This window comes from Pleurodeles waltl, chromosome 5 (genome assembly GCF_031143425.1).
Source record: "Pleurodeles waltl isolate 20211129_DDA chromosome 5, aPleWal1.hap1.20221129, whole genome shotgun sequence".
NCBI classification, from domain to species: Eukaryota; Metazoa; Chordata; class Amphibia; order Caudata; family Salamandridae; genus Pleurodeles; species Pleurodeles waltl.
In genome coordinates, this window is record NC_090444.1 from 942,321,309 (window position 1) to 942,465,487 (window position 144,179).

Genomic DNA, 144,179 nt, shown 5'->3' on the forward strand with positions numbered 1-144,179 from the left:
TGATCCAGTCTACACCGGTTCAGGGACCCCCAGTCTCTGCTCTGACACGAAACTGAACAAAGGAAAGGGGAGTTACCACTTCCATGTCCATCATCACCCCAGGGCTGCTGCCCAGAGCTCCTCCAGAATATCCCTGCCATTAGCCATCTTGTTTTCCAAGGTGTGGAGACCCTCTAGAAGCATCTGAGTGGCCAGTGCCAGCAGGTGACATCAGAGACCCATGCTGATTGGGGCATACCTGGGTAGGTAGTAAATCCCCTTCTCAGGGATATTTAGGGTCTCTCCTATGGGTGCTTCCACAGATTCAGTTTGCAAGACTTCATCAGGACTCCTCTGCATCCTCTGCTATAGCTTCTGACCGTCGGATCAACAGCAGACTGTTCCAGGAGCAGCTGTAACTGCAACAAAGTATCCAGGAAGGCTACTGTGACCTGTAACTTCAGCTACACCCAGCAACTGCAACCGTTTCCAGATTGTGCACGCTCTGAGGACTGACTGTCTTCTCCCTGCATCAGAAGAACTGAAGAAATCTCCCGTGGAGTGACGGAGTCACTTCCCTGTTTCAGCAGGTACCTCTCTGCAACGACGACCAGTCTCTGGGACTCCTATCCTGTCAAGAGTGTGTTCCCTGGAACATAGCTGGTGATCTGACTGTCCAAAGGTCCAGCTGTCCGAATTTGGTGGAGGTAAGGGCTTGCCTCCTCATGCCAGACAGTACCCCTGTGCATTGCGTCCTCTACAGTGCCTTGGACTTCTATGCACTTCTTTCAAAAGTTCTTCATGCACAGCGTAGGCCAGGTCCCCAGCACACTATCCTGTGACGCTCAGTTCCTTCTGTGTAGTGCTGCAATGGCCGCACTTTGCAACTCCTTTGTCTCCATGTACTGGGACTACTGTTGGTTCTGCCTGGCCTTCTGAGGGCTCTCTGAAGTGCTGAGAGTCCTCTCTGTCTCCTCAGTCCAAGTTGAGACCCCCAGGTGTAGGAAAGTACCATCTTGCCTGGCATGTTTGCCCCATTTTTACATGTATGGCAGTTAGTTTTTGCCTGTCTCACTGGGATTCTGCTAGCCAGGACCCCAGTGCTCATAGTTTGTGGCCTGAATGTTTATACCTGTGTAGTGACTAACTGTGTCACTGAGGCCGTGCTAAACAGAACCTCAGTGCTTATGCTATCTCTGCCTTTGAATTTGTCACTATAGGCTAGTGACCACTTTTACCAATTTCAAATGGCACACTGGAACACCCTTATAATTCCCTAGTATATGATACCTAGGTACCCAGGGTATTGGGATTCCAGGAGATCCCTATGGGCTGCAGCATTTCTTTTGCCACCCATAGGGAACTCAGACAAAACTTTACACAGGACTGCCATTGCAGCCTGAGTGAAATAACACACACATTATTTCACAGCCATTTTCACTGCACTTAAGGAACTTATAAGCCTTATGTCTAACCTTCACTTGCTGAAGGTTAGGTGCAAAGTTACTATGTGTGAGGGCACCCTTGCACTAGCAAAGGTGACCCCACATAGTTCAGGGCCTTGTCCCCAGACTTTGTGAATGTGGGGACACCATTATACGTGTGCACTACATATAGGTCAATACCTATATGTAGCTTCACAATGGTAACTCCGAACATGGCCATGTAACATGTCTAAGATCATGGAATTGTCTCCCCAATTCAAATATGGTATTGGGGAGCCAATTCCATGCATCCCTGGGGCTCCGCTATGGACCCCGGGTACTGTCAAACCAGCACTCTGGGGTTTTCTTTGAAGCTACCGCTGTTGCCACCCCACAGACAGTGTTCTTCCCTCGTAGGGTTTGGGCAGCCCTGTTCCAGGAAGGCAGAACAAAGAATTTCCTCTGAGAAAGGGTGTAACACCCTCTCCCCTTGGAAATAGGTGTTAAAGGTTGGGAAGGGGTAGACTCTCCCAGCCTGTAGAAATGCTTTGAAGGGCACAGATGGTGCCCTCCTTGCATAAGCCAGTCTACACCGGTTTATGGAACCCCCAATCCCTGCTCTGGCAAGAAACTGGACAAAGGAAAGGGGAGTGACCACTCCCCTGTCCATCACCACCCCAGGGGTGGTGCCCAGAGCTCCTCCAGTGTCAGTGTGTCTCAGACCTCTGCCATCTTGTTTCCAGAGATGTGAGGGCACTCTGGAGGCCTCTGAGTGGCCAGTGCCATCAGGTGATGTCAGAGACCCCTCCTCATAGGTTTTTACCTGACTAGGTGGCCAATCCTCCTCTGAGGGCTATTTAGTGTCTCTTCTGTGGGCTTTTCCTCAGATAACGACTTGCAAGAATTCACCAGACTCTTGGACTTAGTCCCCTTCCTTTGCAGCTCCTCAGGTCCAGGAATCCTTCTTTAGTGCTTTGCAATCTGTTGTAGTCTTTGCAAAATCCTTTAGAACGACTTAAGTGTGTTTCTGGGGAAATAGTAGTAGGAAATAGTAGTACTGTACTCCTACTTTCCAGGGTCTTGGGTTGGGGTATCTTGGACACCCTTAGTGTTTTCTTACACTCCCAGCGACCCTCTACACACTACACTAGCCTAGGAGTCCAATCGTGGTTCGCATTCCACTTTCTTACTATATGGTTTGTGTTGCCCCTAGGCCAATTGCATATTATTGTATTTTACAGTGTTTGCACTACTTTCTGACTGTTTTACTTACCTGATTTTGGTTTGTGTGTATATTTTTTGTATTGTACTCACCTCCTAAGGGAGTATATCCTCTGAGATATTTTTGGAACATTGTCACTAAATTAAAGTACCTTTATTTTTAGTAACTCTGAGTATTGTCTTTCTTATGATATAGTAACTATATGATTTAAGTGGTATAGTAGGAGTTTTGCATGTCTCCTATTTCAGACTTGGCTGCTCTGCTATAGCTACCTCTATCAGCTTAAGCTGTTAGAACACTACTACTCTACTAATAAGGGATAACAGGACCTGGCACAAGGTGTAAGTACCATTGGTACCCACTATAAGCCAGCCCAGCCTCCTACATTTGTGGTAGCAGTGGGATAAGTACTTGTACCTGCTTTACCCCTCTGTCATTGGTGCTTTTCATAAGAAAACCATATTCTAAATACCTAAAAATATACACAAGTAAACTTAACAGTCTTAGGGCCGTATTTATACTTTTTGGCGCACAACTGCGCCAACGCAGTTGTGCTTCAAAATATTTAACGCCAGCTAACGCCATTTCAAAGCGCCATGCAGGCCCCTTATTTATGGAATGACGTTAGCCGGCGGAGCTGCCTGGTGTGCGTAAAAAAAAATGACTTACACCAGGCAGCTTCGGCGTAGGGGAAAATGGAGCTAGTTTTGCGTCGGATTTGCGTAAAAAAAAACGACGCAAATCCGGCACAGAGTATAAATATGCCCCTTACTTTCTCTCAAAAAACTTTCTAAAAGGTTTCTGCAAAGTTTGAAAAAGTGTTTTTTTTCTTATCTTTGAAAGTTCTTTAAAAACTTTTTCTCTCTCCCCTAAACTCTTTCTTTCCACTATGTCTGTAGTAGAGGCCACTCTCAAAGTTGTGAAGACAACTTATGAGAATCTAAACTTTAAAAGTTTGAGGGGTCTCTGTATAGAAAGGAGTTTAGGGATTGGTAAGAACCCTACCAAAGATCTCCTTCTTAGCTTCTCCTGGAAACTGACCAGAATCATACTGGTAAACCCAGGATCAAGAGGTAGAGGAGGGGGTACCCAGGTTACATCAGGGGAGGGGCCTGAGGACACTGGGGAGGGTACTTCCAAAGACCTTTCATTTATCAGACCACCTAGTGAAGCTGGTAGTGGGAGGGGGTCACACACCAGTAGGGCACCTTTCACTCCAAAAGGCCAGGTCACAAGTTCAGGTAGTTAGAGAAAGGTCCACTTCTGGCAATTCTCACAGTACCTCTTTGTCAGAGAATTCCCAAACCTCCCACCCTCAGGATAACACCCTAGACAGGGAACTCAGAAAACTGAGATTGGAAGGGCCAGACTGAAGCTAAGACAGCAGAAGTTGGCCTTAGATAGGGAATCCCTAGATGTAGAGAGGGAAAAACAGAAGTTGGGGATAGTTCCCCATGGTGGCAGCAGCAGCAATCTTGATAGCCATCCTGTTAGAGAAACAGATTCAAGAAACCTGCATGAGATTGCCCCCCCTTACAAGGAAGGGGATGACATAAACAAGTGGTGTTCTGCACTTGAGAGGGCCTATCTTGTGGCTACCTTTCACTGGCAAAGGTAGGGACAGACTCCTTACTATCAGGGAGAGTGATGCCAACAACTACAAAGTTTTAAAAGATGCACTCTTAGATGGATTTGGCTTAACCACCGAACAATACAGGATCAAGTTCAGAGATACCAGAAAAGAGTCCTCTCAAGACTGGACAGACTTTGTAGACTGTTCAGTGAAGGCCTTGGAGGGATGGTTACATGGCAGTAAGTTGACTGACTATGAAAGCCTGTATAACCTTATTTTGAGAGAGCATATTTTGAATGATTGTGTGTCTGACTTGTTGCATCAGTACTTGGTAGACTCAGATCTGACCTCTCCCCAAGAATTGAAAAAGAAGGCAGACAAATGGGGCAGAACAAGAGTGAGCAGAAAAGCTCAGACAGTTGGTGACAAGGATGGCAAGAAGAAGGATGGTAAGACTTCTGACAAGAGTGGGGACAAAGACAAAAATAATTCTGAGTCTTCATCAGGCCCACAAAAATCATCTGGGGGAGGTGGGTCCAAATCCTCTTCACACAATCAAAAGTAGCCATGGTGGTATTTATGTAAAGGTAAAGGCCAGTGGGCAAGTGAATCTACTTGTGCAAAGAAAAACAAAAAGGCTCCCACACCACAACCCCAACTTTGTACTCTAGTGCCCCTAGTAATAGCAGTGGTTGTTGGTAAGAACACTACAAATAGCCAATCAAAGGGTGTAGCTGGGCTCACCAATGGTAATGTAGTTGGGTTTGGTCTAGTTAGGGAGACCATAGAGGCTGTTTTAGTCTCTGATGGTGGTATTGACTTTGCCACCTTGGTTGCTTGTCCCCTTAATATGGGTAAGAACAAGCAACTACCCCTAATAAATGGTGTTGAGGTTGAGGCCTACAGGGACACAGGAGACAGTGTCACCATGGTGATTGAGAAACTGGTTGCCCCTGAACAACACCTACTTGGTCAGCAGTACCAAGTGACTGATGCTCATAACAACACTCTTAGCCATCCCATGGCTGTTGTGAATCTCAACTGGGGGGTTACTGACCCAAAGAAAGTTGCAGTAGCCACTGACTTACCTGTAGACTGCTTACTAGGAAATGCTTTGGAGACATCAGCTTGGGCTGAAGTGGAGTTGGAGGCTCATGCAGCAATGCTGGCTATTCCAGGGCATATCTTTGCTCTCACAAGGGCTCAGGCCCAGAAGCAAGGACGACAGGGAAACCTGGATCCTGGAAAAATTGACCAAGTGCTCCCAAAAGCTAGGGGTAGAAAGGTTAAATCCTTGCCCACTACCCTCCCTCTCCAGAAGATTCCCCTTTTTGAGGAAGAACAATCCTCTCCCTGTGCAGAACCTATACCAGATGAGATGGCAAAAGACACTGCTGAGATTTTGGGTGCAGGGGGGCCTGCTAAGGAAGAGCTGAGTGTGGCACAGCAGACCTGTCCTACATTAGAGGGCTTAAGACAGCAAGCTGTCAAGCAGCAGAATGGGAATATCACTGATAGCCATAAAGTCTATCGGTAAGATAACCTTCTCTATACTGATTAAAGGGACCCTAAACCTAGAGCTGCCAGGAGATTGGTCATCTCTTTGCCGTATAGGGAATTTCTTCTGAATTTGGCACGTGATATTCCTTTGGCTGGGCATTTGGGCCAAAGTAAGACTTGGGACAGACTTGTTCCATTGTTTCACTGGCCTCATATGTCAGAGGACACTATGGAGTTTTGTCACTCCTGTTTGACCTGCCAAACCAGTGAAAAAACTGGTGGCACACCTAAGGCCCCCTTAATTCCACTTCCAGTGGTTGGGGTGCCCTTGGAGAGGGTAGGGGTTGACATTGTTGGCCCCCTTGACCCTCCAACAGCTTCAGGAAATATGTTTCTCCTTGTGGTAGTGGGCCATGCCACTAGGTATCCTGAAGCCATACCCTTAAGGACCACTACAGCTCCTGCAGTGGCAAAAGCCCTCCTGGGAATCTTTTCCAGAGTGGGTTTCCCTAAGGATGTGGTATCAGACAGAGGTAGTAACTTCATGTCTGCATATCTAAAGGCAATGTGGAAGAAGTTTGGTGTTACCTACAAGTTCACCAGCACTTATCATCCACATACAAATGGACTGGTTGAGAGGTTTAATAAAACTCTCAAAGGCATGATCATGGGAGTCCCTGAAAAACTCATGAGGAGATGGGATGTCCTGTTGCCATGCCTCCTTTTTGCTTATAGGGAGGTATCCCAGAAAGGAGTGGGCTTCAGTCCCTTTTAACTCCTCTTTGGACACCTTGTAAGAGGTCCCCTTGCTCTTGTGAAGGAGGGTGGAGAACAACCTTTAAAATCTCCCAAACAAGAAATTGTGGACTATGTACTTGGTCTCAGATCGAGGATGGCTGAGTACATGAGAAAGGCCAGCAAAAACCTTCATGCCAGCCAAGAGCTCCAAAAGCAATGGCATGACCAGAAGGCTGTCCTGACTCAGTACCACCCATGATAGAAAGTGTGGGTATTGGAGCCTGTGGCACCAAGAGCACTCCAAGCCAAATGGAGTGGACCCCATCTCATTATGGAGAAAAAAGGTGAGGTCACCTATTTGGTAGACCTGGGCACTGCCAGAAGCCCTATTAGGGTGCCTCATGTCAATCGCCTGAAACCTTATTATGACAGGGCTGACTTAACCCTGCTCATGGCCACAGATGAAGGGCAGGAGGAAGAGAGTAACCCTCTCCCTGACCTCTTCTCCACCACTGAAGCTGATGGCTTAGTGGAGGGAGTTGTGTTAGCAGATAGCCCTACTGCTGAGCAGAATGACAACTGCATAAATCTCCTTGATCAGTTCTCTGACCTCTTCTCACTGATTCCAGATACCACTACCTGGTGTGAGCACACAATTGATACTGGAGACAGTTTACCTGTCAAAAGTAAGATTTATGGGCAGCCTGACCATGTCGGAGACTGCATTAAACAAGAGGTACAGAAAATGTTGGATCTGGGAGTGATTGAACCTTCTGAAAGTCTTTGGGCCAACCCAGTGGTGCTTGTCCCCAAACCTCATAGTAAAGATAGAAAAAAGGAAATTAGGTTTTGTGTGGACTCTAGCGATTTCAATCAAGTAACCAAAACTGATGCTCATCCTATGCCCAGGGCAGATGAGCTGACAGATACACTGGCTTCTGCCAAGTATCTAAGCACTTTTGACTTAACTGCAGGGTATTGGCAGATTAAGTTGTCAGAAGATGCTGAACCAAAAACTGCATTTTCAACCATTGGAGGGCACTATTAGTTCACTGTTATGCCCTTTGGATTGAAAAATGCACCTGCCACTTTTCATAGGTTAGTAAATACAGTCCTTCCAGGATTGGAAGCCTTTAGTGCAGCATATCTATATGGTATAGCTGTCTTTAGTTCCACCTGGGATGATCACCTGGTCCACCTGTAGAAAGTTTTGGAGGCCCTGCAAAAGGCAGGCCTCACTATCAAGGCCTCAAAGTGCCAGATAGGGCAGGGGAAATGGTTTATCTGGGCCACATGGTAGGTGGGGAACAGATTGCACCACTGCAGGGGAAGATCCAAACCATTATGTAATGGGCTCCCCCTACAACCCAAACCCAAGTGAGAGCCTTCCTAGGCCTCACAGGGTACCACCGGAGGTTCATAAAGAATTATGGCACTATTGCTGCCCCTCCTAATGACCTCACATCAAAGAAGATGCCTAAAAAGTATTATGGACAGCTGGCTGTCAAAATGCTTTTGATGAGCTCAAACAGACCATGTGCTCTGCACCTGGCCGAAAAAGCCCTTGTTACTCCAAAACATTCATAGTTCAGACTGATGCTTCTGAATTAGGGGTATTGGCAGTTCTATCACAGCTTAACACTGAGGGCCAGGATCAACCTGTTGCTTTTATCAGCAGGAGCTTGACCCCTAGAGAAAAGCATTGGTCTGCCATAGAGAGGGAGGCCTTTGCTGTGGTCTGGGCCTTGAAAAAGTTGAGACCATACCTCTTTGGTACTCACTTTATTGTTCAAACAGACCACAAACCTCTATTATGGCTTAAACAAATGAAAAGTGAAAACCCTAAATTGTTGAGGTGGTCCATCTCCCCATAGGAAATGGATTATACAGTGGAACATAGACCTGGGAGTATTCACTCCAATGCAGATGGACTCTCCAGATATTTCTACTTAGACAATGAAGAGTCATCTGGGCAAGGTTAGCCGTATTGTCCCTCGTTGTGGGGGGGGGGGGAGGCGTTGTGTAAGAAAGTACTATCTTACCTAGCATGTTATCTCCATTTTTACATGTATGTCAGTTTGTTTTTGCCTGTCTCACTGGGATCCTGCTAGGCAAGACCCCAGTGCTCATAGTTTGTGGCCTGAATGTGTATATCTGTGTAGTGACTAACTGTGTCACTGAGGCTCTGCTAATCAGAACCTCAGTGCTTATGCTCTCTCTGCCTTTAAATTTGTCACTATACGCTAGTGACCACTTTTACCAATTTCAAATGGCACACTGGAACACCCTTATAATTCCCTAGTATATGGTACCTAGGCACCCATGGTATTGGGGTTCCAGGAGATCCCTATGGGCTTCAGCATTTCTTTTTCCACCTACAGGGAGCTCAGACAAACCTTTACACAGGACTGCTATTGCAGCCTGCGTGAAATAACGCACACATTATTTCACAGCCATTTTCACTGCACTTAAGTAACGTATAAGTCACCTATATGTCTAACCTTCACTTGCTGAAGGTTAGGTGCAAAGGTACTGAGTGTGAGGGCACCCATGCACTAGTAAAGGTGCCCCCACATAGTTCAGGGCTATTTCCCCGGACTTTGTGATTGCGGCGACACCATTACTTGCGTGCACTACATATAGGTCAATACCTATATGTAGCTTGACAATGGTAACTCTGAACATGGCCATGTAACAGGTCTAAGGTCATGGAATTGTCTCCCCAATTCAAATCTGGTATTGGGGAGCCAATTCCATGCATCCCCGGGGCTCAACTATGGACCCCGGGTACTGCCAAACCAGCTCTCTAGGGTTTTCTCTGCAGCTACTGCTGCTGCCACCCCACAGACAGGGTTCTGCCCTCCTGGGGTCTGGGCATCCCAGTCCCAGGAAGGCAGAACAAAGAATTTCCTCTGAGAGAGGGTTTTATACCCTCTCCCTTTGGAAATAGGTGCTAAGGCTGTCGGGGGGTTAGCCTCCCCCAGCCTCTGGAAATATTTTGAAGGGCACAGATGGTGCCCTTCTTGCATACGCCAGTCTACACCAGTTTAGGGAACCACCAGGCCCTGCTCTGGCACAAAACTGGACAAAGTAAAAGGGAGTGACCACTCCCCTGTCCATCACCACCCCAGGGGTGGTGCCCAGAGTTCCTCCAGTGTGTCTCAGACCTCTGCCATCTTGTTTCCTGAGGCGTGTGGGCAACCTGGAGGCCTCTGAGTGGCTAGTGCCAGCAGGTGGCATCAGGGACCCCATGTGATAGGTGCTTAACTGACTAGGTGGCCAATCCTCTTCTGAAGGCTATTTAGGGTCTCTCCAGTGGTCTTTTCCTCTGATAACAACTTGCAAGAATTCACCAGAGTTCCTCTGTGCCTCTCTCTTCAACTTCTGCCAAGGATCGAACACTGACTGCTTCAGGACGCCTGCAAAACTGCAACAATGTAGCAAGAAGAGTACCAGTGACATTGTAGCACCTAATCCTGCTGGCTTTCTCAACTTTATTCTGGGGGTGCATGCTTTGGGGGCCGCCTGCCTTCATCCTGCACTGGAAGCCATGAAGAAATCTCCTGTGGGTCAACAGAATCTTCCCCCTGCTTCAGCAGGCACCAAACTTCAGCGTCACTGGTACTCTGGGACCCCTCTCATCCTGACAAGCTTGGTCCCCGGAACACTGGTTGTAGACCCAAGTGACCCAGACTGCCCAGAGGTCCAACTGTCCTAATTTGGAGGAGGTAAGTCCTTACCTCACCTCTCCAGACATTAATACTGTGCACAGCGTGAACTGCAGCTAACAGGGCTTCTGTGCACATTTCCAAGAAATTCTGCATGTGCAGCTGAGCCTAGGTCCCCAGCACTCTATCCTGAGATGCTCAGCAGTGTTGTGGAACCTTCTTTTGCAGTGTTGAGATGACCACTGTGTTCAGTTGTCTTGAACCCGTGTTCAAGGACTTCTGCGGGTGCTTCCTGCTTGTGCATGGGCTCTCTCCGTTGCTGAGTGCACCCTCTGTCTCCTCTCCCAAGTGGCAACATCCTGGTCCTTCTTAGGCCCAGGCAGCACCCTTTTTCTTTAAATGTGACTCTTTCAGCTAGCAAGGCTTGTTTGCGGTATTTTGCCAAGGAAACAAATCTGCACCCTCCAACTCGCCGTGTGACATCTTCTGCACGAAGGAGAAGTTCCTACCACCTTTTGTTCCTGCAGAATCTTCAGCTTCTTCCATCCAGAGGAAGCCATTTTGTACCTTCATCCGGTGGTTTATTGGGCTCCTGCCCCCCCTCAGGACACTTTTGCGACTCTTGGACTTGGTTCCCTTCCTTTGCAGGTCCTCAGGTCCAGGAGTCCTTCTTCAGTCCTTTGCAGTTTGTTGTGGTCTTTGCAAAATCCTTTATCACGACTTCAGTGTGTTTCTGGTGAAATAGTAGTACTTTACTTCTACTTTCCAGGGTCTTGGGGTGGGGTATCTTGGACACCCTTAGTGTTTTCTTACACTCCCAGTGACCCTCTACACACTGCACTAACCTAGGGGTCCATTTGTGGTTCGCATTCCACTATCTTAGTATATGGTTTGTGTTGCCCCTAGGCCTATTGCATCCTATTGTATTCTACAGTGTGTGCAATACTTTCTGACTATTTCATACCTCCTAAAGGAGTATATGCTCTGAGATATTTTTGGCACATTGTCACTAAAATAAAGTACCTTTATTTTTAGTAACTCTGAGTATTGTCTTTCTTATGATATAGTATCTATATTATATAAGTGGTATAGTAGGAGCTGGCCTGGTTCATAGTGGGTACCTTGGGTACTTACACCTTATACCAGGTCCAGTTATCCCTTATTAGTGAAGTAGTAGTGTTCTAGCAGCTTAGGCTGATAGAGGTAGCTATAGCAGAGCAGCTTCGGTTGAACTAGGAGACATGCAACACTCATTTAATACCACTTATAGTTACCCTGTACTTATACACAAGTAAAGACAATACTCAGTGTTAACAAAATTAAAGGTATTTATTTGGGTGACACAGTTCCAAAAATATCTTAGTGGCAGTACTAGTTCTGGAGGTAAGTACTACACACAATATGTACACTAGACACCACAATAAGGTAAGTAATTAGACATAGGATAGTGCAAACAACAGGAAATGTTATAGAATGCAATGGGAGAAAATAGGTCTAGGGGTAACAGAAACCATATACTAAGAAAGTGGAATGCGACCCTCAAATCCACCCCTAGACAAGTGTAGTGTGTGCAGAATCGCTGTTAGAGTCAGAATACTGTGAAGGTAAGTAAATTACCCCACCCCAGAGCCCAGAAAAGCAGGAGTAAAGTACCTCAAGTTTCCTTAGGACACACTACACCTCATGATATGGATTATTGAAGTAACCAACCAAGTCTGCCAACAACAACTGCTGGATTCCTGGACCTGAAGACCTGCAAAAGAAGGGGACTAAGTCCAGAAGGCGAAAGAAGTTCCAGGAAGGACAGGAGCACCTGCCAACCCAGAAGAGGGTTCAAAAGATGAGTCCCTGGTTGGATGAAGACTGCAGGGATACACCCTAGGAAGATGTCAGCAGGTTCCTGCAATATGCAAAGGATGTCCCACGACGTGAAGATGGATGAAGATGTGATTTAGTGTTGGAAGTTGCCAAGAAGCCTTGGTTACGACAAAGTTGTGTTTTGTGTCAAAATGGCGCTGGCTGGACCCATGAGGGACCTGGGGGCTACAACTCTGTGTGAGGAGGAAGAGGGGGATCTCAGCACTTTAGAGAGCCCTCAGGATGCCAGGCAGCACCCACGGGAGTCCCAGGACATGGGGAAAAAGGAGGTGCAAAACGCAGTTGGTGCTGCACTACAAAGAAGGGTCCCACATCGCCGGAGGTCAATTCACTGAGTTGAGCATCACAGGAACAAGTGCTAGGGACCTGGGCCAGGCTGTGCACGAAGGAATTTTGCAAATAGTGCACAGAGGCCTCAGGAGTTGAAGAAGACGTGGTGCACAGAAGTACTGTCGCTCTCAGGGAAGGCAAGGTCTTACCTCCTCCAAATTGCATCAACAGGTCCCCAGAACAGTCTATGTCGATGGGGTCCGCCCTCTGGGGGTCAAGAAGCACGCTCGTCACTGTGAGAGGAGTCCAGAAGTGCCGGCTGTCGACTTGGAAGGTGCATGCGTGAGCAGGGGAGTGACTCCGTCACCCCACAGGAGATTTCTTTGGTCCTTCTGGTGAAGGATGAAGACAGGAAGTCCTCAGAGCGTGCACACCGTGGAAACTGTTGCAGTTGCTGGCTGGAGCTGAAGTTGCAGAAGAAAAGTATTCCTTGTGGATACTTTGTTGCTGTTACAGCAGTTCCTGGAGCAGGCTGCGGTCGATCTGAGGTCAGAGGTTGAAGTAGTAGTTGAAGAGGATTCCTGCTGGAACTGTGCAAGTAGAATCTGAAGAGAACCCACAGGACAGACCCTAAATAGCCCTGAGAGGTGGATTGGCTACCTTATCAGGTAAGGACCTATCATGAGGGGTCTCTGATGTCACCTGCTGGCTCTGGCCACTCAGAGCCCTCCAGATTGCCCCCACACTTTCCAAAGCAAGGTGGTTGAAATCTGGGACACACTGGAGGAGCTCTGGGCACCACCCCTGGAGTGGTGATGGACAGGGGAGTGGTCACTCCCCTTTCCTTTGTCCAGTTTTGTGCCAGAGCAGGGGACAAGGGGTCCCTGGACCGATGTAGGCTGGTTTATGCAAGGAGGGCACCATTGGTGCCCTTCAACGCATTTCCAGAGGCTGGGGGAGGCTACCCCTCTCCAGCCTATAACACCTATTTCCAAAGGGAGAGGGTGTAACACCCTGCTCTCAGAGGAAATGCTTTGTTCTGCCTTCCTGGGACTGAGCTGCTCAGAACTCAGGAGGGCAGAACCCTGTCTTTGAGGTGGCAGCAGCTGTAGCTGCATTGCAAACATCAGAGAGCTAGTTTGGGAGTACTGGGGGTCCGTAGTGGAGCCCCCAGGATGCATGGAATTGGCTCCCCAATACCAGATTTGGAATGGGGGGGAATTCCATGATCTTAGACACCTTACATGGCCCTATTCATAGTTATCATTGTGAAGCTACATATAGGTATTGATCTATATGTAGTGCCTGCACTCACAAGACCCCGGGAAATGGCCCTGAACTATGTGGGGGCATCTTTGCTAGTGCAAGGGTGCCCTCACACTTAGTAACTTTGCACCAAACCTTCAGCAAGTGAAGGTTAGACATATAGGTGACTTATAAGTTACTTAAGTGCAGTGAAAATAGCTGTGAAATAGTGTGTGCACTATTTCACGCAGGCTGCAATGGCAGGCTTGTGGAATGGTTTGTGTGAGCTCCTTATAGGTGGCAAAAGAAATGCTGCAGCCCATAAGGATCTCCTGGAACCCCAGTGCCCTGGGTACCTAGGTACCATCTACTGGGGACTTATAAGGGGGGGTCCAGTGTCCTAATTGAAATTGGTAAATGAAGTCACTAGCCTACAGTGACAAATTTTAAAGCAGAGAGAGAAAAGGACTGAGGTTCTGATTAGAAGAGCCTCAGTGACACAGTCAAGCGCTATTCAGGCACACACATTAGGCCATAAAGTATGAGCACTGGAGTCCTGACCAGCAGGATCCCAGTAAGACAGGCAAAAACATACTGATATACAGGTAACAATGAGGGTAACATGCCAAGGAAGATGGTACTTTCCTACACCGGAAAATCCACTTTTGCACCTTCTTCCACGTGGGCAGGGGCTACTGTTCTTCCTGGACTCTTCATCGACTTCTGGACTTGGTCTCCTCTCTCCACAGATCTTTAGGTCCAGGGTGTGGTTCTAAAAATTCTGGACCCATGTAATTTACTTTGCCACAGCAGTACGATTTTAGTATCAAAAGACCGATAATGACTAGTACACTAAGCATGAGCATTTTCGCTCAATTCCAGCAGCGTTTTCACCTCGAAATCGCCATTTTCGTCCTGCACTCGTGGCTCCCATTTTATACACGGCAGCCATTTTTTAAAGTTGCCCTCACATAGGCTTATAATACAGTCAGATTTGATTCCAAGGACACGTACACCTTGATTGACTTTTCTCTGACCTGGGCAAGCTGGAACCATTGCCTCAGGCCAACCCTGTTTGGTCAGTCCCTCTCCCAGTGGCCGAATCAGATAGCATCAAGGCACACCATGCCATAAAACCCTTATTATCGCTCACACACCCTGCCTAACCTTGCTCACACCTGCACCTGCTCTTTTCTTCTTCTTACTTTACGAGGGGGAGGTGCCCGTTTTTATTGGGGGTCCACACTTATCTGATGTGAAATTCTAGGCCTTGCCGGGTAATTTATTATGGGTTGGATGACATGAAATATGAGGTTTCATCATGACACTGTTTTTTCCTTTGTAGTGAAAACATGTGAATGACCAACCAAAATGTCAAGAATGTTTGCCTGAAGCTTAAAAAACTGTATATAAGGAAACCTGATTTTGCATTGACAGACGGTCTCCTGAGAACATACAAACCGTGCTGTTGTACTTCTAGGACGCTTGTTACTTGGTTGCAGCCAATAAATTCGATCTTTAAATTCACCTGGAAGACTCTGAGTTTCTGTGGTCTGAATCAGGAAAGTACCAGAGGTCTTTGGGTGTACCCTGGCACCGCTGGGTTACCGGATCAGTACCGGTTCTGAAAAACCCAGTACCTCAGTTGGCGCCCAACGTGGGGCGATACCAGCGGTACCGGTCCAAGCCTGAGGTCCGTGAGGAGCTTTGTGTGAAAATTCTGGAGGAAGGCCGCCACTTCATCGACCCCTGCATGTCGACGTGGTCCGAAAGTCTTTGCTGTGAGGTTCCCCGCTTCCCGACGGCTACGAAGGACTGCTGCCCTGGCTATCGCCCTGATTTGGACCTTTGATGTTTGGTAGAGCAAAACGATAAGACGAGTCTTCTGGTGACGTATAAGTGGAGCGTCTCCCAGTCCTTAGTTGGACACTTGGTTTGGTCCTTAGTTGGACATTTGGTTTGGTATCCCTTCGGGATCACTTTGATTTGGAACTTGCAAGTACCAAAGCCGAAGGACTCGTGTATTCACGAGACTATCGTAAACGATAATACTTTGAAGTTTGAAGCTAGACTAGTGAGCGAAGATGCCTGGTCTTAGCAGACTTGGAAATTTGTTTTGTCTTGGTTGTAAAAGGGACTCCCGGTTGGAGGACTCATGTCCGGTTCCTCCAATTGGAACTCCAACCTATGAACTATATGTGAAGCACGGAGTAGGCCCCATCACATATAATGAAGTATGGATCCGTTACACCAGAAAAGATGGTGTTTTAAAATGGCCCCAAAATGGTAGCTTTGACACAGAAATCTTAGATAACCTCGAAGTTAGACTTTTTAAGAAGAAAGCCCGGCCGGCAATGTTTGATTCTTTCCGCTTATGGCGTAAGGAAGCCAAGCAAAAGGAAATTAAATTAGCTAAGAAAAATAAGAGAGAAAAAGGTATTTCGATTATGCAAGCTGCTATACAGTTTAAAGATAACGAAGTAGAACAGTTGAATGAGCAGTTGCATAGGCGACATAAAATGACAGTAGATAAATGCTATCCAGTTTTGCCGCCTCTTCAGCAAGATGCAGCAAAAGACTCTGAAAAAGATCCCCTAATGTCGCATTTGCTAAGTTCGCCACCACCCTATGCGCAGAATGCCACGGCACCTCCGCAACCTCTGGTTGCACAACCAGTGGTTGCATTGCCTCCTGCTCCTCCCCAGCACCCACCAGCTATTCTTCAGTTGGTTCCTATTCCTCCGGTGCAGCCTCCTCAAGGGCCACCGGCTTTGACATCTGCTCTGCCTTTACTTCCTACAACTTTGACTACTATAGCGACTACCACTCCTGGTATTGTTTCTGACACTGCTTCTGTCTCTGCCTTGTCTCATTCTGTTTTTCCTCCTGTTCATTTGTCAACCTCTCCCTCTATCCGTCAGAGAATGACAAACACTGTGACTAGTCTTTTATCCCCTCTCTTTGGGTCATTAGCTACGACCCCAGTTTCAGAGCGTAAACAATTGCGTAGCCAATTGCCTGATGGTATGGAGAAAGAGACACTGAATTATTTGGCGCATAAATGGGTTACTGAACCAGCGAGATATGAACTAGAGTCTGTTATGGGTGTCTTCCATCAGTGGGAAGAACCGAAACAGAGATACGTTTTTGAAAAAAAAGGGTACTTTTCTTTCTGAGGATTTAGAGGAAAATGGTTTGGAGCCCAATCCGCCTAAGTTGTGTCGTGTACGGTTCGACTTTTCGACAGGTTTGATTGTGGGTTCAGATGTCGAGAAAGCAGTTGCGATGTTATTGTCGTTTAGGACTGAAGGTGTTTCCAGGTTAATGTTTAAATATGATTCTTCTGCTAAAAAGAAAGGGAAACAGTACCCCATGAGGGAAGTTCCCCCACAGTGGAGGGAAGGGGACCCAAATGCTAATCCACCTGTCCTGCCTCATTTCCAGCGTGTATGGGTACACGTTCCATGGAAGCGAGCTGAAGTTTTAGCCCTTAAGCAGACATTGCCTGATCCCCGTAAGAATCCTACAGGGTATTACAAAGAATTGTCACAGACTGCGGGGTCTTGCATTATGAATTTAGCTGACATAGACATGTTGTTTGGGAATGTTGTTCCACAGCCTTTATGGGGAAAGATTCGCCATACAGACCATGCTCAAGAGTTAGGTGACACATGGGCTAATATTGCTGCTGCAGATGCCCGACAAATTGGTGGTGCTAAACCTGAGCCTTTAGTGACAGAGCTTCCTGGTAGGATTATTGATTACATGAAAACTATAATGCCTGCGATGCGTGTAAACTGGGATAAATTGTCTGCATGTAAGCAAAAGAAAGAAGAAACGGTATCAGATTTCTTCACCAGGTTTGAAGAAACGTTTGTGGACCACAGTGGTCAAGATATGAGCACGGAAGGTGGTCAACGTTTGTTCGTCGATAAATTTGTGCATAATCTGCTTCCTGAGTTGTGTAAAAAGTTAAAAGACTCAGAAAGTTCTTGGGCAGTTTCCTCTTCAGCACAGATATTGGCTACTGCACAGTACTACGAAAATAGAGATAAAGATGAGAGAGATAGAGTAGAGAAGAAAACAAAAGAATTGAAAACGAAGGTTCTGTTACAACAAGCGTACCCGCCACATGGTGGTCAGAATAGTGGTGCACAGAACAACTATCAGAATAACTATCAGCCCCAACCGTTTCAGAGAAACTCGCAAAGAACCGAGTATGCTCAACCATGTATCCCAGTAGGTCCCAATCAGTGTTCATATTGCAAGGAAGAGGGTCATTTCAAGTATAGTTGCCCTGCTTTGCTACAGCGCGCCAATGGTACTTCTGGTTTAAGAGGTCGAGGTGTTCCACAAGCACCTAGAGGAAGAGGACGTGGATATGTTCCCCAGAGCGCGCGCCCATTCCTCCCTCAAAACTCAATGAACAGATTTGATCAACAGGTTAATGCATCTGGTAGGACGGCTCAGTACTATACTGATGATTACTATACAGAGGATGAGCATTTGGACAGTAATGATTGCTAGGACAGCCATAGACAAAGAGAGGGAGTTGTTTCAGTTCCAGTAGATCAGAGTGGGCCTTATGTTAAGGTGATTGCATCAGGTGTGTCAGAACCTTTTCTGTTGGATACTTGTGCTACCAAGAGTTCTATTATGCACTCAAAACTCCCTGGCGCACCTTTGTCTGGCGAAACAAATGTATCAGTAGGGTTTTCCGGCGCCCCAGTTAGAAATCCGATTTCTAACCCTATATCTCTTTCTGTTGGACCTTGTAAATTTGAAACACCCCTTATTTTGACGACAGGTTGTGGCGAGAACTTGTTAGGATTAGATCTGTTAAAGAGATTGTATGCGACATTGTATTGCTCTCCTTCTGGAGTGCAACTCACATTGGGTAAGAAAGTGGTTTCACCAATGTATTTGTCATAGGACAGATTTCCACCAGAATTTTCGTCTCTTCCTAATACTCTTTGGGCTACTGGACCTAATGATGTAGGTCTTTTGGAAATTCAGCCATATGTGATAACATTAAAAGCCAATTTTAAAATGCCACGTATTCCCCACTACAAGATCTCTAGTGAAGGGGAAATAGCGTTGTTGGCAATTATTTGTGATCTGATTGAGAAGGATGTAATTGAAGAGACAAGAGGCAACGTTTGCAATAGTCCTGTTTTGCCTGTCTTGAAGCATACTGACTCTACTCAGCCACCTGTTTATAGGTTTGTAATTGATCTTAGAGAGGTGAACAAAATAGTTGTGCCACAGTTTCCAGTCGTCACCGATATCACTGCATTGTTGACAATGATTCCAGCTTCAGCCACTTGGTTTTCAGTAATAGACCTGAAAAATGCTTTCTTCAGCATCCCTATTGCAGAAGAGAGCAGGGACATTTTTGGCTTCAATTTGGGAGGACGAAGCTTCAGATTTAAGAGAGCTCCTCAAGGCTATTGTGAAAGTCCATCTATCTATAGTGAGGCTTTGAAAGCACAACTTGACACTCTTATGTTACCTGATGGCGCCACTCTCATTCAATATGTCGATGATTTGCTAGTTGCTGCAGATACTAAGGAGATCTGCAAAGAAGCAACATTGTCATTATTGCGTCATTTGTCTGATTTACACCACAAAGTGTTCCTTTCAAAGTTACAGTATTGTCAAAAAGAAGTGACCTATTTAGGTCATCTCTTTTCGAAGGAGGGAAGGCAACTGACCCCAGAGAGAATCAGGGCTGTTGCAGCAATGAGTGTGCCAAGAACACAAAGAGAAGTGCGTGCTTTCTTGGGTATTACATCATATTGCAGACAATGGATACCTAATTTTTCGTTAATAGCCAAACCCTTGGTGGCATTAACTTGTAAAGATATACCAAATCCCGTCCCATGGTCTGAAGATTGTCAGAAAAGTTTTGTCGAATTACGTGATGCATTATGTTCAGCTCCTGTGTTGGGTACCCCCAACTACAGCAAGCCTTTTACATTGTATGTCCATGAGAAAGAAGGTTGTGCGTTAGCAGTTTTGACACAACAGTTTGGAGACAGGGAGCGTCCATGCGCCTATTTCTCTTCAACCTTAGACCCAGTAGCTAAGGCACTACCAAGCTGCTTAAGAGCGGCAGCGGCAACTGCTGTTTCTATCCAACAGTCTGCTGGTTTAGTGATGAATAACACATTAATCGTAATGGTTCCACATGCAGTGGACACGTTGTTAAACAGAACCAAGACACAGCATTTAACTAGTGCTCGATTGTCAGGTTACGAGTTGACATTGTTAGCAAGCCATGTACATATAAAAAGATGCACTACACTTAACCCAGCTACGTTATTGCCAATTGTGACGGAGTTAGATACTTCTGAACAACATGATTGTCTCCATAGAACAGAAGAAGAAACGAAAGGGAGAATAGACCTTCTGGACACTCCCCTTGCAAAGAGTGATGGTACTTTGTGGGTGGATGGTTCATGCTTTAAGCTCCCGAATGGTGACACGACTGCGGCGTCTGCTGTGACAACTTTGTGTACGATTGTTGAAGCTGCACGTATCCCACATAATTCAGCCCAAGCAGCTGAGTTAATAGCCCTAACAAGAGCATGTACAGTATCAAAAGGAATGAAAGTGACTATCTATACCGATAGCCAATATGCGTTTGGTGTGGCCCATAGTTTTGGGCGTTTGTGGAAGGAATGTGGGTTCCTGACCTCGCATGGAACTAAAATACAGCATGGTCAGTTGGTAAATGAGCTCCTTGATTCACTTACTTTACCGTTGCAAGTTGCGATTGTGAAGTGTAGCGCACATAAAAAGGTGACTGATGATGTTGGTCGTGGGAATGCATTTGCTGACGAGGTCGCAAAAGAAACGGCAAGGAATGTGATGAGCCGAATGTATGTCGCGGGCCCTGCAAGATGGATTGGTGATGTTGGAATGTGTGAAGACACGATAGAAAGCGTGAAATCGATTCAAGCTGAAGCCACAGAGAGAGAATTGAGTGTGTGGAGAGAAAGTACGGGTAAATTGGATGCGAATGGTTGTTGGGTCGAGTTGTCAGAACATCAAAGATGGTTGCTACCCGATGCGTATGTGCTTGCAGTAGTTACTTTGGCTCATGGAATGGCTCACATCAGTGTGAAAGGGATTTGTAAGTTGTTGGCCCCAGTATGGCAAAATGCAGGAATTCCCAAGTGCGCAGAAAATGTGGTTAAAAATTGCATGGTATGCCTGAAACACAACCCTGGTAGAGGAACCCCAACTCCAGCTGGTCATTTTGCACCTCCTACGTATCCGTTTGAGGATTTGCAGCTAGATTTCATCCACATGGAGAGGTGCAACAACTTAAAATACGTACTCGTTGTTGTTTGTGCCTTTTCAAGATGGGTGGAAGCCTATCCCCTAAAAGACAATACTGCGCTATCCACAGCCAAAGCCCTTGTGAAAGAGTTCTTCCCTAGATTCGGAATGCCGAGAATGATCTGGAGTGACAATGGAAGTGAATTTGTGGGTCAAGTGATGAAGAAAGTATGCGAAGGGCTAGGCATAAACCAAAAGTTTCACGCTGCAAATCACCCCCAATCAGCTGGATTAGTGGAGTGCTATAATGGCACTCTAAAGCTAAAATTGGCCGAGATACAAGCGAGCTCTGGTCTCAAATGGCCTGACGCTCTACCCTTAGCACTCCTATCAACCAGAATGACTGTGCATTCACGAGTGAAACTTAGTCCTTATGAAATAGTCTTCGGCCGCCCGGCCAATATATGGGGAGTGCCTAGGCCCAAGAAGTTCAGCGAGATAGAGCATCCTGTTTTGCTTGACTATCTGTATGAATTGACGGCTAAATTGCGTGTCTTACATCAACAGGTCCACGACACCCTGCCTCCGGTCTCTGAATCTCCAGGTCATCCCATTGAGCCTGGATCCTGGGTTTTAATAAAGAACTTTCAGCGAACCAAAAACGAGCAGCCCAGGTGGACCGGACCGCACCTCGTTCTTCTCTCCACAAGATCAGCTGTTCGAGTAGAAGGGAAGAAACACTGGATCCATGGGACCCATTGCAAAAGGGTACCCCTACCTCTGCCATATGACCGGTGGGTCCAGGAAGGTGTCGCCGACTCAGAGACTGAAACCGTGCCACGTTTTCTGCCTTTCAGCGATGCACGAATAAAAGGAACACTCACTGAGAAAGAAAGTGATGACATTTTACAATCAGCAGTATCACCGTCAGTTCGATTGGACACTACAGAACCTGAACTCCTTTTTCAGGACCACACGATACCTGGGATTAACCGTTATAATCTACGACCAAGAATAAAGGACAAATAAAACAGTTTACTTTTCTTCCCTTTAGCAAAGTTCTCCAATATGGAAAATTATTTTTGAATGACTTTTTGCTTTTTTTTGTGTTTTTTTGAACCTCCATCCGGGTTCAGCTGGAGGATCGTGGCTGAAAAGACTTAGGGGGGTAGCCTGTGGACACAAGGTCTACAGGTCTGGTTTGTTCTAGGGCGGCCTGGAACATTCAGAACACTCCTAAGTGAAGTAAACCAACCGCCACGAACGGCAACGTTTAGAGGATGGAATCTTTCCAAAATGGAGAACATGTTGAAAGACTGAGTTTCAAGAAAAGAATATGTGAAACGATAACCAGGAAACGGTTTTTGCTGCTGTGCATTTTTATATTATTTAGTATACTTATGTTTTTTATAGGATATATTTTATTCTGTTTTAACGTGATATTGGCACCCACTACCTCGTCTACACCTCCTCCTTTCACTGTTTCCCCACATTCTTTTCAACTCCTCCCTAAACATGAATCTGCTAGGAGACTAGAGTTCATTAATAACTCCTTCATCCAGCTTTTGCACCAACACCAACTAGTGATAAATACAACTAACTGTTGGGTGTGTGGCCTTATGCCTCACACAGCAGATAAAGGTATCCCTTATCTGATCCTGCCTTTCAGCCACAATGGTTCCGTGTGGGCATTCAGAACAATATTCATCTATGCACACTACCCCCTACGTTTTGCGGAAGACAACCCTAAGAAAAATGCTTTAGTTAAAGGTATCATAAACATGATGAAGGACAATATCTTCTACGAGACTATCCCCAGAGATGAGACAATGGCATATATAGGATGGAACATGACCGGATATGAAGCCACAATGAGTGAGAAACAGCAAGCTAAGCTATCTTCCCTGATTTGGGTTGTACCCCATCAGGGTCACCTGTGTCTGCAAGGTACTGGCAAGAATCCCAGAGCTCAGCTAGGCGAAAGCGTCTGCACTGAGACATATGTCTTCGCATCTCAGACCTCCCCTCCGCTCTTGGCAGCTAAGGGTACCTATTTCATCTGCCATGATAGAGCCTTTACATGGTTGCCCCCTGACTTTTCGGGCACATGCTTCGTTTCGTTCCTGTTTCCCCCTACCTACACAACAGCGGCAGATTACCACAAGACAAGGATAGTTAGAGGCGTCTTCAGTGAAGAAGACACTGCAGGACAAGAATTTGGGGACTTCGTAAAGGGTTTTCTGCCGTTCTGGGGACAAATAAGTAACAGCAGGAGCATAAGGCAATTGATAAGAGTGGTTGAATCCACCGTGGCTGAAACCGCTGGTGCCCTTGGTAACTTGACTGCTGAGCTCCAGTCGGATCGTCTTATGACCCTTCAGAACAGGGTCGCATTAGATGTCATACTTGCAGACCGGGGTGGAGTATGTACATTGATCCAATCGAGTTGCTGTGTTTTTGTCCCAGATAACGCTCCAACAGTATACCAGGCCATCTCCAAACTGCATAGAATTTCTGAATCTATTCATTTAGATAAAGGAGATTGGTCATTAATGGGATGGCTCTGGGAACTGATATCAGCATGGGGATGGAAGATTCTGATGGTCATTGGGATGATCTTGGCCATTCTTTTCCTGTTCTGTCTATGCGTGCAGTGTGCTCCTGCAATATGTGGCCTCTGTGTTACATCATGCATAAGGAAACCTGCACCAAGAGACGAGCTAAATACTAGGATGATGTTACAGCAACATCTCAATGACTTTAGAAACATAGACCTTGACTCAGATTAGCATGAGAATAGGTTTATTGCCTATGTAAGGGCAAAAGGAGGGTTTGTGGTTCTAAAAATTCTGGACCCATGTAATTTACTTTGCCACAGCAGTACGATTTTAGTATCAAAAGACCGATAATGACTAGTACACTAAGCATGAGCATTTTCGCTCAATTCCAGCAGCGTTTTCACCTCGAAATCGCCATTTTCGTCCTGCACTCGTGGCTCCCATTTTATACACGGCAGCCATTTTTTAAAGTTGCCCTCACATAGGCTTATAATACAGTCAGATTTGATTCCAAGGACACGTACACCTTGATTGACTTTTCTCTGACCTGGGCAAGCTGGAACCATTGCCTCAGGCCAACCCTGTTTGGTCAGTCCCTCTCCCAGTGGCCGAATCAGATAGCATCAAGGCACACCATGCCATAAAACCCTTATTATCGCTCACACACCCTGCCTAATCTTGCTCACACCTGCACCTGCTCTTTTCTTCTTCTTACTTTTCGAGGGGGAGGTGCCCGTTTTTATTGGGGGTCCACACTTATCTGATGTGAAATTCTAGGCCTTGCCGGGTAATTTATTATGGGTTGGATGACATGAAATATGAGGTTTCATCATGACACTGTTTTTTCCTTTGTAGTGAAAACATGTGAATGACCAGCCAAAATGTCAAGAATGTTTGCCTGAAGCTTAAAAAACTGTATATAAGGAAACCTGATTTTGCATTGACAGACAGTCTCCTGAGAACATACAAACCGTGCTGTTGTACTTCTAGGACGCTTGTTACTTGGTTGCAGCCAATAAATTCGATCTTTGACTTCACCTGGAAGACTCTGAGTTTCTGTGGTCTGAATCAGGAAAGTACCCGAGGTCTTTGGGTGTACCCTGGCACCGCTGGGTTACCGGATCAGTACCGGTTCTGAAAAACCCAGTACCTCAAGGGATCCATCGTTGGTTGCTTGCAGCCTTGCTTGCTTCTTGCATAATCCTTCACCACAACTTGTAGTGTGTTCTGAGGAAACTTTCTGTACTTACTCCTGTTTTCCTGGGCTCTGGGGTTGTGTACTTTATTTACCTTTTGTGTTTTCTTACACTCCCAATGCCCCTCTACACACTACACTTGCCTAGGGGGAATCCAACTTTCGCCTTCCACTATTTGCACTATTCTATGACTGTTTACTTACCTGATTTTGGTTACTAGTGTAAATATTGTGTATAATACTTACTTCGAGTAAGAGTAGTGCCTCTAAGATATTTTTTGGCCTTGTGTCACTAAAATAAAGTACCTTTATTTTTGGTAACACTTACTATTGTCTTTTATTGTGTGTAAGTACTGTGTGACTATTGCGGTATTGCAAGAGCTTTGTTTTCCTTCTAGTTCAGCCTTGGCTGCTCTGCTACAGCTCCGCCTGGACAGCCTCAGCTGCTAGACACTGCCTACATTTCATTAATAAGGGATAAATGGACCTGGTATATGGTGTAAGTACCTTAGGTGCCCACTACAAACCAGCCAGCCTCTTACATAACTAACTTGCTTTTTTCCTTAAACAGAAGCTAAATTGTCCATTTCAGTTCCTGAGTGAAGCATTGTGAATGGAGTGTAGTTAACTCAATAATTTGGCTGTGAAATGTTTTTTGTTTAATAATGTTTTTAAATGTCTGTAAATTGAAATGAAAAGTTATCTCAATGAATAAGGTGACTTTTCATTTAAATTTACTCACAATTCATAAATTTCCACCCGAAAACTGCGTGCCTCTTGTTAGACTTTTCATCCTTGTCATGGCCTCCCCAAACTTTTTGCCTCTGTTTGCAAGGTTGTTGATGGGTGCTGGAATCTGTTTATGCTGTTTTTGTTACTCTGGGCACTTTACCACTGCTATCCAGTGCTAAAGTGCAAGTACTCCTATAAAGAATTTGGATGTAATTGGTTTATCCATGATTGGCATATTTGATTTACTGGTAAGTCCCTAGTACAGTGCACTAGAGGTGCTCAGGGCCTGTAAATCAAATGCTACTAATGGGCCTGCAGCACTGGTTGTGCCACCCACAATAGTAGCTCTGTAAACATGGCTCAGACCTGCCACTGCAGTGTCTGTGTTCTGCAGTTTTAAACTGCCAATTCAACTTGGCAAATGTACCCTCTTGCCAGGCCTATACCTTCCCTTTTCTTACATGTAAGACACCCCTAAGGTAAGTCCTAAGTAGTCCCATGGGAAGGGTGCAGTGTATGTTCAAGGTAGGACATATACTAATGTGTTTCATATGTCCTGACAGTGAAATACTGCCAAATTCAGTTTTCACTGTTGCAAGGCCTATCTCTCTCATATGTTAACATGGGGGCTACCTTTAAAAATGATTAAAGCGTAAATTCCCTTTGGGAGCAGATCGACTTGTTGAGTTTGCGGTCTCTGAGCTCACAATTTAAAAATATATCTTTTAGTAAAGTTGGTTTTAAGATTGTGTGTTTGAAAATGCCACTTTTAGAAAGTTGGCATTTTCTCGCTTAAACCATTCTGTGACTCTGCCTGTTTGTGGATTCCCTGTCTGGGTCAGTTTGACAGTTGGGCTGTTTGCACTTCTCTCTAGACAGTGACACAAAGGGAGCTGGGGTGTAGCCTGCAAATCCTGATGAGCCATCTGTGCTAGGAGGAAGGGGAGGAGTGGTCACTCACACCTGAAAGGGCTGTGCCTGCCCTCACACAATACAGTCTCCAACCCCTTTGTTTGTGTCTGGGGTATGGCCTGGGCAAGGCAGGATTTCACAAACAAGAGAGACTTTCCTTTGAAGTAAGCCTACTTCAAAGGCCAAAATGGGTATAAGAACATCACCCAAAACCACAGACTTTAGATCACTTCTGAACATCAAGAGGAACCTCTGCCTGGAGAAGAGCTGAAGAGCTGAGGAGAAGTGCTGCCCTGCATGAGATGGTGCTTTGTGGAGCCTGTGCAAGAGGACAAAGACTGGACTTTGTGTGCCTTCCTGCTTCTGAAGAAATCTCCAACGGCTTGTCCTGTGCTTGCCTCCTGTTGTTGAAGTCTCAGGGCCATCAAAGATTTTTTTCTCTGCTGAGACTCCTGCCCTGCCGAGTGGTGCCATATCCAGGTCCTGGGGCCATGGAAGGTGAAGCTGGCAGACCTAGACTGAAAATCAACGCACGGACCGCCATGTGGGGAAAATATTGATGCACCTTCGAGACACGGTTGCAAAAGTAAGCGCCGCCGGCTTCGTGGAAGAAATCGCCACGCCACAGGCATCGCGGCTGGAAAATTGATGCACGTAGCCAGAAGAATGACACGCAACACCCGCTGACGGAGGCTGATAACATCGCAACCCACATTGCACGGTTTTGCTGATACTGTGCGGCAGGATTTTTGATGCAAACCTTGCTGGGCACGGACAAATGACGCAATGCCTGCCCGGACCCGAGTGCTGCCCATATCGATGCATCGCTCTCCTGTGGGGAGGAAAAATGATGCATGCCTACCCGACGGGAGAAGAAGAAATGAAGCACGGTCTTGCTTGCGGGTGAGAAATCGACGCACCGCTTACCTTTCTCAACTCACACTTGCCCGTGCATGTTATTTTGACACTATCCAGGTACTTTTCATCACTAACAGTGTTTTTATGATTTTCTCAAGGATTTAAGACTCTTTTGCTTTTAGAATTAATAACTTGACTTGCGTATGTTGGATTTTTGTCATTTTGGTCCTGTTTTGTTCAGATAAATAGTTCCTATTTTCATAAACCTGTGTTGTGTCATTTTGTAGTGTTTTCATTACGTTACTGTGTGTGTTGGTACAAATATTTTACACCTAGCACTCTGAAGTTAAGCTTGCCTGCTCGTGCCAAGATACCAAGGGGGTGAGCGGGGGTTAGCTGAGGGTAAGTCTCCTTTATCCTGACTAGAGTGAGTGTCCATGATTGTACAGGGGGTAACCTGACTGCCAACCAAAGACCCCATTTCTAACACCTCTTACTTACAGTGGTTAGTAGACACTGTGGCACAAGTTACAAATATTAACTTGTCTAAAAAATATTTCTTTGCGCTTCAAATTTCTCCCATTTTAAGAATAATGAATATCTGTGTGTATTATACATGTTATGGTGCCACATATGGGGAAAAATATATACTGTGCTGTAAGTACATATGACACAGGCTCTCAGTCACCCATACAATGAGGTCCATATCAACACACACAATGTGAGGAAACTGGGCTAATTGCAGAAGCACCCTCACTTTTTGTCCCCATTTCTTGCTGATACTGGTGTTTTCTGACTCTCTCTGTCCAGTTCCAGGGCCAATGCTCAGTGTAAAGTAAGAATATGCAAATTAGGCATAAATATAATTACATCTGATAACCTATCTATCTACAAATCACTGGTATATGGTAGGGCATGTACATTTAGGCACCCCAATATAGTTAGTGCACTGCTGTGATCCCTGGTGCCATTATAAAGGCAGACCTGCCTTGCTGGCTGCCCTTAAGCCCGACTTTGGAATCAAAAGTACTTCCAAAGTCTCAAACAACCTTATTTTTGCATGTAAGTTCCCCCTAATGCAGTGTGAATATAAGCAAGGACTTGATACAAGATGTTTTATAAGCCCTTGTGCGGGTAAAACAGCCAAATTCAGATCTCCAATTGTAGGCAAATGGTCCCATATTCTAATATTGGAAGAGTTCATTTCAAAGTAATAAAGATTTATTTTAAATAGAGATGTGCTAAATATAACAAGTCTGTTACTAAATTAAATATTATAAAGAATCCAACAACTTGCCAATGTTGAATTTAATATAACTAACCCAGACAAAGAGTGTTAGAACACTTTCTGAAAGTTAACCAAATTGAGCCCTCTAGTGCACTTTCCTGATTGGACAGCATCTGGCAGCCTAGACTGACCTACCTTAAGGAGGTGTGAAGTGGCCTGGGCTGACACAACTAGAGCATCTGGGGGGCAGAGAACTGCTACAGCAGCTGGCAGAGCAGTATGGGGGCAGACTAGCCAAACTGGTCTTCTAAGGAGTGAAAACCACTGGGACAGAAACTGGACCTCACCCATTTTCTGCAACCCAAGACAACTAGGAGCCCCACTGATTAGATTAAGAGAGGGGCTGGAGGAGGTGTGGTAGGGAAACTTGACCACACCAGTGGGTGGGCACAGCCAGATGCCCCCGTCCAGGTGAGATTTCCTCTATGTTGGATTTTTAAAGAATGTTATTTTCTGGAATTAATTTTACCACATTTCACAGGAAGTGGTCACTCCAGATGGTACTGACCTGCACCCCACTGGACAGGAGTACCCCATGCTTTTCACCCCCAGGAGAAAGGATAAATATGGCAGAGCTGCCCCACAGTTCAGATCCTTGCTGGAAGAATATACTGGAGAAGAAGGACAGCCCTGCTGGACCCCTAGACTGCACCTGGTGTAGGAAAGTACCATTTTCCTGGCATGTTACCCCCATTTGTACTGTATATGTGTTTGTTTTTGCCTTTGTCACTGGAATCCTGCTAGCCAGGACCCCAGTGCTCATAAAGTGTGCCCTGTGTGTGTTCCCTGTGTGGTACCTAACTGCATCAATGAGGCTCTGCTAACCAGAACCTCAGTGTTTATGCTCTCTCTGATTTTAACGGGTTGCGCTGTTGGTTTGTCCTGACTCTCCTCACCTGGGGGCTGACATCGGAGCACCGGAGCTAAAGGGCAGGAGCCCTTTAAATTCTTCAATTGCGCTCCCGCTCGCGGGGACGCGGGTTGCGCTGTTGGTTTGTCCTGACTCTCCTCACCTGGGGGCTGACATCGGAGCACCGGAGCTAAAGGGCAGGAGCCCTTTAAATTCTTCATTTGCGCTCCCGCTCGCGGGGACGCGGGTTGCGCTGTTGGTTTGTCCTGACTCTCCTCACCTGGGGGCTGACATCGGAGCACCGGAGCTAAAGGGCAGGAGCCCTTTAAATTCTTCATTTGCGCTCCCGCTCGCGGGACGCGTGCGGGCGCGCCCGGGCGAAGCCCGGGCCAAGGGCGGGCCCATCCGTGCCCGTCAGAGGCCGAAGGAGGCCGGGCTGGGCCACCCCTCTTGGTCCTAAGGCACGGCAATTGCCCCTTCTGCATAGGGAAGTACCCCAATCTCTCCTCTATATTGTGACATAGTACCATTCGCCAATGGGGAAGCGTAAGGCCAAAGACAGCCCGACTTTAGGCTCTGGCAAATCCAAAATACTCAAAATCAATAAGACTATGTTACCCCACACTAGCCATGTTGCCAAGGAAATAGACGATTTAATAGAAGAGGTAGAACAGATTCTAAACAACAAGGAGAAGCCTAGTCGAAAGGGCTCAAAATCTGGCACGCTTATTCCATTTCTAACATCTAGTTCACACACTGTTGTTAACTCATATTCTGTCGCCTCATCTCACCAACCACTCCAACAGTCGTTGCCTTGTCAAGATCCCATTGCCCTCCCTACACCCTATTCTGAATTAGATGCTCCTAGAGCTTGCACACCTCACCCTTCAATTTTATGCTCTAATCGTTTTTCTCCGCTGGCATCCATTGATTCGGACAATCAGCAACCAGCCGTCTCAACTCTGCCATGTACAGTGAGTCCTCCTCTACAAAATGATCTGTTCACATTGGTGTGTAGCCTTAAGACTGAAGTTGGCGAGTTGAGAGCATTATTGCTTGAAATTACCACCCTTCTTAAAAACAAATACTCTTCCCCTATTAGCGAGCCTAACTCAAACCTTTTGCCTACCATGCATCCACCTGCAAAAGGCGTTTTATCAAACGGGCCTCTTTTGCCACTAGCTTGTGCTGCAGGTCCCATAGACGATCAGTGTCCTGCAAAACAGCTTACGTCCTCTTTTGGAAGAATTACTCCTCTCCTTCTTAATGTTCCCTTCAAATGGGATATTACCAAAGCTTCATACCACAATCATAAATTAATTAGCAACAACTACATATACATGTGCAATGTTCCACCTTTGCCTCCAAACGTGAGAGAAGACAAAGCCTCACTAACAAACAAGGTCTTGCACTGGGTGAGACATACCAGGGGTTGTGGTTCAATCATCCATGATGACATTGTATCTGTTGAACGATCTAATGGTTCCCCTGGTCTCTCTGGTCCTAGTGACTTTATAACACTTAGTCTTAAAAGCCCACATTTGGTAGCAGGCCTCATGGAAATGGAAGCACGGTCTATACGCAGGAAGTCCTCAGCAATTACTCTTTCAGCTAGCTGTCCTATTGCTAGCTATATGTGTGTGAATCCTTCCACTAGATCAGCCAATTTGGTCCCGAACTATTCTACAACTACTCAAGATATAAGACCAACAGGCCATCAGGTCCAGAGAGACCCACTCCCTGATTTGGCCCCTAAGTCCTGTTTTGGCCCTGTTTCAAGGGCCCAACTAACCCATGATCCTGGGGCTACCTCGGATATTGACTGACTATGTCTCACCAACCTTTGCACAGCTACAGCAGCCATGAACTTTCCATCTAATTCACCTTGCCCAGGCTCTCTTCTTTTATCGGACCCACAACCTGGAACTATTAATAATACCACAAGTTTATTTAAGGCGAACCCCGTTGCCAGTTACGTCCAAGTTGATACTACCACAAACTCAAACATCTCTTGTGCCCAGCACACAGCAAAACTTTTGTCCTGGAATGTGGCTGGCATTAACAGCAAACTTGTTGACACTGAGTGGGGGGCATTCGTCGGAAATTTTAACGTCTGCATGTTCCAGGAAACATGGGCAACGCATTGTACATACAAACAAGGGTATAGCTCTTTTTTCAAGCCTGCTAAGCCATCTTTAGCTGGCAGGGCGGCAGGGGGTTTAATCACATGGGTAAAATCTACAGAGGGGAGTGGTATAAAGGAGATATATGTGGATTCCCATGATATTTTGGCCGTTGCTATCTACCCAGCCTCAGGCTCTCCTGTCCTTTGTCTAAATATTTATAGCAGACCGGGACCCTCAAATCACCGATCTCCCACTGTCGAGCTATTGAATATCTTAATCTCAGACCTTTGCCTCAAATATCATATCATAATAGCTGGTGACTTTAACGTTCTACTTGAACTTAATGCAGATCACATAGAGGTCATTCAGTCTGAAGATAGTGTATGGAATATCCCTCCTCCTGTGACTTCTCATTCTACCCAGCAAAATTCATATAAACCATGCGTTAGGGCCTCACAGATAGTGGATCTCATGATATCCCATGGCCTTCGTTTGGGTAATGGCCGCTTTCCAGCGGACATTCCGGCCAGACCAACCTTCTTCAGGGGCTCATATAGCAACAAATTGGATTATATCCTCTTTGATTTAAGACTATGGCACCATATTCTAGACCTAGAGGTGGGCTTTCCCCATACTAGTGATCATGCTCCCCTCCAGATCACATACAAGAGACCTCTCCTAGTAGGGGTCGCATTTCCTCCTGTCTCCTCTACTGCTATGGAGCTGTCTAGTAATAGGCGTACAGTCAGGTGGGACTCCTTTGTGCAATCAAACAAGCTTCAAGGAAAATTGCGTGCCCTAACCTCTTCTCATCAGTTATTTGATACCAACCTTATTCTGGCTCCATTAGAAATATTGCCTCTCCATCTGGACCTTTTTGCCACTTTGAAAGAGCTGTTTACTAAACGTCCTAGGCCACTGACTATCTCCTGTATTCGACCACATACTAAATGGTTCAACAAGAGGTGTAGGGAGGCCAAAAATACTTTGGCCATCGCGCTAAGGACCAAGGACAGATCAGGCATCATCAATGCTAGACGCCATTATGCTTCTACTTGCAATAAAAGTAAACTCGAGTACGAAGAGGGGCTATGGAGCAATTTACTTGAGGCAGCTACCGTCCATGATTCCAAACGGTTCTGGCTCCTAGTTTCCTGTGGTGATCAGAACCGCGCATCTCACCTGGAGTCTTATATCCCTCCTGACATCTGGCTCTCCTACTTTAAGGAATTGTATGGACCATTGCTGGCAAGTCATATTCCTGACATAATTTCGGAGGAGCTAACAACTTTTGACGAGCCCATGTCTTTCTTGCCCCCTTTTACACTGAACGAAACTGTGTCGGCCATTGCAGCCCAGAAAGCAGCAAAAGCCCCTGGGATGGACGGGATCCCCTCTGATATGTTTAAAGTGGACCAGAATACCTGGGGCCCATATATTAACAGACTTTCTAACGCCATCTTGATTAGCAGAATTTATCCTGACTCATGGAAAGAGGTGATCATAGTGCCCATCCATAAGAAAGGAGAGAGGAACAACCCGGGTAATTATAGACCTATCAGCCTCCTCGACAACCTTCAAAAAAAATTCTGTTATCAGTTGTTGAGCAGGCTGAACAAGTGGCTAGTTGAAAATCAAATCTTAAATCATCTACAAGCGGGCTTCAGAGAAAAAATTAGCACAGTAGATCAGATATTTCGTTTTACTTCTATTAAATGGAAAGTTGTCGATGTTGACTTAGGCCACCTATATGTAGCATTTGTAGACCTAAAATCGGCCTTTGATCTAGTACCCCGCCACAAACTGTGGGAAGTTCTGTCTAAAATAGGAGTCCCGTGCTCTATTTTAAATATTATCAGGGATCTTTACACTGGCAACTATGGTAGAATTAGATGGGGCCCACAAGGTGAATTAACAGAAAAATTCCTTACTGCCCGAGGTGTAAGACAAGGTTGCGTTCCTGCCCCTACCTTATTCCTTCTCTTCATAAACGCATGCATCCCTTATCTTATGGAGTGCTCTAACGACTCGCCTAAAATAGGAGGGCAGAAGATCCCCTGCCTTCTTTTTGCCGATGACACCCTGCTGGTATCTCAAACAGCCACAGGCCTTTCAACCCTGCTTTCAAGATTCATTGACTATTGCAATGATTATGGGCTTGAAATTAACCGATTAAAAACCAAGTGCATGGTGTTTGGCGATAGGAAAGGCAGAATGAGACGACCTATTTATTTAGAGGGTGCCGCGCTGGAAAGAGTCAGCGACTTTGATTATTTAGGCCTGAAATTAGAAGACTCGCACAAGTGGCAGCGCCACATCCAGAAGGCAACTTTACGATTGCAACAGCGAGCGAGTGGCATTGCAAGATTTGCAGCTAGATCTCCTAGCTTTGCCATGACGCCCGCAGTAGAAATTTATAAACTACAAGCAAGAGGGGGAGCAATTTATAGAGCTGAACTGTGGGGCCACTGTTGCCTAGATGATTTGATAAAAGTGGAGAACTCTTTTTTAAGGTCACTGCTAAGAGTTCCTTCCAGTACCCCACTGCTCACAATACGCATGGACCTAAATCTCCCTTCTATCAGCCAGATTGTTGCACTCAAGCCCCTGTTGTACTGGATTCGCTTATGGTCAACAGATTCTCTCGTCCATTATAGATGTGCGCTAGTTAACTTGATGGCCAACAACACTAGCTCCAAAATCAAGTGGTGTGCATATGTAGAAAGGACCCTCTCGCTTCTTGGTTTGGGGTCCTATTGGAAGGAACCATTATCTATCCCTAAGAACGCAACCCAGACACTAAAGGATGCTTTCTGGCTCCACGCTCAACTTTCCCAATTGTCCGCTGTCTCGCCATCATCCATGACGGGAAACTTTCTATATTTTAAATGCCATTATGAATTTGCCCAATATATGGATATAGTATCTTCTCCGTTTGCTCGTTCATTATACATCAGATTCAGGGTGGGCTCCCTTCCTTTGCATTCCCTCACATATAAATGGTCTAATTTTAGTTGTTCTTCTAAGATGTGTCCGATGGGCTGTGCCAGAGAAGAATCAGTAACTCATATTCTCTTCCAATGCCCCGCATACTCCAAACAAAGAGCCCGTTGGATTATTCCTCTGTGCAGAAGTAAGGGTTTTAAAAACTGCTCGCTAGCTTTGAGAATTTTTAAATCTGATTCATCGGTTTTAGTGGTTTGTTGTTTGTCAAAATATTTAGATTCAATCTGGCGTATCAGACTGAACACGCTCAAAAAAGCAGAGGGAAATTTAACAATGAATGTGGCAAGCAACAATTGATGGACTTATCATTGTATGCACATATTACTTTTATTGGTTCAGACGTATTCCCTACCTGTTGTTTTTATCTCGTTTTGTTCTTAGATACTTTTTAAATAGAAACATCCTTTTTATCTGATATGGTTTGCCAGGCTTGTATTTTATTCTTTTACCCACAATGTGTTTTTACGTATAACTATAAGGTGCGATTTTCCAGTAGGGAACTGTTTATGTGTAAATATTTCTCTCTTCTTTTTTCTCTCCTTTTTAATCTTTTATGACTTAAATTGTTTATCATGTAGCTTGCCGTTCCTTTTTTATGTGATGTGCTTTTATGGTATTTATATTTACCGAAATAAAGCTAATGATGATGATGATGATTTTAAAATTGTCACTGCAGGCTAGTGACTAATTTTACCAAGTCTGATTGGCACACTGGAACACCCTTACAATTCCCTAGTATATATTGTACCTTGGTACCCAGGGTATTGGGGTTCCAGGAGATCCCTATGGGCTGCAGCATTTCTTTTGACACCCATAGGGAGCTCAGAGAATTCTTACACAGGACTGCCACTGCAGCCTGAGTGAAATAATGTCCACGTTATTCCACAGCCATTTTACACTGCACTTAAGTCACTTATAAGTCACGTATATGTCTAACCCTCACTTAGTGAAGGTTAGGTGCAAAGTTACTTAGTGTGAAGGCACCCTGGCACTAGCCAAGGTGCCCCCACATCGTTCAGGACACTTTCCCTGGCCTTGTGAGTGCGGGGACACCATTACACGCGTGCACTACATATAGGTCAATACCTATATGTAGCGTCACCATGGTAACTCCGAACATGGCCATGTAACATGTCTAGGATCATGGAATTGTCACCTCAATACCATTCTGATATTGGGGGGACATTTCCATGCATCACGGGGCTCCAGCATAGAGCCCGGGTACTGTCAAGCTAACTCTCTTGGGTTTTCTCTGCAGCTACTGCTGCTGCCAACCCTGAGACAGGTTTCTGCCCCCCTGGGGCCTGGGCAGTCCAGTCCCAGGAAGACAGAACAAAGGATTTCCTCTGAGAGAGGGTGTTACACCCTCTCCTTTTGGAAATAGGTGTGAAGGGCTTAAGAGGAGTAGCCTCTCCTGGCCTCTGGAAATGCTTTGAAGGGCACAAATAGTGCCCTCCTTGCATAAGCCAGTCTACACCAGTTCAGGGATCCCCCCATCCCTGTTCTGGCGTGAAACTGGACAAAGGAAAGGGAAGTGACCACTCCCCTGACCAGCACCTCCCAGGAGAGGTGCCCAGAGCTCCTCCAGTGTGTCCCAGATCTCTGCCATCTTGGATGCAGAGGTGTGAGGGCACAAGGACACCTCTGAGTGGCCAGTGCCAGCAGGTGACGTCAGAGACCCCTCCTGATAGGTTTTTACCTTTATCTGTTGCTAATCCCCCTCTGAGGGCTATTTAGGGTCTCTCCTGTGGGTATCTCACCAGATAACAAATGCAAGAGCTCACCAGAGTTCCTCTGCACTTCCCTCTTCGACTTCTGCCAAGGATCGACCGCTGACTGCTCCAGGACACCTGCAAAACTGCAACAAAGTAACAAGAACACTACCAGCAACATTGTAGCGCCTCATCCTGATGGGTTTCTCGACTGTTTCCTGGTGGTGCATGCTCTGAGGGTTGTCTGCCTTTACCCTGCACTGGAAGCCAAGAAGAAATCTCCTTTGGGTCGACGGAATCTTCCCCCTGCCAACGCAGGCACCAAACTTCTGCATCACCAGTCCTCTGGATCCCCTCTCATCCTAACGAGCCTGGTCCCTGGAACACAGGAGCTGGGTCCAAGTGTCCCCGACAGTCCAGTGGCCCTTTTGTCCTATTTTGGTGGAGGTAAGTCCTTGCATCCCCACGCCAGACAGTAATCCTGTGTACTGCGTGAACTACAGCTGCTAGGGCTTCTGTGCATTTTTGCAAGACTTCCTTCATGCACATCCTAGCCCAGGTCCCCAGCACTCCGTCCTGCATTGCCCAACTCACTGAGTTGGACTCCGGCTTCGTGGGACTCCCTTTTGTTGTGCTGAGTTGACCGTCATGCTCAGTCTTCTGAATGCCTCTTCAGGTGCTTCTGCAGGTGCTGCCTGCTTCTGCGTGGGCTCTTTGTATTGCTGAGCGCCTCCTCTGTCTCCTCCTCCAGGGGGCGACCTCCTGGTCTTTCCTGGGCCCTGGCAGCACCCAAAACCTTCAGCCACCACTCTTGCAGCTAGCAAGGCTTGTTTGCAATCTTTCCGTGTGGAAACAAATCTGCATCCTCCAGCACGCCGTGGGATATCTTCTGACCAAAGGAGAAGTTCCTGGCACCTTCCGTTGTTGCATAATCTTCGGCTTCTTCCACCTAGAAGCAGCCCTTGTGCAACTTCATCTGGGGTTTAGTGGGCTCCTGCCCCACCTGGACAGTTGCATGACTCTTAGACTTGGTCCCCTTCCTTTACAGGTCCTCAGGTCCAGGAATGCGTCTTCAGTGCTTTACAGTCAGTTGTTGTCCTTGCAGAATCCCCTATCTTTACTTTACTGCCTTTCTGGGGGAGTGGGGTAAATTTACTCCTACTTTTCAGGCTCTTGGGGTGGGGTATCTTGGACACCCTTAGTGTTTTCTTACACTCCCAGTGACCCTCTACACACTACACTATGCCTGGTGTCCATTCGTGGTTCGCATTCCACTTTTGGAGTGTATGGTTTGTGTTGCCCCTAGGCCTATTGTCTCCTATTGCATTCTATTGTGTCCTGCAGTGTTTGCATTACTTTTCTAACTGGTTACTTACCTGATTTTGGTTTATGTGTATATTTTGTGTATATTACTTACCTCCTAAGGGAGTATATCCTCTGAGATACTTTTGGCATATTGGGGGTCTTTACAACATTGGCGGTATAAGGCGCTTACCGCCGTGCAGAAGACCGCCAATACACCGCCACAGCTATTATGACACACATCACGGAATCCGCCGAAATTCAGACTCCCACACAACACCGCCACACCAAAGGTCAGCGATAAACATGCGGAAACAAATCCTCCACCTCCACGCCAACAGAAACACGCCCATGCTATTATGACCCACGAATCCACGCGGCGGTCTTTCAACCGCGGTATTCCATTGGCGGTACACACCGCCGCGCTCAAAATACACACACATCTCCAAAACACCGCCACATTGGACAATTCCAAATACACACACCTGATACACATACACACACCACTCCCACACACCCAATACTACATAAAACACACACCCACATCACCCACAAACCCCTACAACCAGAAATTCTGAGAGAAGGCCAGAGAGAGCACAGCTATTGACAACCCCATCACACAGAGGCACACAACACCATCACCCACACAACATCCACGCACAAAACACCACATACCACTACACTCACCACACTCATCACCACATACACCACCCCACCCCACACCTCACACACACCACCCCATGTCACACCAAGGAGGAGCTCAGGGTCATGGTGGAGGAAATCGTACGGGTAGAGCCACAGCTATTTGGCTCACAGGTACAGCACACATCAATAGCCAGGAAGATGGAGCTATGGTGCAGAATAGTGGACAGAGCGAACGCTGTGGAACAGCACCCAAGAAATAGGGAGGACATCAGGAAGAGGTGGAACGACCTACGGGGGAAGGTGCGTTCCACGGTATCCAGGCACAACATCGCGGTGCAGCGGACTGGCGGCGGACCCCCACCTCCTCCCCCACAACTAACAACATGGGAGGAGCAAGTTTTGACCATCTTGCATCCTCAGGGCCTCGGAGGAGTCGGTGGAGGATGGGACACTGGTAAGTCAAATCTTAACTATCACATCCCCCACCCTACCTGCATGCTATCACACACCCCCACCCTCACACCCTCCCCTATCACCCCAAATCCTCAGTAATGTACCCATAACACAAACCACCCATCCCAACACCAAGCCCTGCATGACACAACTAAGCATGGGCACCCCTCACTAAAGCATGCTCATTGCACATACCCAGAACACCCCCCCAACCATCATCACACAAGCCCCCACACAGGAATGCTTGCACTGGGGTACACAAACACCCACCCATTGCACACCATGAAACACACACATGCAATAATCATGTTCTCATACCCCTGCAGGAACCAGAAGGACCCTCACCACGCCAGAGGGTCCAGACAACACCACTCCACCCCCAGAAGAGGCCCACAGTGACGACAGCAGCTCTGCCCCACTGGATCTTGATGACCAGCCCGGACCATCGTGGGCCTCCGGACAGTCGGTTCCCCTTGCCCAGCCACAGCCCAACACCGAGCTGCCACCCTCTGGTAACACCAGCACAGCACCCACCCAGCGGGCCCAAACCTCCCTACCCAGGACAGGTCAATCAGCGGTGTATCCCCCACTACAGGGCACCCAGGCTAACCCACCACCCCAACAACAACAGGGACCTGGGGGCAGTGGTAGTGGGCACACGGTCCAGGGGACGGAGGCACAGAAACACCGGGGAACTGGGAGGGCTGCTGTGCGACAGAGGGAGGACAGGCCAAGGGAACCAACTCTCCACGAGGCCCTCTCCTCCATCATGGGAGCATACCACCACTCCCAGGAGACGATGGCGACGGTCCTGGACAAGTTGCAGGAGACCCTGCGCCTGCAGGAGGAGCAGTTTTTGGGGTTTAGGGAGGAGCTCAGGACCATCGGCTCAGCCCTGGGCACCATCGTAGGGGTGCTGACGGACATTCAAAAGACTTTGAGGGACACCGTGGCACTCCAAGGGGCCCCTGACACTAGCATGGATGATGAACTGCCCACCACCTCCGCCGGCGCTAGTGGACAGGACGCCCCGCCACAGGACCACCACACCAGCACCCCACCCCCTGCAGACAGACAACCACAACGCAAGCGGTCCCTGAGATCCAGGAACAGGACAGAGCAAGATGGCAAGACCCCCGCCAGGAAATAAGACCATCCTGATTGTCCTCCCACTGTCCCACTTAGTTACCCTGTCCATATTCGAACTGCCCCAGCTCTACTTCCTATGCCAAGATGGGCAGTGCACCTGTGAGACTAATAGACTGGACTCTGCCATGGACATTCCTCCACCATCACCCATCACCATTTTACAACCCCCCTTCATTTTTTGAGCACTTAAATAAACACCCTTGAAACACCAAAAAATCTGGAGTCAGTCTATGATTTGGTACTTTGTATTATCAATCACAGTGTCATAATGGGTTACCCATTGTAAGGCTAACATACCTATGTCACACATCACAAGCCCTTGAAGGATGCAAGCAGCTGACACGTAGGTTACCACACTTGTGAAACTGAAATGGAAGGGTACAACTCAATTAACAAATAGTGAGTGAAATGTAGGTACAGGATAGAGGTAGACGTATGAAAGTTAATGTAATGTTAAACCAGAAAATTTTCTCACCTGTGTGTCGCTGAAAATATTGCTGTATGACTGAATCCCTGTTGTTGTTTTCTTCTTCCTCAGCTTCATCCTCATCACTGTCCACAGGCTCCACAGGCTCCACAGCTGCTACAACACCGTCATCTGGATCATCCTCCTGCAGAAAAGGCACCTGGCGTCGCAATGCCAAATTATGGAGCATGGAGCAGGCGACGATGATGTCGCACACCTTCTTCGGTGAGTAGAATAGGGATCCACCTGTCATATGGAGGCACCTAAACGTGGCCTTAAGGAGGCTGAAGGTGCATTCGATAACCCTCCTAGTCCGCCCATGGGCATCATTGTACCGTTCCTCTGCCCTGGTCCTGGGATTCCTCACTGGGGTCAATAGCCAGGAAAGGTTGGGGTAAGCAGAGTCCCCCAATAGACTTACACAGTGCCTCTGGAGTTGACCCATCATATCAGGGATGCTGCTATTGCGCAGGATGTAGGCGTCATGCACTGAGCCAGGGAACATAGCATTTACCTGAGAGATGTACTAGTCTGCCAAACAGACCATCTGGACATTCATAGAATGATAACTCTTCCTGTTCCTGTACACCTGTTCACTCCTGCGGGGGGGACCAGAGCTACATGGGTCCCATCAATGGCACCTATGACGTTGGGAATATGTCCAAGGGCATAGAAGTCACCTTTCACTGTAGGTAAATCCTCCACCTGAGGGAATATGATGTATCTCCTTACGTGTTTCAGCAGGGCAGACAACACTCTGGACAAGACGTTGGAAAACATAGGCTGGGACATCCCTGATGCCATGGCCACTGTTGTCTGAAATGACCCACTTGCAAGGAAATGGAGCACTGACAGCACCTGCACGTCAGGGGGGATTCCAGTCGGATGGCGGATCGGTGACATCAGGTCTGGCTCCAACTGGGTACATAGTTCCTGGATAGTGGCACGGTCAAACCTGTAGGTGACGATGACATGTCTTTCTTCCATTGTCAACAGGTCTACCTGCCGTCGGTACACCGGAGGATTCCACCATCTTCTCATATGTCCCAGCTGACGGTGCCTACGAAGGACAACAGCGAAGAACCAGTCATTAATCCTCCAGGTATGTACCCACTGTTACACACAAGACTACACCAGACACAAAACCCTTCCTGTATGTGTGTTGAGTGTAGGACTAGCTATGTGTGACGCAGTAGTAAATGAAGCCATGTGGGCTCCTGAAATGGCGGCTGCCTGACCTCTAAACTGGGACAATGGGATTGTGGGGTAACTGCGCTGGTGTTGCACACCATCGCGATAGGCGGTCGTAGACCGCGGCGCAATGCTGCATTGGTTAACATTGGACCCTATGGGTCCCAGGAGCCAATGAACAGGTGCGCTGGCGGTGAAGATGCGCACCGCCGTGGACGTCACCGCCGCGGACGTCACCGCCATTTTCTATCTGTTCACTCACTAGATACCTGACCTTCGACAGGAGAGGACCTACACTGCTAGTGCTTCTGTGACCTCGGTCTGGAAGCGACGATTGCTGCTGCGTCTGGGGAAAGGGCCCCTGCCTTCACTGCACAGGAGTTGGAGAAACTTGTGGATGGGGTCCTCCCCCATTACACGCTACTCTACGGTCCTCCAGACCAACAGGTTAGTTCAGAGGGAGCACGTGGTATGGGCTAGGCCTGGGTGGAGAGGGTTGGGTGGAAGAGGGAAGGGGGCAGAGTACATAGAACAGTTATGCATGGGAATGAATGGGCCACATGGCCAGAGTAGGGAGGGGGCCACTCACATTGACGGTGCTGTTGGTAATGACTGTACCTCTTCCCTTGTGCATGTCATGTAGGTCAGCGCCCACCAGAATGGCGTGCCATTGCCAAGGAGGTCCGGACCCTGGGGATCCACCAGAGACGGGGCACCCACTGCCGTAAGAGATGGGAGGACATTCGCCGCTGCAGCAAGAAGACGGCGGAGGCTCAGCTGGGGATGGCCTCCCAACGTGGGAGGGGTGCCCGTCACACCATGACCCCCCTGATGTTCCGGATCCTGGTGGTGGCCTCCCCGGAGTTGGATGGGCGCTTGAGGACATCACAGCAGACACAAGGGGGTGAGTACAACCTCATTCTGTGGACTTTGCGTGCAGTGGAGGGGTCTGGGTGGGGGAGGTGGGCTGTGGGTGTCCCTAGGCCAGGGCGAATTCGGTAGGCAAGGTCCCTCCGTAATGTAGGCCATGTGGGACTTTACCCCACCTCACCAGAGTGCCAAGTTGAGGTATAGTTGCCCCTGTGGCATCCATGTGCGCAGATGTCCACCATTGCCATGTAGGCCATATCCCAGAAATTGCATGTACAGAGGGCAGGAGCACGGCGTAATGCAGGGGGCTGCTGCATCTGTCTTGTCCGCCAACGGTAGCGGAATGCCATGCACTAAAACTCTCTTTCTTCTGTCTCCCCCCCTTTTCCTGCTCTCCCTGTCCTTTTGTACATCAGCATCATCAGGCCGAGGTACAGTGGCACCGGAGCACGAGGGAGCTGCATCACACATGGAGGGCCACACCACAGACTCTGAATGCACCAGTGGGATGGAGGGCGAGGGGAGCTTCACGTCGGCCACCGGATCACCAACCAGCGACACAGACTCGTCCACCGATGGGAGCTCCCCTGTGGTGGCGGCACCATCTGTGCGCCCCACTTCTACAGGTACAGCCGCCACCTCCCCTACCAGCACCGCCCTCCCAACAGCCCCTCAGCGTTCGCCCCGTGCCCGCTCACCCAGGAGGGTGGGCATCACCTTCGCCCCAGGCACCTCCGGCCCTGCCCCAGTCATCCCTGCTGCCCTCAGTGAGGAGGCCATTGACCTCCTCAGGTCACTCACTGTTGGGCAGTCTACCATTGTGAATGCCATCCAGGGTGTAGAACAGGGGTTGCAACACGGTAATGCATTCCTGGAGGGCATTCATTCTGGTCAGGCTGTCCTTCAGCAAAACCTGCAATCTCTGGCCTCAGCACTGATGGCAGCCATTGTCCCTGTGTCCAGCCTCCCCCCTCCAACTTCCTCCACCCAGACCTAATCTCCTGTACCCCAGCCCATCCCAAGCACACCTACAGACCAGCATGCACACAAGTCAACACACACAAGTAGCTCAAGCAAACATAGGCACCACACACACCACAGGCACTCACGCAAGCCTCACCCACATACAGACACAGCAACACCCATTGTCTCCACTGTGTCCCCCTCCTCCTCTTCTCCCTCCTCCCTCTCAGTCTCGTCTACACACACACCTGCATGCACCACATCTACAAGCACTAGGACTCGCACCAGGACACCCAGCACCACAAGCCGCTCATCTGCACTCACCACCTCCACTGCCATTTACACGTCCCCTGTGTCCTCTCCCAGTGTGTCTGTGACGCCCCCTCCCAAAGTACACAAATGCCGGCATCACTCACCCAACATCCATCCACCTCACGACAGCCTCCAGTACCTGCACCTGCACCCAAAACACCTAAAGTGACACCTCCTACGACCACCTCCTCTTCCTCCACTCCCAGACCCCCTCCAGCTACCCATCCCAGTGTTCGTCAGAAACTGTCCCTATGTCAAATTGACCTTTTTGCCCCCCCCCCTCCAATTCATCAGTCTCGTCGTAGCGCCTCAGCCAAAAAGCCTCCAATACCAGTGGTGACTGTTCAAGGTTTGTGGAGTGCACCGGCCACCAGGGCAGGCAGTAGGACCCGGAGCCAAGGCACTGGCAGCCCACCCCCTTGTAAAGGCTCTAAAATTGGAGAGTGGACGACGGGACCGTGTTAAGACTCCTGGTGGGACAACAAGTGACATGGGTTCGAAGGGGATTGGTGAGTCAGCTGTAACTCCAACAAAGGTGGGGAAGGTCCAGAGGAAGTCTTGCCAGCCTGTTGTGAGTGTCACGGCGGAGAAGTGCGCCATCATTTCCGGCGGTCCAGGCACAACCGCCAGCACCGTCGTCACTTGTCCAGAGACCACCGCCACCGCTGGAGTCACAGCCCAGGAGGGCCCAAGTATCGTCACTGGTCAGGAGACCACCGCCACCACCGGAGTCACAGCCCAGGAGGGCCCAAGTATCGTCACTGGTCCAGAGACCACTGCCAGAGTCACAGCCCAGGAGGGCCCAAGTATTGTCACTGGTCCAGAGACCACCGCCGGAGTCACAGCCCAGGAGGGGCCCGGATGCCACAGCCCTGCTGGGCAATGATGGAACGTCATGCCACCCACCAATGCTCATTGTAGAGAATGTCATGCCACCCAACAATGCTCATGGTAGAGAACGTCATGCCACACACCAATGCCCAGTGTAGAGATCGTCATGCCACACACCAATGCCCAGTGTAGAGATCGTCATGCCACACACCAATGTCCGTATCAGAACCGCCATGGCAAAGCACCGCAGAACAGTCCAGAACCGCCATGGCAAAGCACCGCTGAACAGGGCAAAGACCGCCATGGCAAAGCACTGCTGAACAGTCCATAGACCGCCATGGCAAAGCACCGCTGAACAGGGCATGCACCGTGTAGGAATGAAAAGGCCACCACATCAGGCATCCTTCTCCCATGTGCAGCTGGGACAGTGTCCGGACATGAACATTCACGGGGAGACTCATCCAGTCTGGGCACCAGTTCCCCCCAGTACCAGTAGAGAACTGCATCTACTTGAGAGACTGTGGCTTTGCACTCCCCAGGATGGCACAGTGGGCAAGCCACCCACTGTATAGACGTGAGAGACTGGGGCCTTGCACTCCCCAGGATGGCAGAGTGGGTAAGCCACCCACTGTAGAAACTTGAGAGACTGTGGCTTTGCACTCCCCAGGATGGCACAGTGGGCAACCCACACACTGTAGAGATTTGAGAGACTGTGGCTTTGCACTCCCCAGGGTACATCAATGGGCATGGAGCCCCGTCGTGGATCTGGCTTCGCATTCATGTGGCTGAGGTGCCCCCCCTTCCCTTCCCCCTGAGGTGCCTGTAGTGTTTCTATCTGATGCCCCGGCAGTGTTCTCTCCGATTTTGGTCAGGTATAGTTTGTGGGCCCCGCCCATGCATTTTTGGACTGTTGGTGCACGGACATTGTTGTGTACATATCTGCACTACTTCTCGGATTGTATGTGTAAATAAGAGTGATTTTGAGATATATATATATCTGTATATTTTTGTATGACATGTATATTGGCACATTACAATGTTTGACCTAATTTCGCATTGTCTTTTCATTCTTCTGGGGGGATTGTGGGTTGTTACTGTGATTTTTGTAAATGCATTGGTGTGTATGTTGTAATATGCGAGGGTGGGGGTGTTTGGTGGGTGTCCCCCTAACTTTTGCCTCCCCCTCCCCCGTGTCGTAGATGCAGTACTCACCGGTGTCGTCGGCGCCTACGTAGCTGTTGGTCGTAGAGGAGCAGAAAGACAAGGGCAGGTAGGATTTGTAATTCGGCCTCCATGGTGTCCTCCTTCCTCGTGGAGTATGTTGAGGTGAGCGTTTTCCCATAGCAAAAGCTGTTTCCGCCGTGTTTTTATCCACGGTGAATCTGCCCCGGAAAAGGTGTTGGATTGGCGGGTTGTAATAGTGTGGGCGGTACATTGTCTCCCGTCTGTCTGTTGGCGGTGACCGTCGCGCTGCTTGTCTGTACCACCGTAGCGGGCGGTGTGTTAAAGTGGCTGTCTTTGTTGGCGGTTACCGCCAGGGTCATAATTCCCTTTTTTTGTCCGCTGCCCTGTTTGCGGTATTTCCGCAGCTTTAACACCGTCCGCCAGGGTTGTAATGACCACCATTGTCACTAAAAGAAAGTACCTTTATTTTTAGTAACTCTGAGTATTGTGTTTTCTTATTATATAGTGCTAAGTGATATAAGTGGTATAGTAGGAGCTTTGCATGTCTCCTAGTTCAGCCTAAGCTGCTCTGCTATAGCTATCTCTATCAGCTTAAGCTGCTAGAACACTTCTAATCTACTAATGAGGGATAACTGGACCCCTGACACAAGGTGTAAGTACCAAAAGGTACCCACTATAAGCCAGGCCAGCCTCCTACATTGGTGGTGCAGCGGTGTGATAAGTACTTGTAACTGCTTTACCACTTTGTCATTGGTGCTTTTCATCAGAAAAACGTATACCAAATACTTCAGAATATACACATTGACTTAAACAGTTTAACTTTCCTTTTCCAAAACTTTCCAAAAAGTTTCTGAAAAGTTTCTGAAAACTTCTAAACGTTTTCGAAAGTTTGAAAAAGTTTTTTCTCTGTTCTTTTAAAAGTTCTAAAAACTTTTTTCTCTCTCTGTCCTAAACCTGTTCTGTCATGTCTGCAGTAGAGCGTACTCCCACAGTTGTTCAGGCAACATATGGGAACCTAAACTTTAAAAGTTTGAGGGGTCCCTGCCTTGAAAGAGGTTGAGCAATTGGAAAGAATCCTACAAAAGATCTTCTCCTCAGCCTTCTCCTAGAAAGTGACCAGAACCAGTCTGGCCCATCCCAGGATCAGGAGGTAGAGGACGGGGGTACCCAGTCAGACTCAGAGGAGTCCCCTGAGGTTGCTGGGAAGGGTTCTTCCAAGGACCTATCAGCTAACAGGCCACCTAGTGACACTGGTAGCGGCAGGGGGTTACACATTAGTAGGGCACCTTTCACTCCTAAAGGCCAGGTTACTAGAGTCCAGCCAGTTAGGGACAGGTCTCTCTCTGATAATTCCCACATTTCTTCTGCGTCTCACAATTCCCAAGCTTCCCACCGTGAGGATAACTTAATGGAAAAGGAATTCAGAAAGCTGAGGTTGGAAGAGGCCAGACTGAAGCATAAACAGCAGCAGCTGGCCTTAGACAGGGAATCTCTGGATGTGGAAAGGGAAAGGCAGAGGTTGGGGTTAGTTCCCCATGGTGGCAGCAGCAGTGTTTCTGATAACAATCCTGTTAGAGAGTAATATTTCAGAAAACCTGCATAAGATAGTCCCCCCTTACAAGGTGGGGGATGACACTAACAAGTGGTTTTCTGCACTTGAGAGGGCCTGCATGGTACAGTTCATCCTTCAAAGGCAGTGGGCTGCAATGTTGTGGCTATCTTTCAATGGTAAGGGTAGGGATAGGCTCCTTACTGTCAGAGAAAGTGATGATAATAACTACAAAATTTTGAAAGATGCACTCTTGGATGGATTTGGCTTAACCTCTGAACAATACAGGATTAAGTTCAGAGACACAAGAAAAGAGTCCTCTCAAGACTGGACAGACTTTGTAAACTGTTCAGTGATGGCCTTGGAGGGTTGGTTACATGGCAGTAAGGTGGCTGACTATGAAAGCCTGTACAATCTAATCCTGATATAGCACATTTTGAACAATTGTGTGTCTGATTTGTTGCACTAGTACTTGGTAGACTCAGATCTGACCACTCCCCAAGATTTGGGAAAGAAGGCAGACAAATGGGTCAGAATAAGAGTGAATAGAAAAGTTCATACAGGGGGCGACAAGGATGGTAAGAAGAAGGATGGTAAGTCTTCTGACAAGGGTGGAGACAAAGATAAAAAACATTCTGAGTCTTCATCAGGTCCACAAAAATCCTCTGGGGGTAGTGGGTCTAAATCCTCTTCTCACAATCAGAAAAACCCTTGGTGTTATTTATGTAAAGCAAAAGGCCATTGGGCAGGTGATGCCTGTTGTCCAAAGAAAAACACCAAACCTCCCACCACCACAACCCTAACTGCAAATTCGAGTGCCCCTAGTAATAGCAGTGGTGGTGGGAAGTCTACTACAAATAGCCAATCCATGGGTGTAGCTGGACTCACTATTGGCAGTGTAGTTGGGGTTGATCTTGTCAGGGAGATCACAGAGGCTGTTTTAGTCTCTGATGGTGGCACTGACTTTGCCACCTGGGTTGCTTGTCCCCTTAATATGGGTAGGTACAAGCAACTACTCCTAATCAACGGTGTTGAGGTTGAGGCCTACATGAACACAGGAGCCAGTGTAACTATGGTTAAATAGAAACTGGTTCACACTGATCAACACCTACTTGGTCAGCAGTACCAAGTGACTGATGCTCACAATAACACACTTAGCCACCCCATGGCTGTTGTGAATCTCAACTGGGGGTGGGGGTTACTGGTCCAAAGAAAGTTGTGGTAGCCACTGTATTACCTGTAGATTGCTTACTGGGCAATGATTTGGAGACATCAGCTTGGGCTGAAGTGGAGTTGGAGGCTCATGCAGCAATGCTGGGCATTCCTGGGCCTATTTTTGCTTTAACCAGGGCTCAGGCCAAAAAGCAAAAAGGACAGGGAAACTTGGATCCTAGAACAATGGACCAAGTGCTCCCAAAAGCTAGGGGTAGCAAGGGTACATCCTTGCCCACTATCCCTCCCTCACCAGAAGGGTCTGCTAGGGAAGAGCTGAGTGTGGCACAGCAGACCTGTCCCACACTAGAGGGTTTGAGACAGCAAGCTGTCAAACAGCAGAATGGGGATGTCAGTGATAGCCATAAGGTGTATTAGGAAGACAACCTCTTGTATACTAAGTCAAGGGACCCTAAACCTGGAGCTGCCAGGAGATTGGTCATCCCTTTGCAATACAGAGAGTTTCTTCTTACCTTGGCACATGACAGTTGTAGGAAAGTACCATCTTGCCTGGCATGTTCCCCCCATATTTCACTGTATGTATGTTGTTTTAGTCCTTGTGTCACTGGGACCCTGCCAGGCAAGGCCCCAGGGCTCATAGTATGTGCCCTGTATGTGTTCCCTGTGTGATGCCTAACTGTCTCACTGAGGATCTGCTAACCAGAACCTCAATGGTTATGCTCTCTCTGCTTTCCAAATTTGTAACTAACAGGCTAGTGAGTAAATTTACCAATTCACATTGACACACTGGTACACCCATTTAATTCCCTTGTATATAGTACTGAGGTACCCAGGGTATTGGGGTTCCAGGAGATCCCTATGGGCTGCAGCATTTCTTTTGCCACCCATAGGGAGTTCTGACAATTCTTACACAGGCTTGCCACTGCAGCCTGCGTGAAATAACGTCCACGTTATTTCACAGCCATTTACCACTGTAAATAAGTAACTTATAAGTCACCTATATGTCTAACCTTCACTTAGTGAAGGTTGGGTGCCAACTTACTTAGTGTGTGGGCACCCTGGCACTAGCCAAGGTGCCCCCACATCATTCAGGGCAAATTCCCCGGACTTTGTGAGTGCGGGGACACCATTACACATGTGCACCATACATAAGTCACTACCTATGTATAGCGTCACAATGGTAACTCCTAACATGACCATGTAACATGTCTAAGATCATGGAATTGTCAACCCAATACCATTCTGGTATTGGGGGGACAATTCCATGATCCCCCGGGTCTCTAGCACAGAACCCGGGTACTGCCAAACTGCCTTTCTGGGGTTTCCACTGCAGCTGCTGCTGCTGCCAACCCCTCAGACAGGTTTCTGCCCTCCTGGGGTCCAGGCAGCCCTGGCCCAGGAAGGCAGAACAAAGGATTTCCTCTGAGAGAGGGTGTTACACCCTCTCCCTTTGGAAATAGGGTTGAAGGGCCGGGGAGGAGTAGCCTCCCCGAGCCTCTGGAAATGCTTTGATGGGCACAGATGGTGCCCATCTCTGCATAAGCCAGTCTACACCGGTTCAGGGATCCCCCAGCCCTGCTCTGGCATGAAACTGGACAAAGGAAAGGGGAGTGACCACTCCCCTGACCAGTACCTCCCAGGGGAGGTACCCAGAGCTCCTCCAGTGTGTCCCAGACCTCTGCCATCTTGGAAACAGAGGTGTTGGACTGCTCTGAGTGGCCAGTGCCAGCAGGTGACGTCAGAGGCTCCTTCTGATAGGCTCTTACCTCTCTTGGTAGCCAATCCTCCTTCCTTGGTAGCCAAACCTCCTTTTCTGACTATTTAGGGTCTCTGCTTTAGGTAATTCTTCAGATAACGAATGCAAGAGCTCACCAGAGTTCCTCTGCACCTCCCTCTTCGCTTTCTACCAAGGACCGACTGCTGACTGCTCCAGGATGCCTGCAAAACCGCAACAAATTATCAAGACGACTACCAGCAACATTGTAGCGCCTAAACCTGCCGGCTTTCTCTACTGTTTCCAGGTGGTGCATGCTCTGAGGGTAGCCTGCCTTTACCCTGCACCAGAAGCTCAGAAGAAATCTCCAGTGGGTTGACAGAATCTTCCCCCTGCTAATGCAGGCACCAAAAGACTGCAACACCGGTCCTCTGGGTCAAATCTCACCCTGATGAGCGTGGTCCCTGGAACACAGAAACTCTTTCCAAGTGACTCCCACAGTCCAGTGACTCTTCAGTCAAGGTTTGGTGGAGGTAAGTCCTTGCCTCCCACGCTAGACTGCAAAGCTGTGTACTGTGTGATTTGCAGCTGCTCTGCACCTGTGCCCTCTTCCAGGATTTCCTTCGTGCACAGCCTAGCCTGGGTCCCCAGCACTCCGTCCTGCAGTGCACAACCTTCTGAGTTGTTCTCCGACATCGTGGGACTCCATTTTGTCACTTCGCGTGGACTTCGGTTCACTCTTCTTCTCAGTGCCTGTTGGGGTACTTCTGTGGGTGCTGCCTGCTTCTGTGAGGGCTCTCTGAGTTGCTAAGTGCCCCCTCTGTCTCCTCCTCCAAAAGGCAACATCCTGGTCCTTCCTGGTCCTCAGCAGCACCCAAACACCTCTACCGCAACCCTTGCAACTAGCAAGGCTTGTTTGGGGTATTTCTGCATGGGAAGCCCTCTGCAAGCTTCATCGCAACGTGGGACATCTGTCTTCCAAAGGAGAAATTCCTTGTCCTCTTCTTTCTTGCAGAACTCCAAGCTTCTTCCAACTGGAGGCAGCTTGCTTGCACCTTCATCCGGGGTTTCCTGGGCTCCTACCCCCCCCGGACACTGTCGCGACTATTGGAATGGGTCCCTTTGCCTTGCAGGTCCTCAGGTCCGGAAATCTGTTGTCAGTGTACTGTTGGTGTTTCTTCTTCTTGCAGAATCTCCCTATCACAACTATTGTGCTCTTTTGGGGTAGTAGGAGTACTTTACTCCTACATTTCAGGGTCTTGGGGTGGGGTATCTTGGACACCCTGACTGTTTTCTTACAGTCCCAGTGACCCTCTACAAGCTCACATAGGTCTGGGGTCCAATCGTGATTCGCATTCCACTTTTGGAGTATATGGTTTGTGTTGCCCCTATACCTATGCTTGCCTATTGCAACCTATTGTAATTCTACACTGTTTGCATTACTTTTCTTGCTCTTACTTACCTAATTTTGGTTTGTGTACATATAACTTGTGTATATTACTTACCTTCTTACTGAGGGTATTCACTGAGATACTTGTGGCATATTGTCATACAAAATAAAGTACCTTTATTTTTAGTAACTCTGTGTATTGTGTTTTCTTATGATATTGTGCATATGATATAAGTGGTATAGTAGGAGCTTTGCATGTCTCCTAGTTCAGCCTAAGCTGCTTTGCCATAGCTACCTTCTATCAGCCTAAGCTGCTAGAAACATCTCTTCTCTACTAATAAAGGATAACTGGACTTGGCACAAGGTGTAAGTACCTCTGGTACCCACTACAAGCCAGGCCAGCCTCCTACAACCTTCCCTTGGCTGGGCATTTAGGCCAAAGTAAAACTTGGGACAGGCGTGTTCCCCTATTTCACTAGCCTCATGTGTAGGAGGACACCAAAGAGTTTTGCCGCTCTTGTGTGACCTGCCAAGCCAGTAGCAAGACTGGTGGCACTCCAAAGGCCCCCTTAATTCCACTTCCTGTGGTTCGGGTGCCCTTTGAAAGGGTAGGGGTTGACATAGTTGGCCCCCTTGACCCTCCAACAGCTTCAGGCAATAGGTTTATCCTGGTGGTAGAGAACCATGCCACTAGGTACCCTGAAGCAATCCCCTTGAGGACCACTACAGCTCCTGCAGTGGCAAAGGCCCTCCTGGGAATCTTTTCCAGAGTGGGCTTCCCTAAAGAAGTGGTATCAGACAGAGGTAGTAACTTCATGTCTACATATCTCAAGGTAATGTGTAAGGAGTGTGGTGTAACATACAAGTTCACTACTCATTATCATCCACAAACACATGGTCTGGTTGGGAGGTTAAATAAAACTCTCAAAGGTATGATCATGGGACTCCCTGAAAAATTCAGAAGGAGTAGGGATGTCCTGTTACCTTGCCTCCTTTTTGCTTACAGGGAGGTACCCCAAAAATGAGTGGGCTTTAGCACCTTTGAACTCCTCTTTGGGCACCCTGTGAGAGGTCCCCTTGCACTTGTTAAGGTGGGTTGGGAACAACCTTTAAAAGCTCCTAAACAGGACATTGTGGACTATGTACTTGGCCTAAGATCCAGAATGGCTGAGTACATGAAAAAGGTCAGTAAAAACCTTCAGGCCAGCCAGAAGCTGCAAAAGCAATGGCATGACCAGAAGGCTGTCCTGACTCAGTACCACCCAGGACAGAACGTGTGGGTATTGGAGCCTGTGGCCCCAAGAGCACTCCAGGACAAATGAAGTGGACCCCATCTAATTGTTGAGAATAAGGGTGAGGTTACCTACTTGGTGAAACTGGGCACTGCCAGAAGTCCCCTTAGGGTACTCCATGTCAACCGCCTAAAACCCTACTATGACAGGGCTGATCTTCCCCTGCTCATGGCAACTGATGAGGGACAGGAAGACGAGAGTGACCTTCTCCCTGAGCTCTTCTCCACCACTGAAGCTGATTGCTTAGTGGAGGAAGTAGTACTTGCAGATTGTCTTACTGCTGAACAGAAAGATAACTGTATAAATATTTTAAGTCAGTTTTCTGAACTCTTCTCACTGATACCAGGTACCACTACTTGGTGTGAGCAAACAATCAACACTGGAGACAGTTTACCTGTCAAAAGTAAGGTTTATAGGCAGCCGGACCATGTCAGGGACTGCATTAAACAAGAGGTTCAGAAAATGTTAGACTTAGGATTGATTGAGCCTTCAGAAAGCCCATGGGCTAGCCCAGTGGAGCTGGTTACAAAACCTCACAGTAAGGATTGAAAAAGTGAGATGAGGTTTTGTGTTGAATATAGAGGGCTCAACCAAGTAACCAAGACAGATACTCACCCTATACCCAGGGCAGATATGCTGATTGATACACTGGCTTCTGCTAAGTATCTGAGCACTTTTGACTTAACAGCAGGGTATTGGCAGATTAAGTTATCAGAAGATGCAAAACCTAAAACTGCTTTCTCAACCATTGGAGGGCACTATCAATTCACTGTGATGCCCTTTGGTCTGAAGAATGCACCTGCCACTTTTCAAAGGTTGGTGAACACAGTGCTGCAAGGGTTGGAAGCTTTTAGTGCAGCATATCTGGATGACATAGCTGTCTTTAGCTCCACCTGGGATGATCACCCAGTCCAACTGTGGAATGTTTTGGAGGCCCTGCAAAAGTCAGGCCTCACTATCAAGGTCTTAAAGTGCCAGATAGGTCAAGGGAAAGTGGTTTATCTGGGCCACCTGGTGGCCCATAAGGGATCGGAGGATTAATGGTCCAGTGTATGCCCTCCAGTGAACATTACTATATTAATGAAATACACTGTTCCAAAGAGAAAACAAAAAGGTAGGGAGAACATTAGGGAGTCCTAATTAATAGGAGCAAGAGTCCTCACACACCCTATTGGGTGTCATGCTTCATCATCGGACAGGCTCCACATCAGACCGGCGCTGCAATGTCTGACGGGCACCCCCCGAAGGGGGGCTCTTTGCCGGAGATCTTTTCTCGACGATGCCACAGAACCCAAATTTGGGTTAGAAGAAAGAGAGGAGAGATTGATAGAAAATAAAATTGTCTCAAAAACCCTCACTAAGTGTTCATTTATTCGTCGATGTTGGGTGATGGCCAAGATTAAAAAATAACAGAGGAGTGAGTTAGAGATAATGCTCAACCACTCACTAAAACATACAGAGGAGAGGATGTCAGGAATTGCCAGACATCCCTCAAAATGAGGCCGACATGTTTCGCGTCTCTTTGGTACAAAAGGATCCACTGATGCTTCTTCAGGACCTAATATGCTTGTAAACTTCTCCAACAAAAAAACAAAATAGACTCCTGCAATCTAAAGCTGACAGTCACAGTGTTAACAGTCACTTACACGAGTTTGCTCTGACCCAGACTTGTTGTTCCTATTAGTCACCCTAAAGATGTAAAAGAACATTTAACAATAAATACATTCTTCACCAAGAGATCATTGTCCCAAAGAGTACGCAATCACGTCAATCAAAAATACAGTAAAGGTGACAAACTGTGCAACACAAAGTGGTAATGTGAGTGGTAACAAACCCATGCTAAACGAATCAAGATGGGCTTACCCTCCCAAGTCGAGACAGGGCTTCATGGAATCACGCAGGCCTATGGCCAGACTTGCAACAACTCTGATCAAAAAGTTAACAGAGAAACAACACTGACCTCTATTATAATAAACTTAGGGACTCAATTCACCCTATGGTAGAGTGTATTCAATATGTGAAGATACTCATCAGTGCAGTTCTATCTCTCTGCAACCAATTGTAAACCCACCCTTAATGTGGTCATCCCACTGGTAATAATCACCGGGAAACAGGAAATCAGTAAAAAACCTGAGTTGCTGTATCTATTTATTTATTGGAAGTAAAAAAAAAAACACACCAATCCCACAAGGAAGTAATGTAAGGATGGGGAGAGAAAGTAAACATAGTAAGCACTGTTTGTGCAGAGTATACAGACATATGATTAATTAGGGGAAACAATGGCCTGTCAAATGACAAAAAACTGGAGTACCCGGTTCAAAATCTGACCCGTAGTTGCCTCCCTACGTAATACCAAGCAAACATGTGTAAGAATGTCAGGCTCCCGATGTCCGGTAGCCGTGGCATTAGTTCCATATTGGAGCAGCAATGAACGGCATAGATAGCCAAAAAACTAAAAGAATGTAGCACTTACTTGAGGCAGTCGTGGTGCGGTGCACTAAACCTACCCCTGGCCGCGCTCCCGGATGTAGCGGAAGTCGCACCACACGGGGTATAAATAATCCGAATCCGGTACGCAAGAGCAGCTGTTGCTGCTCTCGTTGCCAGGAAACACTACTTGCGCGCGGCAAGCAAAAGCCAATGCTCGTAGTGAAAAAAAGCTCAAAATATAAAAGGGGGAAGGAGGAGCCACAGTTCCCATTGCTTGAAAGGATACGTGGCGGCCATCTTGAAGTGGAGTTCGACTTAGTAAACGATCATCAGGGCAATCATCATATGGGTAAAAAAGGGTAAAAAGATGGGCCCCCAGAATGCCACAGAGTGAAGCAGAAACGCTCATCATAGTGTAATACAAGTACTAATACTGTCAGTCATAAAAATCTTCAATAATTGCAAATCAACCACCCAATAACTCAAAAAATCAACCCTAATGTGGATAATGCTGGCTCAAACTCCATCCTCATCAAATAAATAAGAGATAGACAGTGATTAGACCACTAAAGTGCTTCAAAAGGAAAAATTAATCCAAGGTATTTCATCATTCAACCCTTGGAGATGAGTGTTGAGTTTATATACCCAGCGTTGCTCAAGTTCAAAGAGTGGTCTAGTCTCTTGCGATGCGCAGGTCTGGAGTACAACCCACCACATATCATTTGGACTGTGTTTTGCTTCTATAAAATGAGTGCTCAATTTGGTTGTAGATCAGCCACAACGAATGTTGCTGCGGTGTTCATTTATCCTCACTTTCACTGCTCTTGTAGTCATCCTTACATACCGTAAATCGCAAGGGCAGGTGATCAGGTAAATACAATTGCGAGTATTGCAATTAGTATGTTTCATCAATCGCCATGTCATTATTGGTTCTAAGTCGAGGGTATCTATCCATTTAGTGAGTGGACATACATTACAGTTCCCACATGGAAAATGACCCTTGACTGGTGGGAGATCCCAAAGGGACCTTTGTCTAGTAGAAACAGTACGTGGTCTAGGCCGAGTATGGACCAACATGTCTTTTACATTGGTGGTTCTTTTGAAAGCAAAAAGTGGTTTCGAAATATTCTCACCCCCACTACAAAGGATAGCCCATCTTTTGTTAATTACTTTCTTGACAGTATTAGATAGTGGCATAAATGTGGACACACACGTCAATTTAGTCTCTGAAGGTCTAGAGGTTAACTGTAATAATGAGTCCCTGTCACTATACTTGGCTCATTTGTAGACCCTGTTTATCACTCTGTTGTGGTAGTGGCGGTCAACCAATTTACTTTGGAGGTCAGAGGCTTGAGTGTCAAATGAATGCATATTGCTGCAATTGCGTCGTAAGTGCAAAAACTGACCAAAAGGCAAATTGTCTCTGAGCGCTTTGGGGTGATGACTTTCATACAGCAATAAACTATTACGGTCTGTAATTTTCTGGTATGTGCACGTCTTAAGTTTACCATCCTCAATGCTAATCACTAAATCCAGAAATGGAATCTTGGTGGTTGAAACCGAAGAGGTAAAATTCAAAAAGGGGTCCAAACCATTGACCCATGTGGTAAAACTCTCTACCTCAGAAATAGGTCCTTGCCAGATAACCAAAATGTCGTCTATGTACTGACGCCATAATTTAATGTTGTCAAAATAGGGGTTGGATTCTGGCAAAATAAAACGCTTTTCAAAGTCGCACATGTACAAGCAAGCCAGACTTGGTGCAAAAGTACTGCCCATCGAAGTTCCTCTACTCTGATGGAAAAGAAGGTCTTCGAATTGGAAAAAAAATTCTGTCACGGCCAAGCTTGCACAATGCATTATGAAATGGACCGGAGTTGTTGAATCCAGTCTAGCAGACAGGAGAGAGGTCTCAACTACTTTTAATGTAGCCTCCGGTGGAATGTTAGTATATAATGCTTCAACATCTAAGGTGATAAGAGCATGCACATCAGCTGTAGAGTTAATCGACTCAATGAGATTGAGGACATCTTTTGTATCTCTCAAATAAGTCAATGATTGCTGAACAAGAGGCTGTAGAAAGTGATCACAAAATGAGGATAGGGGTTTCAGAATAGATCCTATCCCTGAGACTATAGGGCGACCTGGAGGGGTAGTCCTGCCTTTATGAATCTTAGGGAGACAGTAGAAGTAAGGTGTACGAGGGTTTACAGTGTCCAGAAATTCTGCTTCTCTCTGTGATATCCAGGAATTCCCACATGACTCCTCTATAATTCCTCGAATCTCAGTTTGCAATCTGACTGTGGGACCGTGATCAATCTGGGCATAATAGGTAGAGTCACTAAGAAGGCGTAAGCACTCCTGTCTATAGTCTTCTATATTCATTACGACTATAGCTCCACCCTTGTCTGGTGGTTTTCTGATGATACTGGAATCGGCTGCCAAATCTCTGAGGGCATTGCTCTCGGCTTTGGGTATATTGACAAAACTTTGTTTAGGTCGTAGTTTAGTTATGTCAGTGTTGACTGCTTTTTCAAATGCCAGGACCTCGCAAGGCATTGCGGATGAGCGTGGCATGAACTTGGAAAGTTTCCTGAGACCTGACTCCGAAGGTAAATTGTCAATAGATTTCTCTTTGAAGAAAAATTGCAGTCTAATTTTTCTGAAAAACTGTGAGAGTTCACACTGTAGACGGAAAAAATCTTCTCTAGGAGTTGGTACAAAGCCCAAACCTCGATTAAGAGCCTTTGGGGCATATTTATACTCCGTCTGCGCCGATTGTGCGTCAAAACCTTTGACGTGCAATTAGCGCAAACGTTACCCTGTATTTAAACTTTGACGCCCGAGCCCGCGGATGACAAAATTCCGCTGTGTGCGTCATTTTTTGGATGCGGCAACCCGCCTTGCGTTAATGATATGCAAGGTAGGGGTTCCCGTCCAAAAAATGGCTTAAAGGGCCGTGCGTCGTATTTATGCTTTCGGGCAAAAATGACGCATGGCCGGGAGGGGGAGCCAGAAAATGACGCACAGCCCGATTTGCGTCAAAAATTAACGCCTGTGTCAGTGCAGACATTAAAATGGGGCAAACACACCTGTATTTAATCAGAACACACAGAGCAAACAGAAGAGCAGCAGAGCAGCAACAGGGAGCCATGGAGGTCATTCTAATCCAGCGTGCATGCAGACGCAGAGCCCAGCAGCAACAACAGCAGCTACAACAACACCAGCAGGGACCCCAAAGGCAGCGCAGAAGGCAGGAGAGGATATTCCGCCCAAGAACAACCCTTCAGGGTCTCAGGGAACACAACATCATACAGAGGTACCGGTTGAACTGGCAGTCCATTCAGCAGCTGCTGCGAAACATTGAACTGCAGTTGGCCCCCACTTTGGTGACACCCCACACCATACCAACAGAAACAAAGCTGCTTGCCGTACTTCATATGCTGGCAAGTGGCTCTTTTCAAACAACTGGTGCCCTGGTAGGCGGACTATCACAACCATCATTCTCCGCCTTTATGCCCAAAGTACTGGATGCCATCATTCGACTGACACCCCGCCACATCTGCTTCCCTAACACACTGCAGAAGCAGCAGGAAACTAAACAGGGGTTCTACGCAATCAGTGGCTTCCCACACGTCCTTGGTACAATCGACTGCACACATGTACGCCTTGTGCCACCTGCTGCAACTGAACACTTCTACCGCATCAGGAAGCACACACATTCCATCAACATGCAGGACATTGTCGATCACCAGGGATTGATCACCAACATCGTGGCTAAATATCCTGGGAGTGTACATGACTCATTCATCTTCCTTCACTGCACCATCAATCAACACTTCCAGGATGGACGGTATAGCAATGGACTACTTGTTGGTAAGTACAAAAACCTACTTATATATACACTGCACAGCAACGCACTAGGACACACAACACATAAACCACAACAGCAACATGACAACAGGAACACACTGAGGTCGTGACATCACTAGCCCTGTTTCTGAAGTCACCATTGAACCTGTCACACATCGGAAATTACTGTACAGCCTAATGTGAAGACGTCAAGGAGTGTGGTTGCCTAAATGTCACCTTGCAAATTGTAAGTGTCCCAATGACCTTTACATTAATACATTGCCTAAGTCTAAAGGTATCCAGGGTACTTTCATATGAACGTGCTAACAACACTTTCAATTTTAACTCTGCATTAAACTATCATCTCACCCCCAGTGAAGACACATGGACACCTGTATCACAAGTCACAATGCTAGGGAGGGCACACTGTACTGAAAATCCCCAAACATATTGCTGACAAACGGTTAGCAGACAAACACTTGTTCAGCCAAGGAAACAACACAATGCAGATGGTATAGCCTACAAGCATAGGATGTCACATTAGTACACAAAAGAGACACAGACAACACAAGACAACTACTGCCATTAAAGGTCTTTTCAAGAGTGCCAGCTACATCAACATGAACCCATTCATTTTCTATTGCAGCTGATCAGGGGTATGGCATCCAGCCATGGATTATGACACCATTTGGCAACCCGAGTACAGCTGCAGAGCGTGCATACAACGAGGCCCATAGGAGGACACGCAGCATTGTCGAGCGGACCTTCGGCATCCTCAAGTCAAGGTTCCGCTGCCTCGACATCACTGGTGGTAGCCTCCTATATTCCCCCGAGATGGTCTGTAGGATCATCCTCACATGTGCAATATTGCACAACATTTGTATCAAAAGAAACATTCCAGAGCCACACATGCCTGAAGAGGAGGAAGAGGAGGATGCTGGCCTGCAACCGGAGGGGGAACTACAGAACACAGCTGCTGGTATATGCAGGCGGCAACAGATTGTAAATAATTTCTTCTGAAGATGATCACCTTCACCACTTTAGTTAACTATTTTAAATAAACACCTATTATAATCACCATATCATGGTCTGGCTATTCCTTTTTTACACAGTTTCATCTCGGAATAAGAGTGTTGCCTCATGGAGCATTGTTGAGATACTGAGTAGGACACGGAACATCCCAGAGCTTATGTGATGCCTAACATACAATGGTCACATACACACACACACCCTTAATGACATATATCATGTACATATCTCCTTTGAAGGCCTATAGCAGAGGACCACAACTATTTCACACATACATGTTGAAAGCAAGGTCCAACACAGCAGGGTGGTCTATGGTTTCTCACTTCATCAGATTATTCCCTCAGGATGGGCAGAGTAAGATGCAATCATGGTCACTGTGCAGATTTCTCTAACTACATAATATCTGGACAGTTATATTGAGAAGCTACGTTATTTGACAGTATGGACATTCCAATTATCTACTGTGCAGCTGATATATCACATTACCCAGAGACAGATTTGTGGTGTAAGTGCTATTTATTGAAAAGTGCAGTAGTGCTATATGTACATTGTCCATTTCTGTGAGTCCATTATAGTGACATTTTAAATTGGGATCCAACACAAGGGTTTACCAAAATGCTTTTGTCATGCTGGGGTTGCTGTTTCAGACAGTGCAGAGGGACAGGATCTGGCAATGAGTAGGAGAGAGACAATCACTGGGCTGGGTGACAATATATACAATGGTTTGCAGAACAGTGTTTGAGTACAAATGTTGCAAGACTGGCAAGTTACAAAGCGCAGGACCTTGGTAAATGTCGGCCATGTGGCAGGGACTAGTGCTTCCGGGTACTTTTCCTTGTGAATGTGATCTGTTCCATGTCTTCTTCTTCTGATGTGTGTATTGTCTGCTTTGTCCTTGTTGTTGTTGGTTGTGAAGGGGCAACACACTCCTCAGTTTTAGAAGACGTGGAGTCAGACATCCCGGTCGCTGCTCCCTGTGAAGGTCTTAAGGGCAGTACTGCAGCAAGGAGGATCTGCTGGTTCTTGAGAATAGCAGCCACATCACGATGGTAGGCAGCCAGGTCGGCCCTGAGGGAGTCATGATTGCATTTGTGCATGCAGTGGAAGGTTTGGGGTGCGAGGTGTTGTGGCAACTCCCTTACTGCAGTGGTGAATTCCTTGACAGTTTCTTGTAGTCCTTGCAGTATGGATGTTAGGGCTTGCATAGCTGCTGCCTGATCTGCAGATGACATCATGCACGAACGCACCCCCTCAAGGCTGGCTGCCATATTTTGCATCCCCACCCGCACCTCCTTGGCCATCTCCCGCTGTATTCCAACGACAGTTCTCTCAAAGCTGGTGCCAGTGTCGTCTGAGTCCTCAGCTGTATTGGAGCTGGCAGGTCTTACAATTGGGGTGGTGGGTGGATCCTCTGCCATGGCTGCTTGTTCTGTGCTCCTCCTTGTGACTGAAGGTGGGGTCTGGAGGGTTTCAAGGACCTTTTGGATGGTCTCCTGGGGAATGTTTATCGGCTCGTCATCAATGTCATCAGGGAAATCTGGGACAGGCATATCGGCAGGAGATCCATCTTCCTCTGCAATGAAACAGGGTACGATTAGTGTGTCTGTGTTGTGACAATTTTGACGTGACGTGCCTGCCTTTTGATGAATTCACTTTGTGATCTTGTTTTGTATTAATATCTGCAGTCCTTCAGATGGGCATTGTTTCAGGCCTATGGCCCACCTGTGTGTTACATGTATGATATTGAGTTATCAGGCTTGTCAGCCTCATTGCCTCTAGGTGTTGCTTTATGCCAAATAGAGAATTGCCACCTTTTTGTCCTACTCGACCCTCCGTGTATATCCATTCTCATGGTGAGACCTTTCACTGGCTGTGGGTGTTCTGATGGCCCTGGCAGCACACTTAACTATCAGGACCTGCTCCATTCCCTGATCTTTCACATCGACTTAATTGTAATTGACATGTAGCATATCCTATGCATGGCAATGTTATGATGTGATATGGATGTTGACATTGTTAATGTGCCCTGCTGATGTTGGGTAATGTGTTACCCTGGATTGCCCTGATAGTTGTATCAGTGTCCTATTTCCCCCTCTGACTGTGCAGGTGTATTTCAGTGACCAGTTACATGTGTCCCCTCCTCAATGCTGTTGTCTGAGCAGTATGACATTTGTGATGTTGCATTGTTACCCAGGCACAGGATGGACCCTGACATATGCAGCATGGGTGTGTCCTTAGTGCTGTGTCGCTCCTATTGTTGTTTACATTGGCTGATGTTTGCAGCAACTATGGGCATTGACATTTGAGTGTACTGGGGCCTTTGTCTTGTTTCTGGAGATTGTTGCAGTTGTCATCCTCACCCCCTAATTTAGGTATGTATGTTCCATGGGGAGGTTACTGCCATTGGCTACTTGAGCTGCACACAGATCAGAGGTGGTAGTGGCAACTGTTGTTGCAGTTACATTGCAGTTGTTGGTTTGGCTAGAGGATTGCTAATGGGGCCCTAGTTAATGTAGGAGGTATGTCGGCTGATGAGTGCCAGGATGTCAGTTTGATGTAGTGGCCTTCCCTCATGTCTTGGCTTTCCCTTTGCTCCATCGTTGGCATGACAGCATGCCCCCATGGGACTGTTGTTGGTGTTGTGTAATGGTGTGCCCCAGGTCTTCTCAGAACGGGCCATGCCCCCATGCCGTGTCCCTTTGCCCATGCCACTCCATGTATATGATGACTTACATGCAATGTGTAGTAGGTATTCCCCCCCCCTGGTTGCAGTTGACATTATTGCATTATAATTCCCCATGCGACTTACCCTGCATGTGCGTTGTCTCGTGGTAGTCTGCGCTGTCCTGTCCTTGGATCCCTGTGACGATCTCCTCAGGGATGACGGCTGCAAACATCTCCTCCATGTGGTCCAGGGCCTCCTGGTGTGCTGGACTCTCCCCTCCATTCTGCAGAGCTGCCTTCCTGTTCCTGGCCATCTTTTCCTTGGTCCTGCGTTTGCAGTCATGCCAGCGTTTCTTGCACTCGATGACTGTTCTGCGAACTTCTGCCACACTGTTAATCTTGTCAACAATTTGTTGCCATATAGCCTCTCTCCTACTGATTGGCAACTTTGAGGTGACAAACAGTTGGTGCTGGTGTTCTGTCACCTCTTTAAACAGGATTTCCTGCTCCTCTGCACTGAAGCGACATTTTCTTTTCTTCTTAAAAGTGTCCTGGTTCATGTGTGGATCCTCCTGGCTGGTTCCTGGTCTGCTGTCATCTTCCTGGGGTCTGTAGTGGCATCTGGGATCCATTTTGGCTCTCCTCTGGTGAACTGGCAGTGTTCGCGGGTTTTTTTGACGGTTTTTTTTTACGCCACATCACCACAATTCACGAACAAAGGCTAGAGAGATAGAGAGCACAGCAATTGAGAACCCCACCACAGAGAGGCACACAACACCATCACCCATACAACATTCCAAGTACAAAACACTACACACCACTACACATCACCACACACATCAAAACTTACACCACCCCACACATCACCCACACCACCCCATGTCACGCCAAAGACACCCCCAGTTTTCCGAGGAGGAGCACAGGGTCATGGCGGAGGAAATCCTACGGGTAGAGCCACAGCTATTTGGCTCACAGGTGCAGCACACCTCCATAGCCAGGAAGATGGAGCTATGGCGCAGAATCGTGGACAGGGTCAACGCTGTGGGACAGCATCCAAGAAATCGGGAGGACATCAGGAAGAGGTGGAACGACCTACGGGGGAAGGTGCGTTCAGTGGTCTCCAGGCACAACATCGCAGTACAGCGGACTGTCAGCGGACCCCCACCTCCTCGCCCACAACTAACAACATGGGAGGAGCAAGTCTTGACCATCATGCATCCAGAGGGCCTCGGAGGAGTCGGTGGAGGAATGGACACTGGTAAGTCAAATCTTAACTATCATATCCCCCCCCCTACCTCATGCTATCACACACCCACACCCTCAACCCCCTCCCCTATCACTCCAACTCCTCACTAATGTACTAATAACACAAACCACACATCCCAACACCAAGCCCTGCATGACACAACTAAGCATGGTCACCCCTCACCAAAGCATGCTCACTGCACATACCCATAACAACCCCCTAACCACCATCACACAAACCCACACACAGGAATGCTTGCACTGGGGTACAAGCACACCCACCCATTGCACACCATTACACACACAGATGCAATAATCATGCACTTATATCCCTGCAGGACCACTAAGGAACGGCACCACACAGGAGGGTCCAGACATCTCCACTCCACCCACAGAAGAGGCCCACAGTGACGACAGCAGCTCTGCCCTACTGGATCCTGATGACCAGCCCGGACCATCGTGGGCCTCGGGACAGTCGGTTCCCCTTGCACAGGCACAGCCCAACACTGACCTTCTACCCTCTGGTAACACCAGCACCCACCCAGCGGGCCCATACCTCCGTACCCAGGACACGTCAATCAGCGGTGTGTCCACCACTACAGGGAACCCAGGATAACCCACCACCCCAACAACAACAGGGACCTGGGGGCAGTGGTAGTGGGCACACGGTCCAGGGGACGGAGGCACAGGAACACAGGGGAACTGGGAGGGCTGCTGTGCGACAGGGGGCGGACAGGCCAAGGGAACTCACTCTCCACGAGGCCCTCTCCTCCATCATGGGAGCATACCACCACTCCCAGGAGACGATGGCAACTGTCCTGGCCAAGTTTCAGGAGATCCAGCGCCTGCAGGAGGAGCAGTATTTGGGGTTCAGGGAGGAGCTCAGGACCATCAGCTCCGCCCTGGGCACCATCGTAGGGGTGCTGAAGGACATACAGCAGACCATGAGGGACACCGTGGCACTCCAAGGGGCCCCTGACACTAGCCTGGACGATGAACTGCCCACCACCTCCGCCGGCGCTATTGGACAGGACGCCCTGCCACAGGACCACCACACCAGCACCCCACCCCCTGCAGACGGACAACCACAACGCAAGCGGTCCCTGAGATCCAGGAACAGGACAGAGCAAGATGGCAAGACCCCCGCCAGGAAATGAGACCACCCTGATTGTCTTCCCACTGTCCCACTTTGTTACCCTGTCCATATTCGAACTGCCCCAGTTCCACTTCCTATGCCCATATGGGCAGTGCACCTGTGTGACCAATAGACTGGACTCTGCCATGGACATTCCTCCACCGTCCCCATCACCATTTTCCAACCCCCCTCCATTTTTGAGCACTTAAATAAACACCCTTGAACCACAAAATAATCTGGAGTCAGACTGTGATTTGGTAAATTTGTATTATCAATGACAGTGTCAAAATGCGTTCTCAATTGTAAAGCCAACATACCTATGTCACACATCACAAGTCCTTGAAGGATGCAAGCAGATGACACACGTTGGTAACCACACCTGTGAAACCGTAATGGAAAGGTACAACTCAGTGACCAAATACTGCTATTAAATGACAGACAGGATGGAGGTAGAAGTGTGAAAGTGAATGTAATGGTAAAAAAAAAATGTTCTCACCTATGTGTCACTGGAAATATTGCTGTATGACTGACACCCTGTTGTCTATGTCTTCTTCCTCAGCTTCCTCCTCATCACTGTCCACAGGCTCCACAGGCTCCACAGCTGCCACAACACCGCCATCTGGACCATCCTCCTGCAGAAAAGGCACCTGGCGTCGCAAAGCAAGATTGTGAAGCATCGAGCAGGCGATGATTATCTGGCACACCTTCTTGGGTGAGTAGAATAAGGAACCACCTGTCAAATGGAAGCACCTGAACCTGGCCTTCAGGAGGCCGAAGGTGCGTTCGATCACCCTCCTAGTCTGCCCATGGGCCTCATTGTAGCGTTCCTCTGCCCTGGTCCTGGGATTCCTCACTGGGGTCAATAGCCATGACAGGTTGGGGTAACCAGAGTCCCCTAATAGCCTCACACAGTGCCTCTGGAGTTGACCCATCACATACGGCATACTGCTATTCCGCAGGACGTAGGCGCCATGCACAAAGCCAGGGAACATAGCATTTACCTGGGAGATGTACTGGTCTGCCAAACATACCATTGGTACATTCATAGAATGATAACTCTCCCTGTTCACTCCTGTGTGGGGGGACCAGAGCTACATGGGTGCCATCAATTGCACCTATGATGTTGGGGCTATGTCTAAGGGCATAGAAGTCACCTTTAACTGTAGCCAAATCCTCCACCTGAGGGAAAACGATGTAACTCCTTACGTGTTTCAGCAGGACAGACAACACTCTGGACAACACGTTGGAAAACATAGGCTGGGACATCCCTGATGCCATGGCCACTGTTGTCTGAAAAGACCCACTTGCAAGGAAATGGAGCACTGACAGCACCTGCACGTCAGGGGGGATTCCAGTGGGATGGCGGATTGATGACATCAGGTCTGGCTCCAACTGGGTACATAGTTCCTGGATAGTGGCACGGTCAAACCTGTAGGTGATGATTAAATGTCGCTCCTCCATTGTCAACAGGTCCACCAGCGGTCGGTACACCGGAGGATTCCGCCATCTTCTCAAATGTACCAGCTGACGGTGCCTAGGAAGGACAACAGCGACAACAGAGTCAACAAATTTCCAGGTATGTACCCACAGAACACGACACCAAACACAAAACTCTTCCTGTATGTGTGTTGAGTGTAGGCCTAGGTATGTGTGACGCAGTACTAAATTAAGCCATGTGGGCCCCTGAAATGGCAGCTGTCTGACCTCTAAACTGGGACAATGGGATGTGAGGTATCTGCGCTGGCGTTGTACACCGTCGCGGTAGGCGGTCGTAGACCGCGGCGCAATGCTGCATTGGTTAACATGGGACCCTGTGGGTCCCAGGAGCCAATGATGAGGTGCGCCGGCGGTGATGATACGCACTGCCGCGGACGTCACCGCTGCGGACGTGACCGCCATTTTCTATCTGTTAAATCACTCGATACCTGATCTTCGACAGGAGAGGACCTACACTGCAAGTGCTGCTGTGACCTCGGTCTGGAAGAGACAATGGCTCCTGCGTCTGGGGAAAGGGCCCCTGCCTTCACTGCTCATGAGCTGGAGAAGCTAGTCGACGGGGTCCTCCCCCAGTACACGCTACTCTACGGTCCTCCAGACCAACAGGTAAGTACACAGGGAGCACGTTGTATGGGCTATGCCCGTGTGGAGAGGGCTGGTTGTAAGAAGGAAGGGGGCAGAGTTCAGGGAACATGAAGGACTGTGAATGCATGTGCCACATGGCAAGGGTAGGATGGGGGCCACTCACATCGACGGTGCAGTTGGTAATGACTTTTCTTCTTCCCCTGTGCATGTCATGTAGGTCAGCGCCCACCAGAAGAAGGACATTTGGCATGCCATCGCCAAGGACGTCCGGACCCTGGGGGTCCACCAGAGACGGGGCACCCACTGCCGGAAATGATGGGAGGACATTCGCCGCTGGAGCAAGAAGATGGCGGAGGATCAGCTGGGGATGGCCTCCCAACGTGGGAGGGGTGCCCGTCGCACCATGACCCCCCTGATGTTCCGGATCCTGGCGGTGGCCTACCCGGGGTTGGATGGGTGCTTGAGGGCATCACAGCAGACACAAGGGGGTGAGTACACTCTTATTCTGGGGACTTTGCACGCAGTGGAGGTCTCTGGGTGGTGGAGGAGGGCTGTGGGTTTCCCTAGGCCAGGGCGAGTTCCGTAGGCTAGGCCACTCCGGAATGCAGGCCATGTGGCACTCCACCCCACGTCAGTAGAGTGCCAGGTACAGGTATACATGCCCCTGTGGCATCCATGTGTGCAGATGTCCACCATAGCCTTGTAGACTAGATCCCAGGAGTTGCATCTGTAGAGGCCAAGAGCACGACGTAGTGCAGGGGGCTGCTGTGTCTGTATTGTCCGCCAACGGTAGCGGTATGCCATGCACTCAACCTGTCTTTCTTCTGTCATCCCCCCCCCTTTTTCTGCTCTCCCTGTTCTTTTGTGCATCAGCATCATCAGGCGGAGGTACAGTGGCACCGGAGCACAAGGGAGCTGCATCCCACATGGCCATGGAGGGCCACACCACAGACTCTGAATACACCAGTGGGACCGAGGGGAGCTTCACGTCGGTCACCGGATCACCAAACAGCGACACAGACTCGTCCACCGATGGGAGCTCCCTTGTGGTGGCGGCACCATCAGTGCACCCCACTTCTACAGGTACAGCCGCCACCTCCCCTACCAGCACCGCCCTCCCAGCAGACCCTCAGCCTTCTCCCCGTGCCCGCTCACCCAGGAGGGTGGGCATCACCTTCGCCCCAGGCACCTCAGCCCCTGCCCCAGTCACCTCTACTGCCCTCAGTGAGGAGGCCATTGACCTCCTCAGGTCACTCACTGTTGGGCAGTCTACCATTGTGAATGCCATCCAGGGTGTAGAAAGGGAGTTGCAACACGGTAATGCATTCCTGGAGGGCATTCATTCTGGTCAGGCTGCCCTTCATCGAACCCTGCAATCTCTGGCCTCAGCACTGATGGCAGACATTGTCCCTGTGCCTAGCCTCCCCCCTCCAACTTCCTCCACCCAGACCCAATCCCCTGTACCCCAGCCTATCCCAAGCACACCATCAGACAAGCATGCATACACCTCAACACACACAAGTAGCTCAGGCAAACATAAGCACCACACAACCCACAGGCACTCACGCAAGCATCACCCACATACAGACACAGCAACATCCACTGCCTCCACTGTGTCTCCCTCCTCGTCGTCTCCCTTCTCCCTCCCAGTGTCATCTACACTCTCACCTGCATGCACTACATCTACAGGCACTAGGACTCGCACCAGAACACCCAGAACCACACCCCGCTCACCTGCACTCACCAACCCCACTACCATTTACACGTCCCCTGTGTCCACTCCCAGTGTGTCTGTGATGCCCCCTCCCAAAGTACACAAACGCGGGCACCCACACACCCAACATCCATCCACCTCACGACAGCCTCCAGTACCTGCACCTGCACCCAAATCACCTAAAGTGACACCTCCTACAACCACCTCCTCTTCCTCCACTCCCAGACCCCCTCCAGCTACCCATCCCAGTCTTCGTCAGCAACTCTTCCTCAGCAATGTTGACCTCTTTGCCCCCACCCCCACCCCTCCAATTGATAGGTCCCGTATTAGCACCTCAGCCAAAAAAACTCCTGTACCAGTGGTGCGTGTTAAAGGTGTGTGGAGTGCACCGGCCACCAGGGCAGCCAGTGTGACACGGAGCCAAAGCACTGCCAGTCCACCCCCTGTTAAGCACCTCAAGTTGGAAAGTGGCGACGGGACAGGGTGAAGACTCCTGGCGGCAAAACTGCTCACAAGGATCCCAGGGGGATTGCAGAGTCAGCTGTGACTCCTCCAAAGTTGGTGAAGGGCCAGAAGAAGTCTGCACAGTCTGGTAAGAGCAGCATGGCGGAGAAGTGCGCCATCCTCCCCGGCGGCCGGGACGCCACCACCAGCATAGTCGTCACTGGTCAGGAGACCACCGCCAGAGTCAGTGCCCAGGGGGGCAGCAGTATCGTCACTGGTCAGGAGACCACCGACGGAGTCAGTGCCCAGGAGGGCAGCAGTATCGTCACTGGTCAGGAGACCACCGCCGGAGTCAGTGCCCAGGAGGGCAGCAGTATCGTCACTGGTCAGGAGACCACCGCCAGAGTCAGTGCCCAGGAGGGCCCCGGCAGCCACAGCCCTGCTGGGCAATGAGGGACCGTCATGCCACACACCAATCCACAGGTCAGAGACCGCCATGGCAAGCACCGCTGAACAGGTCAGAGACCGCCATGGCAAAGAACCGCTGAACAAGGAAAACACCGCCATGGTGAAGACCGCAGAACAGGGCAAAGCACCACTGGACAGGGAAAACACCACCATGGTGAAGACCGCTGAACAGGGCAGAGCACCGCTGAACAGGGCAAAGCACCGCTGAACAGGTCAGAGCCCGCCATGGCAAAGCACCGCTGGACAGGGAAAACACCGCCACATCAAGCATCGTTATCCCATGTGCAGCTGGGACAGTGACGGAAGAGGAACTGTCACGAGGAGCCCGATGCAGTCTGGGCACCATTCCCCCTCCAGAACCAGTGGAGACATGCATCCACTCCGTCTATCCTTAACAGGATGCAGCACTCTGGGCACCAGTCCCCCTCCAGAACCAGTGGAGACTGTTATCCACTTAAGAGACTGTGGCTTTGCACTCCCCAGGATGGAACAGTGGGCAACCCACCCACTGTAGAGAATTGAGAGACTGTGGATTTGCACTCCCCAGGATGGAACAGTGGGCAACCCACCCACTGTAGAGACTTGAGAGACTGTGGCTTTGCACTCCCCAGGATGGAACAGTGGGCAACCCACTCACTGTAGAGACTTGAGAGACTGTGGCTTTGCACTCCCCAGGATGAAACAGTGGGCAACCCACCCACTGTAGAGACTTGAAAGACTGTGGCTTTGCACTCCCCAGGATACATCAATGGGCATGGAGCCCCGTCGTGGATCTGGCGTGGTGCTGTAATCTGGCTGAGGTCCCCCCCTTCAATTCCCCCTGAGGTGCCTGTTGTATTTCTATCTGATGCCCCTGCAGTGTTCTCTCCGTTTGTGGACAGGTATCTAGTGTGGGCCTCGCCCATGCATTTTTGGCCCACTGGTACACAGACATTGATATGTGCATATCTGCACTACTTCTCGTAATGTATATAATTTTGAATGTGTATATATATCTGTATATATTTGGTAACTGTATTTTGATACATTACAATGTTTGAACTGATTTCCTTTTGTCTTTGCATTCTTCCGGGGGGGTTGTGGGTTGTTACTGTGCTGTTTGGAAATGCATTGGTGTGTGTGTGTTGTAGTGGGTGAGGGTCGGGTTGGGGGTTTTGTGTGTGTGTCCCCCTAACTTTTGTCTCCCCCCTCCGCTATGTCGTAGGTGCAGTACTCACCGTTGTCTTCGGCGCCGCCGTTGCTGGTGTTCGTAGATGACCAGGAAGACAAGGGCAGGGAGTATTTGTAGTTCCGGCTCCATGGTGTCCTCCTTCCTACTGGAGTGTGTTAAGGTGAGCGTTTTCCCATTGCAAAAGCTGTTTCTGCAGTGTTTTTATCCACGGTGAATCCGCCCCGGAAAAGGTGGCGGATTGGCGGGTTGTGATACTGTGGGCGGTACATTGTCTTCCGCCTGTCTGTTGGCAGTGACCGCCGCGGCAGGCTGAGTGTTAAAGTGGCTGTCTATGTTGGCGGTTTCCGCCACGGTCATGATTCCCTTGACCCTTACAGGGTTGTAATGACCACCTTAGTCATTAGGAAAGACTGGGCACAGATCGCCTGGAAATGCACTCGTGACTGGCTTGTTCTTATCATTAACATGTCCAGATGACTTGCAGAATCCATGGCCATACAGATTATTCTTATGGAAAACACACTTAAAGCCACAGTTTCCATTTCGGCATTTAAGAGTCGACTAGCGGAAATCAATTCTGACCTTAACGAAACAAAATAATTCCTAACTCAACAAAAAATCACCAAACTACAGAAAGATATTAACAAGTTTAATAAAGAGAAGGTCTATCCTTATATCAAGGAAGACTATACTGTAGATACTCAATCTGTTTCGTCAGATGAATCCTCCACTTCACGTAGGAAACCTCGTAAACACAGTCACAGTTCCTCTTCTGATGGTTGGAGTACTGATGACGAGAGACCACAACCGTATTACAACTTTCCCCAATATCATCCTGGTCAACCTTTAGCATGGCAACAACCCTTCCCTTTCTACCAACCCCGTCCCATGTTACCATTCTTGCCTTTTTTAGGCCACGGCAGGGGCAGAGGAAGAGGCAGAAGACGAGGAAGAGGCAGGAGAGTCCACTGGTCTCAGGAAGAACCGCAGATGGTTACTCTGAGCCAGGGCAAAGTCCAACAAACAAAGACTTAGTGGTCAACTTGTCCTCTAGACTTCTCTCTCCTGATGAAACTAAGGCTCTTAATCGAGGTTTGGGCTTTGTACCAACTCCTAGAGAAGATTTTTTCCGTCTACAGTGTGAACTCTCACAGTTTTTCAGAAGAATTAGACTGCAATTTTTCTTCAAACAGAAATCTATTGACCTTCGGAGTCAGGTCTCAGGAAACCTTCCAAGTTCATGCCACCCTCATCCGCAATGCCTTGCGAGGTCCTGGCATTTGAAAAAGCAGTCACCACTGACATAACTAAACTACGACCTACCCAAAGCCGAGAGCAATGCCCTCAGAGATTTGGCAGCCGATTACAGTATCATCATAAAACCACCAGACAAGGGTGGAGCTATAGTCGTAATGAATATAGAAGACTATGGACAGGAGTGCTTACGCCTTCTTAGTGACACTACCTATTACGCCCAGATTGATCACGATCCCACAGTCAGATTGCAAACTGAGATTCGAGGAATGATAGAGGAGGCATGTGGGAATTCCTGGATATCACAGGGAGAAGCAGAATTTCTGGACACTGTGAACCCACGTACACCTTACTTCTACTGTCTCCCTAAAATTCCTAAAAGCAGGACCCGCCCTCCAGGTTGCCCTATAGTCTCAGGGATAGGATCTATTCTGGAACCCCTATCCTCATTTTGTGATCACTTTCTACAGCCTCTTATTCAGCAATCATTGACTTATTTGAGAGATACAAAAGATGTCCTCAATCTCATTGAGTCGATTAACTCTACAGCTGATGTGCATGCTCTTATCACCTTAGATGTTGAAGCATTATATACTAACACTCCACCAGAGGCTACATTAAAAGTAGTTGAGACCTCTCTCCTGTCTGCTAGACTGGATTCCACAACTCCGGTCCATTTCATAATGCATTGTGCAAGCTTGGCCGTGACAGAATTTTTTTTCCAATTCGAAGACCTTCTTTTCCATCAGATCAGAGGCACTTCGATGGGCAGTACTTTTGCCCCAAGTCTGGCTTGCTTGTACATGTACGACTTTGAAAAGCGTTTTATTTTGCCAGAGTCCAACCCCTTTTTTGACAACATTAAATTATGGCGTCGGTACATAGACGACATTTTGGTTATCTGGCAAGGACCTATTTCTGAGGTAGAGAGATTTACCACATGGGTCAATGGTTTGGACCCCTTTTTGAATTTTACCTCTTCGGTTTCAACCACCAAGATTCCATTTCTGGATTTAGTGATTAGCATTGAGGATGGTAAACTTAAGATGTGCACATACCAGAAAATTACAGACCGTAATAGTTTATTGCTGTATGAAAGTCATCACCCCAAGGCGCTCAGAGACAATTTGCCTTTTGGTCAGTTTTTGCACTTACGATGCAAGTGCAGCAATATGCATTCATTTGACACTCAAGCCTCTGACCTCCAAAGTAAGTTGGTTGACCGCCACTACCCCAACAGAGTGATAAACAGGGCCTACAAACGAGCCAAGTATAGTGACAGGGACTCATTATTACAGTTAACCCCTAGACCTTCAGAGACTAAATTGACGTGTGTGTCCACATTTACGCCACTATCTAATACCGTCAAGAAAGTAATTAACAAAAGATGGGCTATCCTTTGTAGTGGGGGTGAGAACATTTTGAAACCACTTTTTGCTTTCAAAAGAACCACCAATGTAAAAGACATGTTGGTCCATACTCGCCCTAGACCCCGTACAATTTCTTCTAGACAAAGGTCCCTTTGGGATCTCCCACCAGTCAAGGGTCATTTTCCATGTGGGAACTGTAATGTGGGACTTAGAACCAATAATGACATGGCGATTGATGAAACATACTAATTGCAATACTCGCAATTGTATTTACCTGATCACCTGCCCTTGCGATTTACGGTATGTAGGGATGACTACAAGAGCAGTGAAAGTGAGGATAAATGAACACCGCAGCAACATTCGTTGTGGCCGATCTACGACCAAATTGTGCACTCATTTTATAGAAGCAAAACACAGTCCAGATGATATGTGGTGGGTTGTACTCCAGACCTGCGCATCGCAAGAGACTAGACCACTCTTTGAACTTGAGCAACGCTGGGTATATAAACTCAACACTCATCTCCAAGGGTTGAATAATGATATACCTTGGATTAATTTTTCCTTTTGAAGCACTTTAGTGGTCTAATCACTGTCTATCTCTTATTTATTTGATGAGGATGGAGTTTGAGCCAGCATTATCCACATTAGGGTTGATTTTTTGAGTTATTGGGTGGTTGATTTGTAATTATTGAAGATTTTTATGACTGACAGTATTAGTACTTGTATTACACTATGATGAGCATTTATACTTCACTCTGTGGCATTCTGGGGGCCCGTCTTTTGATGCTTTTTACCCATATGATGATTGCCCTGATGATCGTTTACTAAGTCGAACTCCACTTCAAGATGGCCGCCACATATCCTTTCAAGCAATGGGAACTGTGGCTCCTCCTTCCCCCTTTTATATTTTGAGCTTTTTTTCACTACGCGCATTGGCTTTTGCTTGCCGCGCGCAATTAGCGTTTCCTCGCAACGAGAGCAGCAAAAGCTGCTCTCGCGTACCGGATTCGGATTATTTATACCCCATGTGGTGCGACTTCCGGTACATCCGGGAGCGCGGCCAGGGGTAGGTTTAGTGCACCGCACCACGACTGCCTCAAGTAAGTGCTACATTCGTTTAGTTTTTCGGCTATCTATGCCGTTCATTGTTGCTCCATTATGAAACTACTGCCACGGCTACCGGACATCGGGAGCCTGACATTCTCACATATGTTTGCTTGGTATTACGTAGGAAGGCAACTACGGGTCAGATTTTGAACCGGGTACTCCTGCTTTTTGTCACTTGACAGGCCATTGTTTCCCCTAATTAATCATATGTCTGTATACTCTGCACAAACAGTGCTTACTATGTTTACTTTCTCTCCCCATCCTTACATTACTTCCTTGTGGGATTGGTGTTTTTTTTTTTACTTCCAATAAATAATTAGATACAGCAACTCAGGTTTTTTACTGATTTCCTGTTTCCCGGTGATTATTACCAGTGGGATGAACACATTAAGGGTGGATTTACAATTGGTTGCAGAGAGATAGAACTGCACTGATGAGTGTCTTCACATATTGAATACACTCTACCATAGGGTGAATTGAGTCCCTAGGTTTATTATAATAGAGGTCAGTGTTGTTTCTCTGTAAACTTTTTGATCAGAGTTGTTGCAAGTCTGGCCATAGGCCTGCGTGATCCCATGAAGCCCTGTCTCGACTTGGGAGGGTAAGCCCATCTTGATTCGTTTAGCATGGGTTTGTTACCACTCACATTACCACTTTGTGTTGCACAGTTTGTCACCTTTACTGCATTTTTGATTGACATGATTGCGTACTCTTTGGGACAATGATCTTTTGGTGAAGAATTTATTTATTGTTAACTGTTCTTTTACATCTTTAGGGTGACTAATAGGAACAACAAGTCCCGGTCAGAGCAGACTCGTGTAAGTGACTGTTAACACTGTGACTGTGTTTTAGATTGCAGGAGTCTATTTTGTTTTTTTGTTGGAGAAGCTTACAAGCATATTAGGTCCTGAAGAAACGTCAGTGGATCCTTTTGTACCAAAGAGACGCGAAACATGTCGACCTCATTTTGAGGGATGTCTGACAATTCCTGACTTCCTCTCCTCTTTATGTTTTAGTGAGTGGTTGAGCATTATCTCTAACTCACTCCTCTGTTATTTTTTAATCTTGGCCATCACCCAACATTGACAAATAAATGAACACTTAGTGAGGGTTTTTGAGCCAATTTTATTTTCTATCAATCTCTCCTCTCTTTCTTCTAACCCAAATTTGGGTTCTGTGGCATCGTCGAGAAAAGATCTCCGGCAAAGAGCCCCCTTTCGGAGGGTGCCCGTCAGACATTGCAGCGCCGGTCTGACGTGGAGCCTGTCCGATGATGAAGCATGACACCCAATAGGGTGTGTGAGGACTCTTGCTCCTATTAATTAGGACTCCCTAGTGTTCTCCCTACCTTTTTGTGTTCTCTTTGGAACAGAGACACATTTTAGGCCTCACAGGGTACCTTAGGAGGTTTATTAAGAATTATGGCTCCATTGCAGCTCCTCTTAATGACCTCACTAGTAAAAGGATGCCTAAAAAGGTTTTGTGAACAGCTAGCGGTCAAAAAGGTTTTGATGAGCTCAAACAGGCCATGTGCTCTGCACCTGTCCTAAAAAGCCCTTGATACTCCAAAAAGTTCATAGTCCAGACTGATACTTCTGAATTGGGGGTTGGGGCAGTGCTATCACAGCTGAATAGTGAGGGCAAGGATCAACATGTTGCTTTTATCAGCAGGAGGTTGACCCCTAGAGAAAAGTGTTGGTCTGCCATAGAGAGGGAGGCCTTTGCTGTGGTGTGGGCACTGAAAAAGTTGAGACCATACCTGTTTGGTACTCGCTTTATTGTTCAGATAGACCACACACCTCTACTTTGGCTAAAACAAATGAAAGATGAAAACCCTAAATTGTTGAGGTGGTCCATATCCCTACAGGGAATGGACTATACAGTGGAACATAGACCTTGGAGTACCCACTCCAATGCAGATGGACTCTCCAGATATTTCCACTTAGACAATGAAGACTCATCTGGGCAAGGTTAGCCTTATTGTCCCTCGTTTGGGGGGGGGGGTGTTGTATAGGAAAGTACCATCTTGCTTGGCATGTTACCCCCATTTGTACTGTATATATGTTTGTCTTTGTCTGTGTCACTGGGATCCTGCTATCCAGGACCCCATTGCTCATAAAGTATGCCCTCTATGTGTTCCCTGTGTGGTGCCTAACTGTATCACTGAGGCTCTGCTAACCAGAACCTCAGTGTTTATGCTATCTCTGCTTTTAAAATTGTCACTGCAGGCTAGTGACTAATTTTAACAATTCTGATTGGCACACTGGAACACTCTTAGAATTCCCTTGTATATGGTACCTAGGTACCCAGGGTATTGGGGTTCCAGAAGATCCCTATGGGCTGCAGCATTTCTTTTGCCACCCATAGTGAGCTCAGACAATTCTTACACAGGACTGCCACTGCAGCCTGGGTGAAATAATGTCCACGATATTTCACAGCCATTTTACACTGCACTTAAGTAAGTGATAAATCACCTATATGTCTAACCCTCACTTAGTGAAGGTTAGGTGCAAAGTTACTTAGTGTGAGGGCACCCGCACTCACAAAGTCCGGGGAAATTGCCCTGAACGATGTGGAACTTCTCCTCTGGTCAGAAGACGTCCCATGGCGTTCTGGAGGATGCAGAGTTGTTTCCACGCAGAAAGACCGCAAACAAGCCTTGCTAGCTGCAAGAGTCGCAACTGAAGGTTTTGGGTGCTGCCAGGGCACAGAAAAGACCAGGAGGTTGCCCCTTGGAGGAGGAGACAGAGGGGGCACCCAGCAATACAGAGAGTCCACGCAGAAGCAGGCAGCACCCACAGAAGCACATGAACAGGCATTCAGAAGATCTGAGCACAACGGTCGACTCAGCACAACAAAAGGGAGTCCCACGAAGTCGGAGTGCAACTCAGCGGGTTGGGCAATGCAGGGCGGAGTGCTGGGGACCTGGACTAGGCTGTGCATGAAGGAAGTCTTGCAAAAGTGCACAGAAGCCCTAGCAGCTGCACTTCACGCAGTACACAGGATTACTGTCTCGTGTGGGGAGGCAAGGACTTACCTCCACCAAATTTGGACAGAAGGGCCACTGGATTGTTGGGGACACTTAGGGCCATATGTAGCAAAAATAAAAATTGCGACTCGCATGTTGCGAGTTGATGCGACTCGCAAAATGCGAGTCGCAAATTGGAATGCCAGAAAAAAAAGCGATCCGATTTTGCGACTCGCAGCCGGACTCGCAACGCTGTGTGCGAGTCCTCAGTTTGCGAGGTCGCTGTTTGCGAGTGTGCAAAAAACGAACTCGCAATTAGCGAGTGGGTGTCGCAAATTGCGAATACCTTCAAAATTGCTTGCAGATGCAGCAGAACACTCCAGAAAGCATACCAGAACACCCTGGAAACACTTCCTGGCACATGATGATGACATCACAGCCAGGAAGTTAACAAATACACCTGGGAGGAGGGCTCAACAGTGAGCAGTGTCTCTGCCACTCACAGTAGGGTGCTGAGGAGTGGTAGGCACAGCACCATGGACGCAGCAGGGACCAGCCAGGCTGGCAGGAGGGGCAGGAGATCATAGATAACAGCCAGGACAGATTCATGTGGCACATGGCGTTAATGTGCCACATGACTGGTTGGCATTTTCCTGCCCATGGACAATTTCAACTTGTATATAGTTTCTTCATGACATTAATAAAACAGTTATTTTTGTTCCACTTAACAAATGGTTAATAGGTGAGTATGGTGGGAGTTGACACGTACCGTCCAAAATATTGCGTTGCAATGTGGTCCCGTCTCAGTCTGCCTTGATTAGCTAGACTCCTATCCCCATGATGGCGATGTGGTTGTTCTTGCTCTTCATCATCAGGATCTGGGTCTGCAGGGGTGAGAGGTAGCCCACGTCGGGTGGCTATGTTGTGGAGGATGGCGCATGCGACCACAATTTTGAAAGCGGTAATGGGGGTGTATTGGAGGGCGCCTCCACTGCGGTGGAGGCATCTGAATCTTGCCTTCAGCAGTCCGAAGGTGCGCTCGATCAGGTTCCTGGTCCTCTTATGCGCACTGTTGTATTGCCTCTCTGATTCAGTTCTGGGTGTTAAAAACGGAGTCATGATCCAAGGCCTGAGAGCATATGCACTGTCACCTGTTGGGCACAAAAGTACACGGTTAGGAAGTCCAGATTGTCGTGCACAGTGACCTGTGTGTATGTCTGCAAGTGTCTGTGGCTCTACCTAGGAGGTAACCATCTCCAAATTCCCCACGTTCCAGGCGTTGATGTATCCCACTATGCCTAAAAATGTATGAGTCATGGGTACTGCCAGGAAACTTAGCTACGATGTCCGTGATGACATAATGGGCATCACAAACAACCTGTATGTTGAGTGAGTGGGTACACTTCCTGTTGCGGAAAATGTGTTCCAGATTAGCAGGGGGGCATATTTGAATGTGTGTCCCATCTACACACCCTATGACATGAGGAAAGTGGACAATGCGGTAAAAGTCCAGCTTGGTGCTGTTCATTTCTGCCTCATTCCTTGGTAAGTATATGAAGTGAGACATGTGCGTGACTAAGGCATCTAGGAATGCCCTGAGGAACCTTGACACTGCACTTTGGGATACCCCACCTGCCACGGCAATGACCCCCTGATAGCTCCCTGAGGCCAAGAGGTGCAGTGCGCATAGCACTTGCACATGCGTAGGGATGGCGCAGCCACGCAGAGTCTTGTGTTCTAGCTGTGGTTTCAGTAAATCTATTAATTCTAGAATGGCTGCGCTGCTAAGGCGGTATTTGTCATAGATCTCCTCTTCAGTTTGCTGAAAAAGAGTCTGCCTGGTTCTATATATCTTCTCCTGTCTGTGGCCCCTCCTCTTCCTCTGCTGGGCTGCGTAGACTCTCCTCCTCACTGCTATCAGGTAGATCTCCGCCATCTTGAGTAACCCAGATGCCTTCTGGGTCCCCTTTTATACTTTGGTAATGGTTACCACCTGCTCTGAGTTAGTGGTAAATGGGACATGCAAACTGGGCTTTTTGCGACTAGTCGCAATTTGCGAGTTGCAATTGCATAAGGTTTGCGACTCGCAAATTGCGACTTGCAATTTGCGGGTCACAAAATGGGGTCGCAACGGATGCGACTCGCAAACGGGTCCCATCGCTTTTTGCGAGTCGGAAATGGGCTTTTTGCATCCCATTTCCGATTTTGCACTGTCGCAAATTGCGAATCGGCCCGTTTGCGAGTCGCAAACGTTTGCTACATCTGGCCCTTAGACCCAGCTCCTGTGTTCCAGGGACCAAGCTCATCAGGATGAGAGGGGACCCAGAGGACCGGTGAAGCCAAAGTTTGGTGCCTGCGTTGGTAGGGGGAAGATTCCGTTGACCCACTGGAGATTTCTTCTTGGCTTCCAGTGCAGGGTGAAGGCAGACAGCCCTCAGAGCATGCACCACCTGGAAACAGTCGAGAAAGCCGATAGGATGAAGCACTACAATGTTGCTGGTGGTCTTCTTGCTACTTTGTTGCAGTTTTGCAGGCGTCCTGGAGCAGTCAGCGGTCGATCCTTGGCAGAAGTCAAAGAGGGAAGTGCAGAGGAACTCTGGTGAGCTCTTGCATTCGTTATCTGGTGAGATACACACAGGAGAGACCCTAAATAGCCCTCAGAGGAGGATTAGTTACAGAGAAAGGTAAGCACCTATCAGGAGGGGTCTCTGACGTCACCTGCTGGCACTGGCCACTCAGAGGTGTCCATTGTGCCCTCACACCTCTGCATCCAAGATGGCAGAGGTCTGGGACACACTGGAAGAGGTCTGGGCACCTCCCCTGGTAGGTGCTGGTCAGGGGAGTGGTCACTCCCCTTTTCTTTGTCCAGTTTTGCGCCAGAGCAGGGCTGGGGGATCCCTGAACCGGTGTAGACTGGCTTATGCAAGGAGGGCACCATCTGTGTCCTTCAAAGCATTTCCAGAGGCTACTCCTCTCAGGCCCTTCACACCTATTTCCAAAGGGAGAGGGTGTAACACCCTCTCTTAGAGTAAATCCTTTGTTCTGCCTTCCTGGGACTGGGCTGCCCAGGCCCCAGGGGGGCAGAAACCTGCCTGAGGGTTGGCAGCAGCAGTCGCTGCAGAGAAAACCCCAGAGAGTTAGTTTGGCAGTACCCGGGCTCTATGCTGGAGCCCCGGGGATGCTTGGAATTGTCCACCCAATACCAGAATGGTATATGGGGGTGACAATTCCATGATCCTAGACATGTTACATGGCCATGTTCGAGTTACCATGGTGACGCTACATATAGGTATTGACCTATAAGTAGTGCACGCATGTAATGGTGTCCCTTTTGCACCTTCATCCGGGGCTTAGTGGGCTCCTGCACCCCCATGGACACTTGCTTGACTCTTGGACTTGGTCCCCTTCCTTTACGGGTCCTCAGGTCCAGTAATCCGTCTTAAGTGCTTTGCAGTCAGTTGTTGTCCTTTCAGAATCCCCTATCTCGACTTTACTGTCTTTCTGGGGTAGTAGGGTAACTTTACTCCTACTTTTCAGGGTCTTGGGGTGGGGTATCTTGGACATCCTTAGTGTTTTCTTACATTCCCAGTGGCCCTCTACACACTACACTAGGCCTGGGGTCCATTTGTGGTTCACATTCCACTTTTGGAGTTTATGGTTTGTGTTGCCCCTAGGCCTATTGTCTCCTATTGCATTCTATCGTATCCTACAGTGTTTGCACAACTTTTCTAACTGTTTACTTACCTGATTTTGGTTTGTGTGTATATTTTGTGTATATCACTTACCTCCTAAGGGAGTATATCCTCTGAGATACTTTTGGCATATTGTCACTAAAATAAAGTACCTTTATTTTTAGTAACTCTGAGTATTTTGTTTTGTTATGATAAGTGATATAAGTGGTATAGTAGGAGCTTTGCATGTCTCCCAGTTCAGCCTAAGCTGCTCTGCTATAGCTACCTCTAGCAGCCTAAGTGCTAGAACACTTCTAATCTACTGATAAGGGATAACTGGGCCTGGCACAAGGTATAAGGACCACAAGGACCACAAGGTACCCACTATAAGCCAGACCAGCCTCCTACACCTGGACACTTAATCATGCCTCAGGGCCGCCATTGCAAGGCCTGTGTGTGCAGTTCCACTGCCACTTCGACTTGGCATTTAAAAGTACTTGCCAAGCCTTAAATGCCCCTTTTTCTATACATAAGTCACCCCTAAGGTAGGCCCTAGGTAATCCATAGTGCAGGGTGATATGTAGGTAAAAGGCAGGACATGTACATGTGTGTTTTATATGTCCTGGTAGTGAAAACTCCTCAATTCATTTTCCACTACTGTGAGGCTGGCTCCTTTCATAGGATAGCATTAGGGCTACCCTCATATACTGTTTGAGTGGTAGATTCTGATCAGAAAAGGGTAACCAGGTCATATCTAGTATGGCCAGAATGGTAATAGAAAACCCTGCTTATTGGCAAGGTTGAATTTTTTTCAACTATTTTAGAAATGCCACTTTTAGAAAGTGAGCATTTCTCTGTACTCAAAGTTCATCTGTGGCATACAGCCTGTCTCCAATCAATGTCTGGGCTGGTCTGATTGACAGCTCCCTTGTGCATTTCACCCAGACAACCACAAACACAGGATGCTCAGTTACCCCTGCACTCATCCGCATACTGAATGGGTCTACCTGGGCTGGAAGGGTGGAGGGCCTGACACTTACATTTCAAAGGCTAGTCACCTGCCCTCACACAAGGGACTGCCAAACCCCTTTCTGGGACCCTGACAGGCAGACCTGTAATGAAAGGGGACCTTGTGCACTCCAAAACCAATCTTTGAAGTCTTCCCCCATTTCAAAGGCATTTCTGGGTATATAAACTGGATCCCTGACCCCACCAAACTAGACACTTCTGGACCTGAACCTGCAACCTGTCAAGAGAAACTGCCTGGCTGCCAAAATGACTCATGTGGACTGCTTTGCTGAGAAGGACTGAGCCCTGCTGTTGCCCTGCTGCCTTTATGCCCTCTGACTTCCCTGAGAAGTGCTTTCCAAGGGCTTGGATTGAGCTTGCCTCCTGTTTTCTGAAGTCTAGGGGCCAAAAAGACTTCACCTCTTAAGGAAACTCCCTGTGTGCCAAAATCGATGCACAGCCTGCCAGAATGACGCACAGCCTGCCTTGCAATAAGAAATTTGCTGCACAGCCAAACCGGAATGATGGAGACCAACTTCCTGAGTGAAGATTTGATGCAGCGCCAGCCTTGCGACTAGAAATTCGATGCACAGCCCTACCAGGTTGACACACAGCCAAACTTGAATGACGCATCCCAACTTCTTGAGTGAAGAATCGACATAGCGCCTGCCGTGTGGCAGAAAAATTGACGCATCGCCATACCGTATCGACGAAATGTCTGTGACTTCATCCCCAATTGGTGTATTCTTGTGGTGTTTTCACTGTGTTACTGTATGATTTATTGCATAAATGCGTTACACATGGCCTTCTAAGTTAAGTCTGATCTCTCAGTGCCAAGCTAACAGAGGGTGGGCATAGAATAATTTGAATTGTGTGTGACTTACCTCGACTAGGATTGTGGTCCCTATTTGGACAAAGGCGAATACCTCTGCCAACTAGAGACCCCATTTCTAACAGCACAATTAAACAGTGATGGGTAGAAAAAACATCAGTTTTAAAAGTATAAATTGTACAAAAAACAAGAGTTCAACTTAAACAGTCACGGGTAGAGGAAAGCAATTTAAAGTTTCAAGAATTCAGAGCACTAGTCTGTGTACCTACTACCTTCTATGTCTTCTGTTAACTGGGCTGTTTAGGGCACATAGAAGCTGGGGCTATAAGGTGGCTTTCTTTGGGTTCCCTCCACAACCTTTGAGGGCTTGTTCAGGTGTGGGAGGAGGGCTTATGGTTGCTTGGGAGCTAGAGGAACAATCAGGAAGGCACAGGCTGGTAGGCAGGTTGCAGGGAGCTGCTCCTCAAGTCAGAATCTCTTTGGAAACAGACAGGCTCAATCCACACTTTGCAGGTCCTGTTCAACCTTGGAGGTAAGGCCCAAATATAACATCACTACAAATACTGCTTTTCATGCACTTAAATGAATCACTCTTTCTTCCCAAAAACAAGTGCTACATACACATTCCAAACAAGGTTTAGACCATAAAGCAGATTAAGCAGTCTCTTAAATACACTTTGCTTAGTGTCTGAGAGTTACTTTGCCTTTTACCTTTTAAAAACACAGGAGGGAGGAAGGGTGGGTTGCCTTATACAGGCATGGTGAAATGTAATGGGTACAATATAGACATCCATGAAGATGATTGTCATAATTAGTTGTTCAAAAGGCCGCTATCAGCACTGGCCATCATAAAACCAATAATGCCCGCACTAAGCCAGTGATGGGCTTCATTTGCCATAGTCAGCATCTGCCTAAAACATTTTTAAAAAGTCAAGGAGGGCCACAGTATGGATTGTGACTTTAATGCTCACACTATGCACTGAGGGCATTGCCCATAATGCTGAAAAGTGACAGCCAATCTAAAGAACATGCTTGAAAAATTCCCACAAGTGCAATCAATAGAAGGTGAGCCCTGAAAATAGCCTGGCATTTTTTGCTACAGAAACAGCGTATACGCAGTTGTTTTAGCAAACAAACTGCAATATTTGCTAATCCTAGTTTGGGTGTAAAAATAACTATTTAGAAGCTGCATTCCTTCCAAAAAACGATTTTCAGTGCTATATAAAATGTATTTCCAAAACCTTGATATTTCATCACCAACTCAAAGTTAGTAGTAATACATCCTTTATAAGCACAGAGTGGTAAAATGGACCACTGCCTACTCTCAAAAAATTAAACTTCAACTTCCAAAGTTTAAGGAAAATGGGCTACCTTTTAAAAAAAATGGTTGTTATACTTAAAAGCAATCACAGTCATGGTGGTATGCTGACCCCAGGAGACTACCATTCCTGTGATGACAGTAAAACATAATGGGTAGCAAGTTGCGGCCTACCTCATTAGTATTCATGAGGTAGGTCAATTTGCAACCCACTAGGAACCTCAAGTATGAATCAAAGGCCCATATGTATGAAGGCATTTTGCATTTTCAAACTGTGCAAATCCCTTTTTTGGGCCATTAGGAAATGCAAAATGCCATTTTGCTACGCACAAAAGGCATTTGCGGTGATGCAAAATGCAATTTTTACCTAATAGAAATCTCCTATTGGACATTGCAAAATAGGAAATCCCAAATTGGGATTTCTCAATTGTGATTCGCTAACTGCATGTACAAAGTATTTTCTAATTGTGACTAGTCAAAAAATGACCATTTAGAAAATACAATTACCATTGATTCAGATCTGGTGGTAATCAGATGCAAACTATAAAAAGGTACTCAAAATGCATCAAGCTATTTCACAATGGTGGCATTGTACATTCTGGCAAAGAGGTTGAGGATTTTGGCAGTGAGGAAGAGAAGGAGGAGTAAGCAGAGGAGGATTTTAAGGGTGAGGGTCACCCCTTTGGACAGACAGAGGAGGAGATTATTGAGAGGTATACACTTGGTAGTCAGGTGATACTTGATCTAATTGCTAAGTTACAACCTCAGCTACAGGCCCCAACTCTCAGAAGCAACACAGTCCCACCACACGTGCATGGTTGCCTACACCTCTTAGCCTCTGGCAGTTACCAGGGGTCATAGTAGTGGTTAGGGGTGTGTCACAAAGTGCCCTGTCCAACTTCTTTCACAGGTTCTTGGACATAATGGTGAGAAAAATCAACCATCATATATCATTATTATTATATATTATTTCCCAATACCCCCAATCATTGTGACAAACAAAACTGATGTTCAACACAGTAGCGCTGTTCCACAATGTTATAGGCTGTTTTGATGGCACACATATTGCCATATGTCCCTCCCTTGGCTAATGAATTCATCTACAGGAACAAGAAAAGCTTACACGTACTCAATGTGCAGGCAGTGTGTGATGCCTCCTGTATCATAACAGACCTCGTGGCCAGATTCCCAGGCAGTGTCCACAACTCATTTATGTTCCACCACAGTGGAGTACATGCCAGACTGGCACAGGGTGAATCTGGCGATGGCTTCCTAATAGTAGGAGATTTACAGACACAATACATACAGTGGGCAGGACAATGTATGTCATGTGGCATAATGATACACCTTCTTATGCCCTTAAGGTGACAGTGCATATGACTTGCATCCCTGGATCCTCACACCATACCTGACTCCACGCACGAGAAGTGGAAGGCAGTAAAACAGGGCACACAGGACAATTTGCTCCATGATAGAGAGGACATTTAGGATCTTAAAGTCCCACTTCCACTGCCTACACATGACAGGTGGAGCACAACTATATAGACCCAATACATGCTGCAAGATCATCGCCATATGTGCCATACTGTACAATATTGCAATTAGGAAGGGTCTGGACAACATCCCCATAGAGCCTGACTCTGATGATCAGTTACCACCATTACAGGTGCAGCAGAAGGGTACATGCGCAGCAGAGGGACGTGCATGACATACAGAGATGACCAACAACTATTTCTGAGGTAAGAGTTTTGAAAACCTCCTGAAAATGAGACATCACAAAGGATGGCAGTGCTTGGTGCACAACTGAGTGACCATCTTTTATTCAGGTTGCTACATCAGTGTTGCAAGCAAGGATTATCTGCATTCTTTTGGATGATACATTGTTAACATAAGAACAACAAAGTAAACAAGGTGAAAAAAACAAAGGCAAATCATCCCACTGAGTGTCAAGGGGGCGTAAGTCACTTCTTATGGCCCCCTGGGATGGGTTCTTTGTCATCAGCACTGGGTTGTGGGACTGATGAGGAGTCATTGCCAGATGTGGAGTGGCATGAACACCTGGAACTGCATGGCTCGGGAACAGATATGCCACTGAAGCTAGAGCCTTCCTCGCTCTCCGATTGGGATGGGATGTTCTGGATTCAGATGTTGTAGGGGTGGATATTCTCGGGTGCCGTGGTGACTTGCACCAGCGCACTAGCTATGTCCTGGCAGTAGTTTGCAATGTCTCTCTGGATAGTGACAGTCCACATTGCCAGCACTGATGTTGCTGATGCCAGCTGGCTGATGGAGCAGCTGAATGTGTCAATTTGTGCCAGGTATGGCATGTGCATCTGAAGCTGCACACAGAAGTTCCCTCTCCACTACTGCTAGCCACCGATTCTGCCCTTTCTCCATGTTGAAGTTGCCTACTGTCTGTGCGCATTTGCTTTGTCTGCAGGTGCTGTGTGGAGATGATTAGCCTCTTCAGGCCACCATACACAGGATGTGAATCCAGCATGTCATCTGACACAGTCTCTGGACAGCCTGCTGCAGTTTGGCCTCTGTGCCATCGATGTGTCTCAGATGCTGTGGAGTCCCTGCTTTGTAACTGTTCCTCATCTCTGTCCTGAAACTCTGCAATGGTGAGATGGTGTCTCTCCTGCCACTCGATGTTGGGGTGATGGACTGAGGGGATGGAGGTGTTGTGACCTCAAGGACCACGTCACTGTCAATAGCCCCTTCTGCTACCACAGATCCTGACATGTCTCGGCTATGATCCTTGGCCAAAATATAGTTGTGACTGCTGCATGTGTTTGTGACATGTTTATGTTGTACAGATATGTTTTGTGTGGTCATTAACACTCAATACAGCATGGTAATGAGATACACTACAACTTCCTGGTTGGCCAAGCACTCCAAAGGAGTAATTCATGCCGTGACATATGATATGTGGATTTGCTAACATTATGTTATGTATGGTACATAAAGGGAAAATTGCTTACCCTTGCACGTGCCTGCTGGAGTGGAAGTATCAATGTCTCCTACTCCTGCCACATTCTTGGGCTCCATGGTCCCATCTATGAGACTGTTTATGGGAGTTGGGGGAGCGTGTTGTGAGAATCCTTCATCAGTACTACCTTCCTCTGTCATCCTGCTGGCCAGCTTGTCCTTTGTTGGGGATCTCAGGTCGTACCACCTCTTGCGGATCTTAGGGATGGTCGTCTGGGTGACTCTTAGGGAGTTGACCTTCTCCAGGGAGGTGGTACAGATCCTCATTTTTCATGCCTCAAGTACTGTGAAGGAGGCCTTCCCGAAGGATTGGTCCATGTGGGAGACACATTCCACAGTCAGGACCTCAAGCTCCATCTCAGAGAACATTACGTTTCTCTTCCAGCTCCCTGAGTACTTGTTCCCCTCTTCAGAAGCCATGGTCTTCTTTGGAGATGGTGTAATGCGCTGGCAGCAGTGATAGTGGGATACTCCTTCCTTGCAGTAGCTTACTGGGCCTCTTGCTTGTAGCCACACCCTATATTTATAGACTTCCTAGTCTGACATTATCAATCTGCATATGAAAGCTCTGATTTTCTAAATTGTGATTTCCTGCTAGGAAATCACAAATATGCGAATTCCTAATTTGTGGTTTCCTATTTGTGAATGTGAATCTGTAGGAATCGCTATTTGTGGAATTGGCAGGTACATTCATACGATTTTGCAATTCCAAAATAGCGATTTCTACAGATTTGAAATTTGGAAATCGAAAATCCAGGATTTTGTACATATGGGCCAAAATATGTTATACATAAGAAACAGTGATTACAAATAACGATTCGCTGATAGACTCGCTATTTAGAAATTGCTATTCTTTCTCTTTGTTCATCTGACCCTAAAAACCTCGCACAGTTGCAGTTCCATTACGAATTATTGCTTAATGTTTCACACCATGTATTCTGCGCAACAGTCCCATTCTGTCACAGATTCTGGCTCCAACAGAAACAAATTGTTCCTTATCAGTACCACAGTTAAAAACATAAAAAATAATTAATAGTTCAGAAGTAAGGAAAAATACTCAGTTCAGAAGAAATTGCTAAATCCGGAGCACGATCCACTCATTGAATTTCTTTCACCATACTGTCCCTTAAACTCGAGTTCTAAACTAGGACCATCATTTCAAAATGCAGCATTCTTTTACAAAATTGAATGCAGAACTATGTACGTTTAGGATGCAAATTATGTACATTGTTTCCCAAACTATATGAAGATTTTTTTTTTAAAGTGAAGTGTACAGTTAGGACTGTTCAGAAGGTCCACAATTTACACAACAGTGCCGATTAACTAGAATGAATGACAGAGACAGAAGGAAAGACATCAAATTAAAATAACATCTATTACTTATCTAATTGAGAAGAAGGCACATAAGCACGAATAAGTACACACAAAAAATGTAGTTACAAAGAGAAAATCGCTTATCCCGAATATATCTTAAGTGGATGTCTATTACTGGGTAATATAAAAAGTGTTACATTTTCCGTTTTTTACCATAGCAACGGGGAGAACAAAGTGTACTGCATAATGGCGCCAGATGATAAGTTTTGACTTGATACTAGGACAGATGCTTATTTGCAGCTTTTCTGGCAGGACAAAAGGTGTACTTGATACCCTTAATCTCCAATTACAATATGACATCCGTCTCATAAAATATAGGAGAGCAGATTATGCTTTTTTATATTTTGTTTAATTGGAGGGATCAAAAATGACATAGTACATGAGACGTTTAGTGCATAATTGCTGCAAATTTTAAACCACTTCTTACCTTGCAGTTACAGTGACAAAAACTGAAGAAACAAGCATTGGCACTGAATAAGTAATCATGCATGCACTCTGTCACTCAGTCTTGCACTCTTAATCCATTTATCTTTCCACAGACACATTCTCGTCTTCATCCAATGTTGGGAAGTCTCTCACATGGTAATCAACATGCACCTCTACCATGAATGCCCCAAATGTAATGAGTTTTGTTGTCATGGGCAAGCAAAGATGTTAGACTTGGCATCCTTGGCGTGGTCTCCCCTAACCTTTTGCCTGTTTCCGAGGTTGTTGATGTACGCTGGACTCTGTTTTTGCTGCTTTTGTTACTCTGGCCACTTTACCACTTCTATCCAGTGCTAAAATGCAAGTGCTCCTATATAAAATGTATGTGCAATTGATTTTCCATGATTGACATTTTTGATGTACTAGTAAGTCCCTAAGAAAGTGCACTAGAGGTGCCCAGGGCCTGTAAATCAAATACTACTAGTGGGCCTGCAGCACTGGATGAGCCACCCACTTTAATAGTTATGTAAACATGGCTCAGACTTGCCACTGCAGTGTTTGTGTGTGCAGTTTTAAACTGCCAATTCGCCTTTGCAAGTGTACCCAGTTGCCAGGCCTAAACCTTCCCTATTTATACATGTAAGGCACCCCTAAGGTAGGCCCTAGGTAGCCCCATGGGCAGGGTGCAGTGTTTGTTAAACGTGGGGCATGTACTTTTGTGTTTTACATGTCCTGACAATGAAATACTGCCAAATTCGGTTTTCACTGTTGCAAGGCCTATCTCTCTCACAGGTTAACATAGGGGCTGCCTTTAAATATTTCTAAAGTGCATATTCCCTTTGGGAGCGGCTAGATATTGGAGTTTGGGGTCTCTGAACTCACAATTTAAAAATACATCTTTCAGTGAAGTTGGTTTTTAGATTGTGTGTTTGAAAATGCCACTTTTAGAAAGTAAGCATTTTCTTGCTTAAACCATTCGGAGACTCTGCCTGTTTGTGGATTCCCTGTCTGGGTCAGTTTGACAGTTTGGGCTGTTTGCAGCTTGCACAAAGGGAGCTGGGGTGTAGCCTGCATATCCCAATGAGTCATCTGTGCTAGGAGTGAGGGGAGGAGTGGTCACTCACACCTGAAAGGGCTGTGCCTGCCCTCACACAATGCAGTCTCCAAGCCCCTGGTGTGTGTCTAGGGCCTGACCTGGGCAAGGCAAGATCTTGAAAACAACAGAGCCTTACCTTTGAATTAGGCCTACTTCAAAGGCAGAAAGGGGCATAAAAAGAGCCCCCAAAACCCCTGAAAATTAGATGACGTCTGGAATCGAGAGGAACTCCTGCCAAGGAGATGAGCTGAAGAGCTGAGGAGAAATGCTGCCCTGCCTGTAACTGTGCATTGTTAAGCTATCCTGCAGCTGCTGCTTATGCCCGTGAAAGGGGACAAAGACTGGACTTTGTTGTGCATTCCTGCTTGAGAAGAATCTCCAAGGGCTTGAACTCAGCTTGCCTCCTGTTGTTGAAGTCTTGGGCCATCAAAGACTTCACCTTCCAGCACCTGGACTCTCTGCTGAGACTCCTGCCCTGCCAAGTGGTGCCCTATTCAGTCCCTGGGCCCTTGAGAGGTGAAGCTGGCAGCAAAGAACTGAAAATCCACGCAAAGACCGCCGTGCGGGGAAATGTTCAATGCACCACCCGCCTTGCGGCTGATAAACGGCATGCCGCCGGCCTCGCGGCTAAAATCGATCTCCATCTGCATTGCAGCTAGAAGATCAATGAAACGTGGCTGGAGAAATGACACGCAACACCTGCAGTGGCTGCTGTTAATGACGCAAGCCCCCACGCAGCATGGTTTCTTAACACTGTACGACCGGACTTCAACGTAACATCGATGGAGCGGAAAATCGGCGTAAAGCCTGCCTGGACCCGAGTTGCCTGTCCGGATCCACGTATTGCTATCTTGCGGGCGAGATAAATGATGCACGCCGACACGACCGAAGAAGGAACAATGCTCGTTCTCGCTTGTGGGTGAGAAATCGATGCATCGTGGGCCTTTTTTGATACTCACTCCCCAGTGCAGCTTTACTTTGACTCTATTCAGGTACTTTTGAATCTAACAGCGCTCTCACTGTTTTCTATAGATTAAGACTCTTATTCTTTTTAAAATTCATAAATTGACTTGTGTATGTTGGATGTTTGTCATTTTGGTCTTGTTTTGTTTAGATAAATATTGCCTATTTTTCTAAACTTGTGTTGTGTCATTTTGTAGTCTTTCACTGAGTTATTGTGTATGTTGGCACAAATACTTAACACATTGCTTCTGAAGTTAAGCCTGCCTGCTCATGCCAAGCTACTAAAGGGGTAAGCGGGGGTTAGCCTAGGGTGATTCTCCTTTACCCTGACTAGAGTAAGGGTCCTTGATTGGACAGGGGGTGAGCTGACTGCAACCAACGACCCCATTTCTAACAGCAGATCATTCAGACATGCCATCATATGGGCATATGTCATTGATTGTGGTCTTTTGGGGCCAAGAAGCTGACTATAGTGCTTCCCTCATAGTTGTGAAAAGCTACTGCCATTGTCATGATTTAAGCAGCACAATGGTGGCAGCATACTGTGTAGTGATCAGTAGGAGTGACTAAGCCTTTGTACAATTGTTACTAGAGAGAGGCCAACAGGCTCATTCATTTAATGTTTTGCTGCTGTGTGCTTAACTTACTCTTGGCTTACATCAGATTGGTGTGAAGAGTTGTGCAGTGCACGTGTATTATATACGTGTGCTGGAATATATGTGTCTCTGAATGGTACACAACAGGGAAGATGCAGTAATGTGCAGTGCATGTATGTTACACGCTTGCGTTGGGTGTATGTGTGCCTGTAAATGTTACAATACATTCAGTATTCTGGGTTCCATTTTGAGAGTTCCAGGGCTATTTTTGGGAACATGAGTAGGATTCTTTCAGACAGATATGTAGATTGCTGCATTCATTTCAGCTGGTTGGGACACACTAGAGGAAGGGGGAATAATGCTCTTCAGTGTTCTTTAAAGGGTGCTCCTTGATCCACGGATAGGTCACTCAGAAGGCATCTGGACAAATTTAAAAAAGGCAATAGGGCTGACAAGAGAATCATAAAAATAGGGATAAGGCCCTGGGGTAACCTTTTGATACACATATTACTGTGACTGACATCCAGGTGTGAACCTCCAGTCACCCTCATGGCCAGTGTTGTGGGGCTATCACATCTGGAGTTGCTCCTGGTGTGACAGACGGCTTTCTGGATGAAAAGCAGGCCAGACAATGAGGAACTTCAAAAGGAAGCAGATCCCCAACCTAAACTTCAAAAGATTCAGAATCTAAATCACATTTGGTGTGTGGAAATGGACTATAAGAAGGTGAGTTTGAGGTCTCCAAAGTTGCCAACTGTCAAGCAGCTGGTCAGGCTGTGCAAGGAGGAGGATATCTGCAAGACTCCTGCCTGTGAGCAGGACTCAGTGCGAAGGTCTCTGAATCTTCCAACTGGGTAGGGGGCATCACCTAGGATATCCAAAACAACCTATCACTGGGGCCTAGAGCACCAGTGTCTGCCTGCTTGCCAAGATCATTGTGACTTTTAGGAAAGAGGAGAGCTTTGAAGGGAGCAAAGTCCAGTAGGGGATCTTGGTGATTGGATCTTTGTAGCAAGGTATAAAAAGACAGCTGCTGCATCAATGGAGTAATTTTACGTGAGCAGGGAAAGGTTGGAGAGTCTCGCATGCCATGGGAGAGCCACCACAAAGTGAGCTGTGAACTTTCATACACCGATTCATCAATGTTTGTGTTCAGGGTTTGAAGTCAGTGACCATGTATGACAGATTTGGGCGCTGAGAAGATTACTGTTTTGACAATCTTGCCAGAGCTCATGTACAGAGTGAAGTTGGTGACCATGTATGCAAAGTGGGGCCACGGTGAGCATTGCTACTGTGCTGATCGGGTCACAGCCAATGTGTGGAGTGAAGTTGGACACACCTTATGCCAGGTGGATCTGCAGTGAACAATATTGATGTGCCTGTCAGGACTTTTGGGTTGAGAATCATGGCAAATGATTTGGAATGGTGTGAAGATCTTTGAGCCCAGGTGTTGATTGTCTGGTGTGTAAGCAGATAGTCCTCCAGAAGTAGCCCCTAGGAAGAAAACTCCAAATGGAAAAAACCTCTGCTGATGATGGAGGGTTTCCTGAAGATGAAGGCAAGGACCAAAGAACCCAGCAGACACAGGTACCATGCAGGAAAAGAAAACTATACAGGAGAGAAAGCACTGACATTGAATGGGTGAAATTAGCAGGACAACAGGAGCAGCACACTGGAACGTAAACGAGAAGAAAGGCGCCAGGAGCTTGAAAACACACCCAAAGAAGCAGAAAAGTGTTACATTGCAAGAAATAGATTCATCTTAGTCCTTATATATCCCCAGCACAGAAAATTACATCAGAAAATGAGGTTGCTATATTGGATTGGAAAAGTAGAACTGTGAAGAATGAGAAATCTACTTCCTAGTAATTCTGCAAAGGAGAACTATGGGGGCTTCCAACATGGCCCCAAGGGAGAGGAATGCTAAAGACTGCAAAGGTGGGCCAAATGCCATGAAGATGTGCCCCCATACACAACAGCAGCCCACCAGTACAACCACCCCCTGCAGGTAAGAGCACGGTGTGTCTTACTGCATACAGTGGGACTTAAGAAAAGTGGTCAGGCAAGTCACAGGCCACATCTCAACCTGTGATGTAACAGTGCAGAATGATCTGTAGCCTGTGTGCAGAGTGATGTCCATTACCTCGAATGCCAGGTGGGGGCACAGTGAAGATTACTGCTGTGCCAATTGGGCACAGCTGTGTGCAGCATGAGGATGGTGACCCTATATCCCAGAGGGGGCCATCGGGACAAGGCAAGAAACGTGGTCTGGTTGAGATCATCGTTATGAGGAGATTGCCATAGTAACACAAGCAGGCCCAAACCCTGACATAGGATCACACCAGGAGCTTCCCAAGCCCCAACGTGGAGAGGATCCCAAAAAACTTACCAGCATCAGAGGAGCATTGAGGAGCCATTGGGTGCTGCCTTCCCAGTACCATATGTGAGGAGCTTGAGGACACCAGGTTGTTGCCTCTTGCATGTTCTGTGTGAAGAACATACCAGAGAAAGCTACCTCAACTTCAGTGCCCACGAGGGGCACACTCAGATACTCCAGATGTTCAGATCCTGCTGGTGTGGCTTAAACTTATTTTCAGTCCAAATGACCCAGGGGAACATGTCTGCCTTACAGCGCTTCAGTAATCACGGAGATTCACTACATCAAAATTGGCCCTCTGCATTCATTAACACTGTGTTTCATCAAACCACCCCTTAAGGCCTATTTACTTTAATATATGATGTTCAGAATAAATAAGTCAACCTTATTGTCTGTGTTATAATAATTCATAATCAACATAGATGACCTATGGCAACTTAAAACCTAAAGGCTTCTAATTAACCACTAAGGTCTGTATTATTGAGTATTGGCTAATCACCAACTCATGCCCACTGTACTGAGCATAAACATTCTTACAAGGCAACTATCAAGTATGCTGTCATTAAATTCTACAAAATATGTACATACTTAAAAACAATATGTAATCCCTCCTAAGAGGGCCTAACAAGGATTGTCACAAGCCAAGTCTTGAATCTCCAGTGTTTTGTCAGACACATAATAATACCTCTTACGTTTATTCAAAATCTAAGAGAACCCAAGTAACACAACACTTTTCTACAGGCTTTAAAACAGTGTAATACCAATCCATCCCTAAGGAAATCTTAGCTTTAACATATGCTTCACACAACAGTATGTGGGGCCTCCTGATTTTGTCATAGTTTTTCTAAATAAACAGATCAGACCAATGGCATCTGACATACAATTTTCCAATGAACTAAAACATACAGAGCCTCTTTTACAAAGGCTGTGGCTAAGGGAGGTGCAATAAGTACCTTGCTGCGCCACTCTGCACCACCGGGAAAGGGCAGAAATGTGCTGTATCTACCAGATAACGCATTTCTGTCCTCTCTCCCTGTACTTGTACACAAATTGCTGCCATACACCAGTGCAAGCACCATGTTGCAAGCGTGCCTATGTTGTGGAGATGATTGTTTTCGTGCATTTGTGCAAGAAGGACACCTTCCTGCACAAAAACAATCATAAGAAGTGTTTTCCTCTTTCTATGTGTGCTGCAAAATGCAACACACAGAAAGAGAAAATAACGTTGAGAAAGAAAGATATTTCTCCCTTTTGCATCACTCTTATGCCCAAAGCAACACCCAAGGAACACCCCTTTCATGCAGTATTATGCGTGATAGGGATCGATATTTACAAGGCCATGAAATCCATACAAGGTGAATTTGAGTGGCCTTGTAAATATGGGCTGGCACATTGCACCATCTGAGCAGAAAACAAATTACTCTCCAGTGGTGCAATGTGCCACTAGGACCTCGTAAATGAGGCCCATAGCCGTTATCATTCAAGCATCACTGTTGGAAAGAGGATTATTTTAAGGGCAGGTAAGTACGTACACGTAGCAATAGGCCACAAACCCCCACCAGGTCCAGTCAAGTTCTCAATAAATGAATCCTGGCTCAACCCTAGGTGGCTTGACCACGAGCAGTTAGGTTTAACTTCGGAGACAGGTGTGTAAAGCATTTAATATCAGCAAAACAGTAAAAAAGTAACACTCAAAACACAATAAAAATCCAGCATGAATTTATAAAAATAGATTTTATTTTTATCTTTAAAATGACACCAAAATGACAAGTATCCAGTGTCGGGAACCGGAGATATGAATTCTTAAAGATTAAGGGGGTTATTAAGACCCTGGCAGTTGGCGTAAATATGGAGGAAAGTACTGCCAGCAGGCTGGTGGTACTTATCCCCATATTTAGACATTGGCAGTTTTGCTAAAGCCAAACCGCCAATGTACCACACCGACCGCCACAGTGGTAACTACCGCCAGGCTGGAGACTTCACTCTCCAGCCAGGCAGCCGTCACTTGGCCGCCTGCGGGATTATGGCCCCGCCTACCGCCATGGTTTTCATGACATCCTTACCGCCACGAAAACCATGGCGGTAGGCACTATCACTGACAGGGAATTCCTTCCCTGTCACTGATAGGGGTCTTCCCCACCCCCCTTCCCTGGTATCCCCCCTACTCTTCCATTTTGGACCCCCCCACCCTCTACATGCCCCTCCATTCATGTACACACACACGCATACAAACACCCATTCCAACATACATCCATGCATGCATACATCCATTCACACACACACCTGACACACTTACATACATACACGCACATACACATTCACACAACACCCTCCACCCCCTCCCCTGTCGGAGCACCTGACTTACCTGTCGTCAGGGGGTCCTCCAGTAGGAGACGGGACGGGGCGCTGCTGCCAGCAGCACCGTCCGCCAGCAGAACACCGGCAGGCCGTATTATTGTCATAACACTGCCAGTGGCGGTCTACTGGCATGGCGCTGCTGCTGGCAGCAGCCCTACCTTACCGCCTTCCGCCGACATAGCCATAGCTGGATTTCCACCATCCTTCTGGCGGGAATCCGGCTGTGTTCATAATCCGGCAGATGGCTGGTAGCCGCAGCAACGGACTTTTGGCAGCCATCACTGCGGTGGTAGGCGGTTTTTACTGCAATGTTATAATGAGGGCCTAAATGTTTTTTAGCACCTAGAAACAAAAAGCTACAGTGAGCGGAAGGTCTCAGTTAAAGTTTTATCTTCACACTTAGAGAAAAATTCTTGAAGTTTTCTCACCAACCGGGACAAAGTCACAAGTTGAGGCCGACTTCACTGGAGTCCTCTTCAGATGCACTGCATGGGAGGCCTCAGTCTAAACTTCTCCGTTCGACTTAGAAACGTTTTTGGCGCTTTGCTTCCCTGACATCAGATGACCCTCCTCAGCAAGCTGATTTTGATGTCATTGGATTGCCTTTCCACGCACTCCCAGTCAAATCTTGGAAGTCTGGGGCTCCAAAGCTTTTCAGAGGATGAACCTGCAAGTCAGACGTTGTCGGGCTTGACTGTCGCCGTCGGGTCTGTCCACTTATGTATTTTTTTTCCAAAGTTGCTCCACCCTTCTCCAAACATCTGAATCTTCTTCCAGAAGAACTTTTAAGGTCCTTCGAGTGTCCACAACTCACCCAAAGGTCACAGAAGCTCTGAGTTGCTCTTTGAGGGTTTGGACTTCAAATCCCAGAAAGAACCTGGTCAAAATCCTTAAATAGCCACAGGTTACTGGTCAACTGGGATATTTTTGCAGGACTTGATGCAGGGGACTCTGGGCAGCTTCTTTCTACCTTGAGCTTAAAGGGAGACCCTTACTGGAGTTGTAAAAGTAAGGCAAAGTCCTTTTCTTGGTGAAGCCCGAAGTGTGCACGTGATTCAGTCCTTTTGAGCACATGGTCCAGGTGCAGGTCAGAGTTCCAGCAGGGCATTCCTTCTTCTTCTTGTCTTTTTCCAGCAGGGATCTGAAGTGTGGGGCAGCTCTGTCATATTTATCTTTGTTCCTGGGATGGCAAGTAGAGGGGTGGTCCTGTCCAATCACTTTTGAGTGACCACTTCCTGGGAAGTGTGGCAAAGACCAATCCCAGGGAGCAACATTCCTCCAAAATACAAGATGCAAAAATTCAGTCTTGAGTTTGGATCTAGCTGAGTCCACCCACTGGTGCGGCTAAGTGTCCCTTAACACACCCCTTTCCAATCCTCTCAATCTAATCAGAGGGCACCTGGCTGTCTGAGGCTGCAGGAAATGGGGGCAGTCCAGTTGCTGTCCCAAATATCTCTCACTTCTTTGTAGTCCAGTTTGGCTGCTCTCCTCCATCCTGTTATACCATCTGCTAAGGCAGATCTCCTCCCACCAGATGCTTCCTTTGTTTCAGCCCAGGCCACTTCATACCTCACAGAGTCAGCTTGGCTCAGGCTGCCAGAGGCTCACCAGTCAGAGAAGGGCACTACAGGGCTGAAGTTGGTAACTTTTAGCGAGAGTTCTAAAACTCTTTCTCTGTCCAAGTTATATTAAATGCAATAGTGGCAAGTTGGTGGATTTATTATAAGTTTTAATTTGGTACTAAACCTGCTATATTTAGCTCCTTCCACTGGAAAATAAGACTATTATTTTAAAATAAGGGCCCATATTTATACTTTTTGACGCACAACTGCGCCAACGCAGTTGTGCGTCAAAACATTTACCGCCGGCTAGCACCATTCCAACGCGCCATGCCGGCGCCTTCTAAAGGGAATGACGTTAGCCGGCGCTGCGGACTGGTGTGCGTAAAAAAAAATGACTCACACCAGGCAGCGCCGGCGTATGGGAAAATGGGGGTTGTGCATAAAAAAATGGTGCACGTCAGGTCTGAGGCAAAATTCAGACCTCAAACCGGATTTGCGCCATTTTGTTTTACCCCCAACCTCCATTGACATGACTTAGCAGAGACAGGAGTCATGCCCCCTTGCCCAATGGCCATGCCCAGGGGACTTATGTCCCCTGGGCATGGTCATTGGGCATAGTGGCATGTAGGGGGGCCCAAATCAGGCCCCCCTATGCCACAAAAAAAATCGGAAAAAAATACTTAGCCGAACTTCCCTTTACTTCCATGGGATGGGTCCCTCCATCCTTGGGTGTCCTCCTGTGGTGGGCAAGGGTGGCAAGGGGTGTCCCTGGGGGCAGGGGAGGGCACCTCTGGGCTCCTTCTGAGCCCACAGGTCCCTTAACGCCTGCCCTGACCCAGGCGTTAAAAAATGGCGCACATCAGGCTGTGCGCCGTTTTTTGAGGCCCACCCCCTCCTGTGCGTCAAAATGACTCCAGAGTATAAATAAGGGGCACAGGCCTTAAAGTCATTTTTTGGAAGGGAACGCCTACCTTGCATATAATTAACGCAAGGCTGGTTCCCCCTTCCAAAAAATGACGCACATGGTGGAATTTTGACGCCCGCGGGGTCGGACGTCAAAGTATAAATATGGGGCAGGGTTTGCGCCGATTGTGCGTCAAATATTTTGACGCACATTCGGCGCAAACAGAGTATAAATATGCCCCAAAGTTTCTCCATGTTAGCCTATGGAGCCCATTTACGGCAATGGGTAAAAAGCAAAACATGGCTATTTTCACTCACCAGGGCTTCTAAAACATCTATAAAGTCCCTGCTAATAGATACACTAGATACACAGCACCCAGCTCTGGGGACCCTTAGGGCATACCTTAGGGGTGTTTTATTTGTAAAAAAAAAGTAATGTAGGACTTTGGAAATTCCAAAGTTGAATTTGAGGTTAACTTTAACTTAAAAGCAGCCAGCAAGTCAGGCCTGCTTTAAAAAGACACTGAGGCCCATAGTTATACTATTTGACGCAAAACTGCGCCGGCGCAGTTTTGCGTCAAAAACTTTACTGCAGCTGACGCCATTTTGGTGCGCCGTGCGGGCGTCATATTTATACTTTGACGCACGTCGGGGCAAACCACAGATGGGAGTCATTTTTTTTGACGCACACCGCAGCGTCAAGTCGTAAAGCAAAATGACGTCAACGCGGCGGAAATGACTGTGGGTCATTAGAGCAATAGCGTCAAAAAAACCGCGAACACCACCATTACACCAGAGGAAAGCCAAAATGGATCCCAGATGCCACTACAGACCCCAGGAAGATGACAGCAGACCAGGAACCAGCCAGGAGGACCCACACAAGAACCAGGACACTTTTAAGAAGAAAAAGAAAGTGTCGCTGCAGTGCAGAGGAACAGGAAATTCTGGTTAAAGAGGTGACGGAACACCAGCACCAACTGTTTGTCACATCAAAGTTGCCAATCAGTAGGAGAGAGGCTATATGGCAACAAATTGTTGACAAGATTAACAGTGTGGCTGAAGTACGCAGAACAGTCATCGAGTGCAAGAAACGCTGGCATGACTGCAAGCGCAGGACAAAGGAAAAGATGGTCAGGAACAGGAAGGCAGCACTGCAGACTGGAGGGGGGAGTCCAGCACACCAGGAAGCCCTGGACCACATTGAGGAGATGGTCGCAGCCATCATCCCTGAGGAGATCGTCACAGGGATTCAAGGGCAGGACAGCGCAGACTACCAGGAGACAACGCACATGCAGGGTAAGTCACATGGGAAACTAAAATGCACTAATGTCAACTGTGAGGAAGGGGGGAACCGACCACTAAATGCATGGAAGTCATCTAATACATGGAGTGGCATGGGTAAAGGGACACGGCATGGGGGCATGGCCCGTTCTGAGAAGACCTGGGGCACACCATTACACAACACCAACAACAGTCCCATGGGGGCATGCTGTCATGCCAAAGATGGAGCAAAGGGAAAGCCACGCCAGGAGGGAAGGCCACAACGTCAAACTGACATCCCAGCACACGTCAGCCACCATACCCCAAACATTAACTTGGGCCCTCCTAACAACCTCTAGCCATACCGACAACTGGAATGTAACTGCGACAGCAGTTGCCACTACCACCTCTGCTCTGTGTGCAGCTCAAGTAGCCAATGGCAGTAACCTTCCCATGGATCATACACACCTAAATTAGGGGGTGAGGATGACAACTTCAACAATCCCCAGAAACAAGACAAAGGCCCCAGTACTCTCAAATGTCAATGCCCATAGTTGTCGCAAACATCAGCCAACGTAAACAACAATAGGAGCTACACAGCACTAAGGACACACCCATGCTGCATATGTCAGTTTCCACCCTGTGCCTGGGTAACAATGCAACATCCCAAATGTCATACTGCTCAGACAACAGCATTGAGGGGGACACACATGTAATTGGTCACTGAAATACACCTGCACAGTCAGAGGAGGAAATAGGACACTGATACGATTATCAGGGCAATCCAATGTAACACACATTCCCAAACATCAGCAGGACACATTACCAATGTCAACCTCCAAATCGGATCATAACATTGCCATGCATAGGATATGCCACATGTCAATTACATCTAAGTGGATGTGAAAGATGGGGGATTGGGGCAGGTCAAGATTGTTAAGTGTGCTGCCAGGGCCATCAGTACACCCACAGCCAGTGAAAGGTCTCACCATGAGAATGGATGTAGACGGAGGGTTGAGTAGGAAAAGAATGTGGCAATTCTCTATTTGGCATAAACCAACACCTAGAGGCAATGAGGCTGACAAGTCTGATAACTCAATAACATACATGTGACACACAGGTGGGCCATAGGCCTGGAGGAATGCCCATCTGAACGACTGGAGAAATGAACACAAGACAAGATCACAAAGTGAATTCATCAAAAGGCAGGTACGTCACATCACTCATGCCACAACACAGACACACTAATTGTACCCTGTTTCATTGCAGAGGAAGATGGATCTCCTGCCGATATGCCTGCCCCAGATTTCCCTGATGACATGGATGACGAGCCGATAAACATTCCCCAGGAGACTATCCAAAAGGTCCTTGACACCCTCCAGACCCCACCTTCAGTTGCAAGGAGGAGCACAAAACAAGCAGCCATCACAGAGGATCCACCCACTATCCCAATTGTAAGACCTGCCAGATCCAATACAGCTGAGGACTCAGACGACACTGGCACCAGCTTTGAGAGAACTGTAGTTGGAGTACAGCGGGAGCTGGCCAAGGAGATGCGGGTGGGGATGCAAACTATGGCAGCCAGCCTTGAAGGGATGCGTTCGTGAATGATGTCATCTGCAGATCAGTCAGCAGCTATGCAAGCCCTAACATCCATACTGCAAGCACTACAAGAAAATGTCAAGGAATTCACCACTGCAGTAAGGGAGTTATCACAACACCTCGCACCCCAAACCTTCCACTGCATGCACGAATGCAATCATGACTCCCTCAGGGCCGACCTGGCTGCCTACCATCGTGATGTGGCTGCTATTCTCAAGAACCAGCAGACCCTCCTTGCTGCAGTACTGCCCGTAAGACCTTCACAGGGAGCAGCGACCGGGATGTCTGACTCCACGTCTTCTAACACTGAGGTGTGTGTTGCCCCTTCACAACCAACAACAAGGACAGAGCAGGCAACACACACATCAGAAGAAGAAGACATGGAACAGATCACATTCACAAGGAAAATGACCCAGAAGCACTAGTCCCTGTCACATGGCTCACATTTACCAAGGTCCTGCGCTTTGTAACGTGCCAGTCTTGCAACAACTTTACTCAAGCACTGTTCTGCAAACCACTGTACATCTTGTCACCCAGCCCAGTGATTGTCTCTCTCCTACTCATTGCCAAATCCTGTCCCTCTGCACTGTCTGAAACATCAACCCCAGCATGTCAAAAGCATTTCCGTAACCCCTTGTGTTGGATCACAATGTAAGATGTCACTATAATGGACTCACAATCATGGACAATGTACAGATAGCACTACAGCATGTTTCAATAAATAGCACTTACACAACAAATCTGTCTCTGGGTAATGTGACATATCAACTGTGAAGTAGATAATTGAAATGTGCCTACTGTCAAATTACGTAGTTTGTCAATACAACCGTCCTGATAATATGTAGTCAGAGAATTCTGCACAGTGCCCATGATTGCATCATACTCTGCCCATCCTGAGGGACAAATCTGATGAAGTGGGAAACCATACACGACCATGCTGTGTTGGACAGAAGAATGCTTCCTCAGGGGATTACTAAGTCATCAAATAATGGCCGCATAATGTTGTCAACATGCAAAAATAACACAATAAACATGCCACACTAATCTAAGTAAACACTAAAAAAACTGCATAAATGAAGGTGTCTGAGTTAACATACAAATAGGTAATCATGCCGAACTGTGTCACAAATGATGTATGAGGGTCATGAAGACAAGAATACAAGATTGCCAAGGAGAACTCATCTTATAAGGGTTTGCATGATCATCACACTACAGTCAGACCTAAAACTGTTTCCCCAATACCAAGTCTGGAAGCACTGTTTGTGACTTTCAAAACACACTTATCAACAGAAACACATTGGGATCCATATTAACTGTGATTGGTGGTTGCAACGAAGGGTCGACACTTTGCAAGGTAGCTCTGGGCTAGCTGCCAATCGTACAGCTCAGTTGGGATTTGTTTGTAGCATAGGACACAGATGTTATAGTACAAAATTGATGTACACTGAATCCAAACCCACGATCAAGTACCATTCAACACATACTATTAAGGGTTAACCAAATATTTATTAAATGCTAATCACAGATGAGGAAACTGAGGGAAAAATCTTACCTACCCTAATCTACCCTGACTACTCATTACCCACAACTGTCCCTAACTAACCTAAGCTACACTTACTTATCACATGTAACGAAACGTTCTAAACATCTACCCCCCCACCCCCCTTATGAGACGGGACACATGGAGGACAACACATACTAACCTAAACACATACTATACTATCCTATACAAATATATATTTTTTTGTATTTTTTTGGAATTTGTTTTTAGTTTTTTAGTTTTTTTTTATTTTATTTTTTAAACACACAAGAACCCCATCATAGCCCAAACACATGTAATAAGTACAAATAGAAACAAGCTGGACCCTCCACCCTCCACCCCCACCCACTAACACTAACTAAACTAACAGCCTATACTAACCTAACACTAAGCCCCCTAAGCCCACTAACTATAAGAACAAGGAAAGAGGAGGGAGGGGAGGGAATCATGTCCATAGCAAAAAGGCTAGAGGTTGGCCCTCTGGAGGGTCCTCTTAATGGCTTAATCCGCCGGTTAATGTGCCGCACATCCCGGCTCAGGTGGCTCAACTTGCGCAGCACTTTGTCCATCTTACGATCCATTTGGTTGAAGGCTGCAGGGTCAACAGATGGAGCAGTGGCAGTCTGGGTACCGGTGGAGGAGGTCTGTGTGGGTGTGGTGCCAGGCCTAGTTGGCTGTCCTGCACCGGTGGCAATGCTGGGGCCTGGAAGTCCAGCAGATGTCGGACTAACAGTGGCAGCTGTGGGTGGGGCCACCTGGCTCGGATTCGTGGTTGTGCTGGTGGTGGCTGTGGTGGGCAAAGTAGGCCCAACCTGTGGGAAGGCTCTCCATGCCCCGGAGGCCCGTTCACGGCGATATCGCCGGGCCATCCTCCGGAACCCCGACTCCACCAGCAGGATGTGCTGATATCGTATGGCCCGGCGCTGAAATTCACGGACCTGGTCTGGAGTCATGTTAGCAGCTGTGAAGACAAATGCAGATATTCTACATTAGTAACTGCATTGTGTGAAATGGCACAGCAAGTTTATCAGACATTACATCTACTTTACTTGTAACAGCTCATATTACAATACAGATCATTGAATGTCCCTGAGGAAGTACATGGCAGGCCAGACTACAAAGGTCACATCACACATAACACATCCATAACCTACAAGATGGGTAATAACTGGCTTTGACTTGCAATCTGAGTTCTGGCAGTTATCAGCTAAGGATCATGCTGCATATCCTCAGCCAAGACCTGGGCTACAAATGTCAGTGTACAGAAAGCAAAACTAAAGCCACATGGTCTGCAAGTTGTAACTGGACTTGCCAGTATATTACCAAGTGCCAAACCTGAGTGTGTATACTAGTTTGCAACCAAACCGTCACTTATTCACATGTATGTGTAACATACTGGTAGCATCAGTACTAGGTACCCCATTCACAAACCCATGCCCGTGTTTGGGGGGGGTGGATAAACAACTATAATTTGCCAACAACATGTACACCGAGGAGTGTATAGAAAACTCCACACATGTTTGTCTCTGCAGACACACCACAGGTAAGGTCTATCTACAATTAGGAGTCAGCAAACCCTAGAGCACTCATAGGGTCAGACATGTCAGGAAATGCAGAACTTGGTACACAACATATACTTCCAGTGAGGCCTGACTTATATCAGACACAGAGTTGCTAGAACACCCATGATCATAAATTGCGTGCACACCTAGGCCATTGCACTCAAGTTCCACATACTTATAGCACTACATGTGGAAGTACATGCTGCTAGGAGGTTCTACCTACTGTTTCAAAATTACGTTGGTAAATAGGGAAGCAGATGTCTATTGGAAAGCTATTTGCTGTACCAATCTTAGAGTATGTGGGTCTGACAGGCTGACTAAATCGGGGCTGACTTCCATTGCGACTCTTGGTGATACAAGTGTCATCCACATGACTAACCCCTGTACTAACAGTGGGGCCTACAGGAATGTCCTACAATCCCTACATGATACCATTGGATACGCATTGGCCAAATCAAAACATGTGAGAACTGCATTCCCACTCATGGAACAAGAGAAAAGCTTGGCCAACACATCACACCTTGCTATGCGTCCAAGTCACACAAGTCCATAACCAGCAAACACAATACATAACAGACATATCAACACTTACTGGAGTGGTCGGGGTCCTCAAATGTCGCCACCTCTCCCACAGTGTAGACTGCCGGTCCACCTGTAAGGTATGGAAGGAAGAAATATGCTCAAAATCTGTGCACAGCGCAACAAATTCATAAACATTTACAATGTGTAGGCTGTATAAGGAAATGGCAGCCATTCAGACATGATGGTACTGCATCTGATATATCACGGCCAACTGGTACATAGCATGGGTCTCCTGTGACAGTTACACACATATCTGCACACATACATTGGCCCTAACTATCATGTGGTTGCCAATATGCCCCGTAATTGGTGAGCAGTAAAAAATATGGAGTGTAATCGTCTCATCATGTGCATCCAAGAGAGACATCCAACGCCTGGTTACTTGAGGACTGCATTACCAGTCAAACATGCCTTGTGGCCATGACACATTTATTGCACATAGGTCCAATGTACAGAGGGAGGGGCAGGGACTTTTGTAAGCCATTCTGTTGTTACAGTTTATTCAATTGATGTGGCCCAGCTATGTTGATTTGCACCAACCATGGAGATGTGAGGCCATGTGCATACACTTGGACTGCCATCCTTATTTGGATTGTGGCACAACTAACTCCAACAAACATTCTAAGGTGTTAGCTGAGGGCACCTTACACCTTTTCACAATGTTTTCAAATCCAGAACTGACATGTATCCAAAAAGATCAAGGAACACAATAATCCCACACATTCATAGTACTTCCGTGAACGCTTTCCTTCTACACTCACCAGACTCACATGAGACATATGTCTGAGTCACTTTGCTATTATCAATTGACGTGAAGGCAGCACTCATTTTCTGCATCATGTAGTGATTCTAAAGTCAGTCTAGCAATTGCGTCAATGAAGTTGGCCTAAATGTTGGTACATCTGTACTTTTCTGTCAATAGTACTCTATATAGACATGATTGGCTCCTATTTTGTTAGCTTTTCTGACAAAAAGGCCGCACCAATTTCCTTCATGGAAAAGTAACCTGTAAGTTTGCTGAGCACATGCTACCTGACAGCTAGCAATTGTGATCCTTGCCATAGTGCATCAATTATCTCTTTATATTTCCCCAGCATTACACACAGTCAGCAAGCTAGCTGGCAGACATTGTACTAATCCCCTTATGTCACTACAGAGCATTTAATCGTGCACATTAACATGATTCGTACTCAACAACAGTGCCACCAATCATGATTCCCAAGTGGTCCAAGAGATCCTGCTCCCAGGTGATGAGGTCAGCCCACTGGTGCTTCAGCTGGTGGTCACTCCTCTGGCTGGCATACACACGCTGCAGGTGATGCAGCACCTTTCCCCACTGGATTCTGCGCAACTCTGTTGGATACCCCTGTATCACCCTGCCCCCGGCCTGGATCATGAGCGGCAAGAAATGCATCACAAGCCAGATGAACCCCCCACCTCCTCTTCCCCCATCCTGCCAAGACGTGGCCTACCAGACATACTTGGAAGTGAAATGGAATAGGGGTAAAAGAAATAGAAAGGGGAAAAGGGGGAAAGTAGGGGTACAAAGACAGAAAAAAAGTAAACCTAAACACTAAAAGAGCCCAACTATCCCCAAACTAACACTACCCACAACAGACTCCCACAAACAACAAAAACACAAGATAAATGGACAAATGTAGACAAAACACAGTAGTAAAGTATACAGCAACAATATTTATTTCACAAATTGACAATACAGATAACACACAGGACAAAAACAGCACAAAATCTCATGACAACACTCTCTACACAGCCACACAGTCTAGAAGGATCATAGACTGCAAAGTGAAAGTGAAAGTACAACCACTGTACATGATCTGTAAACAGGATATCCTATTACATCACTTCCTGTATGAAAAGTCCCGCCTTTTTCACGTTATGCGTCATTTTTTGTTTACCAAAACTGTATTTGCGTCATTTTTTTTTATGCACAGAAGTGAAAATTAACCCGCATCTACATCATAGTACATGGACTGTACAAATATCTGGATGCGGGCTAAATTTCACGCCTGTGCGTCAAAATAAAATGACGCAAATACAGTTTTCGTAGTCAAAAAATGACGCATAATGCTAGGGACGTCAAAATTACAGTGCATTAACTAGTTTTGGGCATTTTTACTTGTTTTTTGGTTATGTTACATTTGGGACACATCAGAGATAGGCTGATTGAAGACCTTATGGTGTTGATGGTGTATGTTCACATGTGTGACATCACACTGCAGTGGAACATGATCCACTACTCCCTTCACAGTATTTTTACGGTTGGCTGACGCAATATATGGTCATAAGTGTGGCCTACATATATGTGTTGCACAAATTGGGCATGTTTGGCATAAGGAGAGGATAGCAATGTGACGCACATATGTACAATACCTAAATGCCTTTGGCTCCAATTGTGTGCTTTGGCAACTAATGTATTTGTTGACCCAGTGTGTGTGTATCACATGAAGCATATTTGTACATATGCTTGCATGAATGTGACGTCCATGTGTCCAATCCTTAGATGCAAGTCATTGTGGAAATAAGCGAGGGCATGTGTTAGTCATACATGTAACAACACCCGTAAAGTGTACTTCCAAGTTTTAGGGTCATGTAGACACCACATGTGACATAGCATTCACCAGATGGATGGCAGACGCTTGTTCATGTCAATGGTCCACATTTTCTACATCCTATGTCCTACAGTATTGGTAAGAGCTTCCTAGGCACTACTTGGTGAATCCCACAGTGAGTCAAACAAATGTATTGAGGAAGTGGGTACCATGTTGTTTGCACAGACAGACAAGGGTGAATCTCAAATGTATGATGACACCACAGTTAAGGCCATAGAAGAGAGCCCCAACTATCAAGTGGCTGTGGTGGACCAGCAGACAAGACAGCACATGTCCACTTATTTCCAGTGATCAATTGCACATAGGTGTCTTGTTCATGTGTGTGGTCCAATGATGATCCTGTATATTCTTTGGGGTGTAATTTGTCACAGTTCGGTCCAGGACTCATCATGAGTCAGTGGCAGCTGTTCCTGTATCTACTGAGTATCCTTGGTTGATCAATGTGAGTAAAGTGGATGTGGACATGTGAACCAACATATGGATGGTCCCACCCTGTCACTAAAGACGTGTAATGAGACAGTCAACAGGGCAACCTTGGTGTGCTGAGTGAGATAATGTCTCAGGTGTCATGTTACAGCAGTTGTCATTACAACATTTGTACACAGGTTGGCCTCTGCACTTCCCACTGTATCTGGGAACATCATAGCCTCTGTGCTGATTATTCTCGCAGCTATTCACCACACACGGCCCATCACTATGTTGTGCGCACTGTGATTCTGTGTGTGAACTGTCATGGTCCTGACATTTGTGTATTATTCATGGACATCATCAGAGGTGAAAGCCCCGTACCCAATCCCTGCCTACGGCCCTGGGACACTGTCACACTTTGTCATTCATGCATAAATGAGACCCAGACAAGGGATGGGCCATGAATTGAATTTTGCTTTTCCAAGAGGATGTAACTCAAATGGTACAGTTAAAAGGCAGATAATGCTATACAATGTATTTGTGTATACATGGAAGAAGCCCATTCCCAATACCCCCTGATGAATGAGAGATTTGCTAACGCAAGTGTGGTACATATATAGACACAGGGATACTTTAGTGTGACGCACAGACAGTTGCCAGTCCGGCGGACAGAATGCAAGGTGATTTAGGATCCAGCTACTTGACAAGTTACATAATCAGTGGTCTGACTGAGACTGGAGGACAAACTAGACAGATGACATGTAAAACTGTGTATGTCCTGTGTTTTTGAATGTGACAAATGAACCCAGTGGCTGTGTTACACGGCTTAATTAGTATCAATGCTTAACGGTGTATTTGACATAATGGCACCTCCTATGCTGTTCCAGGCATCAGCAGTGGCAGTGCTTTTTTAAATGGGTGGTGTGCATGGAGGTGATCACAGGTGTGGGCTGCATCTGTTTCTCACCAGTCCTGTAGGTGAGACTTGCATTCTAAGGGCCAACAGACATTTTCACAGGGGAAGCAATCTACATGTCTAACAGAGCTTTGAAACTAGAAGACAGTGTATAAATTGACCTGACGTCCTTGCAGTCAGATGTTTTATGACAATGGCATACCATAGGAAAGGGTGTAGCACACTGGATTGCTAATGTTGGCCTGTGTGTGCAGAGGAGGGAATATCAGGGTACACATCTTAGTATTCCAGGGTCCTTTTCTGACAGGTGGGTTGTGACCAGGTGCATGGGTGTGTCAGGAGTTAGGAAATGGGCTGACATGTACATGGAATGTCATGTGTGCAATGCTGCTCATATGTGTGGCACTTGTGCTGTCTCTGTTCTGCTTCTATGGGACTCTGGTCACAGATATTCCTTGCAAATATTGGATGCAGTTGGACTTACTGCTGTCAAGGGTCTGGTCAGGCATTCCTGTTTCTGATGCCAAAGCACATTGACTGCCTCATGTATGAGGCTTGTTTTCCCCTTATTGAGTGATGGTGTCTTAGTTGTGTGCCATATGCTGCGTTGGACCTTGATTTCAACATGTATGTGTGAAATAGTTGTGGTTCTCTGCTATTGGCCTTCAAAGAAGAAATGTACATGATATATGTCATTAAGAGTGTGTGTGTATGTGACCATTGTATGTTAGGCATCACATTAGCTCTGGGATGTTCTGTGTCCTACTCAGTATCTCAGCAAAGCTCCATGAGGCAACACTCTTATTCTGATAACTAGAGATGAAGGTGTGCAAAAAGGAATAGCCAGACCATGATATGGTGATTAGAATAGGTGTTCATTTAAATTTGTTAACTAAAGTGGTGAAGGTGAGCATATTCAAAAGAAATTGTTGACGATCTGTTGCCGCCTGCGTATACCAGCAGCCGTGTTCTGTAGTTCCCCCTCCTGTTTCAGGCTAGCATCCTCCTCTTCAGGCATGTGTGGCTCTGGTTCCAGGAGGGGAATGTTTCTTTTGATGCAAATGTTGTGCAATATTGCACATGTGAGGATGATCCTACAGACCATCTCCGGGGAATATAGGAGGCTACCACCAGTGATGTCGAGGCACCGGAACCTTGACTTGAGGATGCCGAAGGTCCTCTCGACAATGCTGTGTGTCCTCCTATGGGCATTGTTGTAGGCAGACTCTGCAGCAGTACTTGGGTTGCCAAATGGTGTCATAATCCATGGCTGGATACCATACTCCTGATCAGCTGCAAGAGAAAATGATTGGGATCATGTTGATGTAGCTGGCACTATTGAAATGACCTTTCATGGCAGTAGTTGTCTTGTGTTGTCTGTGACTCTTTTGTGTAATAATGTGGCATCCTATGCTTATAGGATGTACCATCTGCATTGTGTTGTTTCCTTGGCAGAACGAGTGTTTGTCTGCTAACCGTTTGTCAGCAGTATGTTTTGGGATTTGCAGTACAGTGTTCCCTCCCTAGCATTGTGACTTGTGATACAGGTGTCCGTGTGTCTTCACTGGGGGTGAGATGATAGTTCCATGCACAGTTAAAATTGACAGTGTTGTTAACACGTTCATATCAATGTACCCTGGACATCCCATACCTTTAGACTTAGGCACTGGATTAATGCAAAGGTCATTGGGACACTTACATTTTGCAAGGTGACATTTGGACAACCCACTCCACACGTTGTGATCTTTGACGTCTTAACATTAGGCTGTACAGTAATTTCCGATGTGTGACAGGTTAAATGGTGACCTAAGAAACATGGCTAGCAATGTCACGACCTCAGTATGTTCCTGTTCACATGTTGCTGTTGTGGTGTATGTGTTGTGTGTCCTAGAGGGTTGCTGTGCAGTGTGTATATAAGTAGGTTTTTGTACTTACCAACAAGTAGTCCATTGCCATACCATCCATCCCGGAAGTGTTCATTGATGGTGCAGTGACGGAAGATGAATGAGTCATGTACACTCCCAGGATATTTAGCCACGATGTTGGTGATCATTCCCTGTTGATCGACTATGGCCTGCACGTTGATGGAATGTGTGTTCTTCCTGTTGCGGTAGAGGTGTTCAGTTGCAGCAGGTGGCACAAGGCGTACATGTGTGCAGTTGGTTCCCCCTAGGACGTGTGGGAAGCCACTGATGAGGTAGAACCCCTGTTTTGTTTCCTGCTGCTTCTGCAGTGTGTTAGGGAAGCAGATGTGGCGGGGTGTCAGTCCTATGATGGCATCCAGTACTTTGGGCAAAAAGGCGGAGAATGATGGTTGTGATATTCCGCCAACCAGGACACCAGTTGTTTGGAAAGAGCCACTTGCCAGCATATGAAGTACGGCAAGCAGCTTGGTTTCTGTTGGTATGGTGCTGGGTGTCACAAAAGTGGGGGCTAACTGCGGTTCAATGTTGCGCAGCAGCTGCTGAATGGCCTGCAAGTTCAACCAGTACCTCTGGATGATGTTGTGTTCCCTGAGGCCCTGAAGGGTGGTTCTGGGGCGGAATATCCTCTCCTGCCTTCTGCACTGCCTTTGGGGTCCCTGCTGGTGTTGTTGTAGCTGCTGTTGTTGCTGCTGGGCTCTGCGTCTGCGTGCACGCTGGATTAGAATCACCTCCATGGCTCCCTGTTGCTGCTCTGCTGCTCTGCTGTTTGTTCTGTGTGTTCTGATTAAATACAGGTGTGTTTGCCCCATTTTAACGCCTGCCCTGACCAAGGCATTCATTTTTGACGCAAATCGGGCTGTGCTTCATTTTCTGGCTCCGCCTCTTGGCCGTGCGTCATTTTTGGCCGAAAGCATAAATACGACGCACGGCCGTTTAAGCCATTTTTTGGACGGGAACGCCTACCTTGCATATAATTAACGCAAGGCGGGTTGCCACATCCAAAAAAATGACGCACATGGCGGAATTTTGTCGTCCGCGGGCTCGGGCGTCAAAGTTTAAATACGGGGCAACGTGTGCGCTGATTGTGCATCATAATTTGTGACGCACAATTGGCGCAGACGGAGTATAAATATGCCCCTGAGTACCATAGCAGTGCACCTATGTGCATGCTATCTATACTAAGGCACCTACACGGCCTATCATATACTAGGGACTTCTAAATAGATTAGTACAGCCAATTAAAACTAGCCTCATTTGCATAGACCATTTTAATCAGAGTACAGGTCCTTGGGCTGTTTAGCAGTGCCCAGGGCACCATCAGAGTCAGAAAAACACGAGTATGAGTGAAAAAGTGGGGCAAAAAGTGAGGGGGCTTCTGCAAACTGCCCAGTTTTCCCACAGCATAAACAAAATCAGGCTACTATAATGAGGATAAGTATTGTCACAAAGCAACCATCAATTTAGAGTTATATAATTACAAAAAGTTAAAGAATTAACACCGGCAAATTAGCATACAAAATCTCCTAAAACACCATAACAGGCATATTCAACTCACCCACGGTTTGTTAGAGTGAATAAATATCACAAAAAGCCTGGAAAACTATCATAATCACTGACATTCCATATATGAAAGTTCCAATCTACAGTCTTTAGCTCAGTATTATGTCAATCTACCCTTCAGTCAGAAAGTCAGACCTACTGTCTTTGCCATATATTTTCACAATAAACAAATCATTCCAATGGTGCCTGACATAACTGTCTGAAATGAACCAATCACCTATAAACTTTAGTGCATAATTAAAGTTGTCAAAATTATAGTCAACCTCCTCCCATGGGGGTTAACGAGAATTATCAAGCATGCAGGGTTGTTCATAAGGCACATCCACCACCCAAACCCTTACTATTACAGTAATCTGTGAGACACAATGTAATGAAATACCTGTTTACAGAGTAATGGCAATTCAACCTTAAAGACATTTGACCTTTCACAAAACATTTTGATACATTTCATATTAAAATGATTACACTTATTGTTTCTGACATAACGTTTCCCAATTAACCAATCAGGCCCAAAGTCTTCATGACAGGGTTGTCAATAATCATAATTGTTAGACTTGGAATCCCTGGCATGGTCTCCCCTAACTTTTTGCATCTGTTTCCCAGGTTGTTGATGTGTGCTGGACTTTGCTTTTGCTGTTTTTCATACTCTGGGCACTTTACCACTGCTAACCAATACTAAAGTGCAAGTGTTCCTATGTAAAATGCATGTGTAATTGGCTTATCCATGATTGGCATATTTGATTTACTAGTAAGTCCCTAGTAAAGTACACTAGAGGTGCCCAGGGCCTGCAAATCAAATGCTACTAGTGGGCCTGCAGCACTGTAAACACAGCTCAGACCTGCCACTGCAGTGTATGTGTTTGCAATTTTAAACTGTCAATTCGACTTGGCAAGTGTGCCCACTTGACAGGCCTAAACCTTTTTATACATGTCAGGTACCCCTAGGGTAGGCCCTAGGTTGCCCCATGGGCAGGGTAGAGTGTAAGTTAAAGGTAGGACATGTACGGATGTGTGTTACATGTCCTAACAGTGAAATACTGCTAATTCAGGCTTCACTGTTGCAAGGTCTAGCCCTCTCATAGGTTAACATGGGGGCTACCTTTAAACAGGGGTGGCTCCTCCATTTGGGTGGAGGAGCATCGCCCCCCACCAACAGCCAATGCTGCAAATCCGTTCACAGGGAAGGGATAATACACTGTGTTTATTATCCCTTCCTTGTGAAAGGGGCTGGGCCACGGGGATGACAAGCAGAGGGGCGTGCACTGTAAACTCCCCTCACTGCAGATGTATGTTTGGCCGGCTGTCTCTTGCTGGCCAAACATACATGTGCTGTAGGCTGTCGCCAGCCTGGCAATGCTGTTGCCGGCCTGGAGAGAGCCTCCACAGGCACCCAGTCTGCCTGGGAGCACCCAGCCAGCGTGCTCCCAGCCAATTCTGACGCTGCTTTCAGCAGCATCAGGATTGGCTGCAGGGCAGGCTGGGAGCCTGCACCTGCAGCCTTCAGAGGAGCGAGGAGCAGTGTGGCGCGGGAGCCGAGGTAAGTTTAAAAAATATATATTTTATTTTTTATTATTATGTGACCCCGTCCCCACCATGCCCCCCACTCAACTCCGCACGTTGCCCCACTCCGCCCCCCGGAATCCCTGAGAGCCACGACTGCCTTTAAATACTTTTAAAGGTCAGATTCCCCTTGAGAGAAGATAGAAATTTGGAGTTTGGGGTCTCTGAAATCAAAATTTGAAAATACATATTTTAGTGAAGTTGGTTTTTAGATTGTTAGTTTGAAGATGTCACTTTTAGAAAGTAGGCATTTTCTTGCTTAAACCATTCTGTGACTCGGTCTGTTTGTGGATTCCCTTTCTGGGTCAGTTTGACAGTTGGGCTGTTTGTGAATCCCCTCTAGACAGTGAGCCTAGGGCAGATGGGGTATAGCCTGCATATCCTGATGAGCCATCTGTGCAAAAGTGGAGGAAGGAGTGGTCACTTACACCTGAATGGGCTGTGCCTGCCCTCTCATAATGCAGTATCCAACCCCCTGGTGTGAGTCTGGGGCCTGCCCTGGGCAAGGCAGGATCTGTGAACAACACTTTCCTTTGACGTAGGCCTACTCCAAAGGCAGAAAGGGATATATGTATTGGGCCCAAACCTCCTCAAAATTAGATCACTTTTGGAACCAAGAGAAACCACTGCCAAGGAGAAGAGCTGAAGAGCTGAGGAGGAATTCTGCCCCTGTCAGTGACTGTGCTTTGTTGGGCTATCCTGCAGTTGCGGTTTCTGCCTCTGAAAGGGGACAAAGACTGGACTTTGTGGAATATTCCTGCTTGTGAAGAATCTCCAAGGCCTTGAACTGAGCTTGCCTCCTGTTTTGAAGTATCAGGGCTATCAAAGACGTCCTCTGCTAACATCTGGACTCTCTGCTGAGACTCCTTCCCTGCAAAATGGTGTCCTATCCAGTCCCTGGGCCCTTGAAAGGTGAAGTTGGCAGACAAGAAAATCCACGCCCTGAATGCCTCGCGGGGAAATTTTTGATACACCATCTGCAACCGGGCTGATAAATAACACTCCAGCAGCCTCTCGGCTTAAGTCTACGCTCCACCTGCATCACGGCTGTGAGATCAACACATCGCAGCTGGGGAAATGATGTGCAACACCTGCTTGTGGCTGCTGATAACGATGCAAATTCCACACAGCACGGTTTTCTAACACCGTGCAATAGTATTTTTCATGCATCGTCCTTGGGTGTCAAAGTCAACCCGACTCTGCGAGGATCTGAGGTGCCCTGTCCAGAAATCGACTCATTGCTCTATTGCAAGGGAGAAAAACGACGCATCACCAGCCCGACTGGAGAAGAACAACGCATCGCCTCCTTTGTGAGGAAGGAATCGACGCATTGCTGTCTTTTTCCCAAGCACGCTCGCCTGTGTGGCTTTATTTTTTATGCTAACCAGATACTTTGTGCAAAATCAACATTTTCATGGTTTTCTGTGGAGTAAGACTCTTATTCGTTTGAAAACTCATATTTTAACTTGTGTATGTTCGATTTTTGAAATTTTAGTCTTATTTGAGTTAGATAAATATTGCGTATTTTTCTACACTGGCGTGATGTCCATTTTGTAGCGTTTTCACTGTATTATTGTGTGTGTTGATACAAAAACTTAACACATTGCTTCTGAGATAAGCCTGACTGCTTGTGCCACGCAACTAAGGGTGTACACAGGGGCTATCTAAGTGTGTTTCTCCATTACCTGACTAAAGTGAGGGTCCTTACTTGGACAAGGGGTAACCTGACTGCAAACCAAAAAAACGATTTCTAACAATAACCATCTCAAGCCTACTGCATTCTGCATCAGGTTTCTTAAAAGGCAAGTATTGGAATTCTGTTATAAAATGACAGACATGTACTGGATGACAGTTACCAAAACAATATGCAATGCCAGATAAATTGGTAGATCATGTATTCTTATGGGGTGTTTACAAAGATAAGTTGCATTTGTGAGTACGTTACTCTACACTTTTGAGTATATGTACTACTTTTGGCTATTCACAAAATCTGAGTGTAAAGTTACATAAAAGTGTAGGTACACGTCTCCACCCTCTGAAAAAGGGAATGAAAGAAAATGTATGAGTGTTTGTTACTACTGCCAAAAATAAACAGCAGTAACTCTAACCACTCACAAAATAGGAGAAAGGCTGAAGCAAACAGATTGTCAAACAAAAGTAACAGAAGCTTTGAAGGAGACATGCCAGAGGTTTGCCATATTTTAGGAGGAAAACGAGCAATGGTAGAGAAGCACGTTCTTTAGAGATAAGTAGGACTATACTGAATGGAGGAATCTTGCCAAAAAATATGTGAGACTATATAAAGAATTGAAACAGGTTACAGCACACAGGTGTCAGAAATACCTTCTTGCAGGACCTACTTCAGAGGCAAGATTTGACTCAGGAGGTGCTGAAAATGGAAAATAATGCCATAAAAGGACATCTTTTAAACAAGTTCAACCACTTGCACACAGTAATGCAGGTATACTGAGAAATTAGTATGCCAGTACAATTTCAAACAAGGAGTGAAGGACATTATTGATGTAAGAGAGAAACTTATACACATGGGGTTAGAAATAAATAGGAAAACCACAGTGGTTTTCGGATCAAATCTAGGGCAAACCTGTCTCTGAATCATGATAACACTGATGTATACCATGAATTGGTAAAGAGTTTGTAATGAAAGACATGATGAGGATGGACAAGATAACCTGCTCCGCTCACAGTGGTAACTTAACCAATATAGTAAGACAGGCAATTAATGGACAACGTACTGACAAAGATGCAGTAATAAAACTCTCTGATAACAGGGAGGAATGTGATGCTTTACGAGAAAGGTTTTAATGAGAGAGCAGGATGTTTCTGGTTTATATGAATAAAAAAGTGCTACGCGGGACTGATATGGATTTGTTGCATGAATGGAAAAAACGAGGTGTACAAGGTTGTGATGGAAAATGTTTTTTAATTTCAAACCAGTGACACCTGTATTCTTTGTACTATACAAGGTGCATACATATTTAAAGAGCCCTTTAAAAGGGCCAAAATTGTTTCGTACATGTTTTTTCATCAATCCCATGGAACTCCAATAGAAATGTAGTAAAAAACAAAAAAAGCATGTGCGTGTGGCTCTCTATTAAGAGCCAATTTCGTCCCTGGGGACCGGAATCTTCTGTGCCTGTCATTTTAATTAAAGAGGAGGAGGCATGTGCCCCTCTACGAGCTGATTGAGGCCCAAGGGACACCAACCTGTGGGGCCTGGCACAGGAATTAAAGGGGTAGGAGGAATGCACCTCCCTCCTCAAACTGGTTACAGCCCCTGGGACCCCATCACCTGAGACCCCGAATAATTTTTCAAAGGGCGAGGGCATACACCACCCCAGGGGCAATGGCTTTGAAAAAAGAAAGGTGGGCTTCCTCTGAAGGACCACATACCCAATTCCCCTGGGCTGGCTGTGTCCTGCAGACCCTACCCCAGAACACTGCTTCCCTGCCTGCAATAGTGCAATCAGGGGAAATCTGTCTGTACTCACCCAGAAGGACCTACAACAATACTCTTTGGCAACCATCCATGCACCTGTGCTTGCCCTGATAATAGGAGCCATTAAAACTAAGGGGGTCATTCTGACCCTGGCGGCCGGTGACCGCCAGGGTCACCGACCACGGGAGCACCGCCAACAGGCTGGCGGTGCTCCCGAGGGCATTCTGACCGCGGCGGTTCAGCCGCAGCCAGAAAGGGTAAACCGGCGGTCTCCCGCCGGTTTACCACTGCCCTTGTGAATCCTCCATGGCTGCGGAGCGCGCTCCGCAGCCATGGGGATTCTGACACCCCCTACCGCCATCCTGTTCCTGGTGGGTCTCCCGCCAGGAACAGGATGGCGGTAGGGGGTGCCGCGCGGCCCCTGGGGGCCCCTGTAGTGCCCATGCCCATGGCATGGGCACTGCAGGGGCCCCCGTAAGAGGGCCCCGCAAAGTATTTCAGTGTCTGCTAAGCAGACACTGAAATACGCGACGGGTGCAACTGCACCCGTCGCACCCCTGCAACTACGCCGGCTCAATTCTGAGCCGGCGTCCTCGTTGCAGGGGCATTTCCTCTGGGCCGGCGGGCGCTCTTTTGGAGAGCGCCCGCCGGCCCAGAGGAAATGTCTGAATGGCCGCCGCGGTCTTTTGACCGCTGTGCGGTCATTCAGCGGCGGTACCTTGGCGGACGGCCTCCGCCGTCCGCCAAGGTCAAAATGACCCCCTAAGTCTGAAATGACTGCCATTCTCAAGATAAACACTGGTGTGTAGATGGTTTTTATAAACTAATAAGAGTTACTACACACCATTTTGGAACACCCGAGAGCCACATTGAATGACTTTGATTGAGGCAAATTCACCTTATTGAAGAGTCAGCAAGAGTCAGTATCTTGATATTAGTAGTAAGAGGAAGGCTGCTCAGATTGAGGGAACTTATTGTCTGATAAATCAGATATAGCAACTCTGGGCATCAAGCTGTGTTGACATGTACTTTTTAATTCAACCCTCCAAGAACAGAAAAAGGTTGGCCTGTGACCTATTCTATTTGCCCTCCTCTGCCTACATTGAAAACATCTAGAATTTGCACTGAGGAAGGTGTACGGCAGATTTGCCATTTACAGAGAAACACATTTTAGCATAGCACACATTCTTTGGTGTTGATTTATGCAAGCTATACAGTTTTATGTACTAATACCCTTATAAACAACAATTGTAAATTTAGTAAACTATGAACACTTGTTTTGTATGTCAAGTGATAAAAGCTTGGGATTTAGGAAATACTCAGGCTATGTGATTTAGAATTTGTAGGTTTTTATTATAGTATGACTTTGAGAGCATGATGGAACCATTTTTTAGTAAGAGACGTATGAGTGTTGAGAGAGGGAATAGGTCCGACTGTTATTTTTTTTTTATATGTTCTATTTTTATGTGTATTTGTAGGAAAGTACCATCTTGCCTGGCATGTTACCCCCATTTTTACTGTATGTATGTTTGTTTTTGCCTATGTGTCACTGGGATCTTGCTAGTCAGGACCCCAGTGCTCATAATGTATGCCCTGTATGTGTTCCCTGTGTGGTACCTAACTGTATCACTGAGGCTCTACTAACCAGAACCTCAGTGTTTATGCTCTCTCTGCTTTTAAAATTGTCACTGCAGGCTAGTGACTAATTTTACCAATTCTCATTGACACACTGGAACGCCCTTATAATTCCCTTGTATATGGTACCTAGGTACCCAGGGTATTGGGGTTCCAGCAGATTCCTATGGGCTGCACCATTTCTTTTGCCACCCATAGGGAGCTCAGACAATTCTTACACAGGACTGCCAATGCAGCCTGAGTGAAATAAGGTCCACGTTATTTCACAGCCATTTTTCACTGCACATAAGTAACTTATAAGTCACCTATATGTCTAACCCTCACTTGGTGAAGGTTAGGTGCAAAGTTACTTAGTGTGTGGGCACCCTGGCACTAGCCAAGGTGCTCCCACATTGTTCAGGGAAAATTCCCTACATATAGGTCAATACCTATATGTAGCATCACAGTGGTAACTCCGAACATGGCCATGTAACATGTCTAGGATCATGGAATTGTCACCCCAATACCATTCTGGTATTGGGGGGACAATTCCATGCCTCCCCGGGTCTCCAGCACAGAGCCCGAGTACTGCCAAACTTGCTTTCCGGGGTCTCCACTGCAGCTACTGCTGCTGCCAACCCCTCAAACAGGTTTCTGGCCCCCTGGGGCCTGGGCAGCCTGGTCCCAGGAAGGCAGAACAAATGATTTCCTCTGAGAGAGGGTGATACACCCTCTCCCTTTGGAAATAGGTGTGAAGGGCTGGGGAGGAGTAGCCTCCCCCAGCCTCTGGAAATGCTTTGATGGGCACAGATGGTGCCCTCTCTGCATAAGCCAGTCTACACCGGTTCAGGGATCCCCCAGCCCTGCTCTGGCACAAAACTGGACAAAGGAAAGGGGAGTGACCACTCCCCTGACCAGCACCTCCCAGGGGAGGTGCCCAGGGCTCCTCCAGTGTGTCCCAGACCTCTGCCATCTTGGATGCAGAGTTGTGATGGCACAATGGACAGCTCTGAGTGGCCAGTGCAAGCAAGTGACGTCAGAGACCCTCCTGATAGGTGCTTACCTTTCTCAGTAGCCAATCCTCGTCTGTGTGCTATTTAGGGTCTCTCCTGTGGGCTATTCCTCAGATAACGAATGCAAGAGCTCACCAGAGTTCCTCTGCACTTCCCTCTTTGACTTCTGCCAAGGATCGACCTCTGACTGCTCCAGGACGCCCGCATAACCGCAACAAAGTAGCAAAGAAGACTACCAGCAACATTGTAGCGCCTCATCCTGCCGGCTTTCTCGACTGTTTTCTGGTGGTGCATGCTCTGGGGGCTGTCTGCCTTCACCCTGCACTGGAAGCCAAGAAGAAATATCCTGTGGGTCGACAGAATCTTCCCCCTGCTAATGCAGGCACCAAACTTCTGCATCACCGGTCCTCTGGGTCCCCTCTCATCCTGACGAGTGTGGTCCCTGGAACACAAAAGCTGGGTCCAAGTGTCTTCCACAGTCCAGTGGCCCTTCTGTCCAAATTTGGTGGAGGTAAGTCCTTGCCTCCCCACGCCAGACAGTAATCCTGTGCACTGTGTGAACTGCAGCTGCTCGGGGTTCTGTGCACTTTTGCAAGACTTCCTTCGTGCACATCCTAGTCCAGGTCCCCAGCACCCTGTCCTGCATTGCCCAACTCACTGAGTTGGACTCCGACATAGTAAGACCCTCCTTTGTGACTCTGAGTCGACCGCTGTCCTCAGATCTCCTAAGTGCCTGCTCCAGTACTTCTGCAGGTGCTGCCTGCTTTTGCGGGGGCTCTCTGAGTTGCTGAGTGCCCCCTCTGTCTCCTCCTCCAGGGGGCGACCTCCTGATCCTTCCTGGGCCCCAGCAGCACCCAACATTCTCAACTGCAACTCTTGCAGCTAGCAAGGCTTGTTTTCAATCTTTCTGCGTGAAAACAACTCTGTGTCCTCCAGCACACCGTGGGACATCTTCTGACCTAACGAGAAGTTCCTGGCACCTTCCGTTGTTGCAGAATCTTTGGCTTCTTCCACCCAGAGGCAGCCCTTTTGCACCTTCATCCGGGGTTTAGTGGGCTCCTGCCCCCCCCCCCGGACACTTGCGTGACTCTTGGACTTGGTCCCCTTCCTTTACAGGTCCTCAGGTCCAGGAATCTGCCTTCAGTGCTTTGCTGGCTGTTGTTGTCCTTGCAGAATCCCCTATCTCGACTTTACTGTCTTTCTGAGGTAGTAGGGTAACTTTACTCCTACTTTTCAGGGTCTTGGAGTTAGGTATCTTGGACACCCTTAGGGCCATATTTATACTCTGGTTGCGCCGAATTTGCGTCGTTTTTTTCGACGCAAATTCGACGCAGAACTAACGCCAACTAACGCCATATTTATACTCTGGCGTTAGACGCTTCGGGCGCCAAAGTGCCCGGAGTGTGCGTCATTTTTTAGCGTGAACCCCTTCCTTGCGTTAATGATATGCAAGGGAGGCGTTCCCGTCTTAAAAAATGACTCCCAGGCCTTTACGTGGTATTTATACTCCCGGGCAAAAGAGACGCCCGGGAGTGGGCGTGGCCAAAAACGGCGCATTTGCGCCGCTTTTTAACGCCTGGGTCAGGGATGGCGTTAAGGGACAAGTGGGCTCAAAATGAGCCCAGAGTGCCCTCCCCTGCCCCCAGGGACCCCCCCTGCCACCCTTGCCCACCCCAGGAGGACACCCAAGGACGGAGGGACCCATCCCATGGACATTAAGGTAAGTTCAGGTAAGTATTTTTATTTTTTATTTTTGTGGCATAGGGGGGCCTGATTTGTGCCCCCCTACATGCCACTATGCCCAATGACCATGCCCAGGGGACATAAGTCCCCTGGGCATGGCCATTGGGCAAGGGGGCATGACTCCTATCTTTACAATGATAGGAGTCATGTTGATGGGGGATGGGCGTCGAAAAAAAATGGCGCAAGTCGGGTTAAGACGATTTTTTAGCGTCAACCGGACTTGCGCCATTTTAAGACGCCCTAACGTCATTTTTTCCCAACGCCGGCGCTGCCTGGTCTACGTGGTTTTTTTCCACGCACACCAGGCAGCGCCGGTCTGATTGCGCCGTCTAACGCCATTCCATAAATACGGCGCCCGCATGGCGCTTCAGAATGGCGTTAGACGGCGCAAAATATTTTGACGCTAAACTGCGTTAGCGCAGTTTAGCGTCAAAAAGTATAAATATGGGCCTTAGTGTTTTCTAACAGTCCCAGCAACCCCCTACAACCTACACTAGGCCTGGGGTCCATTCGTGGTTTGCATTCCACTTTTGGAGTATATAGTTTGTGTTGCCCCTAGGCCAATTTCTACCTTTTGCATTCTATTGTGATTCTACATTGTTTGCACTACTTTTCTAACTGTTACTTCCCTGTTTTTGGTTTGTGTACATATAATTTGCATATATTACTTACCTCCTAAGGGAGGGTATCCTCTGAGATACTTTTGGCATATTGTCACTAAAATAAAGTACCTTTATTTTTAGTAACTCTGAGTATTTTGTTTTGTTATGATAAGTGATGTAAGTGGTATAGTAGGAGCTTTGCATGTCTCCTAGTTCAGCCTAAGCTGCTCTGCTATAGCTACCTCTATCAGCCTAAGCTGCTAGAACACCTCTATTCTACTAATAAGGGATAACTGGACCTGGCACAAGGTGTAAGTACCACAAGGTACCCACTATAAGCCAGGCCAGCCTCCTACAGCATTGGAATAAAATGTATTTTTATTTTGACATAAATAATGAAATGAGAATATGACATTTATTAATAAATATATTATCTTGAGAACTGTTGAACACTGCATTTTATGATAACAATCAAGTTACCCTGTAAATACCACTGTTGATTTATGAGCACCTTTGATCTTTGGGGTAGGCAGGTGTGCATTCATTGAGGAAGGGGACCACATATACCACCACCCCATGAAAAAAGTGGCCTGAGGGGACGTAGTCCTTTGAGGCCTGAAAAGGCTTAGGAAGGATAGGATCGCACATCACCTCCCAATAAAAAAACAAACACTATCAAGGTGTCCCAGGTAGGTATCAAAGACACCTAAAGTACAAAAAAAGGAATAATAAGTGAGCGACAGGAGCTACTCATTTATTTTTCATTGCTTCAAGCAAGAAGTACAGGGCATTTTACCGAAATATACCTTCTTGCTTGGGGTTCCCTTAAAAGAGGAAGGTCCACCAACAAGGATTTTTTTTAATGTTGTGGGGCTGATGTGAGTGCAGTGACCCCCCCCAGGAACATAAAAAAGGAAGTCTCCTGGCTCATTACATCCCATGCCCCGTGGAGAGTTTGCCATAGTTATACTAAACACTCCTAGCTGGAAATATATGCCCTTCAGTTGGAGTGCAGAGCCCCACTGTAGTCAATTCTATTGCAGCACTTTGTAGCTTGAAAATTGAAAAAAAAGACTCAAAGACATATTTATGTTTTTTAATAAAGCTTTATTCATTTTCTAATGACAGTTTCACTAAACATTGAACAATTATTACACATTTCAATATCGTTAGTGGTCATTTTCTGACAAAGACAATACACGTGCTTTCTATATGTTGATTAATATGACCCCCAATAGGCCGGTTTTTACATTTTGGTCTTCTGACAATTTTACAAAGTCAGTACCTCTGCCTTACTTTAATATCATCCTTTATCTTTAGCCATGTGTGCCCGCAGGAGTTTGGGTATGAGGCCCTTTGGTCAACTCCCCTGCTTGGTATGGCTTGTGTGCAGTGGGGGGATTGGGCAGCAGCAGTGGTTGGGCACAGGGCATGTTCTGTGACCAACTTTATGCCGTACTGTGGCAGGGGATTAGCTGCCTGTGTGGCTTCAATACAGGGCTCAGTGATGTAGGCCAGGCCCTGTGGCCAAACACACACAGCTGAAGGTCACCTGCCAGTTATATTTAGGACCCAGTTACTATAGAAAGAGCTTTGACTTGCCTATTTCTTTGGCAACGATTGACAAATCTTCACAACATTTTCCCAAAAACTTTGATGCTCATGTGAGCTGCTGCCTGGAAAGTTTCAGGGTCATCTGTCAAGCATGGGCTGAGAAAAAAGGGGGGGTCCCAAAACGCTTTTTCCCCATTCATTTTTGCATAGGGATTTTGAACAGCTATAGCGCCCAAACCACTAGAATAAATTACACCAAACTTAGGTGAATTGTAGCTCTTGGTCCGGAAAGTAATCTTTTTGATATTTGTTGTAAATACATTCAGTAGTCTTTTAGTAATTAAAGAAAAATTAATTTGATATAAAGGGACACGAAGGCTTCGCAAACTCTCCTGATCATGTGCTACGACCTGATTGGCTGCCAACACTTCAACAACTAAGTGTTGGCAGCCATATTGGGAATTGGCTTTAGCTGAGTCCCTGAAAAAAAGGATGAAGAAAAATCATAAGGGTCTAGGGTAGATTCGCCCTGACCCCTTAGACCTTAGGATATCTCAAATAACTATAACACCCTCCCTAATGTAACTGTAACGTGTGCCCTTGATATGCACTGTTATTTACCCCACAAATTATGACACTGATGACAGCTTTGATAACATCACTTTACGTTACTTGAGATAACTCCATCTATAATAGGTACATTTCTATGGTTTGGTTTGTTTAAAATGTGAGCCTAACTACGACGTTCCTGTAACCTTTGTTTTTTTCAGTAACAAGTGTGTATATATATATATATATATATATATATATATATATATATATATATATATATATATGCTACAAAGTAGTGAGACTCGCTCACCAAACAGCTGCACCGTATCCAAATGTACCATCAGCAAAAATAACGAGCAAAGAGAAATTCTTTCATAGAGTTTGTCTGCTTTATTGCAAATGTGTTATTGAAAGAAAACGCTGTCACCAAACAAAAATGTCTATGCGTTTTGGCAAACACCTTCAACCGGACATATTCACCCCCTCAAAACCCACCCTATAAGTATACCACTTGTAAGCCCTCTTCTATTTTCATTATCAACTGGTGTTTGTAAAGACGGTGGCCATCTTTGAATGAACACATTGTTCGAACTTCATCCATTGCATATAATCGTAATGTTCTATGTTATCATCTATGATATAAAGTACAATAATGATATAAATATTCATGTAAATCCAACTACATTCTCAATTTGAAACCCAAGGATAGTAATATTTTGTATATTTTAAACTACATATTATTCTCAAATATCGAAAGAGGGCTTCAAAGGATAGCTCACACAATGAAAAAACCTCCTATTTATTCATAAAAAACTACCCGTCAATGGTCGTCATAAACACCTAATTGGTCAATTATAATTAAGAGATCTCAGTGCATTAACATTGACATGAATGTACAAAATTGAACCCCTAAATATCATAACTTAAATTCAAAAGATACATCATCTCTTGCTTATTAGCAAGGGAGGAAGACCAGCCAATAGTTTCTAAAATAGCTCATGGGCATATACCTAAAGTGTCTAGTGCAAAAAAGTGCTTATTATTAGTGAATAATAAAAACAGTTATTAGATAAAATGTGTATGAAAAACAAAAGCAAAAAAATAATTAATTTAAAATACAAGATAGTTATATAGCAGCACCAATACGATCATGGCAAAAACATCTATACAACCATGTGTTAACCAATGATTACAATAATAAACAACAAAAACATTCCAAAATTGATGTTCTTATATCATATCATAGATGGACATACAGTGCCGCATCAAGATTGTGTCCCCACGGATTTTGTGAACCAAGTAATAGGATCATCTTAAATTCCATTTGTCTTAGTTCAGATAATCTATTACCTGCTCTCTGGCACAGTTTGTCCCATATAAGCATAATGTGCTACAGTCACCTCCATATACCTCCAAGAAATGTTTGGCCAATGGATAGGTTCTGTCCTGGTTCCTAATGGCTCTGAAGTGTTGTAAAAATCTAATTTTGAGTTTATGAATGGTGCTGCCTACATTTTTTTTTTTGGCAGCCACATTTAATCACATATATGACATATTGAGTATCACTGGTGATCCGTTCTTTAATATCACATTTCCTTCCATCAAATGTTTGATACGCCTGTGTATTCCGTACATAATTACAGGCTGTGCAATGGCCACACTTAAAGAATCCTACACTTTTCTTGGTCAACCATGACGTGTTGTCATTAGTAGTGAATAGACTTCTTGTCAGATAGTCTTCCAATGAATTGGTCTTACGATATGTAATCTGGTGATGTTGGCCAATACAATCCTTAATGTGTGGATCCTGTTGTAAAATATGCCAGCTACATTGTAAAATGTTTTTCAGAGTCATATGTTGCTGGTTGAATTCCAGAAACAGTCTCGGTGGAGATTGATTAGAATCTGGATTGTCCAACATAGATTGATTTTTAAAAAGTAATTCATCTCTATTTTTGCTTTTGACCCTGTTGTAAACATCAACAAGAATTTTATGGGGATAACCCCTCTTCAAAAATCTTTGGGTCATATCTTCCACAAGTAGCCCAAAACCAGCATCTTCCGAACATATCCTGTGCGCCCGCAGGAATTGTCTATAAGGTATGCTCCATTTTAGAGTTTTCGGATGGCCACTGTTACCATGCAGTATAGAATTACATGCCGTTGGTTTGCGGTACACAGTGGTTTTCTAATTTGTAATTTTTAATGAGAAGTTGGACATCCAAGAATTCAATGGACTCTCTACTCCAGACTGTCTCCAGATTGATATTCAACTTGTTGTTATTAAGCACCTGAATGTATTCTTGTAGAGATTCTTCCTGACCATCCCATATTAAGAACAGGTCACCAATATAGCGTACCCACAGTACTACCTTGTCCATGAAAGTGTCATGTGCATCTGACCAAGCTATTTCTTTCTCCCACCATCCCATATAGAGATTTGTATATGTGGGAGCAAAAGGTGCACCCACAGCTGTACCCTGTTTCTGAAGATAATACTCATTATTAAATAGAAAGACATTATGGTGGTCATTACAACCCTAGCGGTCGGTGTTAAAGCGGCGGTAAGACCTCCAACAGGCCGGTGGAAAAAAAAGGGAATTACGACTGTGGCGGAAACCGCCAACATAGACAGCCACTTTAACACTCCGACCGCCACGGCGGTACAAACAAACAGCACGGCGGTCACCGCCAATAGACAGGCGGGAGACAATGTACCACCCACAGTATCACAACCTACCAATCCGCCACCTTTTCCAGGGCAGATTCACTGCAAACAAAAACACGGCGGAAACAGGACTCCGAAGGGAAAACGCTCACCTCTGCACACCCCACGAGGAACCAGGACGCCAGGAACCAGAGCTCCACATTTTACCAGCCTTTATCTTCTTGCTCCTCTACCAGGAGCACAAATGCCGGCGGCGAAGACCACGGTGAGTACTGCACCTACGAAATAGGGGAGGGGGGAGGGAAAAAAACGTGACACACACACGCAACAAGCAACATCCCCACCCCCACCCTCACCCACTACAACACACACACACCAATACAGCATGATACATTACAGTTACACCCCCCAACCCCCCGGAAGAATGCAAAGACAAAAGGAAATGAGCTGAACGATTGTAATATATTAAAATTCAGTAGTCAAAAAATATACATACACTATTTACAAATATATACACCAAGAATATTAGTCCAGGGTATACCACCATTAAAGTCCGTGGACCACTGGGCCCACACTGCATGGGCGAGGCCCACACAAGATATCCGAACGTGACGGAGAGAACACTGCAGGGGCATCAGATAGAAATAAAACAGGAACCTCGGGGGGAAGGGAAAGGGGGGCACCTCAGCCGGTTGAGTGCACAATGCCAAATCCATGAGGGGGCCACATGCTCACTGTTCAATCCTGGGGAGTGCAAAGCCACAGTCTCTCAAGTCTCTACAGTGGGTGGGTTGCCCACTGTTCAATCCTGGGGAGTGCAAAGCCACAGTCTCTCAAGTCTCTACAGTGGGTGGGTTGCCCACTGTTCAATCCTGGGAGTGCAAAGCCACAGTCTCTCAAGTGGAAAACAGTCTCCACTGGTTCTGGAAGGGGCTTTGTGCCCAGAGTGCTTCATCCTGCCAAGGACTGGGGTAGTTGATGTATCTCTCCACTGGTTCTGGAGGGGGCTTGGTGCCCAGAGTGCTTCATCCTGCCAAGGCTAGAGGTAGTGGATGTGATACTCCACTGGTTCTGGAGGGGGCTTGGTGCCCAGAGTGCTTCATCCTGCCAAAGACAGAGGTAGTGGATGTGATACTCCACTGGTTCTGGAGGGGGCTTGGTGCCCAGAGTGCTTCATCCTGCCAAGGCTAGAGGTAGTGGATGTGATACTCCACTGGTTCTGGAGGGGGCTTTGTGCCCAGAGTGCTTCATCCTGCCAAGGACTGGGGTAGTGGATATATCTCTCCACTGGTTCTGGAGGGGGCTTTGTTCCCAGAGTGCTTCATCCTGCCAAGGACTGGGGTAGTGGATGGATCTCTCCACTGGTTTTGGAGGGGGGCTTGGTGAACAGAGTGCTTCATCCTGCTCGTGGCGGCCTCAGTAGCGTCAGTGCATTTGGCGCTCATGGGCCTGCGGTGCTTGTGGTGGTCCTGTCTTTGCCAGCGGTGCTTGTGGCGGTCCTGTCTTTGGCAGCGGAGCTTGTGGCGGTCCTGTCTTTGGCAGCAGTGCTTGTGGCGGTCCTGTCTTTGGCAGCTGTGCTTGTGGCGATCCTGTCTTTGGCAGTGGTGCTTGTTGCGGTCCTGTCTTTGGCAGCGGTGCTTGTGGAGGTCCTGTGTTTGGCAGCGGTGCTTGTGGCGGTCCTGTCTTGGGCAGAGGTGCTTGTGGCGGTCCTGTCTTTGGCAGCGCTTCAGCTGCTGGCGGTCCTCTCTGGGCCAGCGGGGCTGCTGGCGGTTGCCTCCTGGGCAGCAGGGCTGCTGCTGGCGGTCCTCTCTGGGCCAGCGGGGCTGCTGGCGGTTGCCTCCTGGGCAGTGGGGCTGCTGCTGGCAGTCCTCTCTGGGCCAGCGGGCTGCTGGCGGTTGCCTCCTGGGCAGTGGGGCTGATGTTGGTGGTCCTGTCTGGGTCAGCGGGGCTGCTGGGGGTCTTCTCCCTTGTGGTGATCTTCCCAGACTTGCTGGGTTTCTTGTGCCCCTTTCCCACCTTGGAAGGTGTCGCTGCTGACTCCACACTCCCACCTGTGCCCCTGGGAGTGGCTGTTGTCTTCCCCCTCTCCCGCCGGGCACTGGCCAACTTTTGATGCTTGACAGGTGGGGGACTGTCCGTGCTGTGGCTCCTTGCCACACTGGCTCTCCTGCTGCCTGGTGCACTCCAGAATCCGGTGACTACTGGCACCACTTGTCCCGGAGATGTTGTGGCTGAGGTGCTAGGTTGGGACTTGGAGAGTCGGGCCCTAGGAGACTGACGGGTGGGGGAGGTGAGGGAAAGAGGTCAAGGGTGGCCAGGAAATGTTTCTTAGGAACACTGGGACGGGTAGCTGGAGGGGGTTTGGGAGTGGAGGAAGAGGTTGTGGTTGTAGGAGGTGTACGTTTGGTGACTTTGGGTGAAGGTGCATGCGCTGGAGGCTGACGTGAGGTGGATGGCTGTTGGGTGGGTGTGTGCCTGCGTTTGTTTATTTTGAGAGGTGGCGTCACAGACACACTGGGAAAGGACACAGGGGATGTGTGAATGGTGAGTGGTGGGTGTGCTGGTGATGGACGTAGTGGCTGTAGATGTAGTGCATGCAGGTGTGAGTGGAGACGAGACTGGGAGGGAGGAGGGAGACGAGGAGGAGGGGGACACAGTGGAGGCAGTGGATGTTGCTATGTCTGCATGTGCGTGATGCTTGAGTGAGTGCCTGTGAGATGTGTGGTGCTTATGTTTGCCAGAGCTTCCCATGTGGGTTGAGGTGTGTGCATGCTGGTCTGATGGTGTGCTTGGGGTAGGCTGAGGTACAGGGGATTGGGTCTGGGTGGAGGAAGTTGGAGGGCGGAGGCTAGAGACAGGGACAATGGCTGCCATCAGTGCTGAGGTCAGAATCTGAAAAGCTCGCTGAAGGGCTGCCTGACCAGAATGAATGCCCTTCAGGAATGCATTGGTTTGTTGCAACTGTCTCTCTACACCCTGGATGGCATTCAAAATGGAGACTGCCCAACAGTGAGGGACCTGAGGAGGGCAATGGCCTCCTCACTGAGGGCAGCAGGGGTGACTGGGCCAGGGCCTGAGGTGCCTGGGACGAAGGAGATGCCCACCCTCCTGGGTGAGTGGGCACGGGGCAAAGGCTGAGGGGTGACTGGGGCAGGGCCTGAGGTGCCTGGGGCGAAGGAGATGCCCACCCTCCTGGGTGAACGGGCACGGGGCAAAGGCTGAGGGGCTGCAGGGAGGGCAGTGCTGGAGGGGGGGTGGCGGCTGTACCTGTAGATACGGGGGGCACAGATGGGGCCACCACCACAAGGGAGCTCCCATCAAAGGACGAGTCCGTATCGCTGGTTTCAGCTCCTGTCCCTGCCGTGGAGCTCCCCTCGCCCTCCACCCCACTGGTGAAATCAGACTCCATAGTGTCGCCTTTCAGGGCCATGAGGGATGCAGCTACCTCCTGCTCTGGTGCCACTGCTCCTCCGCCTGATGATGCTAATGCACACATGTACAGGGAGACCACAAAAAGGGGGGGGGGAAGACAGAAGAAAGACAAGTTGAATGCATGCATTACCGCTACCGTTGGCGGACACGACAGACACAGAAGCCCCTGCACTACGCCGCACATTTAGGGTCCACTTTTCAATGCCTGGTAAATGGCCTACAAGGCCATGGCCGATATCTGCACACATGGATGTCACAGGAGCCGAACTAGGTGTAGTTGGCACTGTACCCAGGTGGGGAAGGTGCCACAGGGTCTGCCTGAAAAAGGGGACTTAACTAGCACACTCGCCCTGGCCTAGGGAAACCCACAGCCCACCTCCCCACCCAGACATCTCCACTGAGTGCTGAATCAGCAGAATGAGAGTGTACTCACCCCCTTGTTGCTGCTGTGATGCCCTCAAGCGCCCATCCAACTCCGGTTATGCCACAGCCAGGACCCTGAACATCAGGGGGGTCATGGTGCGACGGGCACCCCTCCCACGTTGGGAGGCCATCCCCAGCTGGGCCTCCGCCATCTTCTTGCTCCAGCGGCAAATGTCCTCCCATCTTTTCCGGCAGTGGGTGCTTTGTCTGTCATAGTCCCCCAGGGTCTGGACCCCCTTGGCGATGGCACACCAAATATCCTTCTTCTGGTGGGCGCTAACCTACCGGAATTGTACAGGGGAAAAAGAGAAGTTATTACCAACTGCACCGTCACAGTCATTGGCCCGCATCCCAATCCTTGCCATGTGGCACATGCACTCACTGTCGTTTCATGCACGCCTCATTCCCCCCCCCTCTCTTTCATGCACCCCACTCCACACAGGCATTGCCCATACAGCATGCTCACAGTGTACTTACCTGTTTGTCTGGAGGACCGTAGAGCAGCGTGTACTGGGGAGGACCCCATCCACGAGTTTCTCCAACTCCTCCGTGGTGAAGGCAGGTGCCCTTTCCCCAGACGCATGAGCCATTGTCTCTTCCAGACTGAGGTCACAGCAGCACTTGCAGTGTAGGTCCTCTCCTGTCGAAGATCAGGTATCAAGTGATTGTACAGGTAGAAAATGGCGGTCACGTCCGCGGCGGTGCGTACCGTCACCGCCAGCGTACATCATCATTGGCTCCTGGGACCCACAGGGTCCAATGTTAACCAATGCAGAATTGCGCCACTTTCTTCGACCGCCTACCGCGGCAGTGTACAACGCCAGCGCAGTTACCTCACATCTCATTGTCCCACTTTGCAGGTCAGGCAGCTGCCATTTCAGGGGCCCACATGGCTTGATTTATAACTGCGTCATACATACCTAGGCCTTGGCTCAACACTCATACAGGCAAAATTTGGGTTATGAATGGTTTTCTGATTAAGCTGTGTTTACGTACCTCTGAGTTGGTTGACTCTGTGCTCGCTGTTGTCCTTCATAGGCACCGTCCACTGGGACATGTGAGGAGATGGCGGCATCCTCTGGGGTACAGACTGCTGGTGGACCTGTCGACAATGGAGGAAAGACATGTAATCATCACCTACAGACTTGATCGTGCCACAATCCTGGAACTGTGTGCCCAGTTGGAGCCAGACCTGATGTCAGCTATCCGCCATCCCACAGGAATCCCCCCTCAAGTGCAGGTGCTGTCAGTACTCCATTTCCTTGCAAGTGGGTCATTTCAAACAACAGTGGCCATAGCATCAGGGATGTCCCAGCCTGTGTTTTCCAATGTGTTGTCCAGAGTGTTGTCTGCCCTGCTGAACCACATGCGGAGCTACATCGTGTTCCCTCAGGCAGAGGATTTGCCTACAGTGAAAGGTGACTTCTATGCCCTTGGACATATCACCAACATCATCAGTGCCATTGATGGGACACATGTGGCCTTGGTCCCCCCCACAGGAGTGAACAGGTGTACAGAAACCGGAAGAGTTACCATTCGATGAATGTGCAGATGATGTGTTTGGCAGATCAGTACATCTCCCATGTTACTGAAAAATTCCCTGGCTCAGTGCATGATGCTTACATCCTGCCGAATAGCAGCATCCCTTAGGTGATGGGGCAACTCCAGAGGCGCCGTGTGTGGCTATTAGGTGAGCTCCTGGAACCAAATCATTGGGAATAGTTGTCTGGGTCTGGGGATATTCCTACAGGTAAGTGTGTGTCTAACAGTTGTCCCTTGCCATTTTCAGGTGACTCTGGTTACCCCAATCTGTCATGGGTACTGACCCCAGTGAGGAATCCCAGGACAACGGCAGAGGAATGCTACAATGAGGCCCATGGGCGAACTAGGAGGATTATAGAAAGGACCTTCGGCCCCCTGAAGGCCAGGTTCAGGTGCCTCCTTATGACAGGTGGATCCCTATTCTACTCACATAAGAAGGTGTGCCAGATCATCGTGGCCTGCTGTATGCTTCACAACTTAGCTTTGCGACAACAGGTGCCTATTCTGCAGGAGAATGGTCCAGATGGAGGTGTTGTGGCAGCTGTGGAGACTCTGGACAGCGAAGACGAGGAAGCAGAAGAAGAGGACATCGACAACAGCAACACGGTGATCCTGCAATACTTCCAGTGAGACACAGGTAAGAATACAAACCTGCCTACTACATGTACTTTAACACTACTACTTCCCTACTGTCTGTCCTTTTCACCCAGTGTATGGTCACAGAGTTGTCACTTTCCCTTACGATTTCACAGATGTGGGTCCCACTGTGTGACATCTGCTTTGTTTCCTCATGGACTAGAGCTGTGACATAGGTATGTTGACATTACAATTGGAAGAGCATTTTGTCACTGTAATTGCTAATACACTATTTCGAAATCACAGACAGATTCCAGATTGTTTTGTGCTTTCAGGGTGTTTATTTATGTGCTCAATATTGGAGGGAGTTGTAAAATGGTGAGGGGTGATGGTGGAGGAATGTCCATGGCAGAGTACAGTCTATTAGTCCCACAGGTGCATTGTCCAAAGGGGCATAGGAAGTGGAGCTGGATCAGTTTGAGAATGGACACGGTGACAAGGTGGGACAAAAGAATGACATTCAGGGCAGTCTCATTTCTTGCCAGGGGTCTTGGCATCGTTCTCTGTCTTTGTCCTGGATCTCAGGGACCGTTTGCGGGGTGGTTCTCCCTCTGCAGGGGTTGGAGTGCTGGTGTGGTGGTCCTGTGGCAGTGCCTCATGTCCACTAATGCCGGCGGAGGTGGTGGGCAGTTCATCGTCCATGCTAGTGTCAGGGGCCTCTTGTTGTGCCACAAGGTCCCTCCTGGTGTTGAGGACTTCCTTCAGCACCCCTACGATGGTGCCCAGGGTGGAATTGATGGATCTGAGTTCCTCCCTGAAGCCCAAATACTGTTCCTCCTGCAGCCGCTGGGTCTCCTGAAACTTGGCCAGTACCGTCGCCATCGTCTCCTGGGAATGATGGTACGTTCCCATGATGTTGGAGAGGGCCTCGTGGAGAGTGGGTTCCCTGGGCCTGTCCTCACCCTGTCGCACAGCAGCCCTCCCAGTTCCCCTGTTTCCCTGGGCCTCTGTCCCCTGGACCGTGTGCCCACTGCCACTGCCCCCAGATCCCTGTTGTTGTGAGGGTGTGGGTTAGCCTGGGTTCCCTGTAGTGGTGGACACACTGCTGATTGCCGTGTCCTGGGGACAGAGGTATGGGCCCGCTGGGTGGGTGCTGTGCTGGTGTTTCCAGAGGGGGGAAGCTCTGTGGTGGCCTGTGACTGTGTCAGGGGAACCAACTGTCCCGAGGTCCCAGATGGGCCGGGCTGGTCATCTAGATCCAGTTGGACAGAGCTGCTGTCATCACTGTGGGCCTCTTCTGTTGGTGGTGTGGACATGTCTGGAACTCCTGTGCGGTGATGTTGGGTAGGGGTCCTGCAGGGGTATAAAAGCATGATTATTGCATCTGTATGTGCCATGGTGTGCAATGAGTGGGTGACTGTGTACCCCAGTGCTTGCATTCATGTGTGGGACATTGTGTGATTATGGTTTAGGGGGGTGTATGGGTATGTGCAGTGGCCATGCTTTGGTGATTGGTGTCCATGCTTTGTTGTTGCGTGTAGGGCTTGGTGTTGGGATGTGTGGTTTGTGATATTGGGACATTTGTGAGGAGTTTGAGTGATGGGGGTGAGGGCGAAGGTAGGGGTAGGTAATGGCATGCAGGTAGGGTGGGGGATATAGTATTAAAAATTGCATTCCCAGATTCCATTCCTCCATCTGCTCCTGCGAGGCCCTCAGGATGCAGAATAGCCAAGACTTGCTCCTCCCATGTTGTTAGTTGAGGGGGAGGAGGTGGGGGTCGGCCGCCAGTCTTCTGAACCGCAAGGCGGTGTCTTGATACCACGGAACGCACCTTCCCCCGTAGGTTGTTCCACCTCTTCCTGATGTCATCCCTATTTCTTGGGTGCTGTCCCACTGCATTGACCCTGTCCACTATTCTTTGCCATAGCTCCATCTTCCTAGCTATGGAGGTGTACTGCACCTGTGATCCGAATATCTGTGGCTCTACCCAGACAATTTTCTCCACCATGACCCTAAGCTCCTCCTCAGAGAACCTGGGGTGTCTTTGCCGTGCCATGGGGTGGTGTGGGTGATGTGTGGGGTGGTGTGTGTTGTGATGTGTGGGGTGATATTTATTGGTGTGTTGTGTGAGGTTCGTGGAAGTTATGTGGGTGATGGTATTGTGCGCCTGTGGATGCTTGGTTGTAGTTTGTAGTTTCTCTCTCTGGCCTTCTTTCTGGATTTTGGCCGTAGGGGTTTGTGGGTGATGTGGGTGGGTGTTTTATATTGTATTCGGTGTGTGGGAGTGGTGTGTGTATGTGTATCAGGTGTGTGTATTCTGAATTGTCCAATGTGGCAGTGTTTTTTGTAGATGTGTGTGTATTTTGAGCGCAGCGTTGTGTACCGCCAATGGAATACCACGGTTGAAAGACCGCCATGTGGATTCATGGGTCGTGATATTGTGGGTGTATTTCTGTTGGCGTGATGGTGGAGGTTTTGTTTTCGCCAGTTTATCATTGACCTTTGGTGTGGCGGACTTGTGTGGGTGTCTAAATTTTGGCGGCTTCCGAGCTGTGGGTCATAATGACCGTGGGTGAAGTCCGCTGCCGCGGCGGTGTGTTGGCGGTCTTCTGCACGGTGGTAAGCAGCTTTTACCGCCAATGTTATAATGAGGGCCTATGTGTCAAACAGAATGATAACATGGACATGAGCATTTAACTATGTTGTAAAAATTCTATGGGACATGTTTTCAGAAAGTATTTACAGGCTTCCATGCCATATTCGTGCTTTATCGAAGTGTAGAGAGAAGCAACTTCCATTGTGACCATTAGATAACTTTTCTGCAATGGAATGTTGTGTATTTTAGATAACAAATCATTAGTATCACATAAATATGATGGTAATTCAGTTACATATGGACATAGAAAAAGATCCAGATATCTCGAAGTTTTCTCTAGAATAGACAAGTTCATGATCACAATGGGTCGCCCAGGAGGGCATTGTGCATTTTTATGAATTTTCAGCAAAAAATAGATGCATGGATTTCAGGAAAGTCAATTTTCAAGTATAGATACTCATTATGATCGATTAGTTCATCAGCATGCTAATGTTCTAACAATTCATGGTAGATTTTCTGATATTGTCCAATTGGGTATGTATGTAGCTTCTCATAATGACTCTCATTGGTTAGTTGGTGCTGCCCTCATATATATAGTCCTCCATATTCATAATAACAATGTTGCCTCCCTTATCAGAAGGTTTAATGACAATGGAGTTATTTGATTTTAGGGAGTTCAAATCCCTCCAATCTCTATATGTGAAATTTCTTGAAATATTCCTATCTAATCCCACATTGTTAGTTTTACAATTTGTCCGAAATTTGTCTATATCACTAACTATAAGGTCATGAAATACATCAATCAAATTCTCACTGGGTAGTTGGGGATTAAATCTACTTGAAGTTCTCAGCATGCCATTTCCAGTAAGATTGGTAGTAAAGCCATAGTCTTAACAGTGACACCATCTGTACGTTCTTTATTGCATACCATAGGGTTATCTGTTACTTCTTCAGCTAGGTCATTAATCAAAACTAGGGCAGAAGTGTCTTCAATGGTAAATCCTGAAAATCCAGGGCTCTCAGGCCCATATTTATACTTTTTTAGTGTCGCATTTGAGTCATTTTTTTACGCAAAAGCTGCGCAAACTTACAAAATACAATTGCATTTTGTAGGTTTGCGTCGCTTTTGCGTCAAAAAGCGGTGCAAATGCGACGCTAAAAACTTATAAATATGGGCCTCAGTATCCAAATTTGAATTGGAAATTGTGGTTTTGCTTGAGAAGTGTTTCATCAAACGTAATTTACGAACAAATTTATATAGTTCGATACGTGCTTTTTCACCTAATCCCAATTTGTTGTTGGACAGAAACTGAGTCCTAAATTTAAAATGCGTTGTTGGTTTGTGGTAAGACAAGTATTTGAAATATTAACAATGATATTAGAATCATCCGGCAGGGTGTCTAGTTGAACTGGTCGATCTATTCATGATGTTTGTTGTCTCTTCCTGTTCCCCCGCCTCGTCTTGTGCCTCCACGCCCTCGTCCTCTGCTTTTGCCTCATTGTGGCGTGACCATTTGCATCAATCGCATCTCCCCCTGAAAATCCAACTTATTAAGTGGTGCCTCATCCGCCGAGAAGCCTGGATCTGAGCTCACATCAGTGAGATTATGCTGTACACTCACATTTCCTCTTGTGTCCATCTTTTCCTTGGCTCTCAAAGTGTCATATTTGCGTGCAAAAGTACAAATTCTGCCATGTTCATTGTCTATTTTGTGTGAAATTTATGTACCTTACGTGTCTTTATTTCATCTTCCTTCTTTTTAATACGTTCTTCCATTTTTTCCAATAGTTGTTGAACTTCATATTGATTAGCAACACCATCAAGCTCTTTTGCCAAAGTTTCTATAATCTTAGGGGCATATTTATACTCTGTTTGCGCCGGAATTGCGTCGTTTTTTTTTACGCAATTCCGACGCAAAACTAACTCCATATTTATACTTTGGCGTTAGACGTGTCTAGCGCCAAAGTCCATGGAGTTTGCGTCATTTTTTAGCGTGGACACCTACTTTGCGTTAATGATATGCAAGGTAGGCGTTCCCGTCTAAAAAATTTACTCCGAGGCATGTGCGCCGTATTTACACTCCCGGGCAAAATTCACGCCCGGGAGTGGGCGGGTCAAACAAAATGACGTACGGCCGCTTTTGCGCCGTTTTTTAGCGCCTGGAAAAGGCAGGCGATAAGGGACCTGTGGGCTCTGAAGGAGCCCAGAGGTGCCCTCCCATGCCCCCAGGGACACCCCCTGTCACCCTTGCCCACCCCAGGAGGACACCCAAGGCTGGAGGGACCCATCCCAGGGACATTAAGGTAAGTTCAGGTAAGTCATTTTTTTTTTTTTTTTTTGTGGCATAGGGGGGGCTGATTTGTGCCCCCCTACATGCCACTATGCCCAATGACCATGCCCAGGGGACAGAAGTCCCCTGGGCATGGCCATTGGGCAAGGGGGCATGACTCCTGTCTTTGCTAAGACAGGAGTCATTTCTATGGGGGTTGGGAGTCGAAAAAAATGGCGCAAATCATGTTGAGGCGAAAAATTCGCCTCAGCCTGACTTGCCCCATTTTTTGACGCCCAAGCTCCATATCCCCCTACGCCGGCGCTTCCTGGTGTACGTTTTTTTTTTCCACGCACACCAGGCAGCGCCGGCGGCTAACGCCGGCTAACGTTATTGATTAAATACGGCGCCTGCATGGTGCTTCAGAATGGCGTTAGCCGGCGCTAATTTTTTTGACACAAAACTGCGTTAGCGCAGTTTTGCGTCAAAAAGTATAAATATGGCCCTTAATGTGATCCTCCATACATCTTTTGCCTTGAGTGATGAGGGTGCCCATAGGTTTACGAGAGCAGTCAGCAGTGTAGGTTCTCCACTCTTCTAATAGATCTAGATCCATGTCACCTAAAGTGGATAATATCAAGATGCACAGCCCTCTTGGTACTCTATCATTTTCTATATATTTAGTTAATGATGTCATCTCCCACCATTTTTTCAGTTCTGATATGCGTGCTTTTTCCAAATCTTTGATGATGTTAGCAGTGGTGCGAGATCTTATAATTGAGGGTCTGATAGCATCCGGATCATGATTGGTTTCACTGAAGAGTTCAGCTGCTGCTTGCTCCCATAGCAGCCTGCATTCAGCCATGTTATTATGAGGTATAGGTGTTGATAAGTATTTTAGCTGTGCCTCATGTATTTTAATGGCACAGATAATGTCAAGTGGAGAGCTTCAAACGTGGTGAAAATACTGAAGTATAAAGTTGTGCTGAACTATCAATTCAAATAAATTCAAAAAAAGGGGAAGAGGGGAGGGGGGACAGCGCATATTTTAACACAGTGTTCCTCAACGTAAAGCAGACGACAATGAATACTGAAGATGGTACTTTAGAGCTAATTCATGTAAATATTTAGAATCTCTTGATGTGCTGGGCTACGGCTGTCGAAAATAGGCCCTACCCGGACCGGCATCAATGGGAAAAGGAGCAATCCCCGTAACCTCCGGTAGGGAATCTGTAGACTATGGGTGCCCTTCCACTCCCCAGAAAACAAGAAAACTCATACCTTGAGTTAGCAGCACTTCATTAGTTCCCAGCAGTACAATGCGGTGCTGTGTGTTCCAACAAAGCTTGATTCCACCTGTGGAGAAAATCCATGTGCACTCTCTTCTGTGTGCCAGCTCTAACACGTACAGGGGAAACGCAATCCATATGCTTCAAAGTGGTGAGACTCGCTCACCAAACAGCTGCACCGTCTCCAAATGTACAATCAGCAAAAATAACGAGGAAAGAGAAATTCTTCCATAGAGTTGGTCTGCTTTATTGGAAATGCGTTATGGAAAGAAGACGCTGTCACCCAACAAAAATGTCTACGCGTTTCGGCAAATGCCTTCAACCGGACATATTCGTCCCCTCAAAACCCATGCTATAAGTATACCACTTGTAAGCCCTCGTCTATTTTAATTTCTCAACTGGTGTTTGTAAAGACGGCGGCCATCTTTGAATGAACACATTGTTCGATCTTCATCCATTGCATATAATCGTAATGTATATGCGATCATCTATGATATAAAGTACAATAATGATATAAATATTCATGTCAATCCAACTACATTCTCAATTTAAAACCCAAGGATAGTAGTATTTTGCATATTTTAAAATATATATGATTCTCAAATATCGAAAGAGGGCTTCAAAAGTTAGTTCAAACAATGAAAAAAACTCCTATTTATTCTTAAAAAACTACCCATCAATGGTTGTCATAAACACCTAATTGGTCAATTATAATTAAGAGATCTCAGTGCATTAACATTGAAATGAATGTATAAAATTGAACCCCTACATATCATAACTTAAATTTAAAAGATATATCATCTCTTGCTTATTAGCAACGGAGGAAGACCAGCCAATAGTTTCTAAAATAACTCATGGGCATATCCCTAAAGTATCCAGTGCAAAAAAGTGCACATCATTAGTGAATAATAAAAACAGTTATTAGATAAAATATATATATATACCTATATAGATGTGTGGGAAAATTGGGATGAGTGCAGAAGCTCCCTGACATTTAGCCCCCATTTTCAATAATTCTGGTGTTTTCCTGACTCTGATAGTGCCCTGGGAACTGCTAAACAGTCCCAGGACCTGTGCTCTGATTACAATGAGTGTGGAAATTAGGCTAATTATAATTGACTATGCCAACATACCTATAAGTCCCTAGTACATGGTAGGGCATGCAAGTTTAGAGACCACAGCAGAGATAGTACCCCCATAGGTATACTGTTGAGGTGCCAGTGTCATTTTAAAGACAGGCCTGGCTTGCTGGCTGCTTTTAAATTAAAGTTTTCATCAAATTCACCTTTGGAATTAAAAATACGTCCAAAGTCCTAAACTGCCATGATTTGACTAATGTCACCCCTAAGTTGTGCCCTAGCTGCCCGCAGGGTTGGGTGCAGTGTAACTATAAGCAGGGACTTTATAAAACATGTTTTATAAACCCTGGTGAGGGAAAAATAGCCACATTTGTTTTCCCTCATTGTAGTAAATAGGCTCCATTGGCTAAAATGTGGAGACTTTATTTTAATTAATAAAATCCCAGAAGGAGCTACATATACTAAATTTGGTGTCAATCATATTATAAGCTTTCCATTGTTGAATTTAATTTAACTAGTTCAGGGAAAGAGTTTTAGAACTCTACCTGAAAGTTGCCAACTTCAGCCCTGTAGTGCTCTGCTCTGATTGACTAGCCTCTGGCAGCCTGGCCATTGTGCCTTGATGAGGTTTGACGTAGCCTGGGCTCAGCACAATGGAATGTGCCTGGGGTGGGGAGAAATTCCCTTAGCAGATGGAGAGGCAGGAAGGGGATAGGGCTGCCAAACTGGTCTTCAAAGGCAGGGAAGGACATTTGGAGCATCCTAGCACCTTCCTTACATCCTGCAAACCCAGACAATTAGGTGTCCCCTGATTAGATTAGGAGAGGGCAGGATAAGGGTGTGTTTAAGATTTTTAACCATACCAGTGGGTGGGCTCAGCCAGATGTAACCTCCAAAAATCACTTTCAACCATGATGGATTTTTGAGGAATGTTGCTCCCTGGGATAGATTTTTGCCACAATTCTGGAAGAAGATCCAGAAGTTTGGAGAAGTTTGGAGAACTGGAAAAAAGCTCCATAAATGGACCAACCCGCCACAGCAACTCTAGCCGGCTTGCCTCAACAGCGACCTGGCCTGACTTGCAGGTTTGTCCCGGTGAAGAAAATCTCTGAAAAAGTGACTAAGTCCGGACGTAGAAAGTTGACCGGGACCTCTCAGGCAGTGCATCTGAAAAGGGCTCCAGGGGCGTTAGATCAAGACTCAGGTTTGCTCCGGTAGAAGGATTTTCACCTCCAAAAAACGACTAAGCCCAAAGATAAAAATCTCCACTGAGGGCTCCCGCAACACGTATACGAGGAAGAGTTCCAGGAGGTCGTATTGAACTGGCGACTTGGTCCCTCTGAAGAAAATCTTCAAGAAAACGACTAAGTCCGAAGGTAAACTTTTGACTGAGGCCTCCCGCGAGCTGTAGCGAGCAGGGCTCCATCGTGGTCTGCCTCAAACTTTGACTGTCGAGGTGCGACCAGATGACCAGATTGGCGCTATTAATTTCTAAGTGCTAAAAAGCATTAATTCTTTAAAAGTTCATATCTTCGGTTCCCCATTCTAGCCTAAGGAGGCCATTCACTGCAATGAGGGCAAAACGAATTTGGCTGTTTTACCTCAACAGGGCTTATGAAACTATTTTTATAAGGTCCCAGAGTATAGTTACATGGCACTTAGCCCTATGGGCACATAGGGCACACCTTTGGGGTGATTTGTATGTAAAACTAAGGTAGTTTAAGACTTTGGAACTACTTTTAATTCCAAAGTCGAATTTGCAACTAACTTTAATTTAAAAGCAGCCAGCAAGGCAGGCCTACCTTTAAAATGACACTGGGCACCTCAGAAGTGCACCTTTGGGTGCACTACCTATGCTAGGGTCCCTAAACCTACATGCCCTATCATATACCAGGTACTTATAGGTAGGTTGACTTAGCCAATTATAGTTAACCTAATTTGCATACTGATTTTACACAGAGCATAGGCCCTGGGACTGGTTAGCAGTACCCAGGGCACCATCGGAGTCAGGAAAACACCATCAAAAAGTGAAAAATGGGGACAAAAAGTTAGAGGGCTTCTGCAATCAGCCCTGTTTTCTCACACCTGGGTTGAAGGCAAAGGAAGTGCCTGGGGGAGAAGATCTGCCTCAGCAGATGGTGAAACAGGATAGGAGTGACAGCCAAACTGGACTTCACAGGAGGCAGGACAATTTGAAAAGCTCAGGACCCCCCTTTCAGTTCCTGCAAACCCAGACAACCAGGTGCCCCCTTGATTAGATTAGAAGAGGGCAGGAAAGGGGTGAGTTAGGGAATTTTAGCCACACCAGTGGGTGGACTCAGCCAGACCTAACCTCCAAAACTCAGTTTCTGGCATTTTGGATTTTTAAAGAATGTTGTGCCCTAGGATTGATTTTTTCCACACTTCCCAGGAAGTAGTCATCCAAGAGTGTGGTGGCCTGCCTATGATTGGACAGCGGCCCCTCGCTGCTTTCCAACTCAGGAGCAAGGATAAATATGGCAGATCTGTACCCACAACTCAGATCCCTACCAGGAACAAGACAAGAAGAAAAAGGACTGCCCTGCTGGACCTCTGACCTGCACCTTGACATTGCACTCTGAAGGACTACACCAGCTGCACACTTGGGCTTCACCAGAAAAAGGACTTTGCCTGGCTTCAAGTAGTTCAAGAAGGAACTCCCTGTTTGCTACGGTAGAAAATAGCTAACAAGAGTCTCCTGCATCAAATCCTGAAGATACTGACCAGCTGACCACTGTCCAGTGGTCATTTTGGAGTTTGAGCCAGGTGCATTCTAGGGCTGAATTCCTAACCCTCAAGGAGCAACTCAGAGCTTCTGGGTGAGCTGTGGATTCCTAAAATACCTTCAAAGACCTTCTGGAAGAACATCCAGAAGTTTGGAGAACTTTTGGTTAAAAGCTCCATAAAGGGACCAACCCGATGTCGTGAGTGAAGCCGGCTTACATCGACCGGGACCCATCCTGACTTGCAGATTCGTCCCACTGAAAAGCTCCAGAGCCCCAGACTTCGAGGATTTCAATGGTGGCTCCTGGAAAGGCAATCCGATAACATTGCCTCGAAATCGGCTTGCAGTGGAGGGTCATCTGATGTCTCAGCGAAAAAGCTCCAAAAAAAGTGACAATGTCCAAACGTAAAAAGTTGACTGGGACTTATTGCACAGCATATCAAAAGAGGGCTCCTGGGATGTCAGATCAAATTTCAACTTCTGCTTGGACGAAGATTTCCATCCTGAAAAATTTGACTAAGTCAGAAGGTGGAATTCTTCACCGAGGTCTCCTGTGACGCATAT